This window comes from Cydia strobilella, chromosome 8 (genome assembly GCF_947568885.1).
Source record: "Cydia strobilella chromosome 8, ilCydStro3.1, whole genome shotgun sequence".
NCBI lineage: Eukaryota > Metazoa > Arthropoda > Insecta > Lepidoptera > Tortricidae > Cydia > Cydia strobilella.
In genome coordinates, this window is record NC_086048.1 from 9,963,732 (window position 1) to 10,107,910 (window position 144,179).

General features: G+C 35.6%; 1 protein-coding gene and 1 long non-coding RNA gene across 2 annotated transcripts; both read left to right on the forward strand.

Moving 5' to 3' along the window:
- Positions 1 to 8,902: 8,902 nt before the first annotated feature.
- LOC134743392 (disks large homolog 2-like) lies at positions 8,903 to 58,862 on the forward strand. The gene is made up of 9 exons (XM_063676783.1): positions 8,903 to 9,301; positions 23,319 to 23,401; positions 30,413 to 30,598; positions 38,030 to 38,110; positions 42,000 to 42,200; positions 45,656 to 45,794; positions 46,781 to 46,850; positions 56,669 to 56,912; positions 58,626 to 58,862. The coding sequence occupies exons 1-9, from the start codon at positions 9,049 to 9,051 to the stop codon at positions 58,860 to 58,862; spliced, it is 1,494 nt and encodes a 497-aa protein (XP_063532853.1). The 5' UTR covers positions 8,903 to 9,048.
- Positions 58,863 to 87,579: 28,717 nt separating this feature from the next.
- LOC134743337 (uncharacterized) lies at positions 87,580 to 99,966 on the forward strand. Its single transcript, XR_010128007.1, has 2 exons — positions 87,580 to 87,610; positions 99,754 to 99,966. It is a non-coding gene; the product is annotated as an uncharacterized LOC134743337 (long non-coding RNA).
- The last annotated feature ends 44,213 nt before the right edge of the window (positions 99,967 to 144,179 follow it).

The following is a 144,179-nucleotide window of genomic DNA, read 5'->3' on the forward strand; positions in this document are numbered from 1 at the left end:
TATTCGTAAACTGAAAAGGTCGCAATATAATTATATTAATTAAGGGGCCCACTGACTATCAGTCCGCCGGTAGATATCGGCCTGTCAGTTGTTCGGAACTATCAAATTTTTGTTCTAGCTGACAGGCCGATATCGTCCGGCGGACTAATAGTCTACGTTGAGGATTTGAATTTGTCAACCTTGTATTACTTAAAATTTTGTTTTGTAAGTTGATTGTACCTAAATGTTAGTGGAAATAAATATCAGTATGGCACCATTATATTCATTCATGCACTAACTTAACTACACACACGTTTCAACTTACCTTAACTATGAAAAACAAATCAAGAATCCAGTTTCTAATTATTACTACCTATAGTTGGTTGTAAAATTGCTACGGGATCTTTTATATTAGCTCAAATATCATACTTGACCTCTTTACTTAACGTTAATTTTATTCACGTGGGGAGGAATTCTCGCTCGTTTGTGACGAATTAATATCTTTCATAGTCTCTTACCGTAAAGATAGTCATTTATAACCTTGGGGCGGCAATTTATTCTCCCAATTTGTCATTTTATAGGTTCTTCGAATCTTCTTCCATGATACTGGAAATGGGTATAATGTTAACAAAATTATTTATGATAAGGGTTACGGACGGGCGACGCTATTTGCTATTGAGTGACACAAAAACTAAAAATGTTCAGTTAAGTAATTTGACTGAATGAGTCGGGAATATTCAGTAACAAGATTTTTTCATTCAGGGATTTAAGTATTTATTGATTTAACCTTCAGAACTAAGTGCAAGTTCGGTAATCTTTACTAAGAGTGGTGATTCGATAGTAAAATAAGTTTAGAAAAATAAGTCTATCACTTATCTCGTACGAACGGTCTGGCCTAGTGGGTAGTGACCCTGCCTATGAAGCCGATGGTCCTGGGTTCGAATCCCGGTAAGGGCATTTATTTTTGTGATGATGAACACAAATATTTGTTCTTGAGTCATAGGTGTTTTCTACTTATATAAATATGTATTTATCTATATAAGCATATATATCGTCGCCTAGCATCCATAGTACAAGCTTTGCTTTAGTTTGGAGCTAGGTTGATTTGTGTAAGATGTCCCCTAATAATAATTTATTTATTTATATTAAATTAATAAACAATAGCTGATGTATTTTTACGTATATAATACTTATTATTAATATATTAATATAGTTAAGCCAGGCATAACTCAGGCATAAATGTCCATTTTCCTCAACTACGAGTATATTGGTCCTCACTGCGCTCGGACCAATAAATTGCCTCGTATGACAATGGATCGAATGGATCAGCCTATTATGGTCATGGTTACAAATTTTCACAAAAATCGATTGAGAAATGCCTTAAAAAAACTACTTACAAAAGAACTTAAGTATATTATAATTATGAAACCTGCGTACACAATTTCACGAGAGTAGGTTGAGAAATGCGACCTGTAGAAAATAACAACAGCCGGACATACTTATGTAGGAAATATATATTTTACGTACGCTGAATGAAACGGAGACCTCCGTTTTCGCTCAGTCAATAATTATTATTTTTCTTTATAATTGGCAAGTTTTAGCTATAGTCTTCGTTGTTCTAAATACATAATCAAAATCCTCAGGTAAACAAATAAGACGATTTAAAAAAAGTCGAACATAATGGTTTTCCATGTGTGCATTTTTTTTTCAGAGTAACAAATTTTTTTATTTTATTCAAACATAATTAAATCATACAAAAAGATAATCTGCCACATGCTTCGTAGAAACACAAACGTAATCCGCACAAGCATCGTCCTGACCTTATTCTACATTAATACTAATACAAAACATAATTTCTGCAACAAGAGCAATTGTGTGCATTAATTACCTCAAGATTAAGGGGAACGACCGCCTTGAAAACGGTTTTCCATACAGATGTATTCCCCATTTTTCTCTCTGGAAAATTATTAAATTTATTAACATTATTACAAATATTTTTACAAAATTTGATGTATTTTAATCATAGCTATGGATAATAATATATCATGCATAATAATATATCATACGGTCGGGTATGATTTTTTTAGATTTTTAGGGTTCCGTACCCAAAGGGTAAAAACGGGACCCTATTACTAAGACCGCTCGGCTGTCCGTCCGTCCGTCTGCTGTCTGTCTATCTGTCCGTCTGTCCGTCTGTCACCAGGCTGTATCTCATGAACCGTGATAGCTAGACAATTGAAATTTTCACAGATGATGTATTTCTGTTGCCGGTATATCAACAAATACTAAAAACTGAATAAAATAAATATTTAAGTGGGGTGCTCAGCAAACGTGATTTTTTGCCGTTTTTTGCATAATGGTACGGAACCCTTCGTGCGTGAGTCCGACTCACACGTGGCCGGTTTTTTTAAATGTATTAGAGTTAGGAGCGAAAAACAGGTTTCATGGGATTTTTTAAAAGCCTCTAACTCTTATAATAAAGTAAAAATATAAAAAAATCAAAAGGTAGGGCATAGCTATGATTAAAATACAACAAATTGTGTAAAAATATTTTCCATAAGGTCAATATCCAGGGAGGAAAATGAGGACTACGTTTTTATGGAGAATCGACCATTCCCTATCCTCTTAAAGGTTAGAAGGAAAACTACATTTTTGATCAAATCTTTTAAATCAAAGCGAATAGGTACATACAATCCGATTCTGATTGTATGCAGATAAGCAGAAAAAACATTAGACATAATACGTATTTTTTCGTTTGAAATGTGCGATCAAGATTTGTTGAATAAAGTAACATACCTATTTTATTTCTCTCAAATAGCTATTTACCAGGAAGTCAAACGGTGGGGCACGGAAAGTGTTCGACGCCCACTCGTTCCGGACTTGCGGAATGTGGAACGCCTTGCATTGCTAGATACTAATCTAAATGCGAGTCACGATCACAACTTATGTCCATTTCTCATTATTACTGTATTAAATTTTTGAAACCTTCTTGGGCCTTTAAAGTAAGTTGTCAATGACGTTTTATTAATAATAGACGCGTTACGTTCATAGTTGACCAAACTAAAATGCGGGCAATATTTAGTAGATGATTGAGACAATCTTGACAAATTGGCGTCAGCCGTACGACTCAATATAGGTTCCGGAACCTATATTTGATGGCTCACGATGAAGCGCCTGGTGCCATGTCTACCTCCCTTTACTTACATCCATGATAGAATGGTCATAAGAATACCAGTGAGCTGCAGTCTTACTGTACCTACTTTAAATTGCAAGAACATGTACCTATACATAAACAAAATGGAATACTTAGATATCTAACACATATTTTATAATATATGGCACAAAATTTTCAGCTTAGGTATGGATTATATTAGTTATAATATAAAACAACACAAAAATACAAAGATAATATTATAAAATCAACAAGATACTTACTGTTTCTTATTGTAAGGGGAATTCGGGCGACTTGCGTAGGTGGGAAACTAGAACCATTTTACACGGTAAAGTACCGAAATAAAATTATTTATCTTTGGCATGCATGTGTGAATAGGTGATATTAGAGTGCTGATAAAATCAAATATAAGGTGCTCTGGGATATATTCGACATATTTTTAGGCGAGTGTAGAGTATGTTAGGGTTTGGGCTCGTAAGTCAGAACCTAAGAAGTATTCCTTCCAAGTAATGAGATCTTTGCGAAATTGGAAATATTCGTCAACGGTTTGTGAAAATAGCATTTTAATAAGTTGCTTGATTTTAATAATAAATATAAGTAAAAAAATAAAATATTTTGAATACCATTTTTTAAGGAGCGGGTAATTTCGAAAGCAAGTGGGGTAATTTCGAAGGTCTGTAGAAATGGTTTTTATGCAAAATGCGTTAAGGATCATATTCCTTTTTCGTTCTAATTTACCCCCTTAAACAATCCTGCTGATTCACGGTAAAGAACATGTTTTTTTTTAATTACAATTTATTTTCGAATTTCCCCCGCGCTGTGATCAGTAAAGATCAGTGATTGTCAACATTTTTTAACTGCGTTCGGAGTACTTCGGACCACGATAACCATAACGTTATGTTAATTCCTGGGTTGACAACCTCTGATAATGGACTATGAAAACCTAGTTTGGGGTTATTAGTACATTCATTCGAAGTTCCCCGTGGGATAAATTCGAATGCTTTTTTAAAACTACAGATAGATTATCCCCATTTTTCCAATTTACCCCAAAGCACCCTATTAAGGGTTTCAAAATTTTTTTTTTCAACACACTTGCTCAAAACGACGTTTTTATTCCAGCGATTTTTGGCTCATAATCCTAGATATTAAACACGCGTGCTCTTTCAGTGCATTATTCCACTCGTGATTTTTCATTATATTATCCGACTGAGTTAAGAAGGTAACTGGTTGCTAATAATATGCATGGAAAGGGAGCCTTCTTTAAATGGTCAGACTGGCGGGCACCGGCGCGGCGCGCGGCCCGGCCGGCCCGCCCGCCGCGTTGCCCGCGGCCGGGGCGAGGGGCGGCCGGCAGTATGACAGATGCAACACACAATACTCTGTTTTAACTATTAAAATTTGATTAATATGAGTTTCTTTTTTTGCTTTTTTTCGGCGAATATAATTGCATGTAAAGACAAGAATAATGTTTAAAAAAAAAACCTAAAAGCTTTTCTTACCGAGAAAGCATATTACTCTATTATAGAATTTTTGACTGAATTACCTAATTAAGATTTACTGCATGACATAACCCTGTTTTGACTATTATTGTTTTTCTGTGATATTATGATTAGCGTGTATTTTTATTGAATTTGTATGCCAATAGGCACGACATAGTGATACTGAAATATGTATTTAACATCTTGTAACTTACCTATGTTGAACAAATAAATCTTTGAATCTTTGCAAGTGTGTTGAAAAACGTCGTATGAAACGCGTGTGCATTGGTCATTACACACATCGGCTTTCTTATTGCGCGCTCGCTTACAGCTCGCGTGCACAATATCGCCTCGTGTGTAATGACCAACTTAGCACACTTGTATCATAATGTACTATTAAATAACATTTTCCAACGTGGACAAATCTCTCGAACTTCTCCTAAAAGTTTTACGTTACATTACTTATGAAGCCTATATTATAATGTAGCAAAAAGCAAATCGATTTATAATACCCTACAATCTTTGTTTAGTTTCAATCAAAGATAGATCAGATGAAACATACAATACTAACTGTTTTAACTATTAAAATTTGATTAATATGAAAGTTTCTTTTTTTTCTCGCAAGTGTGTTAAAAAACGTCGTATGAAACGCGTGTGCATTGGTCATTACACACATCGGCTTTCTTATTGCGCGCTCGCTTACAGCTCGCGCGCACAATATCGCCTCGTGTGTAATGACCGACTTAGCACACTTGTATCATAATGTACTATTAAATAACATTTTCCAACGTGGCCAAATCTCCCGAACTTCTCCTAAAAGTTTTACGTTACATTACTTATGAAGCCTATATTATAATGTAGCAAAAAGCAAATCGATTTATAATACCTACAATCTTTGTTTAGTTTCAATCAAAGATAGATATAACTCCGTAATAGATGGATACAGTCTAAGGAAAAAACGTGCCTCGAAAATCACGAAAATTTGTTTCTCGATCAGATGTCGCTACTACCTTTGGCCTACTCTCGTATAGAGGGCGTTGACGGTTTCTGTTTGTTATTTAACAATTTTAACGCATATCAGCGAAAGAACATGGGTCAAAATAATAAAAATAAAATGCAAATAAAAAAATCATATATCCATATTTAAGTACATTTTATCGTATTTTTATAAATCTTCATTTTTAGTTTTAAAGTGTGTCGATAGATGACAGTGAATTTACTGTGGTTACAAAATTTATAATGACAGTACCGCTCTATAATATTATATCCTCTTTGGTTTCAATTAAGTCATCGTTTTATGATCGGTCGTAGGCTACTTTAACTTTGAACTAGAAATGGGCCGAATATTCGGTAATTATTCGGTATTCTTTGCAAATAAATACTTACTTATACTTGCTTTGGCATATTCGGCATATTTTTCAATAAACCAATATTTACCGAATAAACGAATTCTTTTTAAGGGCGTTCGCTAGCTGGCGCGAGTGCACTTCGCGGTTAGGCATGATAATACGGTTACGTTTTTTTTCATAAACATTCCCGGCCGGTCCAGAGGGGTAAGGTCAAAAACACGTGCGCAGTGCAGATCGCGAACCTGTATGAACTTGTTTTCAGCGTTTTAGGCAGTTTTAGCCCAACGGAACATTCGGCCGTATATTCGGTACGGTATGATCTGAACCGACTATTCGGCCGAATATTCGTATTCGGCATAATCTATATTCGGCCCATCTCTACTTCAAACAAGCTAATTGAAATGGGATTACATTGCAATTTGTAATTTGCACATTGGGCATTAATTTCTAATTGCCCTACAAATATAATTTTGATTGAAATACACCGTTCCTCATCATCATCATCATATCAGCCTTTTATCGCCCACTGCTGAGCATAGGCCTCTCTTCGAGTACGCCACTTACCCCGGTCCTGAGCCAATCTCATCCAGAAGTGACCCGCAGTCTTCCGAATGTCGTCCACCGTCCACCCAATGAGCCAACGGACGCCAGGCACTCCTTTCGTCTGAAAGCGGCCACTGTTAACATTTTGGCCCACCTGCCATCACTGTCTGGCAACATGTCCCGTCCAGCTCCATTTAAGTTTGGTAATGACGTATTCGACGTCTCGCACCTTGCTGCGGCGTCGGATCTCGACATTCCTCACTCGGTCTTGAAGTTAGATGCCGAGCATGGCGCGCTCCATGGCTCTCTGTGCCACTCGGATTTTATGCACAGCCTTCTTAGTGAGCGTCCATGTCTCGGCACCGTAGGTCATGGTGGGCAGGACACATTGGTTAAAGAGGCGAGTTTTCAGGCATTGTGGAATGTTGACGGGTTTGAGGATTTCCGCTAGTTTATTGAATGCCGCCCAGCCCAGCTGGATTCTCCTGGAGATCTCCTTCTTCTGATGTGTTTTGTCAGATGATAGAATATGTCCAAGATACACGTATTGCTCGACCACCTCCAGTCTTTCGTTCCCAACCATAATGGTTGGAATCGATTTACCAGAGATGTTCGTCATAATTTTAGTCTTGGACATATTCATCTCAAGACCTATCTTCAAAGAAGCATGGTAAAGGCTTTCAACCGTGCCTTGAAGATCTTCCAGGGTCTCGGCAAACAATACAATGTCATCGGCAAATCTCAGGTGCGATAAGAAGACACCATGGATATTCCTATTCCTCATACATATAGGTTATTTCATAGATTTCAGGTGGCCCGTACTAATAGACATTGATTTAGAAAAGAATTAAACGTCTTACTCGTAAATATTTAAAGGCACCGATAGCGAACGTTGACATGTCACGTTAATTGAATTTTTTAAATCACATTATACAATGTTGGCAGTATATATGTACATTTATAGGCAGTAGGTAGATACGAGGTTACCTGTTGGTAATATTGGCTTATTATTAACCGGGCAACTAAAATATTAAACAGGAACTTTCATTGGGCATATAATAATATAATTTGGCCGTGCATTAATATTTTAGAGCCTAAGAATTTATATTAGCTCCAAATATAAGCATCATATTATTTAAAAAACCGGCTAAGTGCGAGTCGGACTCGCGCACCGAGGGTTCCGTGCTTTTTAGTATTTGTTGTTATAGCGGCAACAGAAATACATCATCTGTGAAAATTTCAATATTTAGGGCGCCACTTCCTTTTGACTTAAAATGCTTAAACATGGCAATAATTTAGTATGGAATTTTTGTTGTTCCATTTTATTTTATTTCTGCTATTTTATGTCGCACTATACCTACGTATAGGACATATTACGGTCAGAGTATAGCAAAAGGGGCCCCATTTTAGGACATAGAAATTTTTCATAAAAAAAAAAATCTTCTCATTTTTGCAACTTTTTTGATTAGAACTTTAAAGAACACATTAAAATAAGCATCTTTTATTGATTACAATTTTTTGATTAACTTGCCCGTTTAAGAACTACATCGGTCCAAAGGGGGCGCAACTGGACTTAGAAAATTTACTCAAATGGATTATTCCTAGCCACGGTTGGCAAATGTTTTGTACCTAACTGTCTACAAAATGGGAATTACACTAAATCAGTAGGTAGGTTAGGTTCGTTAGGTAGCTTTAAATGCCTGAAGGGCAAACCGCCCAGAAATAGGAGCCCCGCGAAGCGGGGCTCCGTCTAGTTACCTGGAGTTCGTCGGACTATTTCTTTAAAAAAAATTTACTTCACAACGCAACTAGACGGAGCCCCGCTTCGCGGGGCTCCTATTTCTGGGCGGTTTGCCCTTCGGGCATTTGAAGCTACCTAACGAACCTAACCTACCTACCTATTGATTTAATGTAATTTTGGATTCCCATTTTGTAGCCAGTTACAAAACTTATTTACCAAACAATTCCACTCTGGCCCAATTCGTAACTGGCTACATACAAGGAATTTTATAAAAAAATGATATGATCAAGTTTATAAAAAAACTTCTCTCAATAAAAGAGGCTTATTTTAATGATTACTTGAAAATAAAAAAATAAAAAGGAGCAAAAATGCAAAAAAAAAATTTTGCTCGTAAATTTTCTAAGTCCTAAAATCGGGCCCCTTTTGCTATACCCCAACCCATATTACTACAACTGGAATTACCTTATTCAGCAAATATGCCACAGGGGCACTTTTACATGTAAAATTTTTACAAGCAATAAAAATAACCAAAAATTGTAAAATACAATTACAAATATGGAATCAATGAAATATTAGATACTTTAGCATGTTTTTAACCCTGTTTTAACCTTTTTCAACCTTATTTATTCTCCAGATATATGACAAATGGGTATTAACCTCGGGCTTTATTATAAAAAGTGCAAGTGACGTATAAAATGCCCGTGCAAAAACACAAAAGCTAAAGCTTATAGACGGCTAGCAATGGCGTGTGACAGTGCAACCTAGCGTGATGGTGCTAAAGTCAGTATGACAACGTGGATGGCGCTGTTCGGGCTAGTATGGCTGCTACGCGTGCGGGGTTCGCTGTGCGGCTGCGCGGCGTGCAAGCGCGCGCGGCACGAGCACGACACGCAGCCCGGCCCGCGTACGCCCAGTCCCGACGAACGCGCGCCCTTTGACGTCATCACCCTGCAGCGGTACACGCGCGACGTCACCGTGCAGACCGACTTCGATGATGAAGACGATTTGGATAAGATCGAGCTTCAGATCACGGAAGAATGTAAGTACCTTTTATTACTTGCAATGATTTTAGGCCACTGTCATTGTGACGTGGTGGATATATGCGGCGGACGGTAAAATAGGTATGTAAGGTAAAAAAGATGATATTAGGTTAATAATTAATTATCAATATTTACCACATATTTACAATTAATTAGAAAATCACAGCGATGACACAACCAATCAATATGAAAACCTGAAGTAATGGAATGACAATTTTGAATTTGAATTTATTTAAAACAGAGAAAAAAAAAAAAGCCTGATGCTGCAAAGAGTCTGCAACATAAGGACTATACAATGCGCTCAATCCAACTTGACGTTTACGGTAACATGGATAGCTCGTGTATAGCATGTAACAAATGAACACACATCTAACTGGCGAAATCAAGCAACACCGCAACACCGCAACACCGCGCTCGCATTTCCACAGGATACATTTGTCAAACATATGTACTTGTAAACTGTAAACATACGCCTCACAATACGAGAAGTCACAAGCAAGTGTAGTTCATCTTTGCACATAATAATATGTCTTAAGGGGCCCACTGATTACCAGTCCGTGGGCCCCTTTAGGTAGGACGTGTAGTGATCTAACAGATGTATGGGTGCCGTTGTCGCGTATACCTATAACGTCAGTTAAAACAATTACTAAGTTTTATATATACATTATATGTTATTATCGCAGTGCCGCTGACCGTCGCGGGTATCCGCGTCGAACATCTGCGTCGTACTAATGACTGGTTGATAAAATCGGTTTTTTTCTGCGATCTGTCAAAACAAGAGCATATGGTATTTACGGCTATCTATTGTTTTTCATATAGTTTTAAGTCATAATGTATTGTTTGTCCACATTTTCGTTAGTCATAATTTGGTTTATCTCCGAAACGCGCAACTTTTCAGGATTGCCATAAAACAAACCTAACCTATCTATAGGATAACCTGAGGAAAATCCTGAAAAGTTAATGGTTTCAGAATTATGACTAATGATAATATGACAATTATTACATTATGACTTTCAATAATTATGTCAAACAAAGGGACCCCGGTATTTACCTATGGAGTATAAATTAAACGAAGTAAGTATTTACGATGTCACAGTAAAATTTCCTACACATTGAAGTCGTTTACTACGTATTTATCTATTTAATAGAAATTGTGTCTAGAACTGCGGTCTTCGTTTGTCCAGTAGTAGATAAGATAATGTAGGTATGCTTGTAAATTTTTAGGCAATTGTCTTAACATTGATAACCACAAATTAGCCGCTTATTAGGTACATACTTATGTAATTAACTCTTAGGCATTGTATATATGCAGCTTTTAGGTAGACTATCATTAGTTATTCAAGCCAGGCAATGTTGGGCATGGTAGGTTAATCTTTTGCAAGTTTAAGGTAATTTTGTTTTATAGAAATATCAATTACACTGTAGAAATTAAATCTTTAGAAAAGGAAGTTTAAGGAAAAGTTGCAGTCGACGAGACGACAGTCTTGGCAAGTTGACATGATAAAACCATTAAAAGGTCGCTTATTACCAATTTCGTCCTGAAAATAGGTAGGTAGATATTAATATTATTAGCCCAGCAAGGTTAGGTTCAGTAAATTTTCGCTCGTAGTTTAATTAACTACACCTGTACAAACTTAAAAACAAAACGAGGCATATTGTGGGTCTCTAGACCAACAATATAAGTATTTCTTGTTTTCATCTAGATACCTATATAGGTACCTACTTACCTACTAGTATTGGAAACGTATTGAAAATAAATTAGTTACATCTGTACTAACTAGCACCAGAAAATTATTATTCACATTTTATAAAATTTTGATTGTTCTACAACTGAATGCGTATATGCAAGCTGTTAACGCCATAAACAACTTTCAGTCACACTGAAACTGCTAAACCCATTTAATTTTTTTAGCTTTACATTAATTTATTTTATCACGACTGGAATACTGGTTTCACTTGAATTCTACACACATATTTTATGTGCTGCACTGACTGAAAGTCTGAGGGTGCTAAAGTAAAACCAATATCAAAATGAACGCCTCCGAACAAACACTTATCGCCAAGTTTAGATGTGAGCGAAAACAATGGTAGGACGTTTAATTTTATTTCTTTTGGCTTTTATTTCAATTTTGTGTCAGAGCTCTGCACATAGTAATTAATATAGGCACGCTTATATACATAGGTAGAAACAGTCAATCTGAAAATTTGGAGCTGTTCTACAGGAAAGTTACTTCAATTTAAATTTCTATAAATAGTGAGTTCATAAGTTTTCATTGCCCCATTGTATATCAAATTAAGAGTTGATATGAGTAAGTAGGTATTTAAACCGTCATTTACTTATTCTTTCTGACTTAGTTTATCTCTAGAACAATGTAATTGAATAAACTTTTAAGGCCTAAAACTCGCCATATGTGAATTACGAAGCAGCCTACTTATCAGCCTTTATAATTACTAACGCGTGACTTGACTTACTCCCTAGACTAGAAAAAAGTCATTGGCCTCTGTCCAGCCAGATTGAAAACTCTCTTTGTGCCCTAAAGTCCCAGCAATTTACTGTTATACGAAACTTGCAGCTATTTTAGAGTTGTTGGTCTTCATTTATTCGCAAACTAGGGATTCGTCCCGGGGATCCAACAAATTAAAATAGAATAATTAGAAGGAAATTGTAGTTTGTTACTAGCTTCTGCCCATGACATCGCTTGCGTGGGATGACGATAGTGATGACGATGATGAATGATAAGAACTATACTATGTCCTTCACGGCCTCAAACTATCTCAATACCCAAAGGTTCACCGGTTTAAGCGTGAGGAGGTAACAGACAGACAGGCACTAATACTCCGTCTTACTCGAATTACTATCGTATTTATAATATTAGTAGTGATTATTTTGTTCACTACAGCCTAATTTATTTGTATAACTTACCGTGTAGAGTAACCAGTTTATTTTTTAAATAGACTAACCCGACCGCAGATATTGTTGTAGTACAGCCAGAATAAAAAGTAGCGGATCAGACTACGCGTCAAAAATCCCGTTGTTTGACATAATTATTGAAAGTCATGTAATAATTATCAGATTATCATTAGTCATAACTCTGAAACCGTTAACATTTCAGGATTTTCGTAAGGTTATCCTGTAGATAGATTAGGTTAGGTTAGATTTGTTTTTGGCGAGGTTGCGGAAGAGTACTTCGGTGTTCCAGTGGCCTCGCCATATAGCCCTGAGGCGACAAAGAGGGGGTTTAGTGGGTAAACCATGGGTCTCATTAGCCTATATGGGAGTCCCACATAACCATCCCAGGCCTATCCCCGTGCCTGGGAGGTATGCGTAACGCATTCCCCCTCTAGAAAAAAAAGGTTAGGTTCGTTTTATGGCAATCCTGAAAAGTTACCCGTTTCTGAGAAAAACCAAATTATGACTAACGAAAATTCGGACAAACAATATATTATGACTTAAAACATTATGAGAAACAATAGAGACCCATCTAGAATAATAAGACTGTAGCAAATAATTTTGCACGAGAACTGTTTAGAGATTTATTTCGACCTGGAAAATTATTAGAGGGTGTCAGATACTTTTGGCGCGTTGTTTTATCAGCTACTTTTGATGCTGAAACTATGTTCCATTTTTAATATTAATTTATATAATATATATTTACATACTTACATGTGTATGTATGTTAAATATATATTATACACCACAGGGGATATTTTTCAGAATGATGAATAAATGGGCTACATTGTCCAATTTTTTACTAACTCGTGGTGCAAATCGCTACACTGTAATTGAAACAGCCATAATTGTCACAAAGGTTACATAACATTTTCATTTTTTGCACAAAAAATTTTTTTTGTATGGAAAGTTATAATAAGTATTTCAAAAATGAATTCCTCATCCCTTAATTGCCCTGGTTGCTAAGAACAGGACGTAATTTTCGTATACAGACCAAAGCTTATTCGCCCCTAGATTCCAGTAAGTAAATCCCAAGCGTCGCGTCGTGAACGCTAATTAGAGGATTTAAGCCATTGCGAAAGTAACCTTTATTAACATTGAAAAAGCGATTGTCAGTTTGGTCGCTTTGTAACCACTTTTGTATGCCTTAACTTAGAGCCGTTTTGTCAAGAATTGGCATGATGATAAATTTTGCAATCCCTTTGAATATCCGAAAAACACAATATTTCAGCTATACTCAAACTTTTAAAACAAATAATTGCATTTTTTTATATCTAGTTAAAACCTCGCGCGAAAAATCCTCGCGTCCATTTGTGATGTCACGGTTTAGTTGGAGGTAGGGTGGTAGACATTGTTTACATGAGCACTTTACACACGAATATCTATATATATATTACGCGAGGCCGATTTTTGTTCATCCCATCAGATCTACAGTTATGGTTCGATTTTAATAAATTATATGTCATTAGATTCGTCTCATGCTACAGATTTGCAATAAGCTCTTAGTTTTTTGATTTTTTCCCGAAAAAGTACTAAAAAGTTAATTTGAAAAAATGTACCACGTGACCTTTGTTTTGACTTGAGATTGAATTGAACTCATCAAACATCGTACTCATCAAAATGACACATGTTTATTTTATTGTTGCTTTGGCACATAGAAGGTAGGATCCTATAGAAGTAGCGTACCGCGTGCGCCCGTGAGGGACAGAATTTGTAGCCCACCAGGCCACCATAAACCATACAAATCGGTGGGGAAAAGCATCTATATTTACTTCAGAAAGCACGTACGGCGAGGTTTGTTCTTATGAGGATGTTAAATGATGTCGGATCTTTAAGGTAAACGGTTAGCCAATGGGGTTGGCAACTGTCAAAGGTTTGCAGAGATGGCGCCATCATAGCTTGCCTCTTTTTCTATAAGATTTGGCTTAAAGGGCTGGCATCCAGGGCATTAAAAAAACAAAAATTTGACACAATTCTAGGGATTGACAGTATGGATGGTATAGAAAGGATCGCAATCTCTTATGGCAGAATTGTTGCAAAAGTGACCAGCTTTCAGCTGTAAATAATAGTTCCAAATCTCTCCGGTGGCGCTAGGTAGGCTCTGAGACCAAAGAGTATTGTAATATATAGGAGACTCTATGACATGAACCATAGAGGTATAATAATGCAAGACCAGTATGTACAAATGAACATGATTACAATGGAGTAAATGATATGATATGATATGATAATGTAGAGATGAAATGGGGGAGGGGCAGCAAATAACCCGACCAAATTACGTAGGTTGTTTCTGGTATGTTGTCAGGAATGTTAAATCGTGTTTTTAATTGTGTCGCATTGCGTATGTTCTGTCCCTCACGGTCGCACGGGTGCACATCTATATAAAAGACTAGGTGTATGGTCTAGGTACTTCAGTGTATGGTGGCGCCGCCTATTTACTGTTTTTTACGGTCACTTTTTGATACACGAAGATTCATTTCCTTACCTCTACCTTCCATAATTGACAGGGCAAGCTATGCTGGCGCCCTCTGTTAATTATTTCGACCGGCCAACCCCATTTTCCGCATCTGTCCGCGCCCTTGGTGCAGTGCGGCGTATGTGCGATCGTGTGTAAAAGCCGTAACAGACTACCGCACCGCACCGCGATCTTGGTGCGCCACACCCATAACTGAGAGCGAGAAAGAGAATATCTCGAAAAGCCGTATTGGTGCGGTCAAAATATCTCTTTCTCGCTCTAACTTATAGCTGCGTCCTTAACGTATGTACAGTGACAACCTTGCACACTATCGATACGTGCGCCGCACCGCACCAAGGCTGCGGTGAGGTGTGGTAGTCTCTAACGGCTTTTACGATAGTCTGTTAAATACGGCTATAATATTTCTTTCTCGCTCTGACTTATAGCTGCGTCCTTAACGTACGTAAGGTGACCACCTTGCGCACTATCGATACGTGCGCCGCATCGCACCAAGGTCGCGGTGAGGTGTGGTAGTCTCTAACGGCTTTTAAGATAGTCTGTTAAATACGGCTATTAAGCGGCTAACACATTACCGCACCGCACCAAGGTCATTGTGTGATGCACCCATAAGTAAGAGCGAGAAAGCAATATCTCTGTCTCGCTCTTACTTATAGGTGCATCGCACAATGACCAGTGCGGTGCGGTAATGTGTTAGGCGCTTAAGGTGGGCTGTCGTACGCCGAGAGCGAGAAAGAGATATTTTGACGGTACCAAGGTCGCGGTCCAGTCGTTGTACATACTTTCAAAAAAGTAAATAAAAAAAAAACTAAATTAGGTTCAAGGGCCTGACACTCTTTGATAGAGAAAGATAGTCTTATTGCGATTCCTATAAGAGGAAAGAGAAAATAGTGGCGTGCTTTATCTTTATCACCGACCGGGCATTTTTTCATGGTCGGGTTTGCTATGATAGAATAACCCGACCATGAAAAAATGCCGAATGAAATGGAGGCGATGGCGAAATACCGAAATTTATAAGAGTGAAAGAGAAAAAACCGGCCAAGTGCGAGTCGGACTCGCCCACCGAGGGTTCCGTACTTTTTAGTATTTGTTGTTATAGCGGCAACATAAATGCATCATCTGTGAAAATTCAACTGTCTAGCTATCACGGTTCGTGAGATACAGCCTGGTGACAGACAGACGGACAGCGGAGTCTTAGTAATAGGGTCCCGTTATTACCCTTTGGGTACGGAACCCTAAAAAGGATTATGCTGCCATACATGAAACTGTCAATACATGAATATGTCTTTCTCTTACCCCTGGTCGCTCGGTTTCATGTCTATAACTACGTGTATATACTAAGTCTATTATTAGGTCAGAGGGTCTACCGCGAAAACCGAAATTCGCAAATTGCGGGGATCTTTCTCTTTTACTCCAATGGAGGCGTAATTAGAGTGACAGAGAAAGATGCCCGCAATTTGAACTTCGATTTTCGCGGTATAGCCCAGACACGGAATGTCACGGAATGTTTGTAAAATGTTTGTAAACTTCAGTCTCATGAATAATAGGAAAAAGAGAATTAAATATAAATTATACTCTAGCCCTATGAAATTTTAGGCATGAGAGCCAAATGACAAGAAGGCATCCTATCCACGAAATCTTGATTTACCGTATCATATCGCGATCGCGTATCATGATTTTTAGTTTAGAAAGATGCGAAAAGATAGACAATAATTATGTCTTTTTTGCATCAAAACTAACGATCACAAAACATGCTGGTAGGTGTTACGCGACCGAAATATAATACGCTAAAATTATACAAACGTGTCGCCATTTTATAAGAAACTAGCTTTTGCCCGCGACTTCGTCTGCGTGGAATTAGTAATTTGGGTATCTTAATTCTTAAACAAATCTGCTTTTTAATCCATCCTTTTTTCACCCCCAAATTGGTCCACACTATACATTTCCACCCCATTTTTACACCCTTAAGGGATGATTTCGGGGATAAAAGTTATTTTATATCATTTCCCACAGCTCAAACCATCCCCATACCAAGTTTCATCTAAATCGGTTGAGCGGTTATTGATTCCCCATACAAAATTTCACCCCCCTTTTTACCCCCTTGAGGGGTGACTTCTGGGATAAAATGTATCCTATGTCCTTCCCCGGGACTCAATCTATCTGTATACCAAATTTCAACTAAATCGGTTTAGTGGTTTAAGCGTGAAGAGGTAACACACAGACAGACAGACAGACAGACAGACACTTTCGCATTTATAATATTAGTATGGATAATTATTTATAAGATTTCATATTCTGTGGGTATAGTCAGCATCAAATAGATAGTGACAGCCAGTGATTCATCTGAAGACGTCACATTTCCTGATTTCATTAAGCGTTCAGTCTTAGGCTGCCTGTCCACAGGAGCGGAGCGAGGTGGCGGAGCGATGAGCGAGGAAAAATCTCCGCTCTGAAATTTTAATGAAATTCTATTGCTGGATTTTTTCCCCGCTTACCGCTCCGCTCCAGTGGACAGGCAACCTAACTTTTAGAACCATACTCTAGCGGCGTGTTGACGCCACAACGGGTCTCTAGTATTACTTTATATTACTTACAGTTACGAATTTTCCCTTGAATCCGAATGATATTGTTAGTCAAGCACTATATATAGGGTGGGCCAATGATAAATGCATTTTAACGAAAGACGTCAATACGAAAAGAGAATTTATCACTGCCCCCCCCTTATTACGATTAAACAAAAAAAAATAATCTTAATAACTCATTTTATACAAAAACTCCCACACAGGAGCAATTTAAGATGAATTATTTAAAGTTTTCAGTGAAAATGCGCCGGTTTTACTTTTAAATTTTTCCTGTTTTCTATTTGCCATATTCGCGGCAATGATAGTTCCATTCAGCCAAAAAATTAAAAAATTAAAAAAGTGAAATATCGTATTATTTGGCATTTTATAACAATAACAAATAAATATTTACTTTATATCGTGTAATAATATTTTTTGCACGTAATAAATGTTTAATGGTGAAATAAAAAAAATCTTTGAACATTCACTCTTCGGTGAGGACGAGTACGTATGGATTACTACGGTCAAGGGCCTGACACTCTTTGATAGAGAAAGATAGTCTTATTGCGATTGCTATAAGAGGAAAGAGTAAATAGTGCCATGCTTTGTCATTATCAACGACCGGGCATGTTTTCATGGTCGGGTTATGGCATCATAGCAAGGAGGTGAAGGAGGCGATGGCGAAATACAGAAATGTATTAGAGTGAAAGAGAAAAAGGATTATGTTGCCATACATGAATATTATGTCTTTCTCTTACCCCTGGTCGCTCGGTTTCATGTCTATAACAACTTGTATATACTATGTCTATGATTACGGACAATGAGGTTTTCTATGCTGCTGAAATAAAAATGTCAATGGAATGGTGACGTCACGGTTTGGTTCGCTTCTGATTGGTGTTTCAGTCAAAATGGCCGATTGGAGAATTATGCACTTTTATTTTATTGAAAATATTAATAGTCCTAATATTTATACTGAAATTGGGCCATTTTTAGGGTTCCGTACCTCAAACGAAAAAACGGAACCCTCATAGGGTCACTCGTGCGTCTGTCTGTCCGTCCGTCCGTCTGTCCGTCTGTCACAGCCTATTTGCTCCGAAACTACTGGACTAATGAAGTTAAAATTTGGTACACATATATGTAGGTCTGTGACCCAAAGACGGACATGTACTCATAACGTCAACAAATTAATTTTAGACATAGGGGCCACTTTTGGGGGTAAATGAGAAAATTAAAAAACAAAGTTAGGCAAACTATATCGTATTATATATCAAACGTAAGGGCTCATAATGAGAATCTGAATATATATTTTTTTGAGGTTTAGGATAAACAGTTTAGAAATTATTCAAGAAAATGACCACCCCCAGATATCTCCGTAAAAACTGGGTGAATTAAAAAAAAAAATATACACAAAATAGTTCTTTACCGCAAGATGACCGGAAAACCTATAAGAAATCTATAGTCAAGCGTGAGTCGGATTTAAGAACAAAAATGCGGTTAGGCTTTTATAGGGACACAGCCGCAATGGTTTAAGTAAAACGTGGTGTAGACAACTACCTATTGTGAAGGCCTTAGGCCGATATCCGCATAAAGCCGAAGGCCCGAAGCGTCCACAAGAGGCGTGCCTATTCGCAGCCGCGGCCGAAGGTCGAGTTGCGGGAGGTTAGTGCTCAGACAGAGAGCAATAGTACAAGTGTTTGAATTCGATGTCCGAAGGCCAAGCCCTGCGTAGAGCCTAAGGCCAGGATTACACTTGTAAGTTTTACTTACGTAAGTAGGGACACAGCTATACTACAGAATGAGATATGAATATCGTTATCTCATTCTAGCAAATAGCTTTGTCCCTACTTACGTAAGTAAAACTTACAAGTGTAATCCTGGCCTAAGGCCCGGAGCGTACGACCTGTGGATGCTTCCTGAGAATTCCGCAAGTATCTTAAATACGAAGGGCGAAGGTGGCCGAGCACCGCGTGGGGCCGAAGGCCAGAAGCATCCGAGAGAGGCGTGCCTTTAGGTTCAAGCGTGAGTTGGACTGAAGACAAAAAATGTGACAAGGCACACAGCGGCAATGGTATACTTGTCCTATTGATTGATTAGGTACTTGTGGGTACTATTATTACGTGTTTGTGGACACTATATTCATGCAGCTCTCTCTTCGGCCTTTGCTATTAAAATACTTGCGGAAGTTGTGGGAAGCGCAAACCCGTCGGACGCTCCGAGCTTTCAGCCCTACGCGGAGCTTGTCTCCGGTCTTCGCATTTGGACACTTGTACATCTTCCTATCCAAGCTACTTTTCATAGTTCCAGAGATATAAGCCACCACGCCATCTGGTTTTTGATCTGACCCGTTTGGGTTTTTCAAGACGTTTCACTCACGTTTCTAGTACAAAAAAAAACATTTTAAAAAATTGTGTGATGTACGGAACCCTTGAAACGCGAATCCGCCTCGCACTTGACCAGTTTCTTGGTAAACTTCCCACAAAGTGTCTTTCCACAAATTTATTCTTGCTTTTTCTTCATGTTCATTAATTGCCTAAAGAAAATATTTTCTTTCCTATTAGGTAAGTAGTAAGTTATTTAATGTTAATAAAAAATAAACAAACGAATCGCATTTCGAATACAGTACATAATTTAATTTATACTTTAAGAAAAGTACCTACGGATATCCCATAAGTTCAATTTGCATTGCCACCACGGAATAAATGAAAGCAAAGCAAAATATTGTTCAGCTTCCCTCGCTGGAAAATATCTTTTCACTTATTTTTTTACTGCAATTGAAAAATTATATTGGCTCTACGTTGCTAGTATACTCTATTATAGGTATAATAGGTATAATCCATCCTCTGCTTTTCTATGATGTTTTGCTTTGAATAAATAAGTATTAAGCAGGTACTACTGAACTTTTTTAATTGAACAAATTGGAAAGATGGTCCAGCTAGGCAGATCGGGCAGTAATTTTGCTAAACCTTTGGTTTTAGAGCGTGAGGTAGTAAATTTTTTGGTAGGTACAAGAAAAATGGGATAAAAAACAAAGGCACACATTAGGTACCTACTTTAAAATACAGGCCTGCGTAAATCGACTGACTGTGAAATAGCTGCATCAGCCGCATCAGTCATTTAGGCGTACTGTATCACCAAAAATAATCGTGTTACTTATAATTAATAAACATCCAGCCAATTACTAGGCTTCATGGCAATTAAATAGGCTTCATGGGCGGCCTCCCAACCTCGAAGTACGAACTAATTATAGCAGACTAAAATATCGAATGACGGCTTTACTCGGCGATCGAGGTCAGTAAATTGAGATATGGTTAAAACTTTTAACCATACTAGTACGAATTAACAAGGTCCATAAGTAAGAATCCTAGTTGACTTTTTCATCCCATGTCCAGAACAAGTTTTTTTAGTCTGATATCCTTGAGGTTACAGGCTGATCTCTTGCACATCTTAAATAGGATATTTTTTTTCTTTCAGATTAAATATGCCACAGTTATCTAAAATAATCAGGTTACAGCTCAAATAATTATGTATATTATGTTTTGTGAATAAAGCTATAAATGAGTTCAACTTGAGTAAAAAATATTTTTGCTGTATGACAAGTAGGTTTTTACTAATTGTAAATATTTCTAAATGTTATTACGTTCTGATGCCGTTTAATCTACCTAGTTACTACTTGGTATTTTTTTATTCAGTACTAGATTTTGGCCGCGACTTTGTCTGCGTGGGTGGAATTAGTAATTTGGGCATCTTAATTTTTAAACAAATCTGCGGTTTATTTGTTCCCCATACAAACTTCCACCCCCATCTAATCCGTTTTTCATCCTTAAAGGTATTAAACGTTCTTTATTTCTTACGAAAACTTAAGTGATAAAAGGCGTCCTTTTTTTAAATACCTATTGATCCCCTCTGCAAATTTCCACCCCTTTTTTACACCCTTAAGGGATGATTTCGGGGATCAAAACTATTCTATATCCTTCCCCACAACTCAAAATATCACCGTACCAAATTTAATTTTTAAATCGGTTCAGTGGTCATTGATAGCCCATAGAAATTTCCACCCCCCTTTTCACCCCCTTTAGGGGTGAGTTCTAGGATAAAAAGTATTATGTCCTTCCCAGGGACTCAAACTACCCCCTATACCAAATTTCAACTTAACCGGAAGACAGACAGACAGACTTTCAGTATGGATATCTAGACGCACAGGTTCCATATAGATCCTGCATCACTTGATCACACAATATTTGAGTTATTTACTAACTCGTTATTTGTTTTAAGTACTTATCTACACTCAAATCATAAACCCTCTATGATGCGACCGGCATAAAATAGTATTTTATGCAATCGTGATATAATAGAGAGCCTTTCAGTCGAGTACCGTGTTTAAGCAACGAAGCTTGCTGAGTTGCTTAAGTTAAGGTACTCCTTAAACAAGAAATATTTTATCGAAATGTATGAAGTTCTATTTTCAAAATTTTTATAATTGACTAAACCGTATCGATAAAATTCTTATGCTTGTGTCGGAAGTGCCATAGACTATCCAACGTTGAAAAGAGTAAGGTTGTAGTGTTGCATATGAAGTTGTAATACACATCAGATTATACTCGAAGAGTAGAAAAAAATAATTTTGTTACAACAAATGTCTTAAATCTGAAGGGTACACGGTAAGAACATGTCTAGTCATTTTTTTCGGAAAATAAGATTTTCATTTCAAAATGTAGAGCTCTTAAGTTAGTTAGTTATTAGTTATATCTTTTGCTACCACTGTATAATATATATAACACAACTTTTTTTTTAGTTAAAAAGACCTGGTCACGGAATTACCATACATTTTGACATGGTTCCAAATTTTTAAAAATTTGACATTTGGGGTCCTGGAGGGACCACTGCCATCTTGGAAAAATCTTGCGTTTTGCACTGAATCTACGTTCTCTATTAAAATATGGTGTAAACTTATTTAATTCCACACAGAAAAGTCCTACATACTATTGCGGAAAAAGTACATATTGTTGTAGAGAATACTTTATGAATCCAGATTTAGCACTTACCTATATATCCAGGGTACATTAATAAAAATAATAATTAATAATAATGGACGATCATTGTCCCGATAGTCGTTTCAGCGAACGGTCTTATAGCGAAGAGTCTCGACCAACACCTTGAGAGACTCGCAAATAATTACCTCTCTAACCTATATTAAGTATTATCTTCAAATAATGCATTTTGGCATTACGTCCGCCTTTTGTACATTGTTGTAAATATATATTTTGTGCAATAAAGTTTAAATAAATTTAATAAGTCAACATGAAAAGCAAAAACAGAAGATTCGTGATTAAGTTTGCAGTGTTTCTTACTTAACTATTTCAAACTATTTTTTATGTTTCGAAGCCCGTAACTCAATATTTGTCTGACATACCCAAGAATTCATTAGAACATACACACGAGACTGAATTTGAAACCCGCCCAACGCAAAATACATTTGAGTAGTCGAATTGAATCGAGAGATTGCCTTAACTACTTGAAAACTTAATATCCCTTGCCGACTTCCTCAGCTTGAAGTTGAATACAATATGATACTCGTAAAGGCTTTGAGCAAGTAAACTCCTTAATAAATAATTTTAAATTGTAATAAACCCTGGGTCAAGTACAAATTTTCCAGCTGTTTCTTCAATGAGTTAAGAAAGATGTATCATGAAGTTTCGTAAAAGTCAACTGCCACTCCGTTGGTAGCACGAGAAACGGGAGCCACCCAAACACGTAAAGAATTCACTGAAGTTAATATATATATATATATATATATATATATATATATATATATGAAGTTAGTATATGCCAGAACGGTTTATTTTGTTGTTCCAGTCTAGTAGATATATAGCGTATAATGTGTATCTCTATGTAAAAAAAATTAAGAGGCACTTGAATTCGTTTCTAGTTTTACTTTTCAAATGTTGTATTAAAACTATTAAAACTGACTATACATAAAATATGCATAAAGCCCGTAAAATTAGTACCAACCTTATTTTTTTGTTTGTTTTCAGCAAACGTTGGCAACTTCGAAGGCGGGCGGGAGCAGCCGGCGCAAAGCCCGGAAAGCGCCCGTCGCGGGCCAGGAAGCTACCAGGTTACAATATTATCAGTACTACAACACCTAGGTTCCTTGCTCTATAAAACATTTTATTTATAACTCAAGGGAAAAATTGTTACATTTTTGTGTCGCTTGCCTCGCAAAAAGCGTGATTGAGCTGTTATCTCGAAAGGAAGTTGCAGGTTTTCACTTACAGATTTTTTTGTGGGCACCTAAAACGTTTACTCATTACTTCGATGCGACTGAACCCAATGGCTCTGGGTGTCTTGCAGATTGTAAAAATGGCAGCTGTTAGATGTTGATGTGTCGGTAAACTCACTACAGCCCGCCAATTTATGTCATTTGGTCGATACGTGTCATTTTGTCAGTATTTTACAGTTAAGGTTAAAAAAAATCTTGTTAGATTTATTTTTAAATGTTATACACAAAAATATCCTCGGGCATGCTTAAAAACGACCTAAAGGAAAAAAAGGAGAGAATAAAATTTCTAGAGAACGGTTGTCGGACTAAAATAATTACTGTAAAGAGCCTTAACGGATGCTTGAGCGTGAGCGATAATGTTTTGTTTGCAAAAAATATCCACGAATTATGTTTTATGTAAGTTTATCTATTGTCTGTCCCATGTCTGTTGACAGAGATGTACCCTAATCGAAAATATATTTTTCACCTCAGCAGCTCGAACAAGCCTACTTTCCTCACTCCAGGGAGTGAAACAAAGTAGCTTTTTAATTTAGTGAAGGCCATGAACTGCTACTTCATACTTTTTTTTTCTCTGTATTATTCTGCGTAATTCGAAATACCTATAAACCTTTAATATGTTCTCACTACTGAGGTGAAAAATTATGTGTGCAACACGAGAGCAAAGTTATTTTACATCTCGTGTTTTTGAGTCCCTCGCTACGTTCAAGATTCTATAATTGAATCACGAGCGAAGCGTTCGCTTTCTCGGGACTCAAAATAAACACTAGCAAGAAAAACCAACTTTCCTCTCTTGTTGCACAAATAACTATTTTTAACGTTTCTATTTTTTAAACCATAAGCCTTCAAAAACTAAAACAAAAAATAAGAAAAAAAATCAGCATCATCATTATCATCAATCTGCATGTGGCTTGCATGTGCAATAAGGACCTTTCTATATCAGAATTTGTTGAAATTTCAAACGACATTATTGCACTTAAAGCATATTAAGGACCTCTGTGTGGAAAGCCACATATAAAAGTCCAATTATAACACTTTCGATCTACTTAAAACAAGAAGTAAGAAATTAATTGACGAATGTGATAAAACCTATAATATAGTCAGTTCAAGGCTCAATTAAACAAAATATCAAATATTTATGGAAATATGTTAATCACACAAAAAATCTACTAACTGCTATGCTACTATGAAATTTAATAACTTAATAGTTTCATCAATCGCGAAGAAAGCGCTGAAATGTTTTCTAATTAATTTGGTCACTACCAGTGACTTCCCAGCGTTATCATCTAATAATAACAGCCTAAGTGACACTCATATTAGCATTGACGAAAACAAAGAAAAAATCAAAAGACTTGACTGTAACAAGGGCGCCGGCCCGGATGGTACTCCCTCGTCTTTTATAATAAATGCTGCGATGAGCTTTGTCAACCTCTCTACACAATTTATAATCGATCCGGCAAGAGCGATACTTTCCCTTCCCCATGGAAAATTGCTCATATTATATTCCAATCCATCGACAGCAGTCACTGTAACAATTACGTACACTTTTAGCATTTTCTAAATTATTTGAATCAACAAGTTTGGGAACAAATCAAATTATTTTATTAAATATTTTGATTTGTATTTGTGGCGGGGTGGCCTAGGGGTTCATGGCGTTAGCCGCGATAGCTAAAGACGCCGGTTCGAATCCGGCCTTCACCACTGGAGGGCTTCGTCACTTTTTTCTTTAATATATGACATCTATTACAGTTTTTTTATTTGAATCAGTTATGTCCATAATCTAGCGTAGAAATTACATCTCACCTCTCTAGCGATAAATTGTAATTAAATGTTCTTATCCTTCTGTGCACACATGTTTCGAGTTAGTCTAGATCTGAACTGTACGCTAATACTGTAATTTCTGCAATTATCTGTAACTTGTTTTGTGAACCAAATAAATAAAATAAAAATAAAATTGCTATGCTAAGATGGTTTTTGACTAAATAAATGCTCATTCGTTTTTTTTTCTTGAATAAAAAAAATCATGGTTTACATGTTAATCTTAAAGCATCAAATGAGCACGTAATCAATTAAAATGTAAATACAAAATACGAGCATTTCAGAATATAATCTCTTATTTCGTTCTGACCTTAGAGTTTCGTTCGGTACTCAGCTTCATACAACAAAAAAATATTTCACTTTACGCCATATTATTGAACTTAAACTTAATTATTAAGATGTCATGATAGCTCATGAACATCACAAGGACAAAAAACTTACTGTAAGTGTAAACCAATTTCAACTCAACGTTTAGTCACTGCGGATGACTTTCATTAATTTGACGTTTCCAGTGAGTCGCATGAGAAACATTTCCTATTCGCATTCGCATAGAGTTGTCAACCCAGCGTGCGAGTGTACGTGACGTCCCGCCTTGTGGGTGACTTGTTATCCGTTATTATTTCACTGACTCTAATGTAGGTAAAGGTGACTGTCCAATTGTAACTGCCGCTGCACTGCAGTTGCGACGTTACGCGGTGCCGCACTACTGTAGCAGCACGACTGCGGCTGTTGCGGCGTGCAGTCGCGACAGCGTTCGTTGATGGCTTGTCAATGTCAAGTCATATAATGTCAGACGTACAAATAAAATACTAATTTACTTTTGTATTTTTTACGTGAAGAAGCGAGTGACGATAATGCTACATGCTACATGAAAAAGAAGACCAGTTTGCCTTTCTACAATAGTCAGAGTCCGACGAAGGCAGCTACGCAATATTAATAAAAAATCTGATATTTAATGGTGATCCTTTATTCAGATAATATTGCCGATAAAATGAAAAGCAATTCAACATTGAATGAGACTTAATAATTGACGAAATACAACCAAATTACTCAAATAAAATTAATGCAGAGGAAAAATTATTCTTAATATTAAGGTAAGTTCACAATGTGAAATTTTCTTCCCCATCCTCTTGCCTAAATGCCTGACCACCAGGTGACCACCGCACACAACAATCCGATGCGATAAATAAAATTATTTGTAAGAGCTATAAGTAATTGCGCAATTTACACTTCATATTGTCAAGTTTCCTATTTGAAACTGAAACACAAATTAAAATCCCTCTTGTGTTGCAGGTGTCCATGGGCGGCACGGCACTCTTTATGATATGACCGTGCATCCATATAAAACTTGACGGGCGAGACAAGAAATCCTTTATGACGAAAGCTATTGCCCTCACCTTGGCCGATAGAAAGAACTTCAAATAAATTAATTTGAATAATAAATGGTTTCCTCGTATTGGTGTGATGAAAAATTGCGTGTTGCACTGTAACAAAGTTTGTTTAACCCATGTTTAACATGTTGAACATATAATGTATACACTTTTTTGGGAAACAGGTTTTTCCTAAATTAATAAAAAAGTAAAAAATAAGACTGTTTTATTTTTCACAACTCTTTATTAACTTTAGTTTTGTCCGCCATGATCATGATATCAGCAGCTTGAACCTTGAACTGCAACTTGTACCTGGAAATTAGAAATTATCTTTTCAGTTTCATCAAATAAGTTACATACTCGTATATGTATGTCTGTTTATTGAATTTAACTTCAAAGCAGTAAAACGGAGCTAGTAGGGCACAAGCTGTGTTAAACGGTTTGTCTTTAGATATTCTGGCCACATCATCACAGAAAATAAATAGGTAATAGTGATCCGACCACAAAAATGGACTTTTAAATATTCGTAGTAAAATAATATTAATTTTATACTTACATCGACGTGATCCTTACAGCAATAATGTGGTAACAACTTGAAGTATTCCATTCCACATTTACTTAACGACAACACCGTCTTTCACGTAGGTCTTCGCGGACTATTATTTTTGTAAATCATTCCCACGAATGGGAACAACGTTTTTGATATATTAAGCAATCAGAATCTACTGTTTAGGGTGGTTTAGGTATCAAAATTATAAATCAAATCGTAAAAAACTAGCGGTTTAACTGAAAATTTTCATTATGACAATTGATGACAATGACAACTTTGACGTGAGTGACGGATTTATTTACTATGGTTCGATAACTTTTATTATACGATGACTTTATTATATTCAGCCTCGCGAGAAGGTCAAACTAAGGTCATCAGTATATTTGTTGAAATATCTTCAATCTTCGATTATTATATCGCAGCAAATGTCGGAAACTGTTTAAAAACCTCATATCTCGAAATGGTTTTCGAAATAGAACATTTAAAAAAAAATGAACAATCCTAATTGTGCATGCATACAACTAGCGCGGTGCGTGTTGTACACAATTATTGTGTACAACACACACGTTTCCTAACTGGCTCTGTGATATGGCTCAAAATAGATTAGCAAAAAAGTTTACAGTAGGGACAGTCGCCATCAGATATATCGGAGCGACCGAGGTGCTAAAAATATCTGAACACTAGCGCCTTGACAACAAAGGTGTGTTCAGATATTTGTGAGCTCCTGGGCCGACCCGATATATCTGTGATATATGGCGACTGTACCATCGGGGTTGTATATCCTTGGGTGTAATAAGCTCCTTATTAGAACGTAGTGGTTATATCCTCTTTGCTTAGAACTACTCATATCTGTGACCCAAAGACATTTCAGTGCAGGTGACAGATTTGACGTGCGGTCTGCAGCCGCAGTTGCAATAATACACTAAATACGCAAAAATGGCCATGCTACGTGCAGTCGGCCTTGTCATTAATAATACTATGGAAATTGACAATAACACCGACGTGTCGGAGCAGTAGTGCAGCTGCGGTTGGGAAAACGTTAAAATCACCATATTACGTGCAGTCGATATCGTCATTCATTTTACTATGGAAATTGACAATAACACCGACGCGTTCAGGCCGCTGCAGTAGTGTCGGAGCAGTAACGCAGCTGCGGTTGAAAATGGACAGTCACCTTAACGCTTGACATTATGTCTAAAAGAAAAAAGTTGTGATTTTGATCTATGAGTTTAAATTAATCATAATCATAATCATTTTATTCAATAAACCAATTTACATGTCAAAAAAAACACAGTTACAGTTAAAATATAAATTGAGATAAAACTTAAATTTAATATCTAAACAATAAATATACAATTAGGTGTAACAAAAATAAAAAATAAAATAAAGTATTTACTTATTGTATTTATCTTGATTTCAAGATCGAAATTAGAAATTAATATCAAAAACAAAATTCAATTCACATGTCACAAAAAATATATGTATTATATGGAAAACTATTAACGCCAAAAAATTAAGTAAATTTTATCAGGGAAGAATCATTTGCCACACACGTTTGCAGCGGGCGGTTCTAATTAAATGAAATTAAAATTAAAATTGTTTATTTGTCTATTACCTGTGGACACCATTTGATATCTTAATAAAAACCGGCCAAGTGCGAGTCGGACTCGCGTTCGAAGGGTTCCGTACCATTACGCAAAAAACGGCAAAAAAATCGCGTTTGTTGTATGGGAGCCCCACTTAAATATTATTCTGTTTTTAGTATTTGTTGTTATAGCGGCAAAAGAAATACAACATCTGTGAAAATTTTAACTGTCCAGCTATCACGGTTTATGATTGATGTTCATGTTGGATCCTTAACAGAAGATCCGAAAGAAGGACTAAACCAAACAAACCTAAAAATATTCACAGATGGCTCAAAAACAAACGAAGGGACAGGATGTGGTGTCTTCTCAGAGGACCTGAACATACACATCACAAAACCCCTTGGTGAACACAATACGGTATTCCAAGCTGAATGTGTAGGAATAATAGAAGCTTGCAATGCTATTACAAGACGACAAGTGAAACACGAAACCATACTAATACTGTCAGACAGTAAATTGGTACTACAAGCGCTATGCAGCGACAAACTTACCTCAGAGCTTATACTTGAATGCCATCGGAGCCTCACTGAAGTGAGCAAAGAAGGCAACAAAGTAAAAGTACAATGGATAAAGGGGCATAGTGGATCAAGAGGAAACGATGCAGCGGATGAACTGGCCAGGAAAGGTTCAGAAACACCGGCATATGGACCCGAGCCAATTATGCCTCTACCAATATCCTACATACACAACCAGCTAGAACAACATCACAGACAACTGCACAACAAGTACTGGAATGAAATGAAGACATGCAGGCAAACCAAAGAAATTCTACCGGAACTGAACCACATACTTACCAAAATATTACTGAAAACACCAAGAAGCCAACTACGTAAAATAGTAGGATTAATAACAGGACATAACACACTAAACAAACACCTACATATTATGGGTAAAACGGACAGCCCCATGTGCAGAGCGTGCATGGCAGAAGAAGAAACAACAAAACATATTCTCCTAGACTGTAAACAGGTAGAAGTATATAGGAGCAAATACCTAGGGAATCCATGCACACTAAAGGAAGCAACTAGCAACCTGAAGACCTTGCTAGGCTTCGTGGAGGAGCTGGGGTGGTTGGAGTAGCGCTACCTCGTTTCACGCAAAATAGGTACATTGGATGTCGAGTTGCGGAAAATGCCCAGCAAAACTAACTAACTAACTATCACGGTTCATAAGATACAGCCTGGTGAAAGAAGGACAGACAGACAGACAGCGGAGTCTTAGTAACAGGGTCCCGTTTTTACCCTTTGGGTACGGAACCCTAAAAAAACCTTTGCGTAGTAACGAAGTAAACGTATCCGTTAAAACTGGCAGCAAAACTGTGTCGCCGTACATGAAAACATACGGATACGTTTAATTCATTGTGTTCATTCAGGATTTTACTTTTTAAGATATCAATGGTGTCCACAGGTAAAACCGTCCATAAGTAAGTATCGACTATCCCTTACAATAAAAATGTTCTCCGCAGCCATCTGATTCTGATAACGAATCCGTTTGGGAGACTTCGGACGTGACATTGGAGCGGAGCGCCGGCGGGCTCGGGTTGAGCATCGCGGGCGGAGAGACCGGCGGGGACGTCAGCATCACACGCATAGCCGAGCACGGTGCGGCCAGGAAGGATGGCCGGTTGCAAATTGGCGATGTGTTGTTACAGGTTTGTTTATTAAGGATATTTTATCTACGCATATATAAAAAAAAAATTTTGGCACAAAAAACGTAACATATCAGGGAGCGCGCATGTACAATGATTTACCACCAAATATTAAGAATGCACCGACTTTCAACATTTTCAAAAACAAACTAAAAACATATATTTTAGATAATATTTCAGCCATCTAAATCCGGCCCTGACAAACGGCAACACGTTATCGCCTTAAGCCGGTAACAAAGGAATCTGTGCCTACCCGCCACATGTTTTAGAATCGCACACTTGGGAATATAAAAACACCACAAGAAGTTATTTTCTGTTAATTAGCTTATGTCAGTTTTTATTGTTTTGCTCATTTTGTTATTACTGTCCCTCTAAAAAATTTACATTACTGTTAACGCTCAGTAGCCAACATAATTTTTGCATGTATTGACCTATCTCATTAAGTGAAAAGTAATATTTCTTTTGAGACAAATAAAAATGTTTTAACCCGATATATCTTGTGTATCTCACATTAACTAATAAAATGGTGGTTCTGACTGTATACGTATACAGGTGTTACTCACACAATGAAAGTTTCGTTCATTCCATTCGTGCCAGTTAGGGTTACATCGACACCTAGCTTTTAGTGACACATGAGCTAGGAATTGGCCGTATTGACCTTACGTAACACACTCTTTAAACGAAATGCTTATATGGGTCATGCTTAAGGATACCGCGGCATGTCTTAGTCGCAAAATTATTAAGTATTAATTTAATAGGAAATTCATCTAACAACACTTGTGCGGCATGGCCTTATAAGTCATCATGACATTTTAGCGCAGGCGCAGGGACGTCACCGCAAAGTGGATGCGTTCGGTGATAGATAAGGCCGTGTTGTACGGTTGCGTTCGTGGCCCATAAATGGTCTCGCCGGAAGACCAGCGCTGACTTTAAGGTTAGCATTATGCTGAGGCGGGACCATTTCGTGGTAAACTAGGTATATACTTTTTTGTTTTAAATATACTTTTTCTTTGTAATACGTTTGTATGAAATGTAGTTTACCATGAATAAATTAATTCTATTCTATTCAAAAAATGCAACTGCAACTTCACAAATCGACCTATCTATGATAGCCTGTCTCCACATCAACAGCGCCACTGAACTCAACGGGCTTTTTCACCTTCGCTCGGTTTAATACCGCTTTTCTGGTGCATACTGTAGGTATAATCCCGTTTATTAGTTGCGTTCTATTTTATTCTGCTTGCGTACATTCGCAAATGTAGCAATGAATTGTTTTCGGTTGTGTATTGACATTTCCATTTTTGAGTCGCAATTATATTGCTGTGTTATAGTAGCATTCAGTTCACTTTAATATAAAATGATGCATTCCAGCGGGATTGGCGGGATCTTGCTCAGCACAGGGAGGATTGGAAAAGGAGAGGGGAGGCCTTTACCGAGCAGTGGGACACACGCATAGGCTAATAAAAAAAACAGTAGCATTGGGAAAATATGTTAATTGTGTGTTATATACAGCGTGTTAATTGCATAATCTATATTATTATATAAACGTAAAAGTCCTGACTGATTGACTGACTCACCTAAATCAACGCCCAGCCCAAACCGTTGGACCTAGAGAGCTGATTTTTTCACAATAGGTAGCTTTTATAACGTTAGTATCCACTAAGAAGGGGTTTCTCAAAATTCATGACAAAGGGGTTGAAACTTTGTATAAAAGCATATTATTAAAATACAAGAAAAGTGGTTTCAGCGTTTTTAAAAATTCATCCCCTAAATGGGTTAAGAAAGACTTCCAAACGAAACGATAGCAGAGGTTTCCACGACGTCCACAGTTTCCTTCGGCGAAGATCAGTTCCATAATAACATTGTGGCATAGTTCAAGCGTTCTGGCATAGAGTTCACAAAACAGATTTCTGATTTCGTCGTAACGAAGTATTGTTATTACCAATGACTTTTTATTAATAATAGACGAGTGACGTTTATAGTTGACAAAACCAAAATGCAGGTAATATTTAGTAGATGATTGTGACAATCTTGACACATTGGCGTAAGCCGTACGACTTACTCAATATAGGTTGCGGAACCTATATTTGATGGCTCACGATCGAGCGCCTGGTGCCATATCTACCTCCCTTTACATACATCCATGGTTATTACCATACGTTATTTTTAAATATTATAAACGCTTCTATATTAAAGTGAACTGAATTATTATTCAATTCAACTGAATTATTATTTAATTACATGATTGTTATTATTGCCAGAATGAGTAGTCAATGTCAGACTCAGATGACATTTATTACTTAACTTTAGCTGTCAACACAAGAGAGCCCAAAGGGTCGGTAACGGGCCTAACGGGTTTGTGATGTATCCTTTCTAGGCTGCGGTTTCTGCTTACCATCAGGCGGGCCGTATACCTATATACCTAATTAACATACATATTTGCAAGAGTTGCTGCATAAAACTAAATAGATAATTTATAAAATATTGATATTTGAAGCTCGTCATATAAAACTTTGGTCTATAGGTATTTATTTAATCTTTATTGCACAAAAGAAAATACAATCGTACAAAAGGCGGACTTAATGCTATGAGGCATTCTCTACCAGTCAACCTTCGGGCAAAGCAGATAATTTGTAGGCGGTGCAACATAGTGATTACATACATAGTGGTATAAGAATTGATTTCAGGTTCAGTATTAAATTCAGGCAATCCATGGATCTTTGTTTACGTGAAAAATCTAAAACTTGTTTATGTTTTGCACATTTGAAAAGAACTGACAGGGTTGCTGATCCACTTTGTTTCTCTCTCACCAAAGTCTAGTCACGTATGTTGCGACCGCAATGCTGTGACCCAATTTGCATGAAATTCTTTTCAAATATCTACTCTTACTTGATTAAACTTAGTATAGTGCAATCTTCCGTAACTACCAATATTGGCTACTTGCATATTTGTGCTGCACAGCGTTGAAAGTCATTGGGGATATGTGAAATAATAATACACGTTTATTCCATGAGGTATTTATTACTTTTTATTTATTCGTTTTGAAACTATAAAACATACAAATTATAAATGTCTAATGCAGAGGCGCAAAGAAAGAAAACATACTGGAGAAACGTTAAACAGCCCGAAAGACCAGTAATACTTGTATAGTACATACAGTTATTAGCATCAAAACTATTAAAATAAGCGTATCAGACTTTGCTCTGATAGCTTAACAAAAAGAGATGTCTCTGTATATAGAACAATTCAATTGAACGCGAATTGTGGAAAAATATGTCTATTTAGAAAAGTATTCGAGGGTGGCAAATACTTTTGGCGCGTTGTTTCATTCGGTACCAATAATGCTGATTGAACTTTATTTATACGCTCGTGATATGATATAGAGCGACAAGTTTCGTGTTAAGGCCAAGAACCTGGGAGCAGCGTTTGAGAAGTCACACGTCTTACCTAACTTATAATTAAAAAAACCGGAGAAGTGCGAGTCGGACTCGCCCACCGAGGGTTCCCTACTTTTTAGTATTTGTTGTTATAGCGGCAACAGAAATACATCATCTGTGATCATTTCAACTGTGTAGCTATCACGGTTTATTAGATACAGCCTGGTAACAGACAGACAGACGCACAGTGGAATCTTAGTAATAGGGTCCCATTTTTACCCTTTGGGTACGGAACCCTAAAAAGTAGTAAAACAAACTAGGTACAATACAACTACATATATTGAAAATTTAACAAATGTATCTTGCTGACTTAAAAACATTTTCTGAGGCGCGTTGATTTTGTCTTTACTATACAGAGATTTAGTGTTGGACAATTAATATTACGAGTACAGTCTTCTTTAAATCTTTATACTTATTAAAAATACGATATCATAATTTGGTCAGTGAAGCATATATCACTCACCTAAATGAGCAAAAAGTTATAAAAATACAAGTTGTATAATGTACGAATATTATTTGACATAGCTCACAAACATGCTTACAAACTTAAACCTAAATAAGAACTCTTTCTGTCTTATTTACCAAGTATTTTACTGTAGCAAAGCAAAAGGTTGTATCTTATTTAATAGTAAAATAATCTGTTATCAGATAATGAGCGCATTTATTCCGTTGGTTTTGCAGTTTACAACACGGCAATATTATTTTGACAAATAAAATCAATTTGTTCCCAGAGAGAGCTTGATACATTTCTGCCAAATGCTGTAATCAATCATTTACCCTTCCATGAGACTTGCACATAACCAATACAAATATATACTCACGTCTACAAAAGGACATCCTGCAGGCAAAGGCGAAATAATAAATACAATATCAAGTAAAGTGGCAATATAATACAATGCCTTCCTCCCGTGTAGCCATATAAGAGGTTAATAACTTTGTTGTTGGAACGAAGGACAAACATGGTCGTTAGAAGGTTAATCGAAGTATAAGAATTGGTTGAGCAAGGACACATATTGATATTTACTTAACTTTTTTTACGGGAAGTAGAGCATACAACGTTACACGAGGGAAATATGTAATGGTCTAAGAGCCGGGTAATACGGAATAAGAATAGTAGATTGTGTCACAAGGGAGCAAAATGACATATTTACGGCGAGGGCGTACAATTGAATCCTAAACGAAGCGAAGGATTCTATAATAGAATCCCGAGAGTTAAGTAGCGAGGGATTCTAAAGTAGAATCCTGAGCGTAGTGAGGGATTCAAGTGTGTTACGCCCAAGATGGAAATAATTTTGCTACCATGTGACACATATTACTTTTCACATCACCTATGAGGTAATTATAATGTTTAAAAATATTATTTCAGCTAAAAATATAATGCGCAAAAAAATGTAAAAATAGTGTCCTAGAACAGAAAAGTGTTACTTTGATCCCTTCTATTATATGAAAAGCTCTCTATTATATCACGATTGTATAAAATACTATTTCACATCACCAATTCCAAAAAGGGCTTTTTCTTCCCTGCTAGAAGGGATCAAAGTAACACTTTTCTGTTCTAGGACACTATTTTTAAATTTTTTTGCGCATTATATTTTTTAGCTTTATATCACTATTGTATACAATACTTTTTCTACGAGACAAAAAAAATAACACTTTCAACTAGTAGAATTATATAGGTAAACAAACCAAAAGTATACAACTAAGATACGCGAGCTGCCGCAGCCCGCGATACCTTCATACTCGTACGTGCCCCGGCCGCCGGGCCCGGCACCCCCGGCGGGTTGGTCAACGACACCTCCTCGTAACTCATGAGGCCCTGGTACTTGCTTCTTGCTAAATTCAATTTTAAAACAGTTTTTTGTCGATTTTGGCCACCGTAGCCTATGGAGACTAACAAACAACGCTAAGCGGTTTTCGTAGGGTATGGATGTTGATATATAAAGGGTGTCACATGCGTGTTTCTGACTTACGAAGCAATTGTTTCTACTACAACATAAAATAAAATGTTTTTGTTGGCCAACCAATCACAAAGCAGATGCGACGCAGCAGCGTGTTTAAGTTAAGTAGGCTAATTTGCATTGAATCGAGTCTCCTTAAACAAGAAATATTTTATCGAAATGTATGAAGTTCTATTTTCAAATTTTTTATAATTGACTATACCGTATCGATAAAATTCCTTTGCTTGATTCGGAAGTGCCATAGACTATCCAACGTTGAAAAGAGTAAGGTTGTAGTGTTGCATATGAAGTTGTAATACACAGATTATACTCGACGAGTAGAAAAAAATTATTTGCGGAACAACCATACCTCTCTTTAGTTAGTAAGGACTACCTTTCGTTATTAGTTTTTTTTTAAATACTGGTTATTAAGTGACAGCTTCATGTACCTCAAAGTTCAAGTAAAAGTTCAGCAAAGAGCTCTGAGCTTGCTTTGACTGGCTGGCTAGAGTGGAATCGCAAGAGCGGAACCTAATACTTTGCTCCAGGTTGGAAATGTAAAATGTCATAACGTTGGAGGCTTGCTAAACGGATTACCGGGATCTGGCTACAGTGGTTACTGCAGACTCACCCCTGGACAACCTCACAATCACTCCAACGTGTTTCCTTATTGTCGCACTGTGCGAGTGTGCGTTGTGGGGCCCACTCAATGAGTTGGCGAGTCACCACCTGCCTTTCATATTAATTATGAATTAATCAATCTCAGAATTATTCTAAGATTGATTGTCAAGGCAGGTATCCACTATTGTCCTCTCAGAGCCCATAATCCAGTCCGTCAAACGTATATTAATCAATAGCCTTTTTATTACCTCACACCTTGGTGCAAATACTAGTGTAATGCAAAAAGTGCTGCACTGCAGTAGTCTTTTTCTACTCGTCGACTGTAATGATTGAATTAATATTTCGTATACCAAACTATAATTGGGTACTTTTTATGTATGGGCTAACAACTCAACTTTAATATTCATTTCGAAACGGTTTAGTCAACTATAATGAATTTGACCCATCAAGTGGCGCCGCGGTCCAGTGAAAAAGACACCAACGCGCGACTATTCATGAATAATACCTATTTATATAATTATGCACGCGTTGATGTATTTTGTACTACTGATATACTTACCTAATTTTCTCGTACTCAACTGAAAAGCTCTCTATTATATCACGATTGTATAAAATACTATTTCACCTGGCGAGGACCACCTTCGCTACACACTGCTACATACTATGTAGCCCACATGGCTGAAAGATAAAAATATATAGAACAGTCCGCAATATTGAACTTAATGGTGGCAGGAAAATGAAATCAGAAACTTTTGACATGTCTAACTTTTTTATCGCCTAGTTAAAAACACGTAGTTAGGAAACATACTCGTACTCTGCAAACTTTTCTTTTATATTAGGTGAATTATGGTAGTTATAAAATTTGATATCCATTGTAATATTAGAAATTCTTTTCTTTTTTATGTGATTTTGAACTATGAAACTATCATCGCCAACTGCGTGTTTTAAAGTTCTCAGCTACAACGGACTTTACTTTTGGAAAGCTTACAAAATTCCTCTACAGATAAATGTGACACATTTTAAAATTTAACATTGTATTTCTAAGAAGTTATTACTTACAGCTAGATACAATGGTAATGCTTTGAGACAAAAACAGAATACACTTTGTTTAATTCAAAGTTACTATTATAATGCATAATAACTCTCTATCTATTATTGTGAACAATAAGAGAAAAGCCCTTTAAATAAATTATTTCTGCAGATTTGTTATAAAGAGACTGTCGAATTAGCTTTATTCTACATGAGTGTTATAAAGAGACAGTCGAATTAGATATATTCTAAATGAGAGTGAGTTATATTCATTTTAAGTAAACCGTAATTTTTGCTAGCGAAACAAAAAGCTGGGACAGAAACGATCATTTAGTTGCAAATTTTGTGCACAAAATCTTAATTTTTAAGTTTTTGGTATGAATTAGCTTAATTTTTCGCTTATGTTGCAGGTTAATGACGTTTCGGTGGAGAATGCCCCTCATTCTGTAGCCGTTGACGCTCTACAAATGGCTGGAAATGTTGTAAGATTAGTAAGTGGACCCTTTCATTGTTTATTTTCAGTTTTTTATTTCACCTCCTTAATCTTATTTTATTTATATAAGCACTGGTGGCCTAGAGTTAAGGGCATGCGACTTTCAATCCGGAGGTCGCGGGTTCAGACCCCGGCTCGTAACAATGAGTTTTTCGGAACTTATGTACGAAATATCAGTTGATATTTACCAGTCGCTCTATGGTGAAAGAAAACATCGTGAGGAAACCGGACTAATTCCGATAAGGCCTGGTTAACCCTCTGATTTGGACGACCAGATGGCAGTCGCTTTCGTAAAAACTAGTACTTACGCCAATTCTTGGGATTAGTTGCCAAGCGGACCCCAGGCTCCCAAGAGCCGTGACAAAATGCCGGGACAACGCGAGGAAGATGACGAATCTAATTTTATTTATCTTATAATTATTAGGGACATTATTTTTCTACTATGATATGATTATTAGGGTTCTAAATTGAGTTTCGGGTCAGAATTTACATTGGCGCTATAAATGATCTCTGAAATTAGGTAGTCTAAAGATTACATTCGAATTGCGATTACAACAGCGTTAGGCACTAGTTTGTGTAAGTTTATTATTATGAGCAAAGAGGATATACCTATATAATAGGATAGAGCGGTACTTACTGTCATAGTAGATTTTGTAGCCACAGTAAATTTAGTGCCATCTATCGACACACCATTAAAAAAATAAATATATCAAAAATGTATTTATATATGGATAAATAATTTTTTTATTTGCAATATTTGCATTAACTATTTTTATATTATTTTGACCCATGTTTTTTCACTGATATGCGTTAAAAATGTTAAACAACAAACGAAACCGTCAACGCCATCTTTACGAGAGTAGGCCAACAAAGGTAGTGGCGCCATCTGATCGAAAATCAAATTTTCTTGATTTTTGAGGTACGTTTTATCCTTAGACTGTATCCATCTATTACGGAGTTATATCTATCTTTGTTACGAGCATCTTGTTTAATATTGTTAACGCATCCCACCATTCGCAGATATCTTTACATCACAGTCTGTTGCACAAATATGTCTTAGATTGCATAACTGTAACAGGTCACCGGGTATCCCAAACCCTGCAAGTCATGCATAATTTATAGCTCCCAATTGTGTGAAAGCATGTACAAGCAACCAGGTTCCGATATCGAATAATTTATGACCTAGCACCTTTAATCAAAACGGGGAGGTCTGAATACGAAATTAAAACAACTCCAAAAAAACCTGTTACCTATAGTTTTTTTCAAACAGCTTGGCTACAGTGACAGATGTTATCGAATGGGGTGTACCGGAAGTAAAGAGACAAATTTATTTTCAAAATATGAAATTTAAGGTAAACATTAAAAGTAATGATTTTGGTTGAAAGTAGTCACGAAGTTAATTAAGTTGTTAGATTGATACTGAATTAGCTTCTACGACAACTTTTTTTTTTTCTTAGATTTTTAGCGGCCAGTCACACTACGGCTGTTCAGGATTTTGCAGTCACTCCTTTTGCCATATAAAGTATTTCCTAAAAAAATGGCTTTTCGTACAATTTTTTGGTCCTAAGTCACATATACACGGTGTTACTTGAGCCACTGAAAACCTCAGACACCCCAACAGTTTTTATTTATTTTGAACTCATCTTGAGTATTTATTTTTTAATCCGATAAATATTTAAAAAAAAATTAGTTGTGTAGTTTTCTCAACAATTCTATTCGACTGGTAATTCTACACAAGATGCTTCGTCGGTTTAGTGACATCAAACAATTGCTAGTTACCATCGAAAACACTGTTGACAGACCATTTGCATACCTTACTGCAACGAGATAAGGTTTATAGTTAACGGTATCTCTACTGAGCTCGTTCACTTACCTGTACTAACAATGGCATTCTGTTAAACAAAAGCCATTATTTCTTTTCTGTGAGCTCGTGGCCTTTGTGCCTTAGGCTCACACGCAATGGCCACGCGCTCAGGCACAAAGACCACGCGCTCATACAAAAGAAATAATGGCTTTTGTTTAACAGAATGCCATTGTTAGTACGTAAGTGAACGAGCTCAGTAGAGATAAGTTAACTATACCAATGGCCAGTTAAGGGTGTTGCTCATTGACAAATAACGTGTCAAATGCTAGTTATTGATATTGTTGCATTACAAACCTGTAGAATGGGCATGTAAAAATAATAAAAGATAATAAAAAAATTACCCCCATTAAAACATAGCGCGATCGATTCTCCGATGGATTCTGAACAAACTGTTTTTAGGTTTTCAGTGGGTCATGAAACACCGTGTATACGACTGAATGGAAGTTAATGAATGGTTGTACGGAAATGTTTCCTTCATAAGCATCATTGGGATTCGCCGGAACATAGGTTCAATCGTCAATAAATCGTTGAGTATTTTTTTCAGTTAAATTTTATGAACTAATTGGTTACCTCTTTGGGCATGTTCCTCTTGGTCATTTACATATCTAGAAGCAGGTTGTTGCACATGTGGTTTTGAACCTATATCGTTCTTTTTTCATTCTGGCGACAGACGACTTTGATACATTTAATGTATCCGCTGCCACTCTGACGAACGTTAAAGGAGTCTTATCAAAAATAGATTTAACTCTGGTAATATTTTGAGGTACCGTGATTGTCCTATTTCTAACCGGAATCTTCTTTAAACTAATCTCACCAGTTTCTTCAAAAAGTCTTATTATTTTATATATACTAGTTTGTCTAGCTTTTCCTTGAAAGTGTTTTAGTATATCCTTATGAAACTCGTAAAATAAAGGCAATTTTGAATAATCCTATTAGCAAGTGCTTCATTTTCTGATCATTAATGTTGAAAAACTAATATGCAATAACGAAATTCCCGCTTTAAATGACAGATAACGATATCGTAGATGCAACGACACCAAAACTTTTCTTTTGTTTTAATAATACTTTCAGCCAGTAAGACTTTGAAAGCTGTCTCTTTACTTTTGGCACAGCCTTTAAATACAATTTTGCGAGATTTTGCATTTTGATACTCAAGCTGTTTAAACATTACTATAGTAAGTAATATGTATATTAGATATTTTATTCTATAAATATTATGCTTCAAAATACATACTTATTTTCATTATGCTGGATACGTCTGTCTTCGATAAAAATGTTTCTAAATCGTACTTGTATTTCTTTGCTGATCTCGGCGAGAGTTAATATTTTGAAGGTTACACGGAAAGAACATGTCTAGTCACTTTTTTCGGAAAATTATATTTTCATTTCAAAATGTAGAGCTCTTAATGAACTATTAGTTATATCTTTTGCTACCACTGTATAATATATGTAACACAACTTTTTTTTAGTTAAAAAAGACCTGGTCACGGAATTACCATACATTTTGACATGGATTCAAATTTTAAAACCGCGATTACTCAAAATGTTACTAAAGTGACTAGACATGTAATGTTCCTTCCGTGTACCCTTCATTTATTTAGGTACTAATTTATTTAAATAGATTCACTCAACTTCCTTAAGTTGGTAATTATGTTACCTTCCAAAAGCAACTAACCTAACCTAACCTAACCCAACAACAACAAAGTCAGTACATAATTATACATAAACGTTAACAACGTTAAATATTGAGTACCTCTTCCATTCTCTAGTTAGGTAGTATTAGGATAACATTAATCTCCAATATGGTCGGTCTCCGATGTGGTCATTTAAAGAGATAAGTATATATGTAGGTACATGATTGATTTTCATCCTCATTCTTCTCAATTTGGATGGCCGTTGTAGCAATTTGTCTCCACTTCATCTGATGGCAACATTCCAAATACACACTTAGATTCTGTTATCTATCAGCGGTTTGTGTAGATAAGTAGCTTACTTTATTCTGACATTTACTTATCATCAACAGCGGGTTCGTCGAGCCCGGCGCCCGCGAGTGATCACACTGTGGCGAGGGGCGCGGGGCTTAGGTCTCGGCATCGCAGGCGGAGCGGACGACGCAGCGGGCGGCGCAGGCGTTTTCGTGTCGCACATCGCGGTCGGCGGCGCGGCGCACCACGACGGCAGACTGAGGCTAGGTGATAAGATATTGGCTGTAAGGGATGAAGATGTAAGTATTTATAGGCCTTCCGATAAATTCAGATGACTGATTAGAAATTAGAGTGGTGGGATTGAGGCTGCTAGCGAATGATTTGTATTAGCCTCAAAAATGGTATCAAGTATAAATCTGATGATTTGATTTCATCAGACCTTCTACTAGATAACCCAACAACAACTTGCGCAACAACCTCATCAACCATCTGAGTTAAGAGAAGGCTTAGAAAAATAATTCGTTTAAAATAACTTTATTCAACATCATCATCGCGAGCCATGAGTCATGGGTGTATTTATATATGTATATCGTTGTCTGAGTCTAAGTACAGTCGAAGGCAAAAATATCGATCCAGACAAATGGCTCAAAAATATGTGAACACGACTTTATTGTCTAAGGTGTAGGAGCGTACACATATTTTTGAAACTTTGGGAATGTATATATATTTACGCTCTTGACTGTACCCACAACACAATACAAGCCTTCTTGAGCTTACTGTGGAGCTTAGTCCATGTGTGTAAGAATGTCCATTAATATATTTTGTTTAACATAATATATATTATTACAGATTACATACCTCAAAACATAATAAAATAGTACAGTGCATTCCTGAAAAATTAAGAAAAAACCTACTACCTAGCGGCAAAAAATCTATCGTACTGCTATTTATTACAGGCAATTATTTGAACGTTCGTTAAATTAGACTTTATCAATAAATCAAATAATTTATTTTCAAGCAACTAACTACATACGTATACGTACAGTCGCCATCAGATATATCGGAGCGGCCAAGGTGCTCACAAATATCTGAACACGCCTCTATTGTCAAGGCGCTAGGTGCGTGTTCAGATATTTTTGAACACCTCGGCCGCTCCGATATATCTGATGGCGACTGGACCTTACAAACTAACATATTATACAAAAATAAAAATCTTAAATACTATAAATCCTTTTTTAATACAGTTGCTCAAAAAGTGCTACTTTACGAAGCTGTTTAGGTTTAGTTTTCAGATTTTTTGAATTTAATTTTTATTTTGCCATTAGACATTTATGACGCACAAAAAGTACTGTTACACGATATAAAGTAAATATTTATTTGTTATTATATAAATAAAACGTTACTTATATAAAGCGATATTTCATTAAAAACTTTTTTATTATTTGGCTGAATGGAACTATCATTGCCACGTTCGCTGCCGTTAACAGAAAAAAAACCGGCCAAGTGCGAGTCGGACTCGCCCACCGAGGGTTCCGTACTTTTTAGTATTTGTTGTTATAGCGGCAACAGAAATACATCATCTGTGAAAATTTCAATTGTCTAGCTATAACGGTTTGTGAGATACAGCCTGGTGACAGACAGACGGACAGACGGACAGCGGAGTCTTAGTAATAGGGTCCCGTTTTCACCCTTTGGGTACGGAACCCTAACAATGAAAAAATATAACCGGCGCCCGCTATTTTCACTTAATATTTAGTTGCATGAAAATAATTAACTTAAATTGCAACTGTAAGTGTTTTTGTATGAAATGAGTTAATGTGGTTAATTTTGGAAATGTAAATCAACGCTGAACGTATGTAGTTTATAGGGCTGAATAATATACAATATCATTCCAGTTCAAGGGAAAATTCGTCACTATTAGTGTAATTAGTCATGTAACCAATATTTGTTTTATTATGATTTTTTTCGCAAATGTTTTAAATAACGTCGTTCAATGTACGCGTGAGTGTTATTATTTACTTGTCCCGTGCGTGTCTTTGGTGACCCCTCCCCCCCTCCTTGTCACACTTGATCACATTTGGCAAACCCGGGAGGGACGTCACATTTTTTCAATGAAATCGGCAAATCGAATTAAGTAGGCATTATTAATATTTTATCAAAATATTTTTGACAAAATAACTATTAGCCTATTAGTAATTTTATAACCCAAATAGATTAGAAAAGAAAATAAAAATGATTAAAAACGATTATCGTTCCAAAAACTTGTTATTTAACTGTACAGCGAATAAAATAATTTAAATAAGTTAAAGTGACGTCACAAAGTTTGTGACTCCCCCTCCCCCTTGTCACAACATGTCACATTTTCTTGACCCCCCTACCCCCTTAAACGTGTGATATAATTAATGGATGACCCCTTTTATTTATTTGCCTACGGCTCATTTGCCTACTCTTTCATTGAAATGTACTATTTCGTGACGCAGTGTATCATGTAAACAATTATTGTATCATCATCACCATGATATTATACAGGGTGTCCCAGAAGTACCACGTCACCGGAGGTAGGTTAACTCAAGAGGAACCTAACTAGCCTAACATGACCCCAGTAAAAGTTACACGGTTTTCGAGTTCGTACCGGAAAAAAAATTAGAATTTGCCGCTTTGTTTTAACATTTCTAGTACGTCAGCATCGATAACTTGGAAACAATGTGAAATGAATATTTTCGTCCCACTACATGTGGCACGTGGGCAGCCACGTTAGGCCAATGCGGATTGGGGACTTTACACACACAATTAATGTATGTTATATTATAAATTAATGAACTTCTTATGTTAAACCACAAAAGTGAATCTTACCAACAATAAAATCTAGATGGATCAATTTTCCACCCTAGTAAGCCTTTGTTTTGAAAATTACATGGCAACATTACGTTACAATTTAATACCCACTGGGGCAACCGCGAAAACGCGGGTAAATAATAAATTTTAAAAATGAATCCTAGTTTGATAAAATTTTCGTTTTCATACGCCCCGACATTGTAAATTTCATCGTAATCTTAATCGCTTTTGCGAAATTGTTAAAAAATTTATGCAATAGTATCTGAAAAAATATGATAGATTATTTGCCGCTACTATATAAAAAAAAAAACATTATTTATATTACTTATTAGACTTACCTATATGTCAATGGGCATATATGCATATACCTACCTACGGTGACCTACATAAAAAGTTTATTTGATACTAATTAGGTGTTTGCAAGAAATTTTTATACAAAAGAAATAAGTACTGTCAAAAAGTCAATATATAAAATGTAGGTATTCTATCTATATTGTTTAATTTCGCTGGTTACGGAGAAAGGAGGAAAACGTGTCCTGCGAGAGGCACATGCCCCGAAAGAGACCTCTGTATGTGTCTAAACTGTGACATGAAGCTTCTTTAAGTATTTTGCATAGAATTTAGACATTTATTATTTTTAAACATGTTTATTACACTTACTTAATATTCTTAAGTGAGTAACTAAATAAATCAGCACGACAAAATCTATAATAATGTAATAAAAATATTAGCATAATTTGTTAAGCCGTGGCAACATTTATTCAATTGCCACTTTATTACCCTAAAGAAAGAAAGGAAAAGGCATGGCACGTTTTTTGGAGGCGAGAGCGCGGTCTACCTCAAAATGTTATATTTATGGGTATTTTTATTGTCTAGTGTGTCAACAAAATTTATAACTGTGTATAATGAATTTGTCCAGGGTATAGAAACGTCACTAATAGGGGCGACCCATGCGCAAGCTGTGACAGCCCTGCGGAGCACAGGCGAACAGGTGTCGCTGGTCGTCCTGCCCGCTGGATCCTTTCCGCCCGTTGCCAGAACAGCTCCGCTTTATTCTAGTAAGCGCACCCTTTTTTAACAAGCAAAATTTTATATGTAGCCTTGAAGCATATCCTAAATTTATAATACACTTAAGAGCAATAGAAATAAATGTACTTTTATTAACATTCTATACAGGCAGCAGAGGGGGTGAACGGAACACGGCGTAAATTTGAATATATCATTTTACATAAGATAGCGTATTGAAAATATTGAATGGCCTATTTGCAAAAATGTCGCAGAAAGTGAACAAAATTAGTTTTTTAGATCAAATTTGGATTTTTTCGCTCTTGTTTTTTTCCGTGGTAAAGTATACAAAGCAAGTTAACATATTTAGTTAGATTTCTTTGGACAATTTAAGAAAATTTACTGTTTTTTTACAAACAAGGTACTTGCGCTCCCTTTACCTAACTAAGTACCTATAACACATACTTAAAACATATAAAAACCGGCCAAGTGCGAGTCGGACTCGCGCACGAAGGGTTCCGTACCATCAAGGAAAAAACAGCAAAAAAATCACGTTTGTTGTATGGGGGCCCCATTTTAATATTTATATCATTCTGTTTTTAGTATTTGTTGTTATAACGGCAACAGAAATACATCATCTGTGAAAATTTCAACTGTCTAGCTATCACGGTTCATGAGATACAGCCTGGTGACAGACGGACAGACAGACGGACAGACGGACAGCGGAGTCTTAGTAATAGGGTCCCGTTTTCACCCTTTGGGTACGGAACCCTAAAAAGTACTGAAACAGTACATACAAAATATAATATATTATGCTGCGTATCCACGCTGCTAGATGTTATCTAAACTGCGCTGCTCAAAGTTCCGGTATGACCTTGAATAATACGGGTTACACTTGTTCGTACTGATAAGTGTCACATAATTTCAGCATAATTTACGGAAAACAAATATAACATCAAGCAGTTGATCCTTCATTTTAAAATAATGAGCATGCAGACACTAACGGAATAAGGAATTTAATCTTCATTTGTCCGCACAGCTAAAACTCAAGCCACGTCGTGTTCCACGCTTCATGAACTTTTGGAAGAGGAGCCGAGTGAAATCCCGAGGTACTAGCCCGCTTTTGTTTCTGTGCACGTTACATTTCGCCAGAATAAAAGTCATTTGACGTACCTTGACTTGAGGCGTGAAATTGGCGTAAATTACCGTTAACCGTAATATTACCGTAATATTACTTTAAACCGTCATAATGCTTAAAATAATCAAAATATTTTATGTCAGACTTTATTTTAGTATGAAATTATTTGTGTGATTAAGTGACAATCGACGGATGCTAACATAATTTTATACAGTAAAGAGACTGTCTAAGATTTTAGAACAGGGGTCACGGCAGTACCCCGCCAAGTCGAGCAAAACAAAGAGGCACGGCCGTACCATCCTTTTCTCAAAGCCATTCAGGCCATTTTCGACGTCCTGGTAAGTCTTTCGTCGTTCTGGCTAAAGCCAAAACCCTGAATTTTCAGTGACATAAAGGGCATTATATGGTTTAAATATATTCCCAAGAACATTCAATGTGAACTTGTAGTTTAAGAATTATTGCACGTCAGGGTTCCTTAGTTTTGTCACTGACACACTCGAATAAGAAGTGAGTAAGTGAGTACTCACTCACTCACGATCGTCATAATTCTAAGGTACTTCTAGCAGACCCACAAGCTTCAAATTTTAAACATAAATAGTTTTTAGCTTACCAAGCCATAAAAAACCTAAAAATATTGTAATATCAGTCACGTTTTAAAGATTTAAGAACTGCATAAGTCATTTCGTAGCCCTATATAAATATATGCTACAAAGTTACTTTTGCAGTTCCTACAAATAGTAGGTCAAGTAAACGTCTAAGATGTACGACCACCATGATGACCACCAGATGTGGTGGCGAAAGACTCAACCTAGAACATGACCACGACCACTCTGCCAAGAGTGCACGACTAATAAAGACAAAAAAAAAGATGTACGATGTGAGTATGAAGACATGTACCTATATACTATGAGTATGGTATGGCTATGAGTATGGTAAGGATATGAATATGGTATAGGTATGAGTGCGAGTATGGTGTGGGATGGGTACTTGGGTTTGGGTATGAGTATTATAATTATTGTATGAATACAAGTATAGTTTGGTATGACCATGAGTATCGTATAGGTATGACTGGTATGAGTACGAGTATAGTGTGGGATGGGTATAAGTATGAGCTTTGCGAATAGTGGTAGCTGATGTACAATACAAGTAGTACCCGAAAGAAGGACTACCTACAAAAAGAGATGAGAGCTCATCAAAAACATTAGGTAGGTACATGTAAAAAAATGCAAGTTTCGCAACGCAATTCTTTTACTACAAAAAAGTTTTGAGATGTAATGTGGAACCAAATCGGATATATTAAATTAAATTAAATTATCATTTATTTCAGGCCTAATACACCCATATGTGTTAGTAACTTACATAGCTAATAAAAATAATGTTAGTGCAATTACTAAACAAATTAACATGCAAATTAACTAATGACTAGGAGCTAACTTAGGGCTAGGACACAACCGGATGAGCCTTATAATTTAACACAACACAACAAATTATCATTATTTATGACTAGAAAATGCAACAAATAATTAAAACTCAACACAATACAATTCAATTTAAATAATTAAATTAAAAGTTCAATAAATTCAGAAAATTCAATTATAATTAAAATTACAAGTATTGCGATATATAGGTATTCACATTTGTTAAATTTTTTAAATTAAAAACAATGAATATTCAATAAATTATTTTAGTCAGTGCCAGGGGATGTTAAAACAGTATCAATATTAGATATTATTTTTTTAATACATATAATGACTCGGTAATCGCACATAATGCTTTACTTGTATCGTACTCGTAAATATGTGTAATTCTCAAACTAAATGTGATTAGCGCTAGCGTTAATTAGGTTCAACTAGAATTATTTTAAATAGGTGACGATGATCCCTATGTAATATGCAGCCGTGCGTTAGCCAAGTCATTATACGTATTAAAATTTAAGGTATCTAATATTGATACGGTTTTATATAACATCCCCTGGCACCGAGTAAAATAACCGACTTGGTTTCACGTTACATCTCAAAATTTTTATCTAGTAGAAGAATTGCGTTGCGAGACTTGGATCTTTTTACATGTACCTAATGTTTTTGATGGGATTAGATATTACTTGAATACATAATGTACCTACATATTATTTACTATAAGACAGATAAATGTTGATTTATTGATAGATGAATGTCATAAATACTGGACCAAACCACCAATTTTTTATTTGATTATACATATTTTCATTTATCACAGGGGTCTCCAAACTTTTGGACCCGAGGGCGACGACCAGACCTCTGCTGCCTTTTGGCGGGCCGTTGTTTGGATAAACCGCTGCTGATCGATCGCATCAATATGAGATTCATACTAAAAAATTGTAGCATACTCACAAGTCAATGTACTGATCATACCATTTCTACTATTGTTTCACTGTATAGTATACGCTAACGTGTTGCCAGTGTTACCACCGTCGCTTGGCACTAAGTCAAAAACTATAAAACGTTAACTCGCAACCCCTTTTTGGCAAGAACGTATCGCGTATGCCTGGTGTTACAACAAACGCGATTAAATTTACAGAAAATGCTTAAGCTAGATATATAAAAGCTGATTTGTTTTAGTAGGAGGCACTTACGATATGATTTGTTTTTATGCTTTATAAAATAGAATCTGTTCCAAATCCCATACTGCGAAATAAAAAAGATCACGACCTAACTTTGAAATATTTAGATCTAGTTTACAACTTTTAATAATCAGAGGAAGTCTCTTTCTTAAGTAGAGCTGAAAGAAGGCTTTTATAAGGAATTGTGTATTCTAAATTATTATGCGAGGCATGTGAAATGTTTTCATTCGATTCCCATAAAATGCCATGCAAACAACAAACCCGTTTACAATCCCTTTTTGAAATCGTAAGAACATTTTATTTAATACAAAAATTGAACTGCTAAAAGTGAGTTATGGTCACATGTCATTTAAGGGTATTTTTTCTGCAGACAAAGAGCGTCGCTCGCTGGATACATGCAAAGCGTTTTATCCTGATTAAAGGAACTTTTGTGCGGGCCAAGAAAAAAATATCCGCAATAAAGTTCAGTGCAGTTTCAAGCTCGTGTCAAGTCGTGTCTAGTGGCAATGTACAAGAAAGTGGCGCTTATAGATTAGAACTTTTATTAAGTGATTCCTAAACTGAGCAGTCTCGATTTCAAGTCTAAATTAATTTCAAATCTTGCTTTCAAGTATGAAAGTACAATATATCATAAAAACAAACTTTCTGTTTGTCATTAACTTGAAAATAACAGTAAAAAGCGAATATTTAGTATCATTCGGCTCGAAATAAATTATAATTGTGTTGTATGCATGTAGAGCGATTAAGACTTCCCGACTTCCGGTACCTTGGGTCATTGATCCAGGGCGACGGACGCATAGACCGTGACGTGAAAAATAGAATAAATGCGGGATGGATGAAATGGCGACAGGTCTCTGGAACAACTTGCGATCCACGAATGCCTCTTAAACTTAAGGGGAAAATTTACAGGACGATCGTGAGACCTGTTGTAATGTATGGATCAGAATGCTGGGCGATGAAAGTAACGGATGAAAGAAGAGTGCACGCAGCGGAAATGAGAATGTTGAGATGGATGTGTGGAGTGACGAGAAAGGATCGGATTAAAAATGAGTATATTAGGGGAAGTTTGAAAGTAGCACCAGTAACGGAGAAGATAAGAAGTAGTAGGTTAGCGTGGTATGGGCATGTGATGAGGAGGGATGAATGCCATATAGGCAAAAGAATGTTAGGGATGAATGTTGATGGACGGAGAGCGTATGGTAGACCCAAAAAGCGATGGATGGATTGTGTGAAAGAGGATATGAGAAAGAAAGGAGTGAGTGCTGAGGTGACGAAAGATAGAGGAGAATGGAAGAGAAAAACATGTTGTGCCGACCCCACATAACGTGGGATAAGGGCAGGAAGAAGAGAAGAGAAGAGAGAGCGATTAAGACTTCGGTCGAAATGTACCTATTATATGATTTCGTTATTCATCCCTTGATTACATATTGTCTTAGAAGAACATATTTTTATTATTATTCCACTATCCCGAAAGTATTCCCCTATTCCACAGTAATCCATAATAATATGGACACAGTTAAATAAGATCTATTTACAACTGGCCGTAGTTTTTTTATTTACCACGTCGGTGGCAAACAAGCATACGACCCGCCTGATGGTAAGAAATCACTATAGGCGGTGGCGGTAGGCTATGGATAAAAATGTGTGAAATAATATGTATTTTTCAAAAAATATTGGCGTTTTTAAAATCCAAGTATCTTTTTTGGCTCTGTATTCTACGCTAAATTCACGCATCACGAATACGCATCACGAATATTTGTATATGTCCCATTTCTACGCTAAAATCAAGACAAGTAGGTAACTAAAAAGAGATACCTACTTGTAATTCATATGGAAATATAGATGACTGAGATACATGGTTTTACCGTAGATGTTAGCAACTAAAACCTAATTAATTACAATTGGTTCAACGAGTATATCCTAACATAATCTGTAATATATAAAGTAGGTACCTTTTTTAAGTTTGTTTACATTGAGTAGGCGTTCATTGAGCAGTAGTTTATTGTAATCGTGTCACAGTGAAAAGTAAGTTGTGCAAGAAATAATTATTTAAAAAAAAATTTATCGTACTAAATTTGTCAACAAAAATGTATAAAAGACGCTGGAATGCATCCGATACACGGCAACGGGCAAATCGAATATTGCCTAGGGTTTGGAGAAAGAAAACGGATGGTAATTTAAAACTAATTATACAGTTGAACTAAATCTACAAATTAGTTTATTACAATCGAAAAAGGAGTATCTCCTAAAACAATCTGCGATTTAGGTTAGACATTAGCTACATAGTTATACAGTAGGTGCCTTGTTTATAGGCATACATAGAAAACGAGTTTAGGTTACTTAACAATATTCGTGTCAAAGGCTAACGAAGAGTCTGTGAGTTTTATAAAGAAAAAGTGTTGGTAAAACAATACAATTTATCTGTATTGAATAATGAAAACCCATTACCTTTATTACATATTGTATTTTCATCTATATTAAAGGTTACATATTAAGCAAAGTTTTAGATCAATACGGCAATATAAAAAGTGGGTAATACCGAGTGGAAACATTTAATTACATTATTACTTTGTTACAAGTAAAGTGAATTTAAATGTGCTAATAATAACATGATTTTATTTAGAACTACGAACACTCTTATATAATTTAGCCTAGACGGTATTGACCCTGCCTACAAAGCAAGAGGCCCCAGGTTGCAATCCCGATAATTATGGGCAATTATTTGTGTGTTCATCACGAATATTTGTACCTGAGTTATGGATGTTATCTATGTACCTAAGTACGAGTATGTGTTTATCTATACAAGTTTGTTTGTTTGTATCGTCGCCTAATAGGTACCCAGAGAACAAGCATTGCTAAATTGGGGACTAGGTCGACCGATGTGAGATTTTTATGGACTCACAGCTCACCACGCACCAGCCTCATTCCTTTTAAAAGGAAAGTTCGGAAGCAGAATCCTGCACCACCCATCCAGGAGGACTTAAAACGGATTTGATGATGAAAAACGTGTTAGAAGGTCCGAGGATGGCAGTTTTTTTTTAGGAAAAGGAATTTAATACAAAAGATACTATATTTTTTTCAAGTGTATTTTGTCTTACAGGGATTTTTATAAATAACAGTTATGAAAGAAAAAATATTTTTTTCGGTTAGCTTCCATTTGATACCATTTCCTTCAGGGTGGCATGAAAATTGGAAAAAGTTATTGAGCGGGGAACCAAATATGTAAAGTACTTAAGAAGCTAAAGTGCTTGCTATTTCAAAGCTAAGCACAAAATACTTGAATTTGTGTAGAATGCTTCTGAGATTTTCGGGCAGTAATCTACACACAAAACTATTTTTGCCTGTACAAAGTTTAATTTACAAGAATACCAAAAAATAACCCTTAATTTAATTTCATAAACAAATGTTACATTTATACCTAACAAAATTGACGAATTACGTTTTTTGCTCTCCTCAATAATTTGACAAAACCGAGATACTTGTTTTCCGCTTAAGGCAGCCGAGGTATATCTAAAGCCCTGGCAACTACATTTTACCCAAAATGTAACTTCTATCAGCAACCAAATTAAAGTATGAAAATATACAGGGATCGGGGTGCTAAAATTAAAGTTTTAATGGCATACTCGTATATTTAGTTTGGGCACTATTTCTAAATTTGAAAGGACGTCTATCGCGCTTTAAATTACAAGTTAATTTAGTCGTTGAATTACGTGCCGTGAATGCTTATTTTATATCGTGATAATTCATTCATCTTCCTTGCGTTTTCCCGGCACTTTTGCCACGACTCATGGGAGCCTGGGGTCCGCTTGGCAACTAATTCCAGGAATTGCCGTGGGCACTAGTTTTTACGAAAGCGACTGCCATCTGACCTTCCAACATTCCAACCCAGAGGGTACTGGGCCTTATTGGGATTAGTCCGGTTTTCTCGCGATGTTTTCCTTCACCGAAAAGCGACTGGTCAAACATCAAACATTTATTCAGCAAATAGGCCACAGGGGCAATTTTACATGTCAATTTTTACAAACAATAAAATAAACCCAAAATTACAAAAAACAATTACATAAATATAAATGTCAAATTACACAAAAAAAAACTAAGTAATAAAAAATATACAAACAACAGAAGTACTAAAATTGTTTAGAGATGTAAAAGTCTCTAGGTGTAGGAGTAGGTAAATATAAAACTATATTTCGTACATAAGTTCCAAAAAACTCATTGGTACGAGCCGGTACGATATAATCGGTTGATTAAGATTAATTAATATATTTTTATGTCCTGAAGCCATTTCCGTTAGTAGAAAAAAGAGGCAAATTCAAAAAATGTAGGCGCAAAAGGTTATCGTCCTATAGAAAATTATAATTTCACAGAGAGAGAAAATTTTACACTCGCTCACAGTCTTTTCGTAAGCCAAAAGAAGTGCCTTCAAATAATTGTAAACGTGAGCAAACGAGCTGGATGCAAAGAACTCTTTATTAAAGAAAATATGCTCACCCTCCCCTGTCTCTACATATTAGAAACTGCCATTTCTGTTAGAAAACATATTACCTTGTACGAACATGTTAAAAGTGCCCGAAGATAGGATAAATTATTGTTGCCAGCAAAACCAAATCTACAAATGTTTAGAAATAGCCCTCATTATAGATCTGTGATAATTTATAACCAATTACCAAAAACCGTAACTAATGAACAAAAAACGCAATCATTTATTAACAAACTGAAATCAATTTTAATACGAAAGGCATATTATACAGTCGAGGAATTTTTATCAGATAATGCAATAGATTAATTATCAGTCCAAAGAATTAATTATTTTTATTTCATATTATTATTTATTATTGTTGGGCTTTTATGATGAATTAAATATACAATTATAAAATGAGTAATAATGCAATATGAATGACATTTAACCAAAGTTTTGTTTATTATCATAATTTATTTAGCAATTTCCTAGTTCAATAATGTATTATTTGTAAATAGTTCAGTACCTAGGTAATCCTATACTATCCTAGGTACCTAGGTAGGGGGGAAGGCCCCCTCTGACGTGGTGGACGAGTATGGCCAAACTATTGGAAAAAGCCCAACTACCCAACCCGACAACTCAAGACAGATCGTCTTGGCGCCGAAGGATAAGGAGAGCCGACCCCACCTAATGTGGGATAAGGCAAAGGAAAAGAAGAAGAGTTCAGTACCTAGGTATTAAGATTGTTGCAGTGCCCTAACGGGGTATCATGTACCTACTTCAAAATGTTTTGTACCATCCTCTGTAATGAACATGATCGCAATAAAGATATATGAATATGAATTTGACAAAGTTGTTTGACAGACTATAAAATAAAATAAATACAGTAATGAATTTTCGTACAACTTCCCGTCCGCTTAATTTTGTCCATTATGCGGAACTTTCCGTTCTATTTAAGACACCGTTTCCGTTTATGGAAGGTGAACATTTCCGAGCATATTGGAGAAAAAAAGACTGCAAATTCCGTACAAATTTAGTACTAACTAGCGACCCGTCCCGGCTTCGCACAGGTTACACAAAACCTTAACAAATTATACATCTAAATAAACGTTCATTAAGAATCACTCTATTCATAGGTGAAAACCGCATGAAAATCCGTTTAGTAGTTTTTTAGGTTATAGTGAACATACATAGGGTGAGTGAGACCTCCATCCAGTGAATGAACAGTTAAGCAATTTTCCAATTTTGAAAAATCATTTCTCAGCATTCATTAATAATTAGAATAATTAATTGCAATTTAAGCAATCCTCATTTAATAAACAAGAAGGTAATTTCTGCGATTTTTTATTACTTTCATAGTTTTTGTGTTATAGAAGAATTTATCAAAAAATACCCAAACCCCTAATATGAACATAAAAACTAGTGGATGAACACCACAAAACCCAGTGAATGAACATTATTTATATCTTTTTAATCAGCAATAAAAAATATCTTTTTCTCCCATCCATATTGATTTAAAATAGATTAGAATGTAATAAAATGATGGTTATTCACCAATAACAAAAAAACATGTTACATATTAATAAGAACAAGAAAATCAATCTTTAAAAGAAGAAACAACGTGAATCTGTTGATGAAAAATGGTCAGGCTCAGCAAATAATGCTTAAAATAATAAACTTGTCATTGCATTATTTGTTGTTACATTGTTCATACATAGGATTAGTAGAAATCTAATAAATGAACAAGCCAAATTTTTAGTCTATTGTACTATTCATACATAGGCATGTAAAATCTAGTAAATTGAGTACAGAAATTTGGTTTGTTCCAATAATACTGTCTTAATTAATCTGAATTGTTTTTTTTATGCAGAATCACAAAAAAACGAGCTTAATACCATTACATTCACATTTAAAAATAGAAAAAAAAATCTAGACGACACCAGTAATTGAACACACCGTTCATGATCGTTCTGGTTTGAAAACATTTAATAAGCCAGTAATGGAACTATAAATAATAAAGACTTAATCGCAGAATAAGCCAATACATAATATTAATAATGCCTATTTATTTAGCTATCTGTATTATCTTTATATTTATTATGAAATTAAAATTTTGACATATATGTAATCTAATTGTGTGCACATGGACATTCTTGTATATAGACATGGACTCCTTTATTAGTTTTAAGTGTATAAGTAGGCATATTTTAATATTCCTGCTTATACAATTGAATTGTTTGCATGCTGTTTGTGGACAGATGAATAAGGAGGACAACAACAAACGTGAACATCTGTAACTGTACCCTTGTCAAGCAAATAAATGATTTATGATTTAAAAGACAAAACTTTCTACAGGGAAACTACAGGGAAACATTAAATAAGAGCTTCATATGTTGCTCCAAACGTACATTGTTCTTACCTGGGATCTAATTTCTCCATATAAAACTAGTTGTTGATAAGAAAAAAAATACGACAAGTGGTAGAAATGGCTATATTTCTTATTTTAGACAAAAAACGTGATTTTGTTCATTCGGGGGTGGGAGGGTTCATTAACTGGAGGGTTCATTAAGTTATCCTACAAACAAACAGACAGACGCGGCGGGGGATTAAGTTCAATGGCAATTTAAAAAATTCAAACGATTTACATTTAAAGACAGGAAAAGAGAATAAAGAGAACGAGTCGGGTGCTGTTTGTTAATAAATTATTATAATTGATTTTTACCCTAACCAGGTGCGTCCGAATGGTCCGACTAGTCCGTTCCGGGTCCCGTCTCGGTATGGACATAGTTGGCGGCCTCGGCGGGGAAGCGGACACGGCGAGCGGCGTCGAAGACGATGCTTGCGGTGTCTTTGTGTCCGGAGTTTCGGTAGGCGGGGCAGCGTACGGCATGCTCCACCGAGGCGATAGGATACTGAGTGTTGACGGACGGGACTTGACGCGGGCCACGCATGAACAGGCTGCGGCGGCATTGAAGGTAAGTGGCAGTGTTTACGGAAATATAACATAAACCTGTACCTACAATGTTTTGTCCATATCACTACTCGTATTTTTAAACGCTGTAGCACAATACAATAAGAAAATACACAATATGCATTTCTAGGATTATTATGAGTATTTATTTATTATCCAGTAACTGTAATAACTGTATTGCCATACGATAAATAAATTATACAGTAATTATCGTGGCATATTTTAGATTTCAAAATTTGATAAAAGGAAAATTAAAACATATAATCATAATTTTTATTTTATTTTATTTGTACCTAATAGTAATTTTTATTTGTAATTTATCTGAACTTGAAATTAAAGACTGTCTGAAATAAAAGAATGTTATTTTTTATTTTATAATCTAAAACTATTTTTACATACATACATACATACATACATATAATCACGCCTATTTCCCGGAGGGGTAGGCAGAGACCACGGATTTCCACTTGCTACGATCCTGACATACCTCTTTCGCTTCCTTCACTTTCATAACATTCCTCATACACGCTCGCCGGTTTAGGGTGTAAACTATTTTTAGATTATAAAATAGGGGGTTTGAAGGTTAAATTTTTCGGTGGTTTTACATTCTGGAAACTTTTCGCTAAGAAGCGACATGACTACTTAAACAAAACGAAAGCTGATTAAATTTGCTACAAGTTTAATTCAGTCAAATTTTTCGAGATATTCTCTATTGAAAGTTTATTTGGGGCTCTAAATTTTATCTTGATATCTATATCAATAAAGCTATTAGGCCATGTTTGGTATCGTTTTTGTATAAATCGGGAGTACCAAATTCATTTATGGTATCACGTTGACACTATTCCGAAGTAAAAACATATAAACTGATAACAAATACCTTTTTTTAAACTCCTCTTCACACTTAAACCTCTAAACCGATTTAGTTGAAATTTTGTAGGTATAGAGATGTTTTAAGTCCCGAGACAGGACATAAAATCATACTTTGAAGGTGTGAAATTTGGTGTGAGGGGAATTCAGCTTCTTCGCCGAAGTTGAATTCCTGAGGTTAATACTGTTTAAGTTTAGGTTTGAAGTCATGTTTGGTATCCTTTTCAGCTAAATCAAACATGTAGTGTAGACCATCTCAAATAATTATTTAAATCGGTTCAGCGGTTATGATTTCCCATACAAACTTCCATCCCACTTTTCATACCCTCAAAAGTTGATTTTGGTTATAAAAACTATTCTTTGTACTGTCCCGGGACTCAAACTATCTCTCTACCAAATTTCAACAAAATCCGTTCAGGCAAGCATTTTTTAAAATTTTGTTTTTACTTAGGAATGGTGTCAAAGTTGATACCATAAATGAATTTAGCACCCCTGATTTATACGAAAACGATACCAAACCCGGCCTCGCAGCTTCACTAATGTAGACAATGAAGATTAAAATGAGAGCCCTAAATAAACCTTCAAGAGCGGATATCTCAAAAACTATACAAAATATCGAAAAACTTGACTGAATAAAACTTGTAACAAATTTAATCACTTTCATTTTGTAAAAGTGGCAATGTCGCTCAGAGATATATAATATAATCGAAAAACCGAAAAACGGAACAACTGGTTTATAGTTTTTTTTTCCACACTCGGTTTTGCCAGGAAAGGTACTAGATACCTAAATAAAATATAAATTGGTCGAGTAAGAAAAATATGTAGAGTAGTGAAGGTAATATTTTCACAGCAGTACTCCGGCGCAGCGGTGTCGATAGCGGCGCAGTACCAGCCGGAGCAGTACGAGCGGCTGCGCGCGCGCATACGCGCGATCAACGCTGCCGCCGCCGCGTCGCCGCACGCGCATCGCCACGCTACCCACGTGCCCGTGCATCCTGAACACGCTGTATACCCAAGGCAGGCATGGTTTTGCTTACAAACGAACGTTTTTAGAAGATATAATACACTACCGCTCATAACTATTTAGGCACTCGTAATTTTTTCCATACAATTGTATACAACATCGACTTTTAGAATTATACCGCTAAGTCGCAGTCGGGTAACAGTTTTTTGTGCAGTTTACTGTTTTAATTTAACAGACATATCGAGCTTCAAAATGTTGTGCAGAAAATTCGTGTACATTGCCTATTTACCAAATGGCAAGCGTAAAAAAATCCATAAATCGTTTTCCAGTACAAAATCGTTTTATGTACAGTTCAGTTCATTTATTTTGTTAAACATAGGTACATAAGGGTTTTCTAAATCGTTGCATAAACTCGAAATTTTAAAGGATATCTTTGGCAACAATTTGAGGCTCAATATATTTACCTAAATAAAAATTAAATCCAACATGTAAGAGAGTCATTTGCCTGCGATCGAAAAGTATGATTTAGAAAATAATTTTTGTATACAATTGTATGGTGAAAATTGCGGGTGCCTAAATACTTTTGAGCGGTAGTGTATATCTGCGATCATATGCGGCGAATGCCATAAAATGCATTGTAGACAGTAGAGATATTTTGGCATAAACACCGCACATACACATTTGTTAGAATCGCTGTAAACTTTATCATAATTATATATATTTGTAAATCAAAACAAGGCTCTATCAGTTAAAATACATCCTGCCCTTTTTTTAAATATAATTGCCTCTGTCTAAGAATCATCATTTCGTACTTAGTTTTATACTTATTTATAGTATACGATATATGTACAAATATAATACTTGTTATAGTTGTTACACAATAGATATGTATCTAACACAAGACACATACCTAACAATCTTTACATTAAAACTCGCAAATAAGTTGAATCAAAGATGATTTTCTAAGCTCTAACAACATTTTGTAAATTTCTAATAAACCAAGTACCGGATAAACAACCACACATGCTAGGAAATGTGATAAAAACGGCATTAACCAGACCGAAAACTTCTCATTTATCAACGAACTACTTAAGGAAAATCACATTTCCCATTTCGAAATCACTACCTGCCTTCAGTCATAATTCAATAGAAAAGCCAAATTATATGCTTACAACGTAATAAGAAGTCGCTAAATAGAATACACCTCATTCACAAGCCTTGGTTTCGATTCGGTATAACGATTAGAACCCGCTGTATAATATTAGAATATAATTAGCATAGATATTAAGCTCTCGACATGAGCAGTATTCGAGCGCAAAAAGGATCAGTGCGTGTGACCTCATTCAAAATTAAGTGTCATACAAAAGTTTCTAATGTAATTATAATATTAGATAAGCTTACATGGATTTAAATAACCTAGATATGGAATTGCTAAAGTTTTTAAAGCTTTATTTAAATTCAAGTAACTGTAATCACATCATTAAAGTCAATTTATAAGAAATACCAGTCCAAAAGTATTTATTTTTATTAAAACGTTCAAACCACTTGAAAATAATTCCTTATCCTGGTTACCTAATTAATATTTTTTATACCGATCAAATAATTACCCTGTAAATTTCGGCATCATAAATATTAATCGTGGATGGTAATTGTATCATCTAAACTATTAACATAAACATAAAACATAAATCATAAACATAGACCGTTGAATAAATATTTAATTTAAAAACCAAAGGAAAATATATTACTTTTGTACTATGAGGATTTATAAACATAAACATAAAACATACTTTACAGTACATATGGTGCTACTTTTTCGCACTAGTGCGGGAATGAGCACTTTTCGTGCATATGTCGAAAGCTTAAAGGGCCATATGTACTGTAAATCGTTGTACGATACACGTGCGAAAAGGTAATTCGCAATTCCTCTTTTCCGCACTTGTATCGTAAATAACTATATCTATTCATCTTTATAAATATGTATACATATTAATGAACTACACAGATTCGGAATTTGAAAGAACAAAGTTTGTGCCTTTCCTTTAGTTAGTTGGCCTGATTCCTACACTACACATCGGAGTTTCAAATATTGGCGCGAATCGATATAAAAAGTTATGTATTATGCTTATCTAAGTTGAACTAGGCTAAAACTAAATTCTAACTAGTCCAAGGTAAAGAAACAGAGGCTGTATATATATATAGCATTTGGTCATTGAATTTAGAAAATAAATTGAAATAAGATACATTACTAAACCCCAGAATCTCGAATTAGATTAGATTACATATATTTATTTCACAACATATGATTACAGTACAAATTACATTAATGTCAATGTATAAGAATCTACATTGTGATCGTTAGAAATAAATTTAAATAATATCAAAATAATCCAATATTAATTTCATTAATTATACATTATATGAAAAATTTCCCCTGAGAAGGATCGTCAAATAGTAACAATAATAAACAAGGAAAATGTCAAAAATGGTATCCAGCAAACTGCTTCTTGTTATTACATAACTAGAGAACATCAATTCCGAGTACAATATTTTTATTTTCAAAAGCGTATAAATCTTGCTTGATTTATCCGCATAGTCCATTAGGATTTACCGCGAAGCACAGTATTAACCCTTAAACAGGCCTGACGCATTGTTTAATTTGATTACTGATTCGGGTAGATAATAGCGTTAAAAGAAAAGTGATTTCTTGTTTTTATTTATTTATTATTATTAATTCAACAAATAAAAATAAAACCGTGGTTTTTATATGCCCACTGCCCGTTACTAATAATGGTGCTACGTAGTACATAATGTATATGGCAACTGCCTTGTTAGCCATACAGAGTAGTTTAAAGGGTAAGTCAAGTACACGTCACATTTACACTTGCGTCACAAAATGCACTAACTGCCAGCACTTCCTTGGCTCGCGCGGATGTCGTGGCTCGTAAGATTAACCATCATCATCTTCCTCGCGTTGTCCCGGCATTTTGCCACGGCTCCATGGGAGCCTGGGGTCCGCTTGGCAACTAATCCCAAGAATTGGCGTAGGCATTAGTTTTTACGAAAGCGACTGCCATCTGACCGTCCAACCCAGAGGGGAAACTAGGCCTTGTCGGGATTAGTCCGGTTTCCTCACGATGTTTTCCTTCACCGAAAAGCGACTGGTAAATATCAAATGATATTTCGTACATAAGTTCCGAAAAACTCATTGGTACGAGCCGGGGTTTGAACCCGCGACCTCCGGATTGCAAGTCGCACGCTCTTACCGCTAGGCCACCAGCGCTCTCGTAAGATAAACCGTTGAAAAAATATTTAATTTAAAAACCAAAGGAAAATATATTACTGTTGTACTTTGAGGGTTCATTCATAATAATAAGTCTTACCCTTATGTCATAACTCTCTGCAGGACAGTGGCCACATAGAAACTACTTGAACGTTCCCCAAACGGGCAGAGGGTTCATACGAACTAAAAACTTTTAGAGCGAATACTTTATCAGAACATAATAACTAAGGTAAATTATGACTTACTACACATACGTTAACTAATAATCTACCAAAAAATACAACACAATATACTTACAATATTTTTTCGGCGTAGCGAACTTTTATAGCGGGAGAAAGGTACAAAAACTGCCATTTGCTGTCGATTTGAACTTGACAACTAAAATATCATTGAAATTTGCTTTGACACCTCCCATTTTTTACGTTCAGAAATCACCCACTTTATAGACTACTGAAATGACATTTTGCGGTGGTTGTATTTAGACTGCTCGTCAAAAAAATAAAAAACCGGCCAAGTGCGAGTCGGACTCGCGCACCGAGGGTTCCGTACATTACACAATTTAAACAATGTATTTTTTATGTGAAACGTGAGTGAAAGGTAAATTGCGGTTTACGATTTATGACGTATTAAAAAAAACTACTTACTAGATCTCGTTCAAACCAATTTTCGGTGGAAGTTTGCATGGTAATTATATTTTTTTTAGTTTTATCATTCTCTTATTTTAAGGGTGGGGGGGGGGACACATTTTACGACTTTAGAAAAAAATGATATTAGAAACCTCAATATCATTTTTGAAGACCTATCCATAGATAGTACTCCCCACACACGTATGGGTTTAACAAAAAAAAAATTTTTGAGTTTCAGTTCTAAGTATGGGGACCCCAAAAATTTATTGTTTTTTTTTTTCTATTTTTGTGTGAAACTCTTAATGCAGCGGTTCACAGAATACATCTACTTACCAATTTTCAACAGTTAGTTCTTATAGTTTCGGAAAAAAGTGGCTGTGACATACGGACGGACAGACAGACAGACAAATGACGAATCCATAAGGTTTCCGTTTTTTGCCATTTGGCTACGGAACCCTAAAAACATGTTAAGTGGTACCTATATGTAGATATACACTACCTGTTTAAGGGTTCACACACGATTCAGGCTATTCACGAGCGTTCAACTCACCGTCAATACACTATTAGAAATAAATGAGCACAACCAGCATGTCCCATTTCCATGGAAAACAGAGTAAAATGACGTTGAAATACATGCGAAAGGGCAGTTGGACATAGTCATGTGCCGTAGATATATCTCAGAAATATTCCCCTAATAAAGGAATATTGAAAATTATAGCAATATTTTTTTATTTGGCGCTGTAAATTACTGGTAAAAAATTCCTTATTTACTTATTACCGCATTTTGTACCCATGTATATGTTACTCCTTCACAGAAATATTTGTTTTTTTATCAATAGGTACCTACATTAGCTCAGAACCCCTTAGATGGAAATGATGGAATACAGTTTTGGGCACTACGTATGGAGAATTTACTTTCGGACATGACCCATAATCCGTGTTTTTTTATTTTATTTCCTTTAATTTAAAGGCTGCATTCTTGGGCTTAAATTAAGTTACTTTCTCAAAGATACCGGTATTCTAATTAGCTCCTTTCCAGAGATAATCAATAATTTATGTTTATCTGATAAGCTCCCTACGAGCGTGTACACTTTTGCCGTAGGGCCTGTTTACAGAATATTGATTAGTGTTTAATACGAGTTTATACAATTGCTACTACACTTAAGTACTATCTCGGATGATCGATGTTCGAAATGACATTGATAATATGTCACAGTTTTCACTTGTTTTGTTGTTAAATAATAATGCCCGTTACATTACAACGACGTGTGCAACGCTATAAGTATGCAACATTTAATTACTTTTTATAAAAAAAAAAACAGTTTTTTTTAAATTAACTGCCATTTAGTTGCTTTAAACGTACTTACCCATTCCCGAACTACGAAATTCAATAAAAACACGGTGTACTTATAGAATAATATGATTGTAAAAAGACAATTTCATGTTTCATATTATAAGACAAACCTCTGAAAAATGTACAACAAGGTAATGGAAATTGAAACTTCAATGTATTTACATCACTAGTTGGACGCGCTCCACCCGGATATTATTCAACGCAGTGGACGCGCTCCACCCGGATATTATTCAACGCAGTACTGCTGTCACATGGACCTATTATTTTGTATCTCAATATTCAGTCCATGCATAATGAACACCTGTGGCCACGGAATATTTGTTCTGATAGTCTCTTTTGTTTGCGGATTTGCAACTAGTATGCAAAATTGATTAAATTATAAGAACAATATATTTTTTAATATTTTTTTAGTGTAAATTTTTATTGTTATATAACATCTCGGAATTTACAGGTAGCTGATGACATAAATGGCTGTGAAATCGACCATTCGAAAGTGGAAACAGAGGGACGTTAAGGATATTCAGGTATTTTCTAAACACTTAATTTATTTAGATTTAACAGTTTAGAAATTCGGTCTTGTAAATATTGTTCATCCATCACCTATTTATGTCGCACACGGGGAAAAAAGGACCTTATTAGTATACTATAATATTCTAACTTAAACTATCGTGAGACATTTCAAAATATTACATTATTATATTAAATATTATATATATAGCTACCTTTTACCTTTATATTTATAACTAACCTGTTGTCTTGTATGATGTCTCGATTTGTCTCACGTCTGATATATGTCAATTCTGACATGCGTATTTGAGACCTACGCATTGCGACAGTGACAGTGACATAATACGGTCACTGTTTTAGTCACAGCCGCGTTGCCACGTGTGTCGCTTTAGTTTTAATAATACGTATATCAATTGTATATCATTTGTTGTATTGAAATATTGTTAATATAGCCTGCTAATCTTAGATCCCTTTTTCAACGTGACCAGATAATTTATAAGATATCTGAGTTAAATAATTATTTGTGTAATTAATTATGCATTGTATCTGCGTATTAAAACAATTTCACTATAAGGTACGAGTATATGTTAAAAAGTATAAATACTATTTTTAAGACAAAAAATTATATGTGTACAGATTTTATATCTCATTAAAAATGTTTTATACAATCATTCAATGAAATTGTATAATACCTAGTATCATGTAAAATGTATTACGAATATCTTATAAGATAATTTAGGTAGGGTCTGTTAATATCATTATCAAGTCAAGCCGTGCACCAACATTGCGAAAATTTTCATTGATATTATGATTATGACATTTATGACCTTTGATCTACAATTACACTTACCTATATTGCGTTTAGCCAACAATACGTTCTGGCATCTGAGAACGTCTCGAATTTAAAGCGCCGAAATGTGTGACAAAGACTAAAGGGCCAATTCGAACAATGATCTAGATATCCACTAGATATAAAACAGAAACGATAACGAGATATTCAAGAAAGTCATAGTCAAATTTGACATTTCCGCGATTCCGAATGTCCTCTTGAACGATCTCTTTAAGATTTGCTTAAGATATTACTTAGACATCCAACGGATATCTAATGGATATCCCAAAACGTCACAATAATTGTAGCGTGAAATGACAATTGGTTTCTCGAATCGAACTGCAAAAGATAACTAGTTGAGAACTAAACTATAACGTATCTATTAGATCTCATATTGTTATCGTATCTAGTAATTATCACGTTGTTCGAATTGACCGGTAAAGGGTATTTATTTATAGTGTTGTAAAAAAATATGTAACAAAAAAACATACCTACCAATTGAATTAAATTGATTTTACAGTTTAACTCATTTGTAGTCACTCATGTTTTGGTAAGTCTCCAATTTCGAGCACTCATACTGCTGAAGTGAGCACTTAATTTATTATTTGCAGTTTTATATCGAAAAAAGGTAGGGTAAACTCGCACTATTTGGTGACACGCCTAATTCGGTGATATAAGTTTTGAAGCATGACACCCAGGAAAGCTAGTGAATTAGGGCCTTTTAAATGGGACCTCACGGCTTCGGCAGCTTTGCCCTAGTTATCATATTGGTAGAATACATTACTTTTGACTTTCACATGCGTTCTTGGTTGATCAATGGGTAGCTGTGGATGGGAAACGTACCGTATGATCTCCATGTGGACCACTGTGACATTTAATTACGTGCGTCGACGTTATTTTTCACTGTCCGAGGGAATTTTTAGATTTATTGAACTATTAAACCCTTCAGGTTCATAACAAAACTGTTGTTGTTGAAATAACATAATGGCGTGTTACAATTGTAATTAGGAACGTGGAGAATTTGGTATCTCGTAAGTTAATTGACTGTGTCGTAAAGCGTAGATAAGTGAACATACATATAAATACTTTGTAAGTCATTTTGTAAATATAATAAAATAAAATAAAAATATTGTAAATTAATTTCGCAACTGTGATATTAAACTTAATGTTAGTATGTTACGGTAAAAACTGAAGTTGAATACATGGCACTGATAACGTAAAGTTGTTTTTACTATTTAATATAATGACCTTGTTGCACCCTGTAGCCGATCCTATACGATCTGTCCGTTTATCTTTATCCTCCTCGTTAGACTTACAAATATAAGACCCTAGAAGATAAATAAATTTGTTCTAAAAATAAAAAGTAAATATTTCAATATTTTATTTTATTTTTAATTAACTAGGAACAGTAGATATCTAACAAATTACAAACTAATAGCATACTATTACATAACACATTACATAATCTGCGCTTGGAACTGTTCTCAACACTCGTAAATTACAGTTGAGTTGCACAAATAGATAAAAGGAATAGAAACAGTAGGTACATTAGAGCCAATTAGTCATTGAAAACTAGCGTCACAGCGTCTTTGAAAACTTGAAGACATTGAGAAAATATCACATTCTGAACAAAAATCATTATACAGACGACACATTCGAATAACTGGAGATTTTGTTAAAACATTATTATCACTAAGAGGGCAGGAAAACATTCGGAGATGACGAACAGGTATCTTGCAAAATTTAAACTTAAATTCTTGTATAATATCTACTAAAGAGTTTACAATTTATTATAAAACAAAAGTAACATCAGCAATTTTACGCCTACGGCTTAAACTATGCAAGTTGAAAAAATCCAATATGTTTTCGTAACTAAATCTGGTCATCACTGAACATACAATCAACGTACACAGTACCAGCACAGTTTATTTACTCGTAAAACAAAAACCAACTAACACTGACTGTGAAAAGCAAGCGAACGATTTTCTACAGACCTGTGTGGGTTTCACAATGCGCTGAAGTTGCAAATGGGTCCGCCGCTATCGTATTCCGTTGTCGGTGTTTGTAACTAATAACAAGGTGACATACAATACATATACAGTCAGCAACAAATAGTAGCGTAGCGGCGAAAGTAGCTCAATATAACGGAGCATAATACCTTTATTATCAGCATTAGAGGTGTGTTACGATATAAATATTTTTTCACTTCTCATGCTCGTAAAGTTCTCCTTTGTGCTAGATGTAGGCTGCACAAAATGCTACTTTTATGCTCTAGTGCACAAAGTAATATTTTTTAGCTCCCTCCACACGAATTGCGGCGCGAAGCCACAAACGCGACAGTTCGCTAATCAGCGAAATCGACACCACATTCGCGTTCGCGGCTGCGCTACGATTGGTAAATATCACGTGTTAAAAAAAAAGAATATTGGCGGGAAGCTCTTGTTGCGGCTTTGCAATTTGTTGGTGTTTTACGATTGTTATTTTTAATAATGTCGTCGAGTGAGGAGGAAATTACAGTTTCGCCTAATACTTTAATGGAAAGGAAAGCGAAAAATGTTATTGAGCAGTTATTGCCGCAGAAATCCAAACAAAAATATCTTACTGTATACGAAAATTTCATAAGTTGGAGAGCCGAAAAACTAGTCGATACTTTCTCGGAAGGTGTTTTCTTAACATATTTCGACGAATTGTCCAAGAAATTGAAGCCGCCTACATTATGGAGTGTGTACTCTATGCTTAAGAGTACGTTGCAGGTGAAAAACGACGTGAATATAAAACCCTATGTGAAACTTACATGTTTTTTGAAAAGACTTTCTAATGGGCACAACATTCTTAAACACCGCTCCCGATGCTCAATATTTGGCTACAAAAGTACGTAATATTAATTTCCGTTTATTCAACATCTCATACTTTGCCTATCGAAATTCAATATGTATTTTGAAATTGAAATTCTAATCTTTATTTCAGGTCTGTCGGCCCATATTTTGTTAGTTTACAGTTCTTAAAAATATATTAGTAAACACACATAAATTGTACAATTGTTTTTATTTGTTTGCCATTGTTTTATTTTACTCACAATCGAAGTAAAAAGCAGACACTATAACTCAGGCACAAACGCGTATTTTTATCCTCGGCTATATTGGTCCTCGCTACGCTCGGACCAATAGATTGCCTCGTATGAGGATAAATCGCTTTGTGCCCTTGTTGTACAATCTACTTTTAATTTAGTTGCTACATTCGACAATACCATACAAGTACAGTGTGTTGAAGAATTTGTTAATGAATTACATTCATAATAATTTCTCCATGCAATTTCGAACCTCACTATAGTTGAATCGGTTTCAGTCAGGTTTCCAGTGAGGTGAGTCTTTAAATTCTAGCTTTCACCTTTACGCGGACGATTTGCAGATTTACGCAGCGGCTAGCATTGATGATTTTCCATCTTTAGTTGATAAAATCAATGGCAACATTGAGTCAATTCGTTGCTGGGCGAATAAGTTTGGTTTAAAAGTTAACCTTTGTTAGATTACGCTGATACTGCTTTTTGGACCTTAGTGAGGAGCTACTGGACAAACTCGAGCGACTGCAAAATATTTGTATTCGATACATTTTCGGTCTACGTAAATTTGATCATGTATCCCAGTTCCGATCTCAGCTTGACTGGCTTCCGATTCGTCGTCGATGTGCATGTCCTGTCATTGCTTTTCAATGTTCTATTCAATCCTGATTCATCACCTTAACCCTCATTTTTCGAAAGATTTAGTTTCGTAGCTGCTGGTAGTGGTCACCGTCTTCGATCAAGCGCCAATCTTTCACTTTCACTCACTTTCACTCGCAATTCCATCCAATATGAAGCGCACATACAAAAAATCCTTTACTGTCCACGCTGTTAAGCTATGGAACGAGATACCGGTGTCCGTCAGGCAATTCCAATCTGTAGCATCACTCAAGGAGAGGCTTAAATAAACTTCTTTCTTTCCGATACTTAGGTAATTCTGTTTTCTCGATTACTTCTTTAATTTCATTTACTTTTCTGGTTCGAATTCATATCCATTTATTTTTATTATACACGGTGGTTAAAAAATAAGTGCATTCCCGTTACCAGGGAGATTTTGGGATTATACTGAGCAACTTTTACTATGGGACCAACCCCGAAATCGCGAAAAAAAATTTGGCTGTTTCATACATTTTGGCTGGTCCATTTTCTATGGGAGAGTTATTCCCATATTAAAAGTTGCTCAGTATAATCCCAAAACCTCCCTGGCAATGGGAATGCACTTATTTTTAGCCACCCTGTATATTGAGTATTTATTTAGGTTATATTTATATTTATGTTTATTTGTAGCAATGTGTATTCAAAGCTTGCATTTCATAAATTTTAGTGAATTGATTGTACACTTTTGTTTTTATTTGACATTCATCGTTACTTTCTTTTCTACTCATTTCCTCAAAGTTTAACTGGAAGAGATCCCATACAATCGCCTTTGTTGTATTTAATTTACTCTGTGTTTCTCGTGTTTTATTTCTATGTACAATAAAGTACATAAATACATATGTACATACATGCATACAACAATGTTTTTTAATGATGGTACATTGTTTGTATTTAAAGTAAAGTCATGTCGATCGATCGAACCATATACAGGTTTCAAATCTGCTTTATACTCCTTTTTTTTAACCCAGGCGAAATGATCTGCTATCTATCAGAAAGAGCAGCACACTTACGCAGGCGAAAAACACGCGAACGCGAAGCGAAGCGATGTGGCGCGAGGTGATTCAATCCTTTGATACCTATAGAAGTGTCCTACGTGGGCCATCTCGTTCCGAACGCGAACGCTATGGGCCCGCCGCGCCGAGCCGCGCCGCTTCGCCTCGCGTTTGCGAGTTGTTCGCTTACGTAAGACGCTGCGTTAGATTATATGTAGGCCAATTAATCTTTATCGCATTTTGGACAAATGGTTAGTATGACAATAAACATTTTCGATTAGTAAAATTGACTAATCATCCTAAATACAAGTATGCATGGGCTAAAGGTAGTTTTATGTTTGTGTGTTATGTGTTTTACTACTAGTATTTAAGTAGGTACTGTTTTCTTTAGTATATACATTCCACGTTAAGCTACACTGTAGGTAGGTAGGTAAGTCAGAATCAGTTATGAGTACAATCAATTATTCGCACTGGTGCTCATTAGTCCGCCAAGCCACAGTCAACGTATTACATCAGCAGACTAATAGACCAGCTGAGGAAATAACTCGAAACAAAACTATGTATGAGTACACTGTGTGAATTTATGCGATTGGTAATTACCTATATCAAAGTACTAAAAAGGGGAGATAAAAGAGTTTAGACATATTTTCACAACTAACTGGAGATTATTCAAGTACCATTCTTGTTGTGTGTTATTAGTTTTGTTGAATGCGCTGCAATTTTCACGACAAATTACGCTCGGTTGCAGCATTTGACACATTCTGTTTTTAATACTTGAGCCTTTTTAATTTTTTCGCATCAAACAACATAAACCTACATTAAAATGTTGTTTTGTAATAATATTTCAACCAATAAAGCAATGCATTTTAAAAAACATGTAGGTATTCATAATTATAAGATACGGTGAAGAGCTGGTAACGCAGCGGTAAGTGCCGATTTTTCATACAAAGGGCTAAGACATCACGTGTTCATAGACTGCCAAATTACTCAATTGATGGATATTGGCACTATAGACTGTGATATAACTTAATTAAACCCGTTTCTACCAACATGCAGCAAATTTCAGTAAGAGTGAAATATTGTAAATTTTTTATCCGATTTTTTTTCTTTAGTCTATTTGAGTGTCCCATCGCCTTGGCAAAACCTCTCCCATGGTTTTCCATAGCTGGAGAAACCAAAAATTATAATACCCTGCCTGCTAATAGTGGTTTATGTAACTGCTACATAATAATGAAAGGCAAAAACACATTTGTGTGATCCCACATTGTTATTTGATGTGAAACCCACGCTAATATTTTAATGCCTGCTTAGCTACATGCATGAACTTTTCGGAAGATGTCAATCGATTCTGCTTCCCATGAAATTCAAATGTTTCCAATAGACCTGCTTTCAAATTGCGAAAATAAATTTGTCGCGCGCATCGCGAGTAAAATCGCCCCATACAAAAAAGCGCGCTATGATGTCACAACACAAACGGCTGCGCCAGTGTATGCAAAAGTTATAAAAATAAGTCTTTCGTTATTTACATCGTAACAAACGCATTTAAGTAAGTACATATTTGTTATAGGTAATACCTTTTTTTCGTTATAAAATAAGGCATCTAATAAAAGTGTTAAATATACAATAGCGCATTATTTACAGTTACATATGTACAACTGTTTTATTTTATCTACACATATATCACAAGCTCCCTATGATGTGTTCAGTAAACGCATGTAACGAGCGGCATTGCGGTATCGTTGCTCTGTCATGGATATATACGAGGTGGCGACTCCGAAATATCTTGATAGCTCATTTTACACGAATTTTAATGCCATTGTTTGTTTATAAACAACAAAAGAAACTAATTTCATATAAACTAATTAAAAGATAAATTGAACGTAAAATGGCGGTAATATGCGAGAAAATATGCGACACAATTATTTGCATGATTTCTAATAAAACGTCATCACGGCTGACATTAGCATAGAACTCAAGTCAAGTTGCTTTGTTTATTCAGGTTTTCAAAATTTTAATGTTGTTATAAAATAGTGGCTGATGTAATAATTATGCAATAATAACATTTTCACTTTCATTGTTCAAATAAAACAGTTTATTTTTATGCTGGTCGTAATTTGCAGGTTTGAACACATCATAAAGGGTTTTCGATATGTGTTTAGATAAATATGTACCTGGGCGTAACAATACTGATTTTGTACATTTCTACTGTGGCCGGTTCTATCAACGTCCACTATTACCTCTCACACCGTCCTTAATTAAGTGAGCTGAATTAAATAAGCCTCAGTCGTTGGCGTAGATATTCACAGTGTTATGCGCAGAATTACTCGGACTTAGTTTAATACTATCTAGAACTAAATTTGTGTCTCAAAGTTGGCTAGTAAAAGGTGAAGTTTCACCTTTCAGCAACTCGTTAGTTGCTGAGCATTAGATCGCGCAAACTAAGTAAAATTTTAAAGCAATGTATTTATTATAAATACACACCGACGTATTGAATTCATTTTGTGCCGTGCCAGTTAAAGAGAAATAACGTAAACTACACAAATCAAATAAAAGTTACAAACAATGGGCAAATTTACGAAAGTAGGTAAGTATGTTTTAATTTTAAATTTTTGCGGCCCTCTCATGCTTGACCGATTTTTATGCAATCGATTTGTATAACGATTACGAGATTTGTATGTTTACGAGATGAAACAAAAACATAAAATGTACGTTTCTTATAAGGTCCTCCTTTTAGTATTTATTTAAATATTTTTTTTTTATTACTTAACTCGTGTTTTTTAGGATTTCGTAACAAAAAGGTACAAAAATTAGTCTTAAAAAAAAAGTAAAACCGACTTAACCGACGAAATAAAATATTATCTTGTTTTATATGCGCTAGCAAACTGATACGTTTGAAGTCGGTGCCAAGCCAAATCTTAAAAGTGTCAAGTTGTCGTCTAACGGAATGCCATCCCTTGGTATAGTTTGATAAGAACAAAAGAACCAGTATTGTAACTATTTAGCCTGGCACCGACTTCAAACGTATCAGTTTGCTAGCCCATACAAAACGAGATAATATTTTATTTATTTCCGTTTGAAGTCGGTTTTACTTTTTTTTTTACATTTATTTTATTTTTCCATTTTAAGTGTTTCTTCACTTGTCTGGCCAAACTGTCACTAAAAAATTTTGCACTTCGGGTAAGTTTCAAGGTCTGGATCTAAGCTATCAATATTTGAGGAGTTGGACCTCATGGAACCCATCATCAGAACTAGACCTTAGACACAATTAAATATTCCTTCAGAACCCCGTCCCGTTCTTGTCATCATCAGTAGTTCCACTTCATCAAATGGTACTGTTTTGGATGAAAGTGCTTGGTTTGTTGATGAAAATAGTAAAACCGATATATCTATAAGATTTGAGGAGTTCCCTGAAGTCCTAATGGATCCCTTTATCAAAACTGGGTTTTTACAAAAAACGGGACCAACTAGGGACTATATACATTCAAACAAAAAATAATTTTCCAAATCGGCTCAGAAATGATGGAGTTCTGAGGTAACATACATACAAAATAAAATACGGTCGAATTGATAACCTCCTTTTTTGAAGTCGGTTAAAAAGGAACCCTTATGTTGCGACTCTGTCCGTCTGTTTTTTTATCATACTGCTAAATGTCTCGAGAATTAAGGTATCAATTATATAAAAAGAAAAAACATGATATTACTATTTAAGTTAATGTTATCAATTTAACATATATTATATTGCAGGAAAAATATAACTATATTTCAATTTTTTTAACAACAGATTCATACTTGAAATACATTATTATGTATTTTGTAATTTAACGTTGAATTAAGTCAAGATCAAGTTATAGAAGTAAATTTCATTCAAATAAAATAAAATACGAGTAAAGTTTAAATCGGTACATGTGAGTCACACTCGCACTTGTCCAGTTACCCGACATGTTTCGGACTGCCTATTAGGTGTATAGTCACCTGCAATAATATGTTACTCAACGTAGGTCGCAAAAATATCTGACACGATCTTATTTATAGGGCCGTAAGAGCATGTCACATGTTTTTGCGGCCTAAGAAGGGTAACGTACGTTGCAGGTAGCTGTACATATTCAAAAAGTCCGAGTACCGATTCACGTTGACAGCGCGAAGAAATTCGTGAATAACACCGTAAAATTGATGCAGCATGATTACGATAGTTTCAATTCAATGGTTGTCAACGTATCATAGCAGCAACAGAAAATCATATTTTGTGTAGATTTCCACCGTCTATCTATTACGGCAGTCTGAAAAACCTCAAAACTATCACACATGTTTTATATGGGCCTTTTATATTTCATGGTAGTTGATAGACAGATCGACAGACGGGCGGACAGCGCTCCGTTTATCACCCTTCGGGAACGGAATCCTAGAAACGAAGTTCGGCCAAACATTATAAACTGCATTACTAACGTAGCAGAATGTAGAAGAGACTAAAAATACATAAAAGGGGAGATAACCTACAGAGCAGCAGCTCTAACAGTGACGAATGATCCACACAAACTTGCTGTCCAGACGAAAAATGTTATATGATTTCATGAGAACTAGATGTTTGGTAGGTCGATGGATACTTTACTACCGTAAACAGATTTTATAGCGATATTGCAAATATTTGATTACTGTAGGTAAATGCATCGATAAAGTTTTAATGTACATTTATCTCAAATCCTCAAAGGTACATACGCAAAACTGAAGTAAAGTACAAATGAGATTTCTTTAAGAGATAAGTTCTCCTTTGTACTTTGCTAATTACTCATCATACAATCCGTTAATCCGTTTTCATAGTTTTATTTCATGAGTAACTATCGCGGTAACCGAAGACAATATTATACTCATCATACATTTATGCAACGGGTTCTACACAAGAAATGTCAATGACAGGTTTAACAAATACTTCGAGGAAAGATACGAAATACTTAAATACTATCTCGCTAGCAAAAAAGGGTAACGGCATCTGGATTTATCTATTTATCCGCAGCGAGACATAATAAATTGCTTCAAACGAAGAATCGTTCGGGGTCCCTAAATTTATTACTACTCGATGAGCTTTATGTTAAGGTAATTCGATGCTTGTGTTTTGGTTTTTCAAAAGGCATTGTATGATTTAATAAAAATAATGAGACTAAAAATTTGTCCATTGTGGTAAATAGGTTACTCAAAATATTTATAAGACAAACAATTTATACGGAATGTTGATTACAAAAACTTGATAAAATACTGGTTATAAATATCTTAAGACGTATCTTAGTAACTAAAAAACCACCTCATAAAAAACGCATAAAATTTATTAACCTATAATGAAAATGAACTGACGGTAATAATAAATACTTTGTACAAAAGGCAAACGAAAAGGTAAACGGGATGTAGGTAAAATAATTCCTCACAACTCACAAACCTAATTATTCAATTTTAGAAAACACCCATGACTCGGGAACAAATATCTGTGTTCATGTTCATCACCAGTAGGCCGAGTACATGATTGGCGCGACAGTATCTCGCCGCGAGATAGACTACCCATCTTCTACTAACTGTATGAATTAAAGGGGGACGGGTAGTCTATGTCGCGGCGAGATACTCTCGCGCCGCTGGGCATGTCATGCCGTTGATGCAAAAATGACGTCACGCTACATAGAGAATGATTCCAATTAGTATTTTCGTAATAATTAACAATTTGTCAACCTTATTATCAGATTCTTGACAATCAGTACAAAAACGTCTGATTTTCATTTTATTGTCACAACTAAATACCTAATAGATTGTTAGTTTATTAAATACATATTTTTTATCTTTAAGTGTATTTTAAGTAACAAGTATTTATTTTTCTACGCGACAACAGATTACTTATCTAAATTTGTAGTGTTCTTATAAAAACTCCCTGTATGTTAAATTACGTCATTTTTGCGTCAACGTCATGAAACGTACGGGCCCTGTTCATCACACAAATTAATGCCGTTACCGGGATTCGAATCCGGGACCATCGGCTTCATAGGCAGTTTTGCATAGTAAGTAAGTCACGACACGGTTGTGTATTTTACATGGACAGGTTTTCGTTAACATCGTTCGAATCATGAATTATGAGAGGAACCTTTTATGACACATACAACGTAGGCATATGCTACCATCACCGTCCAACCCGATTAGAAGAAATGCAGTGTCAATGAACTCAAAATAAAAGCGCTCATAGCACTTCTGTTGTCGTTCGGTTTCGCTTCCTAATTTTTAAAAATGACTTCTTGTCTTCATCGAATAAGACATGCGACCACAACCCGCCTTCTGGTAAAGTAGCCCGAACTTGGTTGTCAATTAAAAGCTTTTCGCCTAAGCACATACCTCGTAATTTGCCTAACAAATAAGGCTCGTTGGTCGGTATACTTAATTAATAATGAGCATCCCTTTTGGTGCTGCGGTTGGAGCCGCATATGCTCAGGGATACATGGGATTGCAACCCTGGTGAAAGTTGTAAAAAGTTAACTTTAAGGCCCAGTAAGTTCGTATTCTTCTCTCACTCTCACTGAGCGTAAGCGTGAGCGACATGGAAGTGCATGCCCGGGAGCGCGGATATCATGTTTTTTTTTAAATTTTATTTGTTTGCTCGTCTAATGAATAAAAAAGTACAATTCGTTCCCTGAAACACGATATTGCCGATTTTTAGAAGCAATTTTCATATTTTTAGCTTGTGTGTATAATTTGTTACATATTTTTAAAGTGCATTTAAGACCTATGTTCGTGCTTTTTTTTTCTATCGAGCGAAAGTCAAAAAGTCAGGATTCGAATCGATACAGTTAAACACAGTCGATACAGCTAATTAAAGTTATGGTAGCGATATTGTGATCCCAAAACGCGTCACTTTTTAATAACAAACTTGAATTTCAGGAGTTACACATGGACTAGATCTCGGTAAGTCTCTAGTAAAAAGTTCTAGTAAATCTTTTAAGAAGAAGTAAATTCATTCTATAAATCTTGTAAACAATATTAGGCCCATATAATTCAGATTTATACAAATTTCTTTGAATGGCATAATAGTTAAGCGACATTAAACCCAATTATCGCTCAATTCAACTTGCATCCCGATTCCAATTAGAGGCCTATTGATTAGCCACAGTGCTTTTTCATTTGCGGTCAAATTAACTGCACCATTGAACATTAATTTCATGCCGATATACCAAGAACTCCTGAAAATGTTGACACCTACATTTCAACCTGCGCCCTGGAGGCGTATTCTGAATGGAATAACAGGTAATGAATTTGATCTGTTAGTATCTTTGATCTGGATGTGATCTGTTAATATCAATTGACGATTATGGTTCAGATTGAAGAAAATAAATGACACTTTTGACACTGACAGATCACCACCTTAACAAATCCAGATAAAATTCTAACCTAACAATCAGAATATGCCTCCTGGCCAATTAAAATAGTTATGTCCAGATGAATTTTGCACATACGGCTGGTCGTAAGCTTAGCTCTGAATATAGTCAGTTCAGTTTAAAAAATATAGGACAAAACGTTTTTGTGAAAGGACTTTGTAAAACTTGTAAAAACGCATTCTAGTTATAAAACGATAGAAAGCAATGTTCCTCACTGATTAGTGATTACTTACGCGGTAAAACCCTGTTCGGTCATGAAAACCGCAACGTGTCTTATTCGTTTTCCACACTATTTTATTTTGATGGCCCCTCATTTGTTGGCAGTTAATCGGACAGAAAAAAGATTGATATCGGTACGTGGATGACCACAGCCGCAACAAGGACATCGTGATAAGATGAAAAAGTTAACTATAATAAATAAGGAAAACGAAGAGTTTCTTTGCAAATAATATAAATTTTTAATCATGAACTCAATGGTACGCTATTTTAGGTAGGAGGGAAATGAACATTTTGCATGTTATTTTTATTTAATAGATGATTAAGTTTATCTAAATTCTAAACGTCGGCGTCTTTTATGTATCACGTAAACATAGGTACTTTTTAAAAATAATCACTTGTTTAATATAGTAATTTTGACACTTGATTCGGGCTCGGACACCAAATCGGCACGAAACGGTAGAACGACCCGTTTATAATATTAAAAGATTAATCCTAAGCGATTTTACACATGACATGTTAAGCCGCATTTTCATACATGTCATGGAATTGCAGCATTTCGTGCCACGTGTTAAGCTTTCTGGCAGTCAACGAAAGAACTAGAATTTCTCTAGCTTACTGTACAGAGGACGCGTTGCATTGTATAACGCCAAATACAAGTGGTAAGCTATGTTATATTTCTAACATCGATTTTTGAAATTGTTTATTGCAGGTATGAAATGCATGGTCACTTTTAACAACTTTAAATATAAGGTATTGTTAGCTACAAAGTCTGCAAACTGTTCAGTTGACAACGCAACGCGACCACCCAACGGGTCCCATTCCTTAGGCAGCGAGGACTGAAACATTACAGCCTATTTGGCCGTAGACGCTCGTTCGATTAATATCATACATCCTTAAATACTAGCTCTGAGATTTTTATAATAAATTTCATTTAAATTTGAAATAGTGTACTTTAAAATCGTATTTTTATTAAAATGCATTTAATTTTGGTTTCATGTTTCATTTTTACAAAATACCCGACTAATTTTATTAGAAGTTGTTCCCTGAGAACTAAAAGTATATAAAAAGGTCAATGTTTGCTAGCGGTCCCTGATCGCAAATATTTACACAACCAGAAATACCATCAACATGTAGCAGCTACATCGTCAACAATGTGTCCAGAGAAATTAGGCTACTGAAACGCTCGTGATTTGTTGCTTACGAAACCTTTAAGACATTTTAACGCTTCTTCTCAGAAATACGACATAAAATTTGGTTGGCAACTGTCAAAGGTTTGCAGAGATGGCGCCATCATAGCTTGCCCCGTTTTCTATGAGATTTGGCTTAAAGGGTAATTAAAAAAACAAAAATTTGACACAATTCTAGGGTTTGACAGGTCAACCCCATTAATCGTAGGCACTTCAGATTAAACGTTCGCATACACATATTTAGGTCTCTTTGTCAGCATCGATATTTTTGACCTTTGATCGACGCTTTACATACATAAGGTATGTCCACGAAAAAAAGTGGTCCTGGATGAACGTGTATATCTTTTTACCGAATGTACATTTACAAGAAGTTTTTTTAATTTTAATAATTAGTATATATAATACTATATAACAAAAATAAAATCGTATTTTAATGTATGCGTTTGTGTGAGTTTTCGCCAAATAAATTCTATCATACCTTTCATTGCTTGTACAGCGTTTTTTGACATTCTTCACTCGCTTCCTGCTACAATGTCACAACAGCATTTATATTTTTACAAGCTGTTTTAGGCACTTATGAATGTCATCTTACCAAAAAAATACTTCTTGAAACTCATTTCTATTTGTGGTAGTCAGGAAGACTTTCTAGTCTAAGCACTGAAAGTAGTTTTTATATGGGAGGCATTTATTCGTCAAAAAGTCAAATTAACCAAAGTTGAAGAACCTCAGAACTATCTCAATCTGAATACAATTAGAAAAATTGTTTCTTTTGTGAAAAGAGGACGTCATAAGGTATAATTTGGATTATCTAATAAAAAAATAAAACATATATTTAGCAGGACAACTTGATAAAAACTGCCAGAAGACGCTGTACAAGAAAACATTGGTACCATAGGATATATATTGCCAATATTCATAGAAACCTAACGTTATATCATGTTTGTATTTTTAATATGTAGTTTGATATCCACAAATTATGTACAAAACGTGCTGTTTGAAAATTCACATTCAAATAAAAGATTTACACTATTATGCATGACCACTTTTTTTCGTGGACAGGCTTTACATGTACTTTATCTAAGTTTAATAACATGCTTTATTTTAAAGTTAGGAAAACCTGTTATAGGTCCAGAATAAAAGCTAAAAATATATATAAAGCGTCAGTATGAGGAGTACAGCCTACAGTTTACTTCTTTGCTCGTATTACAGGCCACACCCAGTATATTTTGGATAATACGTTTTGTTTTAGATAAATAATTGTAGTTTTTATTTTTAATGATATTTTGTAAAAGACGTGTAAATAAGAAGAATATTCCTAAAAAAATATTTGTCAACGTATTTTGGGCCATCCTGTACTAGTATGTCAATGCAGCATTAATATATACATGTATATGCTTCAAAATAATCTTTGAGCTTTTTACAAGTCGGTCTTCAAACAAATTCGTCAAGTCATTATTTTTAACTTATTGTTGAATTTGAAACTCGCAAGAACGTATTTAATTAAAATTTACCTGGTGAACTTCGATTAAGGAAGGCAAACAAACCTTGGCTTAACGGTGATACTTGGGAACTCGGTGATACTGCGTTAATATCTTACGCTGAGCTCACAATGGTGAAATGTAAGCAATTAAATCGCTTCCAACCCGATTGACTGCATCTAAACTGACAGCTGCCATCGATTTTATAGCTTGCATTTCCTCATGGTATATCTGTGTAAGATAACGCAGTAGGTATCACCGAATTACCAAGTATCACCGATAAGCCAAGGTTTGCCGAGGGGATTCATATTTATTATAGCTGTAGGTACGGTATTAGAAGAGCGCGAAATTTTGACACCAGACTAATTAATAAGTTTGTTAAAGGTTTGTTTGCTTTGTCGTTTCGTTGTTAGATTTCCGTAATTGCCAACAAGGATGGTCGTTAAACAAGGTTATTTATACAAAAAACCTTCATAAACTGAAATGAAATAATATTTTATAAAATAATTTGATTTGTTCCCTAGTTTGAAAAATTTTTTATTTTGTGAGAATAGGGTAGTTAACATATGTTGAATTTTATAACTAAATCTAGTTAAATATATTGAAAATGAGAAATTTGTCACAATAAATTGGAAACTTAAAAAAATATTGGAGTAATAAAAAAAATACAAGACCTCAAATTCTCGAAGAAAAGCTTTTTTTATCTTTCAAATAGGAAACAAATAATGGTACCATTACCTATATATACCTTACATTTTATTTAAAAAAATATTAATATACATAAACGCAACATTTCACCGACAAAATCGCAATATCCTTGTTTTCCATATATCGAAACGGCTTCTAAGCAAAGTGACACAGTGACGTCACGATGTGTTGCCATTTGTGTTAGAGCGTTTGCTCAGTAAAGTGGCGATGCCAGACTTTGACCATCATTTGTGACTTTTGTATTGCTTTAAGACAATGGGTCCCATACAGACATTTGATCCTCAAAACGAACCTGATCGACTAAAAAAAATTGTCAACTACCCTATTCCTTTACAGTAGAAAGTTTGAGAGTGCTGGGTTGGCCGTTTGTTGTAATGTTATATTGAGGGAACACAAGGTGTTTTTAATATTTTGTAGTCAAGATTTCTTACAATATTTTTTACGCATCAACAGAGTTAATAAAAAAAACATGGAGGTATGTATGGAGGGTCGCTTGTTATTGAGGTCACTGTAAACAACTTCTGTAGTTTATTTAATTACTAGCTGTTGCCCGCGACTTCGTACGCGTGGATTTGTATGTTGGTGGTTATATATTCTACATGAGCATAATATAGAACATTATGCAGCAAAATATATCAGTAGGGACGGTTAATCATTTGTTAATAATTATACAACGCATGAAATTTGTCTTTCACAAACTACGAAGTTTCAAGACCCTAACGGAAAAAAAATTGTTCCCGATATAATCCCTCTCGACCCTCTTAGAAGATTTACAAGTCCACTATTTAAAAAAAATCGCTCCCGAAACTATTAATACAAACTTTTCAAAAACGGTGTAAGTAATCAATTTTCGTCTATTTTAATATAATGCCCTTTTTACCAAGTTTCAAGTTCCTAGCTTAAAAGAAAATTTGTACCACATATAAACTTACATCCCCTTTTTAACCCCTTTAGGGGTTGAATTTTTAAGAACGTTGAAATAACTTTTTTGGAATCTTATACAATGCCTTTCTAAGAAGTTTCAAAGCATTTGTAATAGATTCACTTTGAACCCCTTTTTAACCCTTTTAGGGGATGAATATTTAAAAACGCTTAAATTACTTTTCCTGTATTCTAATAATATATGCCTTTATACAAAGATTCAATTCCCGCACTCAAAAAAATATTTGATCTCCATACAAACTTTCAACCCCATTTTTACCACCTTGGGGGATGAATTTTCAATAATGCTGAAATAAGTTTTTTTCTCTTTTAATTATATATATTTCTATGAAGTTTCAAGTACCTAGCTTAAAAAAAAATTAGGACCACGACAAAATTTCAACCCCTTTTTAACCACTTTAGGGGATGAATTTTTAAACACGCTGAAATCACTTTTCTTGCATTCTAATAACATGCCTTTATGCAAAGATTCAAGTCGCGCACTTAAAAAAATGTTTGACCTCCATACAAACTTTCTACCCCTTTTTCACCACCTCAAGGGATGAATTTTCAAAAACGCTGAAATTACTTTTCTAGTATTTTAATAATATGCCTTTATACAAAGTTTCAAGTCCCGCACTCAAAAAAAAAATATGATCTCCATACAAACTTTCAACCCCTTTTTCACCACCTTAAGGGATGAATTTTGAAAAACCCCTTCTTAGTGGATACTAACGTCATAAAAGCTATCTATTGTGAAAAATTCAGCTCTCTAGGTACAACTGTTTGGGCTGGGCGTTGATTTAAGTGAGTCAGTCAGTCAGTCAGTCAGTTAGGACTTTTACGTTTATATATATAGATTTATTAAATGTTAATATATTTTTCCTTTTTTATTGTGGGACGTACCACATTATTACATACGTTTACAATTTATAAATTATTTATTGTTTCGTTCCCCATGTTTTAATAACGGCTTTACTGCAATGTACATTATAAATGTTTGGATATTTCCTCCTCCACGCTAAAACGGCTGAACGAACTTCAATGAAATTTGATGGTAATTTCATATATAAACATTATAAAAATAGGAAGTCATCCCCTAAGGAAAGGCAATTACATAACTTATATTAAGAGAAAGTCTCCGGCAGAGGCTAATTATTTATTATATAGGCTTCGAAGCAAAACAACGATTCTTGAATTAATTACGTCTGTATAAGATATTCCAAATAATTAATAGCACAATTATTTCTCGACATAAATATATAGGCACTAAAAATTATCAACCATCTCTATCTTTTTATTTTTTAAACAGAATATTATTCTGCCCTAAACGACATAAACGAAATAAATAAAATTAAAATTATATTTAAATAGTAGAGTGACTACTTGTCAAAACACAAATTAAAATATTTTCATAAGAAAGTAATTTAATTTGTTCTTAGAATATTCTGCCCTATAAAAGATTTAATAGGCAAACCACGCCTCACAAATTACCATTATTTATTGCTGTGTAAATTCTCAAACCAACAAATAGGCGAAATTCAATAAAACCGCTGATCATTTGTTTTCAAGCCGTACAATTTGTCGTTAGAGATTGGGTCTAAAGATTTGTTCATATCATTAGACGAGGTTGACTTCTTGAGCAAATCATTTAATGACTACGATGTTTATAGTTACATAAGAATAATTAATAATATACAATGTCTAATCACTACCACACTTCGTTTTTTTAGCAATAGAAAAAAACCAACACGATCTTGACGTGTATCTTTATTGAAAAACACCTTTGAAAAATAAGTTATAGCTAATATGTAACAATTATATAGATAGCATATATGTTTTCAATAAAAATACACGACAAGATCATGCTAAAAAAACGAGGTATACGTACTAACGAAAATAGAATATCTGAATATTCTGAATTGTGTGGTTCATAAGTAATCAAAATAATTTTAAACAAAACAAAAAAATGAGACATTTTAGTATTACGTACTTTTTGATTGAACTGAGAACATGCAAACCTTATTGTAATATATTTATTCTGATATTCGGGAGATAAATACACGATAATACACATTGTTCAGCCCTTTATGAGTACGACGCAATACCGATAGATACGCGGTCTTAATTTAAAGCCGCGGTCCCGTTTTAAATTGTGGAGTGGTATGCAATAACAATCCCTTGGTTATTGTAAGGATTATTCAAATCGACTCTGTCCGAGTTAATTGTTCTGTGCTAACAGAAGGTTTGTTGTTATACCACGATACCGTTACCGTGTGCGCGTGCTTGGCTAGCCTATCGAAATACATTATAGTGAAATATGGATCAATCTATAGGTACTTGATTTGTTATTACATCGGTTAAGGATTTGATTCGTCATTAGATCTGACGGTTTCTTGCCATCAAAATGGCATGACTTTCAGTAAACCTGAAATCCGAAAATAAATAAACTAGTGGCTCTGTGAGCTGTAGATTGTACGAGCATAAATTAAATCTGAATAAATGTATGGTTCCGCCATTTAGAATAATTTAGACACTTAAAATTCCAATTTTTATTTTTATTGGGCTAGTTAATTACAAGCTTGCAAAAATGAAACGAATACGCTTAGCGCGCACTAGATCAATCATCAATACGATTTTTTTTCAAAATAAATATAAAACAACACGAAATTTAAGTATAAAAATACTTACAAAAAGTTATGTCCCAGCTTACAATTACTGGGGATCGAACCAGGGACCTCATACTTCAAAGCGAATGTTTGCAAACTGTGCCATGTTAGCTCTTAGCTGCGCTAACGAAATTTGGCCACTAATTCTCAAATAAAAACTAAATATCTAAATACCGCCTAAACCAGCGATACAAATTTTCAGCATTTTTTGTCATTTACTCTGTAAACATGTCTAAAAAAGAAAAACACTCTTATGATATCGATACGACTATTTGTTTAGGCGCGAGCTAAAATTTTCCAAAAACCGGATCGACAAAAAAATATCTATCTAATCATAGAATCTGGTCACAAAATTTCACGAGAATGGGTAGAAAAGAAAATCCGGACATACGAAAGCAAAATTCCCGAGTCAAAACGTAGAACTTTGCTACGCTTGGGTCATAAATTTAATATACTTATGTTTATAAAACAAAATATTGTTAATATAAGAAATATATAATAACATTACTTTTTTCATTAATCATGAATAACGAATGTTCTATTAGTTAACGGGCCTTCTTTATTGTAAACGAAACGTTATTATACCTACATAAAATTACATGTATTAAAGTAAAAGTAACATTATTTGTATGCTGTTATAACAATAGTATTATATTAAAACTAACTCATAAACAACTGCTTAGCCTCGAAATAACACTAGTAGTTGATTAAAAACTGTTATTCTGTATAAATGGCAGGGAATTTCTTATATCGTTCACGGACACAGTAAAGCAATGTGTTTTTACAACGTCTTGGCATTTAGAGTAGGTACAATAGCTACGCGATTTACACACGCGCAAAATACATTCAATAAATTCCTGGTAAACCCTAAAAGGTCCTAACAATTCATTTCAAATTTCGAAAAGTTCGATAAAAAAATACGTTCGTGTTATGTCTCTCCGTGTACAGGGTGTGACAAACGACATCATTTTTATTCCAAATTGCGCCTACAGCGAACCGATGTTTGTGTTGTTAGTATGTACAATGTCTGGCGTATGTCGACACACCAATGAATAATCGATCCGTGCTCACAAAGGTAGAATGAAAAACAAAATGCGTATTGCTGGGATATATTTGAAATGATTAAATTCTAATTAATAAGGTATTTAGATTTGCTTTTCCTTATTTACATCAGACCTCCCCAAAATCACAAATGATCCCTGTGTGCTATTTGCCGATGATGTGTCACTATAATTACAGCTTGCCAAAACCCTGAAGACGTCAATGAGAAACTTACAGCTAACCTAAATGTAATCAGTTCCTGGATGAAAGACCATAACCTCGATATAAATTATAAGAAAACCAAAATAATTGCATTCTACCCATACCAGAAAACGCCACTAGATATAGATTACACCTACGAAGATACTCAGCTAGAAGTCGTGCAAAGCGCTACACTACTTGGTTTAGATATAGACAGTCACATGAATTGGAAATCTCATATAGAGAAAATTAGGAAAAAAATATTTCAATTCGTCTATGCGCTTCGGGAGGTTAAAGTAACGACAAATTTAGAGACAGCCCTAACAACATATTACGCGTATGCATATGCCTGGCTAAATTACGGTATTATTCTGTGGGGTAATAGTACCAACGCTCCATTACTTTTTACCCTTCAGAAAAAGCTTGTTCGTATCTTAATAAATAAAACACTTGACGTAACCGAAACCCACAAACCTTATTTTTCTGAACTTGGACTACTGACCCTTACATCTATGTATGTATTAGAAATGTGTAAGTTCATTCGAAAGAATAGGGAATTCTATATAAAACGAGAGGACCTACCTTCTACACGAATAGACTAAACCCACCACCATGTAAACTTAAACTACTGTCATCAGGCCCTTTAGTAATGTCTATTAAAATATATAATAAACTCCCGGACTCTATAAAAGAAGAAGAAAATGATAATATATATAAATAAAATTAAACAGTTATTATTAGATAAGTCATATTACACTAAGCGAATTTTTAAATGACATATTATAATTCAATAATATCTATAGATTATTTGTTCTTGTTAATATAATACTTAATGTTTTGAATAATAAATGACAAATGACATTGGAATTAAAACTTTCGACACGAAGTGTATTTTTGACATTTTAATTTTTATTTTTACATTTGCTTATAATTATTGTATGTTAAAATAATTAATCTTAAATTCTCCTCTCCTTGGAATTGTAAATTATAGTTATAGTTGTAGTTATACCTATAGTATATTGCAGTGCCCAACAGGGTTTACAAAGAACTAGCTTATAAGTTTACCACCTGTACAATTACTTTGTGAATTTACAATAAAATATTGAGTATTGAGTAGATAAAAAGTAGCTGATACTTATATATTTTTAGTGATCATTATAATTCAGTATTAATATTGATTTACGTAGCCCTGTATGGTAGAGGGCTTGGTAAAATTTTTGAGTTCAAACATTTATCTCTCTTCCAAACTATATATTCCGTATCTTTCGTATCCGCTTTGCCCTATCCTTGACGTCGTTTTCGGATACTTTGTTTTCAATCATATCTTTATTGAGTACTACGTCCTTCCATCTAAGTTTAATAATTTTGTATCGCTGACATAAAATATTAATATTACTATTTTTTTTTTCTTACACACTGTCAAAAAACTATAATTTATAAAATTTGGCGTAAGCCGCTTCAGCCTTAAGACTTTCCCGTTTAATCGAAAAAGATTTTTCCAGGCGAGCTTCTACGGGACATTGATAAATTGCTAAGAATAGCATTGATTACAGGATGTTACGCCTCTATCTATAAAAAAACTATATGAAACTAATGTTTTCAAAACTTTATTTATAAAAAAAATGTGTTTTTCTGTCATCAGTTTACAAAACAACATTAGAATTAAGTAATTTACAAGGTTGATAAAAGCAAATCCGCAACGTCGGTTTCGTCAGGTGGGTACAACCATAAATCAGCAACTGGCGTCGTCATTCTCATTACACACAAACAATAAAGTTATCCGCAACAGGCTTCGTCATTTTCCCTTATGTAAATTATTATTATAGTCATTTTAAGGGACCGCTCCGATTCAAACGTATGCATGTATGCATTATGACTGTCCCATTACGCATTAATAATTATTACATGGGAAGTAACATAATATTATATACATAATACATATACATGAAAGAATAAAATTGTAATTGTTGGCTTAAAAATACATATTTAAATGGATATCACCAGTACTAATTTGAAAAAGTGTGTGTGTGCGGGTTCTTGTTCGTCTTTTCTATTCGCTTTCGTATGTCCTAATCCCAATGTTCTCTGCAGGTTACATATCTTAACCAATTCTCGTGAAATTTTGTGAGTATCCTCGGTAGTTAGATATAATTTTTTTCTCGTTTCGTTTTTTTTGTTGTATTTCAAGATGTAGAAAATTGTGGAATTTAGCTCTACGGCACGTTCGCTGTAATAATGACTGAACGAAGTAAGTATTTTTTTTTGTTTTAAATTTTTTAAGCTTATGAAGCGAATGGCGAGGTCTACGGCACACAGAGCCACTAGTTTATAATGTACATGGTGCTTTCATGCGTGCATGAGTTACTAAAAATATGTAGGTACCTACCCTGCAAACATTTCCAAATACAGTGCGACGCTAACATTTCAGTACAGTTAAAACCAAATGGGCCTGTATTTTCTTTTTCTAGTTATTTCGGACGAATGAAGGAATGATAGACATTCTTAGGAAAAACTCTCAACGGTATTAGATTACAAAAACCCGACGAACCCAAGTAAATCAATCCAAGGTACATTGTTATCGGAGCAGGCCGCAGACGAAATGCTTGTTTACATCTAAAAAACTTTTGGAGGATTTCTCTCATTGATTTCTTCGAATTAATACTTAGTAAAATAGGCAAATTTTCACTAAGTATATAAAAATTGGTGAGTCTTTTCCAGACCTGTTTATTTACAAGAAGCTTTCCCTTAAAACGGATACTTTTTGTAAGTGAAACAAGTTAGTTTATGTTTAATGGCCTTGACAATGTATACAATTTATGAGTTAGCGAGTTTACCGCCTAACCACAGCTAAGCAAAAAGTTGTTTCACAAAATCATGATATCAATTATATTGACAAGTTAACCTTAATTTGGTCTAAACTACACCGAAACATAGAGGGTTGAATATCTCTAGAAACTGAGCTGAAAGGATAGTGTTATTGATCTACATTTTTACAAACGAGTTATTATAATCGTAAAGCTGGATAAAAAAGTAACACTAAAACATTAAAATGAAATATTTCTATCTCAGTGACAACCCTACAAAATTATTTACATTTTAAATTGACACATGTCATTCAGCGGATCTACTTGCTAGGGTTGAAACAAACAGATTTTTGCACTGATGTTTAACAAACTATCTCAACAACGGTTAGAAAATATTAACGTGATTATTAATAATAACAATAGTAGGGCGGTGACACAGGTTTTAGGTTACTTTTCGTTCATGTCATCTCGGATATGGGTAAATATGGTATCAATGCATTCAGTTTGAGGTTCTGAACACAAATATATGAGATGACAAGCGCGAAAATGGTGGGGGTAGTTACTGTGACGTCATAAAATCGGCAAATCAAAGTTTAAAACTATTTTCTTTTAAACATGCCATGTGGGGTACCAAATGAAAGGGCTTTGTGAGTAGATTACAAATATATAAAACATTATAACATTTTCCATACTTGGTCAATCAAATAAAAAAAAACGCTTACTGCTGTGGCGCGACGACCCGAAGTGGATCTTGACCTCCGACACCAAAGACCGCAATGCTACTCTGTCCAAAGCCGTAAAGCCGTAAAGCTTTATGAGTAGCTTTATTAGTAGTTTAAAAAAAATAAACGCCCAAGTACCTAGTGGTAGTAGTATGTTATATATTTGTAATCTACTCATAAAGCTTTACGGCTTTACGGCTTTGGACAGAGTAGCATTGCGGTCTTTGGTGTCGGAGGTCAAGATCCACTTCGGGTCGTCGCGCCACAGCAGTAAATCAAAAGTCAAAAGCATTTATTTGTTCAACATAGGTAAGGGTAAGGTACATAAGTACAGGTCTCACATAATCATTGTATCACTATGTTGTGCCGTAAGGCGTACAATTTTCCATTTATGGACTGTGGCTGCATGCTGAGCACAGTTACCATTACTTATCAAAATCATCTAACAAAAATATACTTACACTATAATATGCTTTGTCAATAAAAAATTTAAATAACTTACTTTTAAAACTAATCATGTCATCTGTATTTCTTAGCTCATTTGAAATTTTATTAAAATTTTTTAGAGCCATTCCAAATATACTTTTTCTAAACAACGCCGTTTTGGAAGGTAACGAATTGATTTTGTTTCTAAGATGTATACTCTTAAACTGCTGAAATAACTGCGGATTGCCTTTTACAAAAACTACAATTTCAAAAATATATAAACAGGGTAGTTAATATTCGTAAGTTTTTAAAGTATGGTAAACATGAATCAATTTGCTGGATTCCACATAATGATCTAATACATCTTTTTTGCGCTTTAAATGCCACCTCTCTGTCAACTGAATTGGCCCAGAATATAATGCCATACCTTAGCGTCGATGTTACATAGGCTTGATATGCTGCTAAAACAACCGGTTCAATAACAATATTTCTTAAATTATATAAAACGAAGTAAGTGAGTAAGTAAGTACTCATAAAGCGCTTTCATTGAATGGTATGGTAATTATGTTTTCAGTAAAAAATGAGTATTTTAGTAGTTTCCTATAACAGAAAATTATACTGTTATTCAAATTGACGTATTTCTCTTATTTTATAATATCTCTGGTTAATTATTTTTGAACATTATATAGACTATATAGAGGATATTCACAGTCACTTGGTATGCATTTTGGAATAATCCATTGAGTCGTTTTCAATCTAGAGCAGTTCAAAATCGACTCTGCATTGTGATATTTTTGGACGCTTTCTTACAATTTGTTACACAAAATACCAGCTCACTATAAGTGAAAAATAAAGTCCGTAGCGTAAACAATTCCCCGTTAGCATAAAAGTTCCTCTTTCTATTCCACCCGATATATATTATGTATTGTTTATTTTCGCACGGTAGGTCCAATCCTTGTATGTAAGTATGTCTACACCGACTACACCTCTTGCGTCGAAAGATGGTCCCATATTACAGTTCCTTAAATTATTCGCTTTTGGTTTAGCTTAATTAAAAACCGGACCAGTCCGAGTCGGACTCGCCCACCGAGGGTTCCGTACTTTTTAGTATTTGTTGTTATAGCGGCAACAGAAATACATCATCTGCCAAAATTTCTAAGTTTCAACGGTTGATGAGATACAGCCTGGTGACAGACAGACGGACAGACAGACAGACGGACAAACGGACAGAGGATCCTTAAATAGGGTCCCGTTTTTACCCTTTGGCGAACCCTAAAAATTAAGAAATATGTTTCTGCTGTATTTTTTATTCCTTAAATGTTATCTTTATAAATAAATTAATGTGCTAAACTTACAAAAAATGTCCAAAAATATTTAAAGTGACAGCTACGTACATTACGTTATACAAAAATGAACTGTCATAGGGACTTACTTTCGACGCAAAAGGTTTAGTTAAGGATTTACTGATCAATCCATTCTACAATTTTGATGAAAAATATTTGTGTGACGTGCTTTACATTTTAGCCCGGGAGGGTTCAACCCTTTTATTGAAAGCTTTTAATAATAATATTTTCTGGAGCACATTTTATTTCATAATATTGAATGATAAGGGATGTGTTGAAGTGATATTTATTTAAAGATTCTAAGTATATTTAATAATGAATAATGTAAAAGGAATAATATATGTAGGTAGTGATAATATGACAGATGGAGTGGAATTTTAACCAAATTAAATTATATTTACACCCAGAAATATGATAATAAAATCGTTGTAAATAGTTAAACAGTCTTACTAAACAATTCTAATTTTTTCAACGAGCCGTGACTATGTACGTAAAACAAATAATAAACGTTTACGTAAGATGAAACTCGATTTTGTATCAAGTGACAAGATTGCCTTAACCCTAAAGCGCAGAACCGTAGCCTTATATTAGAATTTTGAAATACCTTCTATTAAATTAAGCTAAATGTTGAAGACGACTTGGAATATACAACTGTTTCATTGTCACCTTTCACAATTCTAATTCGATTTATTTTCCGCGAGATTTTAGTTCAAAAAAGACAGTAGGTAGTCAGAGGGAAGAAGTATTGAGAAGTCCTTTGATAAGCCATTCTGAGCCACGTATTCTTTCGACATTGACGGATGGAGAGCAGAAACGAGTCGGTAATGTGACTATTAAGGAAAATAAAAAAAATAAAAAGCTTTTGTATTTACATAACAACCGAATACATAAAGGTAACATATATTTGTATTGAGACTGCAGCAGCGGTGATTCATCCTTGCTGGTGCAGCGTCATAATGATGTAAACGCTGCGGCAGTAACGCAATGCAGCTGCAGTAGCAATCAGAATTAGTCCATTTAATTGCTACATAACTCCTTCCGTAATACAATAAAATACTCTTGTTAAATTCAGCGCAGGATGGATAAAATGAAGACAGGTCACAGGAACCATTGGCGACGCCCAGATAGCTCTTCGACTGAAGGGTAAAATTTACAAAACAATCAAATCATTAGATCTGTCGCCATGTATGGATCAGTGTTGGCAAAGTGTTGGGCCTTAAAAGTCACGGATGAAAAAATAGATAGCAAAATTTGCCATTTAATGCGGAGATGGAATGTTAAGATGTGACATAGGAGAATGAATGTATAAGAGGAGCCTGAAAGTAGCACTCTCTTCTTCCTCGCGTTATCCCGGCATTTCATCACGGCTCCTGGGAGCCTGGGGTCCGCTTGACAACTAATCCTAAGAATCGACGAAGGCACTAGTTTTTACGAAAGCGACTGCCATCTGACCTTTCAACCCAGAGGGGGAACTAGGCCTTGTTAGGATCAGTCCGGTTTCCTTACGATGTTTTCCTTCACCGAAAAGCGACTGGTAAATATCAAATGATATTTTTTCGTACATAAGTTCCGAAAAACTCATTGGTACGAGCCGGGGTTTGAACCCGCGACCTCCGGATTGAAAGTCGCACGCTCTTACCGCTAGGTCACCAGCGCTTCTGAAAGTAGCACTCATGGTAAAAAAAACCGGACAAGTGCGAGTCGGACTCGCCCACGGCGGTTTCCGTACTTTTTAGCATTTGCTGTTATAGCGGCAACAGAAATACATCATCTGTGAAAATTTCAACTGTCTAGCAATCACGGTTCATGAGATACAGCCTGATGACAGACAGACGGACAGATGTACAGACGGACAGACGGATAGATAGACGGACAGCGGAGTCTTAGTAATAGGGTCCCGTTTTTACCCTTTGGGTACGTAACCCTAAAAACGTAAGGGGTAATCGCCTAGCCGTGCGGTAGTCTTCTTCCTCGCGTTATCCCGGCATTTTACCACGGCCCATGGGAGCCTGGGGTCCGCTTGACAACTAGCCGCGCATGTAATGCGAAGGGATGAAAATGATGTGACGAGAAAGGTATTAAGAATAAACGTGGAGAGAAGTAAAAGGAAAGGGAAACCGAGGAACAGGTGGAAGAACTGTGTGAGAGATGATATGAATCGAACACACGTGAATGATGAGATGACGGGCGCAAAGAAGTATGGAAGAAAAAACATGCTGCTTATTTGAACCGCATACAGCAACCGCACAATGGGTATTACAGTTATCATACATATTGCATTGATTGACTTGATGTCGATGGTACAGTGTGTCAAAGAAAGTTCTAAGTTAGGTTCCAAACAAGAGGTATTGCCTACAACACGTTATAGAGACGACGTGCCTAAGGATAGGACTGGCGTTTTTCATACGAGTACCATACCTACTCGTAAAAGTGCGCCTAACTAAATAAGTCTCTTATAATATAACGCATGCGAATTGCGATGTTACGGTTTTATTAGGTAATTTTTTTTCAGGACATAATTCATAATTCCCGTTTATCTTTCCGTGAATATAAAATAAGTTTTTGCCAAAAATTTCATTTTTGGTATAAGCTTTTATTGCTGACTGTACTTTTCTTTCCACAGGCAACTAATACTCATCGAGACAATTCTAAAAACCCCAAACACAATTAGGTTGACTTGTTTTATCACAGAGTTCCTATGGCCACCTCCTGTCTCCATCATCAGATCAGCTCGATGGTACCATAATATTGCATTGTCACCCGACTTACTTATGTATGCAAATTTTCAGCTTCATCGGAAACCGGGAAGTGGGTCAAATTTAACTTGCAAGATTTGACCCTTACAAACATTATTACATACATACTTACATAGATACATTGCAAGTTAAATAAAAGGTTGTAAAAAGAAACGCCATGGGGCCAACAAATATCCCAGAAGTTTGTTCTAGTGCAAATTCATACTCACTGTGCAAAGAAGTATAAAGAAAAGTAGAGTTCACTTAATGCAAGGATCGATATATAATGTCAATTATAGCCATTAGGTTTTTTTAATACAGTTGCTTATATATTGCATAAATTATGTATGCCTATAATCAAGTGGCGATAAAATATGGCTCAGTAATTCTAGATCTAGTTTACTCACAATAAACGCTCCATTGGAATTGATTATGGCTCGCCGCCAGTGCATCGTGCCGCAGTTGGCGATTGTCGTCCGGTTCGCAATATGTACTGAACCACGGTGGAAGTACATTAACAGTACCTTCAACTCGTGTACAGAAATCAGGGCACAATGATGGAGCTCCAAATTCAAAGGGTAATCTAGAGAATAGTGCTATATTAATGCACGTTTCCAGAGGATTGTCACTGCTTCTGCTGAGGTATTAACCGGTATAGTGCCCAAAATGCGTTCGAGTATTTAGCAACAAGATAAGGTACGTGAGCCACCTAAGGGCGCACCGGAGCGGATCAGCTACACGCAAGTTACAATTTACAAGCGGAAGTCTCTTTCTAATACATAGGGTTAGAAAGAGAGTTCCGCTTGTAAATTGTAACTTGTAGCTCTGCTTTATTAAATAGGCCACAGAGCACACAGTCGCTGAGGCCGAAATCGGTCAGGACAGCATCATAATGAAGGAGAGTACCAATACTGGGCCTTAAAAGTCACGGATGAAAAAATAGATAGCAAAATTTGCCATTTAATGCGGAGATGGAATGTTAAGATGTGACATAGGAGAATGAATGTATAAGAGGAGCCTGAAAGTAGCACTCTCTTCTTCCTCGCGTTATCCCGGCATTTTATCACGGCTCCTGGGAGCCTGGGGTCCGCTTGACAACTAATCCTAAGAATCGACGTAGGCACTAGTTTTTACGAAAGCGACTGCCATCTGACCTTTCAACCCCCAGAGGGGGAACTAGGCCTTGTTAGGATCAGTCCGGTTTCCTTACGATGTTTTCCTTTACCGAAAAGCGACTGGTAAATATCAAATGATATTTTTTCGTACATAAGTTCCGAAAAACTCATTGGTACGAGCCGGGGTTTGAACCCGCGACCTCCGGATTGAAAGTCGCACGCTCTTACCGCTAGGTCACCAGCGCTTCTGAAAGTAGCACTCATGGTAAAAAAAACCGGACAAGTGCGAGTCGGACTCGCCCACGGCGGTTTCCGTACTTTTTAGCATTTGCTGTTATAGCGGCAACAGAAATACATCATCTATGAAAATTTCAACTGTCTAGCAATCACGGTTCATGAGATACAGCCTGATGACAGACAGACGGACAGATGTACAGACGGACAGACGGACAGATAGACGGACAGCGGAGTCTTAGTAATAGGGTCCCGTTTTTACCCTTTGGGTACGTAACCCTAAAAACGTAAGGGGTAATCGCCTAGCCGTGCGGTAGTCTTCTTCCTCGCGTTATCCCGGCATTTTACCACGGCCCATGGGAGCCTGGGGTCCGCTTGACAACTAGCCGCGCATGTAATGCGAAGGGATGAAAATGATGTGACAAGAAAGGTATTAAGAATAAACGTGGAGAGAAGTAAAAGGAAAGGGAAACCGAGGAACAGGTGGAAGAACTGTGTGAGAGATGATATGAATCGAACACACGTGAATGATGAGATGACGGGCGCAAAGAAGTATGGAAGAAAAAACATGCTGCTTATTTGAACCGCATACAGCAACCGCATCAATGGGTATTACAGTTATCATACATATTGCATTGATTGACTTGATGTCGATGGTACAGTGTGTCAAAGAAAGTTCTAAGTTAGGTTCCAAACAAGAGGTATTGCCTACAACACGTTATAGAGACGACGTGCCTAAGGATAGGACTGGCGTTTTTCATACGAGTACCATACCTACTCGTAAAAGTGCGCCTAACTAAATAAGTCTCTTATAATATAACGCATGCGAATTGCGATGTTACGGTTTTATTAGGTAATTTTTTTTCAGGACATAATTCATAATTCCCGTTTATCTTTCCGTGAATATAAAATAAGTTTTTGCCAAAAATTTCATTTTTGGTATAAGCTTTTATTGCTGACTGTACTTTTCTTTCCACAGGCAACTAATACTCATCGAGACAATTCTAAAAACCCCAAACACAATTAGGTTGACTTGTTTTATCACAGAGTTCCTATGGCCACCTCCTGTCTCCATCATCAGATCAGCTCGATGGTACCATAATATTGCATTGTCACCCGACTTACTTATGTATGCAAATTTTCAGCTTCATCGGAAACCGGGAAGTGGGTCAAATTTAACTTGCAAGATTTGACCCTTACAAACATTATTACATACATACTTACATAGGTACATTGCAAGTTAAATAAAAGGTTGTAAAAAGAAACGCCATGGGGCCAACAAATATCTCAGAAGTTTGTTCTAGTGCAAATTCATACTCACTGTGCAAAGAAGTATATTGAAAAGTAGAGTTCACTTAATGCAAGGATCGATCGATATATAATGTCAATTATAGCCATTAGGTTTTTTTAATACAGTAGCTTATATATTACATAAATTATGTATGCCCATAATCAAGTGGCGATAAAATATGGCTCAGTAATTCTAGATCTAGTTTACTCACAATAAACGCTCCATTGGAATTGATTATGGCTCGCCGCCAGTGCATCGTGCCGCAGTTGGCGATTGTCGTCCGGTTCGCAATATGTACTGAACCACGGTGGAAGTACATTAACAGTACCTTCAACTCGTGTACAGAAATCAGGGCACAATGATGGAGCTCCAAATTCAAAGGGTAATCTAGAGAATAGTGCTATAATAATGCACGTTTCCAGAGGATTGTCACTGCTTCTGCTGAGGTATTAACCGGTATAGAGTGCCCAAAATGCGTTCGAGTATTTAGCAACAAGATAGGGTACGTGAGCCACCTAAGGGCGCACCAGAGCGGATCAGCTACACGCTAATAACGCGAATTAAAAATTGCCGACTCCAGTGGCCTATTTAATAAATCTACAAGTTACAATTTACAAGCGGAAGTCTCTTTCTAATACATAGGGTTAGAAAGAGAGTTCCGCTTGTAAATTGTAACTTGTAGCTTTATTAAATAGGCCACAGAGCACACAGTCGCTGTGGCCGAAATCGGTCAGGACAGCATCATAATGAAGGAGAGTACCAATACTCGTATTGGGGATTTCAGGGGAACAATTTTAAATAATCTTTCTTGCCTAAATCAATCTCAAATAATTTTCCACATTTTTTTTTCTTTGCCAACCGATTATACTTTTTCATTCTGGAATTCATCCCCTTAAGGGACACAATAATGCTATTTAATAAACAAGTACTAAAGGGAGGGGGTTGGGTGCAGTTTAACGACTTCTACGCCGACGTAATCGCGGGTAGTCGCTAGTATCCAGTAATACATTTATACAAATTTCAACCAGAATCAATGAAACATATAGTGCACACATATAAAAAACTGTTTTTTTTTAATGCTTCTCTAAATTTAATTGCAAGAAGCTCGCTCCTTCTTCAGGGAATTAGGGCGTCGTTTGCGATAGAGGGGCTGCGATCCTCGCTCTGGCTCGTATCTGGTTCAGCAGGTATCCATTGCGGTTCAGCGGGGAAACGCAGCGGGAATAATGGGGACCTTTATTTTCGGGGTTCGGATTATTTTAGATTTAATTCTATAATATTAATTAATGAAATTGTATATAGATTATTTTTATGTTTTAGAATTAATTGCTTATTTATTTCTTAGTTTTTAGGCACTTATTATTATTCTTATAAGTTTTGATTTTGACATTGTATTTCTGTGTTATAGACTACTTTTGGACAAATTATTTTTACAAATAAAAAGTACTTAAATTGCAAGAAATTTGATGAGTAAATGTGGATCTTGATAATCAAAATTACGATATACACATCCTGATTATGTAAGTTACACTGTGACCAGCGTGCCCTCTACGTGATCAAGCGATTTCTCGCTTCGTTCCTTTAGAAGCTAAATTCACAGCGAGCGCAATTGCGCAAATAAAACGCCTGCATTTCGCTCCGTTCACGGTTATTTTGTCGTAAAGACAAATCAAGACAAATCCTGCGACTATATATATATATCTTTCATAGTGTAAATTGTATTTAGTTGCAGTAGGTAATAGAAACTATAGCATATTAAGCACTCTTGTCAGATTATTGTTTGTATTTTTCTAGTTCGATTTGTTTACTTAAATACATAGATAGAGATATTTATTATTCAAAAGTTACACATTAAGTTTTATACAGTTTCCTGCAAAACTGTTTTCACAGTTTGTCTGCAGATAAGATAGTTAACTAAATTATTCTACTTGCTATGCTACTTAACTTATTGCTTGTTATGCTAAATGTTAATTATTGGCACACTTAAGCGACATCCTGTTTGTGATACAGGTGTCACTTAAGTGTATCCAGTAGCTGTATATATACTTATGTATTTATCTTTCTGAAAAGCTTTTAACTTTAAGCTGGAGCTTACTGCTAAATAAGGAAACGTAGTATTGAGTATTAATATATAGAGGGTGTTTTTTTTTTTTATAAAAAATGTTTTTTGTACCCTGGTTGTAAACAATTTTTATGTTTACCTACATCACATACCTACATGACTAATATTACTATTTAGGCATATAGTAAAATGAATGCGAATTTTGCTAGTTTGTTGTGAAACGATTATTATTTGGCATGAAGCACTCTCAGTGTTAAATTCTGGCCCTTCTACTCTACCCACATGCAAATAAGTAATTTAAAAACTTCCCAAAATAAATATTAACTCAGTCCCGGTGTTTCATTGCTGATCCGATCCGTTAATTCCTTAGTTCTTTTTGCCTACCTAATTGCATACTTTAGCCTTTTAAGTACATTCGTAGAGATTGAAATAAGAAATATAATATTATGATAACCTTTGGAAGCTTTGTGAATAGGTACTCCAGTTTATACCTGGCTATAAAAAAAAGTTCGCAGCATTTTACTTTATACCGCACTTAAACGGAACAATGAAAGAAAGTTACTGAGCATTGCTCGGTTAAAATATGCACCCCTATGCAAACCAAACAGTGGAATAGGCTTTTCGTTTCGGGTTGATGTAAAATGTTCATGTGCTCCCTATAGAGCTTCCGAGAAAAAGCTGGGATGATGGAATTAGTTTCTCGTGAGAATCCATCAAAACGAAGTGTCAGAAAGGATAGCAGAAACTGAGTTACTGAGGTAACTGCCATCAAACTGTTTCGCAGTTTGGCAGTACTATTTCAATGTAACACCTATGTACCGTGTCGTATGAAATAAATGAATCATAATAGTTATAACATTTGATTTGCATTGCAGAAGCTGCTAATACCGCGTTGCTGTCCAGCATTGTCAATGTCATGTCAATTATCCAGGACATTGGACAGAAATTGATTGATGCAGGTAATGCCAAAATCAATGTTAATGTCCTGGAAAATTTACATACCTACATTACCTGCAGCAATGCAGTCGACAACAAAATGCTGCATATCAACGCTGCAGCAATAAATAGGGTTATATATGGTTCCGGGGCAACCTGCTAAATCCGACACAAGACATGACGATTGAACGGAGCCACGCCGTTTTGTCGCCTAAATAGTGTATAGTTTTAGATAAAGATAGTTTATTATTTAAGTAGGCATATTACAATGCGCTTATGAACGTCAAATAAAGCTACGCCGGCTCTAACCCTACACCTCTGCATCGAGAAGATTTAAATCTCCCCTCAATTGGAGGAGGGTATCCCAATATGGGACCGGCAACAAACTCGGCGGGACACATATTTTAAAAACTTTACATCTTACAATTAACATACATTACGAGTAAATAAGAAAATATACAATTTAAATTATTATAGAATTATATCAATTTCATGCAATTACATACAGTAGGTATTTTTCCTTTTAGACATTTAAAAAAAAATATATATATACATCAAATCATACAAATATTCTTTCAGAAAACATATCACATTCTTAAAAAAAGGAAAAGAAAAGAAAGTTAATAAAAGAAATGAGAATACACATGACCTGACTGATTGTTATGAAATACCTACATAAAATATTTGATGTACTTTCTTACCTGAGCTGTGTCACATAACTCTAATATCCATAATACAATGAATTTAATTGCTACTTGTTTTTATTTAAGCTTATAAAATGCATATAGGTATGTTAGTCTGTAAGGTATTTGTAACATCTTGTTGCCTGATTAAAATTTAAAATAAAAATAAATAAATAACGTTTGCATTCTGAAGCCGAATAACCACAATGGCTTCATATTTACCGTTTTAGTACGGAACCCAGATATTGGTTGCTGCATCGTATTTTCAATTAACCATTAACCCTGGGGGCCGAAATTTGAATTTCGATCGCTCGATTTCGTGATTTCCCTTTAAATATGTCCACTACTCGTATTTCAAAAATAGCATTTCGCTGTTTTCCACAGATTTTCGAGTGACGAAATCGAGCGCTCGAAATTCAAAAATGGCCTGTGCGACCTCCAATCAATAGTAATAGTGGGACGATAATTGAACTTTTTTATCTTCGTAAATCTGGCCAAAAGCCCTCCATTATTACAGGGTTTGGAGCTCACGAGCAATTAAGATGCGCCATTTAATTGGCCTTTACGGCACTGGACTGACAGATTTTAACGGTATTTTTTACCTTAAAACATAAAAGTAAGGCAAAAACAGTTTTCAGGACATATCGGATGGAATTGTCAGCTATTTCGTTCAAAATGAAAATTTCACTGCGATATGTTACACCTAACGACTGCCAAATAAGCCTGAAGTTTAATATCAAGTTTCATATTTAATTTTGAGGTTCCTGATATCAAGTATATATACAAATTACACCCTATGGCTACCTAACCCGAGATAGTGCGAGTGAGACGTACTCAGGGACGCTTTAATTTATTGATTTACTATTGGTACGAAACTCTTAGTTTGCCGGCTATTAGTAACAACAAATTGCTAGTAAAAATAGCTTGTTGATTAATTATAAGTACATTGCTTAACTACTCGTAATTTCAATAATTTATAACCGATCCATAAATTGCCTAATCATCGAATCACGTTCATTATACAGTTGGCAATAAACCGAGTAAAATAATGGTGCGGGCACGCTGTGTCTATGTGCAGGCAGATTGCCACGCATGTATCACTGGCTTAATGTGTCCTGCTCGATGCCTGGTATCGTATTTTATTGGTGCTGACGGCGTACTCGTACCTAAGTGAAATCAATGTTTTCTCATTAATGCTCGGAGCATTTTCTATAAAAGTGTCTAAACATTTACATAACAATGCTATGTTTTGTTACTGTCCAGATAAACTTTAAACATATCTGGCAAAGACTAATGGCGTTATTCATAAACGTTAGTCTAATCTAATCTAACAAACCGTTTATAATCGTTTATCCTTATCGGTTATTTTGACATTTCTGTTCGTTAGAAAGGCATTTAACAGAGGTTGCTTAGTTTTATGAATAAGGGAGTAACAATCAATAAAGCAAAGCGTTCATTTGGTGTTTATTTCTTATTGAAAAAGAAACATATCAAATTAGTAAAAGTAGAATAGACTTCGCCAGCCATTGCGCAGATAAAAATTTCAAAAATAAGTCTTATAATACATTCATCAAGTAATTTGAGTTAATAGACTTATAGTTTAGGTACCGAGAATCTAGGTGAATGTTGTACGTAATGTATCGCCTATTTAATTGGTATTTACACAATTAAATATTCTATAAATGTACGTAAGGAATAAGTAGGTATGCACTTGAATACGGATTAGTTAAGTACCAACAGGAATTAATAAACAGTATTGTGTGGGTTACACGTTAATTCGCTTACGAGCATTATAGTCGGGGTTCAGTGATAAATGCACTAGTCGTTAATGTATGTGCCTGATATGGCTTTGTAAATTGAACGCACACGTTGCGCGTGGGTGATCGATGTTTTGATATAAATCCTGGCGGTATGTTAGCAACAGGTAGATTTAAATAATGCAAAGCACTTCTTTAGAAGCCCAGAGTTACGTATAAGAAAAAAATGCGATTACTTTGGCGCTATTAGATTTATTTTCTACAATCAGGGAAGATAGACAGTTCAAAGCTGTACCACCTATATTATGTAAATAATCGAAAGACAAACGGTAAGTACTGACACATTGTGAAACATTTATTTCAATTTATTATCCTTATTTCACAACTGATCTACTTGACAAGATCAAGGTATCAAGGAAAGGTGCGATCCTCAGCAGTACGGAAGCGATTAAAGGGATGAGAGTTATCTGTAAAGTTTAAAATGACGAACTTAGCAAGTTAAGCAAGTTCAAGCAAGTTAAGGTTCTTTACCGGGTGACTCGAGTCAACAACAAATTCAACTCCATTTTAACACCCTTGTGCCAATCAAAGCAAATCTGGGGCTCCATTCAGTTGTCCCAAATGAGACGGTGATAGGAATAATAATGTCGCGTCTTTGGTCAAAGGTTTTGTTATATGAAAAGTATTTTTGAAAAAGTAGTAGTGGGCATCATTCATAAAATGGGGCATTTTCTATGAAAAGGGACCTTATTGTCGATGGCGCTTACGCCGCACAGCGTCGCGCGGCATTGTATTTATATCAGAGCATTGTTTATAATGGCGTAAGCGCCATCGACAATAAGGTCCCTTTTTATATAAAATACAACACAATTTTTAACTAGTTAGGAGGTGAACATATCAAAAGTCCCCGGCCGTAACCCTGGTGCTGGAGGGGAGAGGGGGGTTTGAAGGTTCCATTTTTCGGTTTTTCGATTATATCTCGGAAACTATGCGTCTGAGCGACTTGGCCACTTATACAAAATGAAAAGAGATTTAATTTGTTATAAGTTTTATTCAGCCAAGTTTTTCGATATCTTGTATAGTTTTTGAGATATCTGCTCTTGAAGGTTTATTTAGGGCTCTCATTTTTATCTTGATTATCTACATCAGTAAAGCTGCTAGGCCGGGTTTGGTAACGTTTTCGTATAAATCAGGGGTGCTGAATTCATTTATGGTATCAACATTGACACCTTTCCGAATTAAAAACATATAAACTTTAAACAAATAACTTTTTTTTTTAAACTCCTCTTCACGTTTAAACCGCTGAACCGATTTAGTTGAAATTTGGTAAGTAGATGTTTTAAGTCCCGAGACAGGAAACCCCCCTCTCCCCCCCAGCAACAGGGTTACGGCCGGGGACTTTTCATATGTTCACCTCCTAACTAGTCCAAACAAAGCTACGTAGTCAAAAATTGTGTTCCAAGCATTTCCCTCTATACCTTTTTTTGGGCATTTATTTCCTGGCCTATTAACACAAATGGCAACACATCCTGACGTCTCTGTGTCACTTTGCTTAGAAGCCGCTTTGCTTAGAAGCCGTTTTCGATGTATGGAAAACAAGGAAATTTCGATTTCGTCGGTGAAATGTGGTGTTTATGTATATTGTTGCCATACAATATTTTTTTAATAAAATGTAAGGAATCCAATGGTACCATTATCTTTTTCCTATTTGAAAGTTAAAAAAAGCGTTTTTTTTCGAAACTTTGAGGTTTTGTATTCTTTTATTATTCCCATATATTTTTTAAGTTTCCAATTTATTGTGTAAATCTAGGTTTAGTTATAAAATTTAAGTGTCAACTACGCTATTGGGAGGTAAGCAGAACACAGAGACTCGCACACAAAATGATGCTTTTACTGAATTGAATTGGCATGTGTCATACATCGTTGTTTATCTAAAGAAACAGCGAAACGCATGATACTAAATTAATGTAATTCGTGCCCAATTTCTGTTTGTGCAATTATTAGTGACGCTGAGGAACCCATGGAATATTTTAAAAATTCGGTGAAGATAACGTAGATTACCTAATGTAGTTAAAAAAATTTGGATTAATTTCACTAACTAAAGTAAAATCGTTATTCAGTGGTCAATGCCATATTAAGGGTCTCCGGCATGCTCGGTTCTCCATACAAACGTAGTTCCGCTCTCATTTTAAAACAACTAGCTAGATTGCTCTGAAACTTTGTACTTACAATAGGATTAGGTATATCTATGTCTGTAATTAGTTTATGTAGCTTCAGATATCATAGTTAAAAAATACAGCGAATTTAAATTATTCATACAAAACTTGTTTTTGGCTCTATGTCGTTTGCTTTATAAACTAGAGCTATAAACTTATATTGACCGGGATATAGACCGTGATTACCTTTTGTATTATTTGTGAGCTCCCGATATTTCGACGCAGTTACATGCATCATGTTCACGGGTGACTGAAGATAGCGGGTGGGTGTCAAAGTTGTGTAGACAGCGCTCTGTCTACCCTCATTCTTGCGCGTCGGCTGCGTTCAACGGTCGCATTCACACTTGTTGGTCCGGTCGCGTTCACAATCGTTGGTCTGTCCAAACACACTACACTCACGGTGTCACTACGCGTGTTTGATTCGGATATCACTGGTTTTTTACACAAACAAATCACAGGATTCCACACATTTGACAGTTTAAACCCATCTTCCCGATTGAAATTTTTGTATTTGTGAATTTCAACGGCTTCTCTTACCAATCTTGGTATATAGTGGCGTTCTGTCGAAATGACCTTGGGACTATGCAACTCGATCCAGTGATTTGTACCCGACTCAAGGAGATGCTGAGCAATAGCTGACTTGCGAACGTCATTGTTCTTGACCGCAGCAATGTGTTCTTTAATTCTGCAGGCAATAAATAGTGCGTTTGGTCTGCCCAATGTACGAACTACCACAGCTGCACTCAACTTTGTATACACCAGGTTTTTCCAGGGGAAAATTGTCTTTAGGTCAAGAACAATGACGTTCGCAAGTCAGCTATTGCTCAGCATCTCCTTGAGTCGGGAACAAATCACTGGATCGAGTTGCATAGTCCCAAGGTCATTTCGACAGAACGCCACTATATACCAAGATTGGTAAGAGAAGCCGTTGAAATTCACAAATACAAAAATTTCAATCGGGAAGATGGGTTTAAACTGTCAAATGTGTGGAATCCTGTGATTTGTTTGTGTAAAAAACCAGTGATATCCGAATCAAACACGCGTAGTGACACCGTGAGTGTAGTGTGTTTGGACAGACCAACGATTGTGAACGCGACCGGACCAACAAGTGTGAATGCGACCGTTGGTAACGTTGAAAGTGAACGCAGCCGACGCGCAAGAATGAGGGTAGACAGAGCGCTGTCTACACAACTTTGACACCCACCCGCTATCTTCAGTCACCCGTGAACATGATGCATGTAACTGCGTCGAAATATCGGGAGCTCACAAATAATACAAAAGGTAATCACGGTCTATATCCCGGTCAGTATAAGTCTAGTGAAACTAACCGTGAATCATTCAAAACTCTAGAGCTATAAAAACTAATTTCAGACCTAGATCATGTCATTGTATGTGCAAAGTTTCATTACAATGCAACACGTAGTTTTAAAATGAGAGCGAAACTACGTTTGTATGGGAAGGTGCAATTCGGCCGAGCTTGCCGGAGACTCTTTACACACACACACATACACACACACACCTCGTATTGGACTAGCTCCTTTCCTAAGCTGCTAAAGCCACAAAGTCAGTATCTACACGGATTCTAATTTCGGAAGGTTAAACCCCATGTAAGAGTATAAATAAGGGCACATAAGGGTAAACCGCCCCTTATTCACTCATGAAATGGCTAACTGGGGCAGAAAATGCAACTATACTTATTACTCTTTTGTTATAAAGCAGTAGCTTTAGTCTCAGTACTTGTATGTATGTTAAGTAGTAATACGGGCTAATACCTATATTAAGGTGGATGTGATCAAATAAATTTTAAGACTAACGTAAATTCGAAATGTATTATATTGAATTATTAATTGACTTGAATATTTTTGCTTAATATAATACTGTATATTGTGGTTTGTTTACTTTAAAAAAAACAAAAACCATACAGTAAAAACAACTACCACCGCGAATAGCGACAATGGGTTTAGCTTATATTTGGGGACAGATTCATTACCCCGAAATAACAAAATAGTTTGCATGTAAGTATATTCTACTATTGAATTCTTATAATATCAAATAATATTTATAATATTTTTATAACAAAACTATAAAAATAACAAGAATACACAATACTATACACAATAATACAATAAGTTATCACAAAAATTGACATCCATCTCTTCTATATACACTCTTTCTTTGCGTATTTAACCCTGTTATAATTATAAGTAATATCAACAAATTGGTATTTGGGCTAACACGTGTTTGATTATGTTTTGCTTTGCTTGAGTCGTGACAGCTCAACGATGAGGAAGATTAAATTAACATATTACACAACTGGATAATGTAGCAATTTACTAATTTTATTGTGAATGATCACATCATTCTGTTTACATATTAAGTATAATATAATAATATACTAATAAGAATATAGGGGCCACCAAGAATTTTAATCATTATAGGAAAACTAATTTGATGTTTATTGTCTGTGTAGTATCTATTTATTTACCTTTTATAAGCCTTAATAACGACCAAAGCCTTGATTTACCGTTATAAAAAATACAGGGTGTTTTGTGAAAAATACAGGCTGTGTAAAATGTAAGATAGGTTGGCCATTAGCTATCTTTTCCGGCCACCAAAAAATCTAGTGCCCACGGATTTTTAAAATCACCTTACACCACAAACAAGTATACTGTACACCACAAGTGAACTAGTAGGAATATGAACAACATTACTATAAACTGTAATAGATGTCATATATTAAAGAAAAAGTGACGAAGCCCTACAGTACGGAATGCAAACCGGTTTTTAATTGTATAAAAAACCGGTTATTAATCGAAATTTCATACAAATAAAAACCGGTTTGCATTTCCTACCCTCCAGTGGTGAAGGCCGGATCCGTCCGCCGGGCCGGCCGGGTCGTCGGGCGTGGTGGGTCGGTTCATATCCGGCCTTCACCACGGGAGGGCTTCACTTTTTCTTTAATATATGACATCTATTACAGTTTGTAATTTATATATAGTAGTGTGACTACTTAAAAAACACTAATCAAAACATTTAATAAAATAATTTGATTTGTTTCCAAAAAACTTGTTAACAACATTACATTACTAGTTATAATTTTTGTATACATAATCAGTTCAGACAGTTGACATGCAGATGTAGTTACATAAAAAATCTGTAGCTAACTATTTGAAGACCCACAAATACGACAGTTACGCAAGCTTTCAAAAGTTCATAAACAAAGCTCATTGTCGGGAAATTTTCTCTCTAAAAATTACTGAAATTGCATTTAAGTTCTGAATGTGTCTATTTCTACAACTCAATAATTTCAACACAATTTTGAAATATTTTAAATTGTTGATGCTGATATTTAACTAAGTTTATAATTTTATTAAACAACATATTAAACGTACCAGGGGGTGGGGGTGAAGCTAACGGATAGTGGGGGGGGGGGGGTTAAAGGTCCCTTTTTAGTTTTTCGTAAATAGCTCTTAAACGGTGGCCCATAGCAAAAAATACTCTTATACGTAAATAATCTGTATAAAATTTCCTACAAAATAGACACACAGGATGTCCCAAAAATAGCACGTCAAATTGACACTGGAGATAGGACACCCTAAAATGATCATCCAAACCAGCTTAACATGATCTCAGTAAATGTTGCACGATTTTCGAAGTATTATAACCGATTTGGGTTTTAATAAATTTTGCTCTTTTTTTATCACTGACCGTTGAGTAACGGTGCCAGTATTCACTTGGAAAGCCCTCAAAGTAAATTTGAGAGTTAAGATTCACGAGGTAATATGTTGTTTCATATAATTTCTACTACTAGGGTGTCCTACCTCCAGTGTCAGTTTGACGTGATATTTTTGGGACAACCTATATCTATATTGTATGTATTTTGTAGGAAATTTTATACGTATTATTTACGTACCAGAGTATTTTTTGCTATGGGCTATCTATTTTGGAGGAAATTTTATACGTATTATTTACGTACTAGGGTATTTTTTGCTATGGGCTAGCTTTTACGCGTTATTTACGAAAAAGTAATAAAAACCGACAGAACAAATTATAAGCCACTTTCCCACTTTAATATATTTTGAAATATTGGTCCTAGCGAAAAAGTGTACTAAATCTATTTTATAGAAAATTTTATGTCGATTACTTATGTAATAGAACATTTTTTGGTACGGGCCACCGTTTAAGAGTTATTAACGAAAAACTATAAAAATGGACCATACCCCTCCTACCCGTTAGCTTCACCCCCACCCTCCGGTACTTTTAGTATCTTGTTTAATACACCATTCCCTACAACTATGCTAAAATTTGCTTATACACGAATTATTTCCCATGTATTTCCTTCGTTTGGTGGCCTAATTTTTGGTACAACAAGTACTAAGAAAAATATAGGTTTAGATTAATGAGGTGATTTTCACTACTTATATTATTATCCTCTTAAGATTATAAAATTATCGGTATGATGAAACAAAACCCCGAACCGCCTCTGCCATAATCTCCTAACAGACAGTTGGTTATGATTGGAATTGGGTATTCGTTTGTTGAAAAACTATAGCTAGAATACAGCTTTGGGCAGCTGTACCACTGACGACGCTGGGCGAAAAGCGAATAGCCTTAAGCCAGCATGAAGGTTCGTCACAAGTGAAAGTTTCGTTAAAAAATATATTAAGAGTAAGTTAGCAACGATTAACATAGGTATAATAACAAAGGTCTGTATGTATGGCTAGTACGTGTAAGCGCCCCAGGAAGGCGGGCGGCGGCCTCCTTTCCGCAGTTGAAAGGTTTTAGAAGATCCCATACGTTTTATGCCTTAACCATAGGTACCACATAATGCCTTTGTGTCGTAAAAATGTTTTTGTAAGATTACCTACTATTGTGTAGGTACTAACAGCAACTCCCTTAGCTGAACATCTGCGGAACTCATATCTTTGCAATAACGTTTATGAAAATGTCAGTCAACAGTGTGGACCATGGTACGTTTTAGTAACTTTAATACAGTCGCGTGAAGAGGTAGCAGACAGGAAGGCAGACGTGTTACTTTGGCAACTTTCGCATTTGTAGTATTAGTAATAAGGATTTACTTACTAATTATACCGCCAGGAATTTGATCCGGTTATTCGGGTTCACTTAGTATTATTAAATTAGTTGCGGTTATTTTGATTAGTTGTAGTACAACGAAAAAATCGTAAATAAATTTTTGAACTTGAAAATTTGTATACAACTTCAATTGCCTTAAAAAAATAGCCTTTTTATGCTTGCGATTGTAAGTACTGTACCTACGTATATTTAAATTCATAGGTATATGTTTAGAGTTCTCTGTATCAGCTACAAAAAAATCATGGAGATATCTACTCATTGTCAGTTTAAAGTACACATAAAATCGCACTGCGCACCGCAGACATTATTGAAAACCGGGAAATTCGAAAAACCACATGGCCATTGCTATAAATTGTTTCATAATTGCCGTGGCAGTAAATAATTACAACCAATGGTCTTGTCTCTGGCCAGTATAGAAAATGATAAATGTATGATAAAATCAGAAACCTTTATTTGTTCAACATCTAGGTACATTATTTATGTCGCATAGCTTACCTCCTATGCCGCCTTTTGTCTGCCTGGTAACAAAATTTTACGTTCATTAATCAGTATATCCCCTCGAAGGGAGGCCTTTGCCCAGCAGTGGGACACCAAAGTAGGCTAAAAAAAAAAAACATGCTTGCCAATAGGCGAAAGTCATATGTTAAATGTACTTACAAAACATTTTAGAACATTTTTTTTAGAAAATTCACTTCATCATCTTTGTGATGTTACAATTACATATAAATTTATATTACTTCTTTAAACCATCAAACGCGCTTTTCTGCTACACTTATCCACACTACCAACTGGTCAAGAATATCATTGTGCATATAAAATTGTGGACGAGTTGATCGCTCTCGCGAGCCATTGGTACGTACCTACTCTCCGAATACGAGCAGTTCTTGCATGTACGCGCATGATCTTTCCCGTTCTTTCTTACGAAATGTGACAGTGACAGCGGCAAACCGCTTGAACGGCCTTAAGGATTTCAAGGTCTGGTCACACTGGTTCGACCGACTGGTGCTGTGTCTAAGCCTAAGCAAGGGCTGAAGAAATGGGTACAGAGCCTTCGTGAACCTGTAATGTTCACATAAACCAATCGCAGCCGACTCTAAGGGAGTCGTGATGTGACGAGGATGGTTTTATTTCAGGAAGGTGGAGAAGAGAAGGAAACCGGCTCGTCAGAATCAGTGCGGTACCGCACCGTCTGGACCCAACCATTTTCTGCGTCCTGCCCTGCAACACCGTCGACGCTGCTGTACGTGTCCCTTCTACACTACCTTACGAAGGTTAATGAAAGTAAAGCCCGGATTCGACCTGAGGGTCGCGAATATGGAATGGAGACAATGCGACTGAACATGTAACGTGAACCTTCAAAAAGGAGGAATTTTGGCCGAAGGGTGTCAAGTTCCGGCAGCTCCGCGGCCAGCTGTCTTACACTGCGGGTTTGCGTAATGCATCGCAACCATAATGTGTTTTGTAGAGTTTAGTTTAAAAATATATATTTTTTATAATAATGTATGATAGTTTTATGGTATCTATGAGCCACTAGTTGCCTGTAATAAAAAAATCATTTCCTTTCATTTCAATATGAATGCGCCACCGGTACAGTAGCTGCCACATTACGTTTAATAGCGCGCCAGGGCGGCGCCCGACGAGGAACTTTTTGTTACTCTGCTTTATGATAAAGCCTACCCGTACACGCATAAAGGTTAACGACAGACAGCGGCTATGACCGATTAATTCATCCTCGACATGCTTACCGCATTAACTGCGGCGATTTCGGCAAATTACGTGCTTCAGTTAATCCCAATATTACTAAAACTTATAATGAAAGTGTGGACTTTAATATGTTATACCTAAACACTTCATTTCATTAGGATCATGTTTAGACACTAACTAGAAAGCCATTGCTTTGGCTTGGATCTGAACTTCACATGTTTTCAACGAGCACGCTTACCCGTTTGCAAACATTAATAAGTTTGAGTAATTTTTTAAATATCACTTTCTCCCCGGCAACTTTCTTGCATAGCTATTTACTAAATAGCGTAAGCTCATCGTACCTACTAAGTAACTGAATCCTAAAATAAAACTATGTCATGCAATTATCAATTTCTGCAAAACATTGTCTCATGTGGCCCTTTTAACGATTTAATTTTTCAGTAACATTTGTCCTCAATCTACAACGATACCCCATATAACAATGTAAAATTGAGGAAATTTATTTGAAAATGCTTCGCAAAAGGTAGCTGGATAAAGTTTTATTCGGACCATGACGCAATAAAATAAAAATAAATGACAGAAGGAGTGCGACGGGCTCTAATATGATAAAACGGTCTCGTAATGCACGGGACTTGTACTTTAGTGTTAGACACTGACCTAACTGGAGTAATAAAAGAGACAATGCGACTCGACATGAATTGTCATGACTAAAGTTCTTTACGTGAAAACACGACTGCGACAAAACGTTTATATATATATACATAAGTACGGCTGTCATTTTCGAGTTGCGTAGACGTGTCTAGTGAAATGTGCAGTTGCGCTACTCGTAGCTTTGTAACATCAATTTAGGCAATGGAACAGTACTAACAGGACCAAAACATATATTAATTTATCCTTTGTTACTGAACATACATTGAACTAGATGCAAAAAATGCTCGTACTTTAGATGTATTTTATAAGTGCACCGCATTTATAAAACAAAAATCATTAAAAAATAATTTAAATCTACTTATTTATTTATGCTTTTTGTATAGAATATTATTGGAGCTGTAAGTTGTGCGCTTTTTTTCACTGCACTTTGCTGCATGCAGTGTTATCGAGTGCAGAACTCTGAATACAGAAGTGTAAACAACACTTTATATTCAGTGCCGACCTATAAAATCGCCATTTACGGTAATTTAGAGCGTGTATGAGAATGTATAATATTCTCCCCATAATAGAGCTTTTCTATGTCTGCATTCTTAATGAGCTCGAGACCCGTTATTACATAAAGTGATGTGGGCATTATATTCCATTAACACGGTTACAATCAGTGGCTTTATCAGGTGAAACGTGTTTTCAAGCTGCCTGATTTTGAAGGAGGAGGAAATGATGGCGGCTGTACTACCAAAAATCCCATATTATTAGAAGATGAGATATTGCAACCAAACGAGAAACCATTTACATTAAATAAATAATGTACGTAATATTGTCTTCGGTTACCGCGATAGTTACTCATGAAATAAAACTATGAAAACGGATTATATCGCGTATATTAAATTTATAATACATCCCGATGTTTCGAACCCTTTACAGCGTTCGTGGTCAACGGGTGACTGAAGGAATACCCACATGAAGAAGATGTCACAATTCCTAAGACCTGTAAAATGCAATACCCCTCTATAGATACAGCAGGAGTGTACAGGCTGGACTAGCTGTTAGTGTGGCCCATCATATGTCGGGCAGACGAAACGAAGCATTCCCACTCGGGCGAAAGGTTTTGAAAAACTGCTTTTGCACCTTACTTATTTGTAATAAGGTGAAAAATGTAAGCATACTATACTGACTGTACCGGTTTACTTACCAATGTAACTACTCATTTGACAGATTCCAGTGCTTTCCCTGATGGAACAGGGTCTCATACCTCTATCCTATTTATAACAAAGTAGTAGATAACAGTAATTTAGCAACATATGATACAAAATACAGGCTTTAAGTATGTGTTGGCCCATTATTGGAATCCCGTTTAAAATCCAACGTCAATTCAGCTGTAAGTTCAAACCGAGGCAACTGAGCTTTAGTTGTTGCACCCCACCCCGAACACTTCAAGCGGAAACAATAACGGCCCGATAGCAATCGTTATTGAGGATACAGCGCACATATGAAGCCGAGGCTGGAAATATCATTCGAATTGGTTAACGCTTGGAGTATAAGTTTTATTTATTTTATTTATTTATTTTATAGCCGTTTTTTTTAGTTTTAGTTTATTTAGAACACAAACAATCACATATACAAAAGGATTTGAAGTACAAATGTACTTAACATACTTAAGAAACAGACCTGGAGGTTCATTATTAAGTACATAATGTTAACATACACACTAAACAGCAGAGATAAAAAAAAGATCAAAGAAAAACATCAGCCATACCTACCTAGGTAGGTAGGACAACCGGAAAGTTACATTTATACATTTACTTATTTATATCTATATTCAATACTTGAAATATTAAAACAATTTAGGTCTAAGTTTCATTCTAAGACTAGACAAGGAAGTGTGAAAAGGATCAATATCATGTAGGTGCTTATTATAATAATCATCAGGTGCTTATTATTTATTATCTTTTATCAGAATATGTGGTATCGTTTGTTTAATTATTTTTCATTGCTAATTCTGTGTGCCCTTTGGCAAAGGCCTCCCCCAACATTTTCCAGTCTTCTCTCTTCTGTGCCAGTCTATTCCAGGTTTTGCCAGCTGTCTTTACCAGATCATCCTCCCATCTTCTGAAAGGTTTTACTCTCTTTCTCTTGCCCTCTCTTGGGTACCATAGTGTTGCTGATTTGTTTCATTTGTCTTCTCCTCTAATTACATGGTCAGCCCATTTCCACTTAAGTGTTCTCAGTTTTTGCACCACATCATGGGTCTTTGTAGCTTTCCTGATTGGAGTATAAGTACGTGTATATTATTCAGTAAACAACATTGCTACAATTTTTTTAGTACCTAACTTTAAAACATTGATGTGAGTGAATGATAAGTTTAAAAATAATGCAAGACAATGTGAATAATATCTTTTTTTTGCATTATATAAAGATATCGATTGCCATTTCAAATTACTTAAACAAGCTGAGAAGTTATAACGCTTAGGTGAAAAACACAATAGTATAAAAGAATATAAAGATAGGTACGCAACTAGTTAATTACATCAGTAGTACGAGTATATACCGTTTCAGGTTTTTTTGTTGTTGAGTTACAGTTTAAAATATTTTACTAGTTGATCTAAATCTCGAAATGGAAATAGAAAGTGTTGAAAGATCATTTTTTTTAGGATTCCGTACCTCAAAAGGAAAAAACGGAACCGTCCGTCGGAATGTCCGTCCGTCCTTCCGTCCGTCTGTGTCAAGACCCTTTATCTCGGAAACGCGTGGAGGTATTGAGTTGAAACTTAAACTATTACTCAGGTACGTCGATGCTGTGAAAAAATCAAACTTCTAAGTTTACGTAAAAAAAAGATACGGCCGTTTATGCCGCAAAAAAAGTATATTTCTAGTATTTCTACACGTTGACCTACAGTACCGGTACCGGCCAATAATATTTGCCTTTGAGTGTTTTTGTACGAGCTTGTATATATAGAGTAAACAATATAGGTTAGTTTGTAGATTGCATATTTTACTAGTCATTTTATACAAATATATGATTAATATTGCAATGAAATACTGTGAATTACAATAGGATACTCAGAATATTACTAAAAAACCTCTAGTAAAAAAATGAAGTTGACAATACATTTAAAAAAAAAACCTCTATGAAAAAACCAGTACATGAGACCGATTTTTCTTATCGCCCGTACAAACGAATACTACTAGACTACTTAAAGCAGTGAGGTGGAAGTCACTCACAAAAATAAAAAAAGTTATTCCGTCAAAACATGGAGGTGATATATTATTGGCCGGTTCTGTATAACTATGAAATTTGGCAAAGATACGGTATTTAAGCTAGGCTCTTAAATTAATGATGATAATGACGGTATTTAATATCATCTTACACTACAAATACAGGGAAAAACCTAAAAACTGTAAATTTGTAAAAAATATAATAATAAAAAAATGTTAAATTTGTACGGAATCCGCGGTGGGCGAGTCCGACTCGCACCTGGCCGGTTTTTTTTTTTTTTTCATTTTAACCCTTCTTGTATCTTCGAATTTCTGGAAGTGAAATCTTGTAAGTTTTTATTTTGTATTTACGTATTTGCTTGTAAAAGATGGATACAAAAGATTTCACTGAAAAGAATTTGGATGTCAATTTTAGAACACAAAAAATGTAACAGTTTCACAAGTCTATCAGGAGTATTCTGATTTTAACAACAGGTTATGAATTAGATATAGTATCTTGTAAATCAGGGAAATCAAAATAACCCATTCCATATTTTTAAATCAACTTTTAATGAAAAAAGTTAAATGACTGGACAAATAATAAAGTTTTTATGAAACGTGCTTTCTGGCATTACCGACCAATAATTTCGTTCCATAACATGTTCATTGTTCAGACTACGAGTGAGTTCCTACTAATAAATTATTAAGTACAAACCTTTGTACCTATAACGCAATTTTGTTAACATTGCTGACCACTTAAAGTATTTAAGCTAAATTGGTTTGGTCTTGCAATTTGGTCTAATGCCAAATGGCATGGCGCGATTGAAAACTGCTTCCTCTTGGGTCCACAGAGACTTTCTTATTTACTCTAAAAAGCTTTGCGATAAAATTGTATTATTGACACTACAATTTCTTGAGAACAGCAGAATATTTTGTTGCGGCGTTAAGAAAGCAAACAATTAAATTAAGTTAAATATTGTCAAAGTAAAAGTAAGTAGGGGTTTTTTGAGTTAATATTTTTTTTGTAAATTAAGACACGGCAATACAAAACAGGAAAAGAGCAACGGCGGGAGAATTCCTCTTCTTCGGGGGAATTCTTTAGCGTCTTGTTTTTGTACTTCATTTTTAAATCCACTAGCATGAAATTTTATTAGTGATGTGAAAAGATTAGGAAGATAATTTAATTTAAAAAGAAATAACAGATAACTATTTTGTAAACCTATGATTTATAGGGATCTCTAGAACTTAAAGACCCTGGACTTCGACTAAGCTGTATGAATGGTGCCTAAATAAAATGTATTATAATGTTAATAAACCTACTCTAAGAACAAATTAAATTACTTTCTATAAAAAAATTTTTTTGTGTTTTTCAAGTAGACATACTACTATTTAAACGGGGGACGCTGGTTCGATTCCAGCTCTGGACACTGGAGGCTTTGGTCATTTTTTCCTTCGTATATGACATTTATTTCGGTTAATGTTAATGAACGTGTAATTAACACTTTGAAAATGTAGTTAGTAGCCGATATTAATATATGTTCCACCATTGACATTTCTATTATTATTTTTTCCTTTTTGTGATATTTAATTGTTTTTCAATTTATTATTTCTATAGCACGACATTGTCATTTTTTTTAAATCCTTAAAACTGGGGATTTTTTTCAAGGCGCGTAACATTAAGGTTAATGCCATACGATAAATAAATTAAGGTTAAATCGAAGTAAAGCTGTGAAAAAACAATTTCTAAGTCATAGCAATCACAAGATACGTTCGTATGTGTCATATACTTCATTTCATACAAAAATCTATAGGGTGCTTCCCGTTGACTTAATAACATGATATCAGACCAGAAGCATAAACCACAAGTAAAGGAAAAATTCGAAAACTGCACATACTTTGTATACTTCTTTGATGACAAAGTCATATTTATTTTGCAGTTGGCAGCCATGTCGGTATATGGGGATAACTGCAAGTTTGTACCTTAATCTTAGCTACTATTCGTGTTCATAACAATCAGACAGTAATATTCGTATTCGTAAAAGTACTACAGTCAGACCGAGATAAGTCTGCAACGATTTTGATGGGACGCGCAGTGCAAGTGTTATTTTTTGTCAAACTTCTATGAAATTATAACGTATAAATAACACATTTGCACTGCGTGTATAGTACACGTTAAAAATCGTTGCAGACTTACCTTGGTCCAACTCTACCTATTCATTGCATAACAACTAATTTTACTTGTAATTAATTTTATTATGTAAATCGTGAATGCGATTAGTTCTATTTCATTGGCGTGCGTATATTAAATTGTTCTATTTCGTAGATAATATACAAGACGAAGTGCCTTTAAGTAGGCTACCTAAGCTATCGTGGCCGTGGCTATGGTATTATTTAGTCTGTCAGGTGCTTTATTCAAAGTGACCATTTCGATGGGATAAGGGGGAGCCTGGGGTCGACATAAATTCCGATGCTGGCATTATTGCGGTGTCCTCGGTTTGACGAAGGTTGGCTCGGAATTGTTGAGGATATCTCAAAGCAGATCGGGCCCCTAAAATTGTCCTGACGTCTATTGTTTCTCACAGATACGAACGTGGCTTATTACTAAGAGGTAGCTACTGATACATCGTGAGATTTTAATATTAATATTTTACAACCCTTACTTGACCCATTTAAACAATTTTATAAAAAGTAGGTTACGAATGGCCACTGAATTTAATTACTTAAGTAAAATAATGAATTAGTAGTTTCCTAATAGTGGTTTAGCTTAGATATATGTATAAGTTTTTAGTGAATTCCGCTGACTGTTGTATATGGCTAAGTATATTTAAGGAAACTGAATGGCATAGTAATTTTTCGTTAAATGCGATATTTTTATTATTTTTTATATTTTTCGTGAGTGAAATGTCTTTAAAAAACCCGTAGGGGTCGGATCAAAAACTAAGTAATTAAGCCCGATTCACGCTTGACTGCACATTTCTAATAGGTTTTCCTGTAATATATAGGTAAAGATCTATTTTGTGTATATTTTTCAAAATTTTAGACCCAGTAGTTTCGGAGATAAACGGGGGGAATGCTCATTTTTTGCCTATTTTCTTGAATAACTTCTAAATTGTTTATCCTAAAATTATAAAAAAAAAAATTTGAGATTCTCACTATGAGCTCTTTCATTTGGTATGTAACATGATATAGTTTGAAAAACTTAATTTTTTAATTTTCACATTTACCCCCCCCCCCCCCAAAAAGTGGCCCCCATGTTTAAAATTCATTTGTTTACGTTACATGTTCGTCTTTGGGTCACAAACATACATATGTATACCAAATTTCAACTTAATTGGTCCAGTAGTTTCGGAGAAAATTCGCTGTGACAGACGGACAGACAGACAGACAGACAGACGCCCGAGTGATCCTATAGAGGGTTTCTTTCCTTTTGAGGTATGGAACCCTAAAAACAGCAAAACTCTTATAATAATCTTATAATCTTGTAATTATAATATAGGTAAAGAAAAGTGGAATTTATCAAACCCAATCACTTTAACATTGCCCAGTAAAAAGTAAACTGGAAATCACTAAACTAAATCTTGAAACTATACCTACTTTTAATGTCTGAAGTAAGTAAGAGTATTATCTCAAAGGGGCTGTTTAGTGCCAAGTGAAAATTTAATCTTCGTAATGGATATGTAGCTAATTAGACACAGAGGATACCCAAGGCTTGACCATGAATAAACGTTTTATTAGTGCTTGACTTTAGTAGGTTTTTTATACTAATAAATGCAATCCAAGATAGTTTAAGATTCTAAATATTAACTAAGTACCAGTGTAGATAGATAATCTTTCCGTTCACAATATGAATTACCCGTCGAATAGATAATATTATATCCTTTAGGCGGAGCATGGCTCATTTTTAGGTCAGTTTCGAGTTAGGACACGTCCTGAGTTTGTCACTTTCTGAGTACTTCACATTCTAAGTTTGTCACTTTCTGAGTTCGTCATATTCTGAGTACGTCACTTCGTATTCAAATTCGTATTACCCTTCAATGGCCACTAAAAAAAAACAACCTGTATGTCATACATAAAAGTGGCCGTATGCAGTACAGCTAATATGATTGCTGATATACATTGTTGCAGGTATACGCTTAAATCTTACTATGCTAAAAAACTGACGTACTCAGAAAGTGACAAACTTAGAATGTGAAGTGAAATCAAATATAAACATAAACATAATTATGATAACTTATTCCAACATTGTAGAATAATGAATGTGTATGATAAAGTGAAACTAGCGATAGTATTAGAATATAGACATAAATTGGAAAGTCTGAATAGGTATGACAGGCCAACTAACCTTAGAGTACTGTTAAATAAAAAATATTTCAATATACCAAATAGCAACAACTATTATGGGCAAAGAGTCTGGTCGAGTTATTTGCCACACATCTTAAATAGTCTTCCTAGAGATATAATAGATAATTTAGAAGAGGGTAAGCCCCATAAAATTAAAATCATGATAAAAAAGCACTGCCTGAATATTTAAGTTAACCTCATAATTGTTATATATAGCATATTATACGTGTTAAATAAATAAATAGTAATAATATAAATGTAATAGAAATATTAGAATTAAGACCATACTTAGCATACAATCTATTAGAATGTAGATTAGGCTAAGTCTGTAAATAGTCTTTGTAATCTTTCTTGAAATAAACAGTTTAAATTTTTTTTTTTTTTTAAGTACTCAGAAAGTGACAAACATGCGCATGTTTGTGATCTTACGTAAGAACTATAACTAAGTCTCATCCCTTGTAAGAAAAAAAAAGTCATGGTCGACCTTCCTCCCTCCCTAAACCATCTTAAGTACTTAATAAATTAATGGTTCACTACTACTATTGGCCTGGTAACAAGGTCAATTATCATAATTGATAATACTAACGTAAGTACTGGAACAAAATTATAGTCTAAGATACTTTATTATGGCCGATCTTCATCGATACGCCTGACGGATGAAACTGACAGATTTTATGAAAGAATATTATGACCCTGAACATAAATAAATAGGGTTGCCTACAAAGAAATATGGTCAAGGCCAGTTTTAATTCCGGTCACGGTCACTATAGGCTAGATGACAAATTTTCATTAATGGTATCAATCGATCAGGTTTATTTTAAGGATCAAATGTCTATATGGGACCCATTGCATTAAAGCAATTCAAAAGTCAGAAATGAAAGTCAAAGTCCGACAATCGTACTTCACTCGCGAAACGATCCAAACAAAATGATAAGTGAATGTGACGTCACGTTCACTGAGACTACTGAGAGCCCATTTTGAATGTATGGACAAAATAAGAAAATTGCGTTTTTGTCGGTGAAATATTGCGTTTATGTATATAGTTGCTGTACAATCTTTTTTTGGATAGAAATCGAACGGTACCCTTATTTTTTTCCTTTTTGGAAGTTGAAAAATTACTTAAATTTTGAAAGTTTCAAGTCCTGTATTTTTGTATGATTTCCATATATTATTTTAATATCTACACTATTGTGATAAATTACTCATTTGCTATCTATGTTACTAAATTTTGTTATAAAATTCAACGTGTCATCACCCCTATTATGTGGGTGCCTTTATATCGATAATTGAGTGAGTTTATATCGATAATTGCAATGCACTCATCTGCCTGACGCTTGAATTATATATCAAAATAATGGTAATTTTATTGCGAATACAGTGGTATAGGGTTTCATGCTAAAATCCGGTCACAAATAAGGGTTGCCAGGTTTTAAAATAAAATAATAAGGGAAGATATTTAGCGATAACTCAAAAACAGCTTAACTGATCACAAATTATTTTAACTTTTATTGAATGTGTTTATTAAGCGTGTGATTTGTGGCTCTTGTGATTTTTTTCATATTTTTTGGACTGATGTTTCAAAAGTTAGTAGGGAAAGCACATTTTTTTTCCTTTTGAAGCGTTTATTTCCGAAATAATTCACTTTATCACAAAATGTTTTTGAAAACCGTATTCATTCTAAAATACCTATCCAACGTCATGTTACACCATAGAGTTGAAGCGAAAAAAAAAAAGTACAAGTTGTATACTTTCCATTAGAACTTATTTCGTTCGTCAGGCAAGTCGGTGAAGTTTGAAGAAAAAAAAATTTTTTTTTTAAACTAATTAAAAATAGCCTCGATCATATTTCTTTAGGCAACCTTATTTATTTATGGTCAGAAACATATTTTCTTTCTTAAAATATAAGTTTTATCCGTCAGGCGTATCGGTGAAGGTCGGCCATACGTATCTCCTACAATTAGTACTTAATAAAATTGAAAATAGTTGGTTGAGGTTTGTTGTGTTCGTACTTAATTGTAAGTTGTTCAACTAAGTATTTCGTTACGTAAATGTATCACAGAATAAGTAATAGTACTACAGAAAAGAAACTTCCTACAAAACCGAAGTTTGACAGCGATGCAAGGACGAATTATGCTGTCCCATTCTTATGTATGGTACTATACCTTTCGACTGTTTAGGGTTGTCAAAATTCAAGTCATTATCTTATCTGTGGTCGTACACGTAAAGGAACGTCAAGTTGTGCCAAAATAATTCAAAGGCCAGTTTACATGTAATAATATAATTTGTATAATTACTTATTTCTAAGGAATATGGAAGTATGGAACAACGTAAACGCGCGTTAAGTAGGTACGATTCCCATTTCTCACCGAACCGAACGGGCGGAGTCGAAGCGCATTTCGCAGAGAGAAAAGAATTGGCTTCTCGCGGACGCGGCACAGAATAAATAATAGTATATATATAGTCCTCCACACCGATTTCGATTTCGAAATAATAGTACTACCGTACAGAAAGGAAACTTCCTACAAAACCGAAGTTTGACAGCGGTTCAGGTTCGAATCATGCTATCCCTTTCTAATTATATGGTACTATCCCTTTCGGCTAGTTAGGGTTGTCAAAATTCAAGTCATTATCTTATCTGTGGTCGTGCACGCAAAGGGACGTACAGTTGTGCCAACCCTATAATTGCTCGGAGCAATACTGAGTCGAACGAAGCCGAGTTTTTCCGAAGCGAGGAGTTTCGCACCCCTGATTGTATGTCTTATATTGCGAAACATGGTACATTATTTATTACGAAGTCATTTATCTTGTCAAAATAATGCGAATGAAATGAACGTTTTTCTTATAACTTCGCTTCGGTAATTAGTGAAAGTTTCTGAACGTGATTAACTGAGTTATATTTTGTAATGTCTGAAATGACCTGTAATAAAAGCGAACTTCGAAATACTATGGTACGGTAATAATCTCATCTAATTAGTTGACATCTTTTGCACAAAGTGATCATACTCAGCCTAGCAAGCTCAGTAATTATTTTAATTACATTTAGGTACGTAATGCTTGTACCTATTTCATTTATAGAAAGTTCAAACTATAGAAGTATACATATTTTATTAAGCAATATTTAAGCATAGTCTAGACAGATAGAAAGATTAAGGTCAAACATAATCCAATCATTAATTTTAAACTTGAACCTCACATTTCATTTCAATAAGAAGATACTTCGACATTCAATAAAAAACGTTAGGTTATAGGTGTGCAAATTGCTTAGCAATTTTGTCATTCTTGCTTACCTTAGGTATATTTTTGTGGATAAGTTACCACTGACTGATGCTTTGAAATAAGTTTGACGGGGTAATCAATAGGCGGAGAGCGGTAACATTGGTATAGTTTACTCTAATAACTAATTATACTCCTCCTAAACAGTGTTAGTGCGTAAATTATGTTAAGACTAAGGCAAATTCTAATCTGAGTTAATGAGATTGCTATCTTATGTCTGTCATTTGCAGAATATTTTGCTTTAAGTCTCGAGTAGCCGGCGTAGCGTTAAAGCGATTTACGACTCTTTAACACTTTAATGTCTTCTTACTTAGTTCGTTTTATGGAAATTTAGTTAGGGATGAGCTTATTCATTAATTTAATCCTTTAAGCGCCTCTTGCACAATCCCGGGGTTAACCGGTTAAAGCTGGAGTTACCATGGTTACCAGTACATTTTGACACTGAGTTAACGGTTTAACCGCTTAACCCCGGGCTAGTGGGATGGTACAAGTGGCCCTTAACGATTTAACGTAGTATGATCAAGATGAAACATGGTAGCGTGCCTTAAATAATGAACAGTCTATAAGTTAATGAGAAATAGTCCGTATATTTAGGGTTGAATATAATTAAGGGTCCCGGGCATGCTCGGTTCTCCATACAAACGTAGTTACGCTCCCATTTTAAAATAAGTACTAGTTTGCTTTGTAACTTTATATTTACAATATGATAAATTATATCTATGAACAAGTTTGGGAACAAATCAAATTATTTTATTAAATATTTTGATTTGTGTTTTTTAAAGTAGTCACACTACTATATATAAATTAAAAACTGTAATAGATGTTATATATTAAAGAAAAAGTGACGAAGCCCTCCACACTTTCGCACTTTTTTCTTTAATATATGACATCTATTACAGTTTTTAATTATATCTATGTCTGTAATTAGATTATGTTATTTATATGTAGCTTCAGGTACCATAGTTAAAAAAATACAACGAATTTAATTATTAGTACTAAACTTGTATTTGCTCTATTTGGTTTGTTTTATAAACTGGAGCTATATAAACTAATTATAGACGTAAGATATACATCATGTCATTGTAAGTGCAAAGTTTCATTACAATCCAACACGTAGTTTAAAAATGAGAACGAAACTCCGTTTGTATTATGGGAAGGTGAAATTCGGCCGAGCCTGCCGGAGACTCTTAAGTTTATCAAACTATATATTTTTCCTTTTTCCAGGCATATTACGATTTATCGACCACATACGCGCCAATAGATTTTCAACTTTAGCAATCCGATTTAAGGGTCAAATTAGATTTTAACTTGAAACATCAAAGCTAGATTAATTGGAATATATTTGGATTTTTTGGGAAAGCCTTGTAGATGATTGGTGCGGCCTGGAATAGGGAAATATTAAATATACCTACAACAACTATACTATGCTGTTTCTGTAAGAAATAAAAATATACCTGTTTAAATTTTTCATAACGCGTCAACTTTCATTTAGGAAAACATTCAGGATAACAGCACAAAAACCGGATAAATAGCTGAGAAAATCTATGCAAGAACACGGAAAATAGTGTAGGCAAAGAGTATAATCTCGAGGTCCCCTTCAGAATACGTAGCTTATTTAGCACGCCGTCTTATCTCGGCGTTTCCTTTTACACTGCTCGAATATCATGGAGCAACGTAACATTATGTTTAAGGTGATATTTAATCAAAATATAGGGTTAATGAAGTTGGTAACTAAGTGATTTCGTGATTCAAATTACATATTTATTTATTTCAACTTTATTGCACATAAAATTATAAGTACAAATGGCGGACTTAATGCCATAAGGAAATCTCTACCAGTCAACCACTGGGCTAAAAAGAGATGGTTGTTAGGTGCAGGATTAATACTCGAAAAATTAAAACGATAATCGCTACCTACTATTTACAAAATAAGTATTTACAAAGTAAATACTAATTAATATACTATGAATTCATAAACTTAAACATATACTTTATATGATATACTTACATAAATATCTACATATATAACTCTGAAACATTATTTATATTTCGCAGATAAATGCTTACGCAGCATGCACATATTACATACATATTATATTTTGTACATACATAACATATTATATTTTAACACATTCAGTGCCAGCGCGAGCTGCGCTACAACCGTAGCTGATAGATATCTAACACGGGAAAATCCATATGTAGCGAAAAGCGCCTAATGGACAGAGAACCCAGAGGGTCGCTGGCAGTTAAATTAATCGTATTCTATTTGCGTTCTCCCTGTACAAATATGAAGTAGGCCGTTAATAAGCGTCGAGAAAAGCTACATATTTTATGAGTTTTCTCGAAAGTTGGATGATGAAATGATATTTTAACATAAATAATAAGAGATAAATTAAATTTCTCAAGCCAAAATACTACACGCAGTATTTGATGTTGATCTCTGGGTAATTGCTTTTTGCGTCAATAATTATTACAAAAGCAATATCGGCTTAAACCGTCCCATCAATAATTGCTCTAATTAAGTTATTGCCATTTTACCCGCATCTGTCGCGTCGAGAGTTCCCTTAATAGGTACAAAGGCTATCTACGTCACTTCACTAAATTACTTGGTTGTTTTTTGTCGGTTTTTCCTTGAGGCTAGTTCCTTAAAGTGCCCTTTTTTGCTACCTCTCGCTTCGCCTTGTTGGCGCTTTAACTAAATATCCCTATTTCATTGTGTTTGTAGATAGATTTACTTATGGACTTGTTATAATGTTATAATAACAAGAAAAATACCTATATTGCCATAAATTATAGAGGAGCTCTTTAAGAAGAGCTTGGTAAATATTCCCACACACCTCAATTGAATACCTTACCTACGTGAACAACTTAAAATATAATATAATGTAATATGTTACAAATATTGTCTACCTTTGAACAATAGTCATCCCAATCGGCATTTCTGTGCCTCAATTGGTGTCGAACAATATAACTTTTGCTAAGGCGCAAACAAACTACTTTTTTTTCACCACACCACACACTTGTAAAGGCTCTCTTGATTCTTCAAAAACTAATGACAAAGTTGTGTTTTATCCACAAGAGTAGCAGAGTAATTAGATGCAAATTCTAAGTTCTTTCATACTATTGTCTTCGGTTACCGCGATAGTTACTCATGAAATAAAACTATGAAAACGGATTATATCGCGTATATTGAATTTATAATTCATCCCGACGTTTCGAACTCTTTACAGCGTTCGTGGTCAACGGGTGACTGAGGAAAAATTACAAAATGCAAAAATACCCACATACTAAAATAATGAACAATCATAGACTACAAACTTTAAGGCTGGTTGTACATGCAAAATCGGTTCATAAGGCTAGTTATACACTATAATTATTTTCAAGTAAAGATATATATTATATACGCGATAAAAAACTATGCCGGCTCCAACCCTACACCACGGACCCGAGAAGATTTAATTCCCTCCTAAATTGTAGGAGGGTATCCCAATATGGGACCGGCAACAAACTCGGCGGGACACATCTTTTCAAAACATCAGAATGTCCAGCATCATCCAACACTACGGTCTCACAGTCTATGTCTCGCTTGCTCCTTTATCAGGTGGACTACAGGATCCCAAGCTGGTGGTAGAGAAAAGCCATCTTCCCTATTAAAGTTTGGATATTTCTTAATCTCAATGGCCTCGCGCAGCATTCTGGGTATGTAACGCTTCTCCTTGGCAAGAACCAGAGGCTTATCAAACTTGATTGAGTGATTGGCTTTATCCATGACATGCTCACAGACAGCAGACCTAGGTCGACGGTGCTTGACATCAGCTATGTGTTCCTTCACCCGAGTGGAAATGCTCCGTTTCGTCTGCGCGATTCAATATACGCGATATAATCCGTTTTCATAGTTTTATTTCTTTCATACTGTTGGCTGATGCAATTGACTTTTAAGTGAATGATAAATGATGATGAAGTGAAGCGATAATTTATATTTGATTTGTAATGTTTTACAGTTAGTATTTTCCTCGCATTGGTGTGGTGAAAAATTTTGTGTTTCGCAGGGGATTTCCTGTGGTATTAACATTAACAAGAACAGAGAAAACTATTTGCAAGTAGGTAGGTGCTGTAAGTACTGAAAAGTCTATGAATTTTCATTTATCACATAACTGAGCATAAGTATTATCTCTGAACAGATTGCCGCCCCTTCATATTCCTGGCACGCCTCTGGCCGCAGGTAATAGAATTCTCTTCATTTTCTTTATTCCTGTTTGAACATTAATCAGGCTCCTGCTTACAGACCTTCGTCATAAAATTACATCATTCTTAAAGATAGTCTGAATTAAATTCCGATTTATATTATAGAACCAAATAAAAATAGGAAGAGGCTTATTTGTAAATAATTTTTGATATTTTTACTTCAGAGACACGTCAATTAGTATGCCGAATGGGTATCTGCTTTTCATGCCTTTACATCAAATGTGGTCTGTGGCATCAAAAAAAAAATGGCGGACGACATTTGTAACTTTTTTAGCACGTATTTATTTATTCTAAACTTTATTGCACATCAAGAAAGGTACAAATGGCGGACTCGATACCTAATGGCATTCTCTACCAGTCAACCAAACAGAAAAATGTCAAGTTGGGTGCACTGATTTCTCTTTTTGTTATTTTCTTCACAAGTGTGATGAAAAACCTTGCATGTAACACGGGAGGTACAGACAGAAATTGTAAACACGGGCCATAAAAAACCTCTGCGCTCCGCTAATTACTTAAGCACCGCGTTAATAATTTTACCCATACCTCCCTTATTGCGCAATTTTAAAGAATAATATAAAAGTAAGTAAACCTGAAACCTGTAAACCTGAGGCAAAAGATATGTAACGTTTCGTTCTTAAAAAAATTTGCCCCCGTCTTCGTCTCCAGCTGAAGTATTTGTTCACGGCGGGGCGCTAGCCTTTTTCGACCCCCTCATATACAAATGAAATACTATTATTACCTTGATTAACAGCCTAACTGGTAGAAATTGCTTGTAGGCATTGAGGCCGCCGCCTTTCTTTCTTGTATACTAGTAAATATTTATTATGTTTGAAAAATTACGGTAAAGTGACAATGCAATGCAAAATAGGTACTACACAGAAGTTAAATTAGAAATCTTGTATCTTGGAAAATCTTTATTTTGTAATTTTTGATATATATTAAAAGAGTACAAGGTTAACAATTAGGAATAGTTTGTATTAGTGAGTTCAAAAAATATGGCATATGAGGAAAATTTAATAAGCCAAGGAATAAAAGGTATAGGAATCTACTGGTTGCGTGTGTGTCGCAAAATATATTCGTAGAACAGAGCCATATATTATATGTTTATCCTATTAATTTTGTATGTATTTATATCCTTTATCTTTCTGGTACCTTGTTGTACATTTTGCTACATTTCTCACCCTCTTTTCACTTTCTCCTCTCATCTACTCAAAGGTTAACTGGAAGAGATCCCTCAAAGGAATAAGTTCGCCTTTGTACATCTTATTATTTGTACCATGTAATTTTTAATATGTATATTTGTACAATAAAGAGTTTACTACTACTACTACTGTTTAGTAAATGCTATATTAACTCATTGGAAGTAGCGCGGCTACTGGCCGGTCACAAAAGGTCTTAAAAAATATAATAACTAACGACGTCAGTGTCATAAAAAACGTGATAAAAACCTAAAGCGAAAGCAAATAATATTCAGTAAAAACCCTCTTAAAGTGCTCGAAGGAAGGATACACCACGAAAGAATACACCAGGCATCCTCCAGCAGAGGCCTCTGCCAGCAGCAGACCACAAACCCATCCGGTAAGCCCACCTAAATCTATTGGATTAATATACGCTAAAACACCAACTACAGTCCACTGGCTTTACGCCACATTTTCTGGTCCTTCGAGCCGGATCTTAATTTTCTCTAAATTTTGACCCTCCTAAATTTATTTTTTCCCCATATCCTATCTTCTATAGGCTAACCGTTGCGTTTCCCCTGCGGATCGTATCCGCATATTATCTCGCTGTTTTCTATTCCTTTCTACGGTCTTACTGATATTTATTTCAATAAAATATTCAATTCGTCATACATTTTGTCCGTGACAAACAATGGCGGATGGCGAGGTGCAATTGTTACTTCAAATAAATACGTTGACACTCAAAAAAGAATATTTGTTTAACAAAGTACAAAAGGCTTATGATCTATCCAAAACTGTTAAATTGGATAGTCTAGACTCGGTGCAAGATTACATGGTTCAGTTTTCGGAACTCGATGACGCACGTTGCGACTTCGAAAAAATTGTCATGGAGATTATCATGCTTGAGATGCAGGCAAATCCCAAAGCTAAACCTTCAATAAGCTCGTTAGAAAGTTTCGACTCATTATATTTCGCTTGCAAAAAGGTAGCTTTAAACTGCAACCGTTTAGTCCAGGAGCCAACCAAAAATAATTTCACTGAAATCAGGGATGATTGTTTAACTAGGCCACTTTTACCGAAGCTGACTTTGTTTGAGTTTGATGGTCAGGTGGAGAATTGGGCCACATTTCATGATACCTTTGTGTCGTTGGTTCACAATCGCAAGTTCGAGAACATAGATAAATTTCATTATCTGCTGTCTTGTGTCAAAGGCCCAGCACTGAATATTGTCAAGAGTCTTCCGATCACGTCTTTTAACTATCCTGTAGTTTGGCAAAGCTTACTTGATAAGTACCAAGATGTCAGGGCGTTGACCGGCAGGTATCTGGATAAAATGCTGAACTTTTCACCTTTGACAAAAGACAGTGCAGCGAATTTAACTTCATTCGTGGAGACTTTTGACCATTCCTTGAAAGCTATTCACGCCTTGCAAATTGAGAACTTGGACGACTATCTGGTTTGTCATCTGGCACTTCGCGGGCTAGACAGTCATACTCGGAAATTGTTTGAAGAAAGCCGCGATCAAAATAAATTACCTACATTCGCGGAATTAATCAATTTTGTGAACAAACAAATTAAAGTGTTGGAACATACTTTTCCTAGTACTAGCTCCCGGGCTATAAACAATCAACAAGTCAAAGTGAAGTCACCTGTCAACTTCACGCAACCGAGTCATAAACCTGCCAGTTTCAAATATTCGAACGCGACCTCGTCTTCGCAAAAGGTTGGATTAGCTGTTTCGCGTATTAATGATACTCAAAATAATTCTTACCAAAACAAAATGACTTGCGTGCATTGCAACCGAAATCATCTGATATATCGTTGCGAACAGTTTCGTAAACTGTTAATTCAAGATAGGATTGACCGTGTCAACGCCTTAAATATATGCAGCAACTGTTTAAAAAGTGGTCATGAAGCGTCAAATTGTAAGAGCAACATGACTTGTGGAGTTTGCTCTCAGCCTCACCACTATTTACTACATCGGGATGGAAGTGTTCTGCAGGCACCGGCCGTGCCGAACCTGCAGACGCCCCGCGCTGCCGTGCATGCAGCGGGGCCTGCGCCGCCACGCTCCGTGAGTGTGACGCCCGCTCCAACTGGAACTGAGAATTTTCATTCCGTGAGTGAAAATTCAGGTTCTTACGGTGTAGTGTTGGGGACTACGAGGACTCTAGTGGTTGACATCACTGGTCAACATCAGAACTGCCGTGCTGTTCTTGATTCTGGAGCTCAAAGCTCATTTATTACTTTGAATTGTGCTCAACGTTTGGGCTTACCTCGCAACAAGTGTCCTTACACAGTATCAGGACTAGGAGGTGAACTTGTCAAAAACTTTGGCATGGTGACATGTGACCTGAAGTCGTGTAAACCAGACGGTCCGAGTTTCCAGGTGGAGATGGTCGTCGTGGAGAAGGTGTCATCTGAAATGCCAAATGTTTCGTTTCCGCCAGAAGTTGTGGAAGAATACAAGAATTTTGAATTGGCTGACCCGTGTTTTTTCAAGAAGTCATCGGTGGATATTCTACTGGACAATGGCGTCGTGTCCGATTTGATAACGGACAAGCCTACTACTGTCAAACCGAACATTCCAAAAGTTATTGAAACAATTTTTGGTTATGTCGTTAGTGGAAGATTATACAACGACACCGAACAACCAACAGAGAGTTTCCATCTGACGATTTCCTTAGAGAAGACCTTGGACAAAACGCTGCGTGACTTCTGGGAAGTAGAGGAATTGCCGTGCAAACCTGTACTCAGCCCACAAGATCAGCTAGCTGAAGACATTTACGTACGAGATCACTCCCGTGATGAGGGGGGGAGGTATATCGTGCCGCTGCCCTTTATTCCTGATGCGCCGATTCTCGGTGACTCTCGCGCTGCAGCCGAGCGACGACTGCTGGCAACAGAGCGCAAACTTGCGCGCTCACCAGTGCTGCAGCAAGCCTACAATGACTTCATGTTGGAGTATGAGAAACTAGACCACATGGAATTGTATGCTGGTCGCGAGCCTAGCAAATATCTCATACCGCACCACAGTATTTTAAGGCCAAGCAGCACATCTACTCCCTTGCGCGTAGTTTTTGATGCTAGTGCAAAAACGTCTACAAACGTCTCTCTTAATGATACCCAGTTGACGGGACCAAACCTATATCGTGATATAGGAGCCATTATAACAAATTTTCGATTATTCGAATACTGTTTCGCAAGTGATATTTGCAAAATGTATCGTGCAATCCTTGTGCGCGAATCTGACCGAAAGTATCAACACATTTTATATCGGTCGTCCGTTGATGAGCCGATAAAAGTCTATGAGTTAAAAACAATTACATATGGCGTGAGTTCGAGTCCATTTCTGGCCATACGCACTTTGCTAGAATTAGCCAGTGATGAAGGCGAACGTTTCCCTTCTGCTGCTGAAGTTGTACGGCAAGGCATCTATATGGATGATATCCTGTGGTCATGCGCAACCTTCTCTCAGGCATGTGCATTACAGGACGAGTTGATTAATATGCTACAGTGCGGAGGACTTGTGCTTAAGAAGTGGTCGAGCAACTCTGAACAATTGTTTGAGCGCGTTCCGGTTGAACATCGTGAAACTACTGTCGCTTTTCAGAAGGACAGGAATGATGTTTCAATAAAGCTTTTAGGATTAAAATGGTCTCCGGTGTTTGACGCGTTCAGCTTCTCTTTGAATAAACAAGATACCGTTAATACTAAGCGATCTGTACTGAAGACTCTTGCGTCGATTTATGATCCTGTTGGATACATTGCTCCATGCACATTTGTGGCAAAGTGCATTCTTCAGGACCTTTGGAAAGTGGGTCTCGGTTGGGATGATCCGCTTCCTCAAGACGTATGCGAGCAGTGGTTGACGTTCATTGACGAACTACCCCGACTATCTGAGCTGCAAATTCAACGACATATCTTGCTTCCAAATGCAACTGAATGCGAACTAGTTGGATTTAGCGACGCTTCTTCCCGTGGGTACGCTGCCTGCATCTATGTCATCTCACGACATCAGTCGAACGTTAAGTGCAGATTGTTGATGGCAAGGTCAAAAGTAGCACCTGTCAAAGTCCAAACTATCCCGAAAATGGAACTTATGGCCGCAGCGCTTCTTGCAAAACTAATGAAGTATGCGTGTGAATGCTTAATTCGAGTTAATGTGACCGAAATCACAGCTTTGACAGACTCGTCTATTGTCTTGGCGTGGCTACAAACTGACGCATACAAATTAAAAACATTTGTGTGTAACCGTGTTACACAAATAACAGAGTCAATACCTCCTCATGCGTGGCGTCATGTGAATAGCGAAAACAACATGGCAGACGTCGCCTCGCGAGGTGTTTCTCCGTCGCAGTTCATGGCTGGTAGCTCTCAGTGGTTTGAAGGGCCTGCCTGGATGTATGACGATTGTGAGAATTGGCCTGTTTCCACTTTCATAAACAAATGTGAAACACAAATCCCAGAGGTGAAGTTAAATACAAATACATTTAATTTGCTATCTCAACAAACGGGAGAAGAAGGTAAACTGGAATTCGTTGATCGTGTATGTAACCAGTTCTCTTCTTACTCTAGAATGCAAAGAAGCATCGCCTGGATCTTGCGTTTACTGCAACGATTCCGCGGTGACGTTTCGATTTACAACCAAGTCTTAACGACTAAAGACTTGAATCAAGCCCATGATAGCTTGATTAAATTAGTACAAGCTGCTTACTTCAAAGAGCAAATTGAAACTTTGAAAAAGGGCGTCACGTACATCCCTTCGTTAAGGAAGCTTGCACCCTTTCTTGACGATCGTGGCTTCCTCAGGGTGGGGGGTCGTATCCCGCACTCTGACCTGCCGTACAATGCGAAGCATCCTTTATTGCTGCCGAAGCAAAGTAGGTTTACAAAGCTCTTGGTTGAATATTTTCATAAGAAATATTTACACACAGGTCCGCAGACCTTGCAAAATATTCTCAACCAGAGATATTGGATCGTATCGGCTCGTAGTCTTATTCGTTCCATTCATTCAAAGTGCAGGAGCTGCTACAAATGTAGACCCACTCTGCTGCAGCCTAAAATGGGTGACCTTCCAACAACTCGGCTGTTGCCTAATAAGGTGTTTGAGCATGTAGGTGTAGACCTGGCCGGACCTTTCTATATAAAGGAAAGCTTGCGGCGCAATGCCAAGATAGAGAAGGCTTATTTAGCGGTCTTCGTTTGCTTTTCAACTAAAGCCGTGCATTTAGAAACGCTCTCTTCTCTATCTGCCGATTGCTTTCTGGCTACTCTAGATAGATTCGTATCCCGTCGCGGTCTCTCGGCATGCTTTTATTCCGATTGTGGGACGAATTTCACAGCAGCCAGTAAACATCTTGCTGACGTTCAGAAATTTATGTCTGACAACAGCACTCAACAGGATATTTTAAACGGCTGCGCCCAGCGCTTGATTAACTGGCAGTTTAATCCTCCTAGTGCCCCTCACATGGGTGGTTTGTGGGAGAGCTGCGTTCGCATTGCGAAATATCATCTTGTGCGTGCTGTCGGTGACAAAGCTTTGACTTTTCAGGAGCTAACGACAATTTTCTGTAAAATTGAAGCCATAATGAACTCACGGCCATTATGTGCTCTTCCGGCTAGTGATAATCCTCACGAGTTTAATGTCTTAACTCCTGGACACTTCTTGATAGGCAAGAGTCTGACAGCTGTACCAGAGTATGATTTGCAATCTGTACCTGTAAATCGACTATCACGTTGGCAATATTTACAAAATTGCTCACAACTGTTTTGGAAGAAATGGAGCCAAGATTATTTACATACCTTACAGCAAAGGTCAAAATGGTTCACCTCGCCTCCCAATATTAATGTAGGAGACTTAGTGTTGGTCAAGGACGACCGAGTTTCTCCTTGCAGTTGGCCACTTGCAATTGTTCAACAAAGACATCCCGGTTTAGACGGCATTGTGCGCAAGGTTACTCTGCGCACAAGAGCTAACAATTCCTTTTTGAGACCTGTTAATAAACTGTGTCCTCTGCCCTATACTCACTAAATCCCCTCTTTTTTTTCTCAATAATTGCATAGATTTTATTTCTCGCGCCTAAACATGCGCATGTTCTGTTTCTCTTATTTTCCTTATGTTTTGTGAGAAAGCCACATAGTGCTTTCGGTAGGGGGTGTTTAGTAAATGCTATATTAACTCATTGGAAGTAGCGCGGCTACTGGCCGGTCACAAAAGGTCTTAAAAAATATAATAACTAACGACGTCAGTGTCATAAAAAACGTGATAAAAACCTAAAGCGAAAGCAAATAATATTCAGTAAAAACCCTCTTAAAGTGCTCGAAGGAAGGATACACCACGAAAGAATACACCAGGCATCCTCCAGCAGAGGCCTCTGCCAGCAGCAGACCACAAACCCATCCGGTAAGCCCACCTAAATCTATTGGATTAATATACGCTAAAACACCAACTACAGTCCACTGGCTTTACGCCACAACTACTATATATGGGAGGCTACGTCAAAGCTTTTGTTTTATTTTTGTTTTACTGGACTGTAAACATGAATTTAAAACAAACAATAATATACCTAACATAATTATTAGGGTTAATTAACGGCCTGGCATGTTTATTTAGCTAAGTATTAAAAAAGTAATATCAAACTACGATAGAAATACAACCTCTTCAAACCCCAACCTCTTATGGGTTGAAAAGATTATAGTTGTCAATATAACACCTAAACGGGGCTGAGAGATTAACTAGAAAATCTCCATTATATGAGGGTTAAGATTTAGTGGCGGTTTTTAAATATCGAAATCGTGAGCGAAGAATTTTGGGTAAAATTGCCACAATCGTTCAATTTAACAACGTTTCCTGCTCAAATAATGGAAAAAGTTTCCCAATAACGTCTATCCAAGAAATTCGACAGAATCCGCGGAGATAAATTTCCGCAAAATATCTACTCGATTAACGGAAGTCAAATTCTTATCTGGGCTTGTATATTGTTTTTAACTGTTGACGCAAACAGGGGAGTTATACGAGTAGATAAAACAAGTAAATAGTGTTTTAATAGTTATTTACGATACAAGTGCGGAAAGTAGGAAATTCTCAACAAGTTGCGAAAACTTGCGAAAACTTGAGTTGTGAAATATATATTATATATATATATATATATATTGTATTGTATATTTATTTGTGTGTTAGGTTTCGTTTTAATACTTATATGTATAAGTAGTAATTGTAGTTTGTGTGTTTGTGTTTAATAGTCTCCATATTTAAGCTCTTTGCACTACCTGTTGACTTTTGTATGAGTTCTACATTTCCTGCTACCCAAAGGTTGTCTGGAAGAGATCGCTTTTTAGCGATAAGACCGCCTGTTGTTACCTAGTTCTATTTTTTCTTTAAATATTTCTTTGTAGTTTTACATGTATGTAAAATGTATAATTTTGGTGCAATAAAGAAGATTTACTTACTTACTTACTTACTTACTTGCGACACGGGATGGGAATTATTACGTCTGGGGCACGGCAGTGCCCCGCCAAAACGAGCCAAGCGAAGCGCAAGGAGGGCACTACCTAACTTTTCTCAAAGCGCTCCGTCGTTTTTTTGAACCCTCATAACTTGGCTTTGGATTATAACAGATAAACAAAATTCTCGGGATATGATGTCGATAGTGGACTAATTAAACATAAAAAGTTTACATTGCATAGCTTTAATTCTTTAGATTTTATTGATATATTAAAAACTGATTTCGTCACTCACTCACTCACTCCCTGATGACCATCAAAATTCTAGGGTACTTCCTAAAGTCCTAGAAAGCTGAAATTTGGTATGTAAGCTAGTATTAGGGAAAGCTGGTGTAGGAGGACGCACTTAAGTTTCAAAGTGTGTGCAATTAACAAATGCATTTTACGAATCAGTTCTCATTTTATTTGAGAGGGCATCTAATAGTCTAAATAAATTATGAGTTACAACCAAATATGAAATAAAACTGATTATATCGCGTATACTGAATTTATAATACATCCCGACGTTTCGAACCCTTTACAGCGTTCGTGGTCAACGGATGACCAAGGAAAAGTGCAAAAACAGTAACAGTGACAGTGTTTCATGAGTAACTATCGCGGTAACCGAAGACAATTTTACAACCAAATATGTTTATAAACTTTCGAAAATTAAACAAAAAATCACAAAAGGATATTTGCGAACTCTTACACATACCGTGGTTTAAGAATTCGCATAGGAATAGGATAAGAGTACGCGCACTGCAGCTATCACGTTTGACGCAGATAAAGTTGCCAATATTTTTATAATTGATGCACTTCTCGTGCCACCAAGCTTTGCAATCAAATCACTGGATCCAATCCACACATATTGGTTCCTTATAATTACATTTTAATTTTTTTTGGCTATACATTTTCATTTGTTGATTTGCCGGTGAATGTCGCTACAAGGAGGGTTATATACATTATGTAAGGTAAATAACAAAGAGGTTTCTGTGCATTAAGTATGTAAAATAAACAAAATTTATTTAATGTTTATGCAATAATATTACCACATGACAAACGGACTATAAGTTACAAAATACAAGAACAGTTCCTACTCGTAAATTAAAATATATTTTTTGTAAACCTTTAGTAACTGATGTGGTCGCAAAATGCCTCCTGGAGTACGATGTATGATCATTAAACTTAGAACCTATAGATGTACTATGATATGTGCTCGCGAGTACTCGTACACACCTGCCTACTGCGGCTTCTTATACCACCTGCATATTTTAAATTAACAAGACTATTACTGACATCCAGGGATGATTTGCGAAATTAATATTGCGCATTGATTCGTGACCGTAGTAAGCAAAAGCTAACGAATACAATAAAAACTTTTTACTAGATCAAATGTGTTTAGTGTTTGAATGCTTTAAAAATGTTAAAAATAATTAAGAAATTGCAATGAATACTTGAAATTTACCTAGCTTCTCCATTTTAATACATCTTTCAATTTTTTTTTAATTAATTTATGCCTAAACACTATTGAAGATAGCTTCAAGTAGCAAACCGTTTCGTCAGTAGCTTCACTGCGGACTCTTATCGCCCTCTACACCGGCCTACCCTAGTACACAAGCAACAAAAAAAATCAACTTGGAACTTTTAACCCCAACCTAAACTAGGGGATGAGTTTGTGACTTCAGCAACTTTTGATGCTAGAGATCTGAAAATACATATACCAGGATTTTTAGTAAATAGACCCCCCCCCCCACTCTTTTAAAGTAGTAGAGAAGTAAAATCCCACCAAAAACATTTTCATGTAAAATGTTGCCAAGACGAAAAATATTTCGATCTGTTTTTGAGGATCGACATATTTCGACAGGAGCTCTGACTGCACCGTCTCTACGTATAATGTGACGTGATGACGTATACAAAAAAGGACTTATTACCTAGTTAAGTGTCAATATTTCTAATGTATTGTATTATGCTCTTTCTATATTATGTTAAGATTTATGTTTATATTACATAATTGATAATAAAATTAATTCTAAACTTACAATAAAAAGTAACCTAAAATTAAAACTACCTACGAAACTAAAACTATTTAATAACTAAAAAGGAAATAAAACATAACATGGGTGACCTAGGCCAATATGTATATAGTAGGCTAGATCACCCAGGTCCGATCCCCGTGGAAGGGTTCCCATAAGGCTGGCTGCGTTCCCCCTTTGGATGGCTATGCCGATCCGTTGGGCGAGGAACGAGCCAGCCCTACGGAACCGGTGACCTCGTATTTATATTTAGGCAAATTCATCCTAATCAATCGTCTTAAGTCACTCTCTGTCAGTTATCAATACAATTGTTATAATAAATACATAACCTAAGGCACGGTGTAAGTATAGGAATATTTTGCTTAGGTGTGTATTGAAATATCGATACCCTTGTGTTTAAAGTGTGAAGCTTTGACGAGTGCTTGGGATTAGGGCGTGTATAATTAAAATATATTTTGGTAAACAATTCCTTAGCTTGTAAGAAATTTTTCGTCAAGAATTTCCTCTTTCATTTATTAATGAAAATATTTTAGAATTAAAATAGCTGAAATTCCTTGGCTTCAGATTGGAGTAATAAGTTAAACGCATGACTATTTTGTTACAAAGAAAACATTAAATGTCTCTGTTTGACCCAATAGTCGACTGGTAGAGAATGCCTTTTGGCATTAAGACCGCCATTTGTGAATTTTTCTTTATTTGTGCAATGCAGTTTAAGTAAATAAATAATAAATTATTAATGTATTTGAAAATGTTTTAATAAATTTATGCTGAAATGTATTTTTTAGCTTTGATAGGTTTTCGTAAGAAAACGGTAAATAGAAAATAGAAACCCTTATAGTCCGTCTGTCTGTCTGTCATATGGTCAGAAAATTTCAAAGTCTAGTAACTTACTAGATATCGTTTGAAAGAGATTGAGTTGTACATCCCAAAACCTATTTTTGAATTATGTTTTACATTACATTTAAAAAAATGACTTACGAAAGAAAATGTAAAAACCGGCTAAGTGCGAGTCGGACTCGTGCACGAAGGGTTCCGTACCATTACGCAAAAAACGACAAAAAATCACGTTTGTTGTATGGGAGCCCCACCTAAATATTTATCTTATTCTGTTTTTAGTATTTGTTGTTATAGCGGCAACAAAAATACATCATCTGTGAAAATTTCAACCGCCAGCTATCACGGTGTATAAGACAGCCTGGTGACAGACACACGGACAGACAGACAGATAGACAGCGAAGTCTTAGTAATAGGGTCCCGTTTTTACCCTTTGGGCACGGAACCCTAAAAACCGGTAAAAAAGGTTTCGTCTGAAAAAGGTATGCCTAAAACTAATATGAAACAGCGATCGAGAGCGTAAGGGGTGATGCGAACAACTGAAAGTACATAATTGTACATGATTCACGGCCAGTCATGCGTAACTCCGGTAACTTAAGAAACAATGGTGATATTTTGGTAAGGTTTTGGTTGTGCCAGTCATGCATATACGAGTATCATGCAACTCAGGTTAAAGGAGTTGTGCTTGACGCCATGGGCAAAAAAATGAAGTTACATGACTTAGTCACGTTTTTCTCAGTAATAGTATTATAGTAGTAAGTAAAGTACTAAGTACGGTTTTAAAGACGATTTAGACTAGTTATCCGTAACTCATGTAACTTAAGTTAAAGTTGCACGTGACACGGCAGTGAAGGTCAGATGGCAGTCAGTTTAGTACCGTAAAACTAGTTTAGGTTGCCGACCGGTAATCAGGCTGCCTCAGGTGCCATCGGACAATGCTAAGATGATGATGATATCGCACTTACTGTTAGTTTTGCCAGAAGTTACTTACAACGTTTTCATCTCACGCAACAGCCAGGAACTCTCAGCAAAGAATAGAAAAGCTGCTGCAAACAAAGCCTTGTAATTGGTCAAAAAGCGACCGTCTCGTGAGTCTCGTTTTTACTACAGGTGCAGAATGCGAATTCCGAAATAACCAAATAAAAAAATGCCTGTCGCAAAAGCTTAGGTTTCGAGCAGCGATTTTTCGATATTTCATCTGACATCAAAAAAAAGGTTGTTTTTCCGTTGTGTTTGGTGCATCAGGTTTATGTTAGGTATCATAAATAAATGACATACATTTAGGTAGAAAATAAAAATCTAACAAATACTTATGGCTGCCACAACTATTTATACTTCATTTTTTTAGCATTAGAAAGAAGGTAAGCGATCTTGACGTATCTATTTATCGAAAAATAAGTTGTAGCTAATATGTAACAATTATATAGCATATATATGATCATTTATATTATTTTGGTTTCATAAGTAAGTTACTATTTTTAATAGCAGTTTTCAATAAAAAGACATTAAGATTGTTTACCATTTTTCTAATGCTAAAAAAAACTAAGTACTACCTTATAGCATTTGACCCGTAACTAGACGTGCGCGCCGGCCGAAAAAAATCGTGCGGCGGCGCGCCACGAAAAAATCTACGGCGGCGGCGTAACTCCGGCGGCGTGGGATTTTTCAACTTTGCAATATTAAGACGTATAATGAAAAACCACGCTTAAACAAAAAAACTTTATTAAGTAAACTGAAAAGTTGTCTCAATCACTTTTCTTGACAGACATATATTGTTTGCAATTTTTATAGTTGTCGTGCACAAAAATTAATTTGTTCACCCTAAATGGACTAAGCCGGGAACTTTTGGCTGTAAAAATCGATCCAGCAACCAAAAACACTCTTTCGCGTCGCTGTCTCGGCGCGAATTTTAAACTACCGGCGGCGGCGGCGGCGCGCTTACTTATTATGGATTATGGCGGCGGCGCGCACGTCTACCCGTAACCAATGTTTGTAGTTACTAAAATATCAATAGTCAAAACAAATTATAAATAAAAATGTATATACTATATTTAAGAGGGTAGGTAAAATTTGTAGATAACAATATACATAAGTAAATAAATAAAAAATCATATATTACTTTAAGTCAGCTGTTGTACAACTTGCACTATCTAAGCTAAGCTAAGAGAACAACTGTAAAACCCCTTCAAACGCATATAAGAGCAAACAGTTTCGATAACGTTACGTTAAGTGATAAATCAAATCGCTTTATATTTTGGGCGTGAAAATATGCATGGCCCGATGAGCGATTTCACGGGTTGGATGGTAGGACCTCTGCTCTGTGAGGAGGGACGGCAATAGAACAAACAATTTTTCAATAGTTGTCTTGGGAACTGTTTCAGAGGAATATAATATCAACAATTTACTCATTTTGTTAACTTTAGGGTCACTGAGGATATGAAATTAGTTTTTTTTTTTAAATAAGGTTGTGTACTTTTTAAACATAGCTAAACTTTTTTGTCAGTAGCTACCAGTAGGTACCAGTCCATTTCTTAAGTTTTAGTCTTCCTATTTCTACGTAAACGGATACGCTTTCTGGTAGGACGAAAAATAACTATGTTGTATTTCGATGTAGTATATATGCCTAAGTAGCAACTAGGCACGTGATTAATTTTTATTTTCTTAAATACTGAACAAATGGCTCTCCCCTATACACAAAATAAATGTACAAACAAACTTCTACGTGAACAAAGTCGTCAGCAGAGGCTAGTGTTTATTAATTTCAGGCATTCTTCTAGTCCGCCGAGTTTCAATTTACGTAGGGTAGATTAAAGCGAAGTTTTCAATTATCGGAGCTATTAAAGATGGGCTGTTTGAGGAAGCTTCATCAATTTTTATAGCACTGAGACTGCAGATAATAAGCCTCGTTATATTATATCGGCGATCACTGATCCAAAGGTCATGCTAATGTTCATTTAATGGTGTTTAAGTGCCAAATAAAATGTTCTATTGTTACATCGGTTAGCGGGCTTGATAGAAGACTCAGCTCTGATAGGTAAAATAGGTTTGGCTAATTTCAAATAAAAGTGTCATTCTGAATGAAGGGCAAATAAATTAGCAAAAATACTTTATTTACATACAAGATATAATTAACAGCGTTAACTAAAATACGAGTAGGTAACTTGTTTTGTCAGACATTAAATAATAAGCGTACTAAACAGGTATGTTATCATCATGCGTAAACATACGTCTAGTCACAATAATTAATAAATATCAATCACACGTAACAAATAGTAAATTGTCCCAATAATAAATATTTACATCGATTCCAAGAAAGTTGAATGTTACGCGCTCAGTTACGACCTACGAGACCCGATATAAAAGTTCTCTTCTAGTCAGAGCATTTTCTCGGGTTGTACCAGTTATATAAAAACATGAATAACTAAAATTTACAAAGAAATAAGTACAACAAATACCAATGCGCCAAAAAAATACGTATAGGGTTATCGTTTTAAAATTATTTCGGGTAGGAATTCAATAAGTAATTATAAGCACACAGCTAACCCACTCGGCTAGTCAAATCTTACAAAAAATCTCCTAATAACGCAAAACGTTAAAATGTTTTTTTGATATGTTACTTTTGAACTCCACGGAGAAATATGAAACTATGTTATTGAAATTGAAATTGAAAAACTTTATTTCAGACAAAAAAATGTTATGCTCCCTGCGTAGTTTACGAAAAACTGGAAAAATTTAGGATTTTGTTTAGTTTTTTGTAGTTTTATTTAAAGCAAAGTGATCCGTTTTTTCCTCCGTTCCCCTAAAAACCGGACTCGCGGAGTAGGACTCGCCCACCAAGGGTTCCGTACAAATTAATAGTTTTGAGATTTTTTTCCGGTACTTATAGTAGTAAGACGATATTACTTGCCAAATATCATAGTTCTAGCAACGCTCCGCTCGGGGAAGGCGGCTGGTAGTCGTAGGTTGCGCTCTCGATCTCGACCTCGACCATGGTATTTTTTGTACCTAGGGATTTCTACAGTGCCTTAACAATCTACTAGACAGTTATCTTCTCCATTATAGCAATTTGCTTTTTTTATGATAGCAAGAGAGCTATTAAATTTACTGGGTCACTGGTCCCATTTTGTACTTTAATGAAATTTGCTATATCTTATTTCAGAGCATAAGCGGTTGTGCCAATATTTGGCTGAAGAAGGTAAAAAAGCAAAACTCATATTCTCATTAAGAAAATTAAACTTTTTTTGCCATACGGCGTTTTGGGATATAACTTAAGTTATTCCATATCGAATGTAGGTACTTTTAATACTACAGCAACTTTTTAATAAAATCGCAAAAACTGAAAAATGTCAGATAATTTTGCAGGTATTCGCAAACTACGTATAGGAAACACAAATTTTTGTGCTCATTCCTCTAAGCCACTCTAAGGAGTCCACATAGCATACAAAAAATCTCTCTTGTTCAAAAACGATAAGAAAGTTGCATTTTATTCACATGTGAGGCAAAGTAATCAGATGCAAATTTTGAGTTGTTTTCTTATGTTTGCCGGTAGAATTCATCTAACATTTACCTATATTTTGAATCGATTGGCTTTGATTTTGTTTGATATTTTACAGTTGGCATTTTCCTTGTGTTGGTGTCGTAATTTTTTTTTGTGTTTCACTCGGTGGCAAAATTTGTTTAACCCTCGTACCTTGAAACCCTCGCAACGCTCAAGATTCCATTTTTCGAAACACTCGCTACGCTCGTGGATCAATTTTGGAATCTTTCGCTTGCTCGGGTATCAATATTAGAACGAGAGTTTAAATAACAACTTAGCCCCTTGTAAAACAAATAACTATTGTTTTTGATGCCGCGCTAAGCATTGATATCTGATATAACTTCCGATTCAAAAATAACGGAATCCAAAGGTAAAGGCAAAGAGGATATAATAGGATAGAGCGGTACTGTTATAGTAAATTTTGTGCCATCAGTAAATTCACTGCCATCTATCGACACACGATTAAAAATAAAAATATCAAAAACAATATTATTATATTATTATGGATAAATGATTTTTTTTTATTTGCAATATTTGCATTAATTATTTTATATTATTTTGACCCATGTTCTTACACTGATATGCGTTAAAATTGTTAAAAAACAAACGAAACCGTCAACGCCATCTATACGAGAATAGGTCAAAGGTAGTTTAAGGTAATTTTCTTAACTTTTGAGTCACGTTTTTTCCTTAGACTGTATCCATCTATTACAGAGTTATCTATCTTTGGTAAAGGTAAGGTAAGGTTGCCAGAGAGCTCAACGAGGGTGCGGTGTTAGGGTCCGCAACGCGCATGTAGTATGCCGTATGCTTGTTTGCCACTGACGTAATATAAAAAAATCGGAATCGGAACCGAAGCCGGACAGGGGCGACCGTTAAAAACATCACACAAAATTTCGATTTTTTAGACAAGACAGACTTCAGTGTATTTGGGCTCGTAATATAAGTTCATGAGTCCGAACAGTACGATTACGGTAAGTTAGCGAAGAATCATTTCCCTGTACAAATGGCTCCGCTCACCCAGGTACCTAACTTGGGCCATTTTATTCAAACCATGCACTTTCGATACTGCTTGTCGGGCAACAATGAAATCAATGAAAAATTGCGGATACGTGAAGTTTCAGATTAATTTTGCCAGGCTGAATAAAATTATACCAAATAGTAGCAATAATAATATTTAACGATGTACGTATTTTATAGTAGAGGGTCATGTGTTATGGTAAAGAATAGGGGCTGACTCAATATAAATACTATGGAGACCGCAGCGCTAATCTTCCGTCAGAACCTTAAATAAACCTACAGTAATGAGGTCATTACTGTAGGTACAGTAAAATATAGTTTTGTGTAAATTAATCTTAATATTGGGATCCCTTATGTAAGTTACGTATAAAACATTTCTATACGCTGAATGTACCACTG

Excerpts from the sequence above, each read along its gene's own strand:
- LOC134743392 (XM_063676783.1), top strand. The coding sequence starts at position 9,049 with ATGACAACGTGGATGGCGCTGTTCGGGCTAGTATGGCTGCTACGCGTG. Across the intron at positions 38,111-41,999 it reads CTGGAAATGTTGTAAGATTA|CGGGTTCGTCGAGCCCGGCG; the intron begins GTAAGTGGACCC and ends TATCATCAACAG. Across the intron at positions 42,201-45,655 it reads TGGCTGTAAGGGATGAAGAT|GGTATAGAAACGTCACTAAT; the intron begins GTAAGTATTTAT and ends GAATTTGTCCAG.